Consider the following 123,066-nt stretch of genomic DNA (forward strand, 5'->3'; position numbering starts at 1 on the left):
GGAAAAAATGGGCTGTTTTAGAAAGACATTGTAGGTCATGGCGACGGGAGTATAATTATTTAAAAAACAATATCTAGAGAAGACAGCCCAGCACTGTTTCAGACATGTTACATTTCATCCCGAGGGAATTATGGGCAAAACACCAACAGTCTCGTCTCAGTCGGAGGGAAAGATCACTTTATGCTTTACAAACAGGTTTGTCATTAATGATGATATTAAGAAGCCACACCGCTCAATCATTTTAAAGAATGAAATAAGAGTTAATGACAAGTACAGACAATTACGCTTTGGTTTTATTTGGCTGTCTTCCTGTCCCATTGAAGTGAACATATAAAATGTTTATATTAAAGTTCAGTACAAGGTACCGTCTTAACTGACCCTAATAACAACTCCTTATCTTCGAACACTGAAGAACCAAAACAAACAAATGCTACATTGGTACAATTCCAAGTCAGTAAAAAATAAAGTTAATTGCATATACGTTTGTCAAACTTTTCAGATGAATGAAAGAAACATGGAGGGCACAGTAACGGGACAGCAGCACTGCCCCTCCCATTAACGGAGGCAACTCAGTTACTGACACACACTCACCAACCTCAAAATACTACTCCTCATCTCAAACTCCCCTAGGCATTTCATTATTCAACATTCTTTTAAAAAATGAGACATGGAGACATGACAAAAGAAGGACCCCATGGATTCTCGGATTGGGAGCACTGGCAGAAAAAGCTGCGACAGACGATTTCTCCATAGGAGCTGCGTGGCAGGTTCAGATGTCCATCACAAACTGGCTGTCATCAGCTGTGGTGGAAAGAATGGGGTGAATGAGTTCAGACACAAAGAGACTGACACACACACACACAAATACAGAATGAGTCACACTCCACACGTGGTGTAAGGTACACAGCAACAAGCTGCCTTCTGGACGGGGAAAAGCTGGCTGGGAGACTAGATCAGAGGCATTTGTGTTTGCTTTTCTTGTTAAACAGTTGCGTACAGTCTCCTTGAAATGTGACCTTATGATAAAAAGGCAAAGGCAAATTCTAGCTGGACGCTTTGCCTCAAAGATTAGAATTTTGTAGCACTTTGACATCAAAACTTATTTGAGAAGCATGTATCAATTTTTTTATATAGTAAAAGCAATAAAGAAGTCTACGCTAACTGCCAAGAAAAAAAAAAACCCAACATGCCAGAACGCATTCCTCGAGTTTTCCTTGAAGCTCTGCGTTTGGAAACTGACTGTGGCGCGAACATGGTGATCTGTGTGCGAGGGGAATTAGGTGCGTGAAGACGTCCGAGAGAAGGAGAAGGAGAGGAGCCTCACCAGACAGCTCCTGGCGGCCCTCCTCCTGCATCTCCTGCAGGCTGGCCAGAGGGTGTGCGGAGGGCATGGTGACCCCTGGAATGTGGGGGAGGCAGCACGGCGGGGTGCGTGCGATCGGGGAGTTGCGGCACTCCAGAAGAAACTTCCTGTCGTAGATGATTCTGGTTCCTGGAAGAAAGGTGTCGTCGTGGTCAAAAAGGCCAGTACACAGCAGGCTCTCAAAGACCGTGCCTGGGACCGCTGGCCAGAGCTCGCAGGGTCCTTGGCCTTGATATACTCCCTCGTCCTATTCCAGTGCTTGGGCAGTGTTCAGTTGAAGGATGCAGAAAAACATGTTATGCAATATATGTGACATGATTGGTGAGTTAATGTAAATGGGTGGGGAGAGAAGGGGGGGGGGGTAATAGTGGGGTGTTACACAGGAGAGCACTCAAGTACCATAAGGGGGGGGGGGGGGGGGTAATATTGGGGTGTTACACAGGACAGCATTCAAGTACCATAAGGGGGGGGGGGGGGTAATATTGGGGTGTTACACAGGACAGCACTCAAGTACCATAAGTACAGGAAAGCACTCAAGTACCATAAGTACAGGAAAGTACAAGTTGTTCCTGTTTACATGCTCCATGTTTGCCTCTTAAAACACAACATGAAAGCTTACTTGTAGCACACAGAACCAGAGGGAGGACTACTGATCTAAAATCAGTCTCCAAAATCATAATGACTAATGTTTATGGAGTAAAAAAAAAAAACCTGTCACACATCAGCTAGCTTTATACAAGAGTCTCCTCTTTCTTTCAACTAAGACAAACGCATGTGAACCCACGAATCTGCCTACACAATACTAGCTCAACTCAGTCTTATATTGAGCTTTGTGGTGTTTGAATGCTACTGCAGGCCTGTGCTCCTCTTAGCTGACCCTACACAGATCCAGAAAGAATGACAAGGATTGAAAACTGGAAACAAAAACATTGTGCCTTGTTAGTTAAAGCTGCACCTCTGTTTACATATAGGAAGGACGTTTCTGGGCATAGTTAATTGGAATGGTCTCAGAATATGTGAGAAATGTTTACAGGAGCAGCATCTCATTTCCCTTTTTGTGTTTAGACCCTGGATTGACATTTGCACTCCAAGTAACAGTGGTAGTTTTGTATGGCAATGGTTTATTTATTCAAAATACACTGGCATCATGACTGCATGATACTACACTGTGTTGATTCTGAAAATGAAGACTGAGAAGAGTGAAAGGCAGACTCACCTCCAGGTGTGGTTGAGAAGACGGTGCCTCCTGGAGTCTGGCTGTAGGGTTCGGGCAGGGGAGACCAGTGTTTTGCGTCTAAGGCACGGCTAGGAATGGGGCAGCATGACGACGCTTCGCAGGTAGTCGACATCACTAACACTGTTGAAGAAGCTGAGGTGGTTACTTAAAGTTACAAAAAAAGATTCAAGCTTTTTATTCTTGAGCGATGTATCTACAAACGTCTTTATACTGCAAGTTTCAAAGTTTAAAGTAGTCCACGGTGTGCGAAACCAGAAAACAGCTCAGCACGCGCACGTGTTATTGAAACATGTTTTGAGGGGAGGAGCCTAATTTACATATTCCGAGATGATGTCATATCTTTACGTGTGTGGAGTGCCGCGTCACCTACATGACGGCAGTTCTGCCCATTTACCTGTATACTTTCGCCTTTGCGAAAACTGGTGAATTAAGTGAATCAATTGCTTTCGTTTCGGTACAACGATGAAGTATAACCAAACTTGTATTTTAAATTACACAACAATAATTTTGCTTAGAAAAAAGTTCATTATGCATTTTTCACTCTGAATCCAAATTTGTTTTGTAATGTATAAGACATATTTTCCCTCGGTATGGTATAGTATGGTGGCTGTACCAAAAAAGTGGATACCCCATAGGCAGACTGTAGACACTCAGGATGGATGTGCCTGTGGTCAAATATAGGCAAAAAACATTGTGCATCTTACAAAAACGTTTGCTCATACTTTAAGCATAACAACCATAAATAATTAATAAAAATGTGTATATATAATTAATGGAAATGAAATCGCCGTCACTTAAGACCATACTTGGCAGAAATATTCTTAAAATGGATTCGAAACAAGCGCAAAAATGTACAGTACGGTGCACTTATTTAGGTTTGTAAAGCAAAAAAAAAAAAGTTAAATGTGGTGTCCGGTGGAAGTCGTGTACGTAAAAGTCAGCAAAAAGAGCAAAGACACCTGAACAGTCCAGTTCTTCGGTTCTTTCTGGGTCATTTTAATTATATGAAGATTTCAATAAAATCTACTAGTTACACAAAGGTTCCGCTCACTGAGCGTGGTAGCAGGGGACTATAAAAGCAAGAACTCCCGGTACCTGTTCATCATTTTAAAAGTTGATTTCACAGTTCAGCAGATCACGATTTTCATAAGCCGTGCCTTCACAATTACTTGTGCTTGGGTAGTTTTCCACGCAGCCGTAGTCAAAACCGCTACATTTATAATAAAATGTCAATTTCCACAAAGGATCTTTCCATGTTACTAATTTATATCGGCCTATTAAGCTCATTATTTGCAGACTAATCTAGCGACCCAGGTTACCAAGGACAAATTCCATACAGCAGTTTGAATGGACTATTGTAATTGTATTGACTATTGTAGAGTCGTTTTCCTTTTCTGAAACTTGGGTGTAAAATATTATTTTAAGTGGTAAATTCAAATATACGTCAAGTGTTCTTTTGCTTTCCATCACGAGCACTTGGACTCAAAATCAAATAAACATCCACATCAATCACTTTTACATTCCGGCAAATAATTTAGTTTTTTAATTCCACCACTCGAGCTTTTTATTTAATCTTATCCGATATTTATCTGACATTCATGGTCTCATATTGACGAGCAAACAACTCTTACACTTTACACGAAACATTTACTTTTACTGAAAGATTTGTGACCTAAAGAAGAGCTTACACGGTCAACAAATCTCAGTGTAGTTGCTTTAACTTCTATTAACCATTTGATGCATTTTATATTCACATCTTAGAATAATTTATTTTTACTGAAGAAAGCCATGCATAAAATGCAAAAATATATCCTCACTTTTTAGTTAGTCATCTTGTCCACGAGTCAGTTGAACAATCTCAGAGGTATGTTCTGTTATTATTTTTTTTTTTTGCTGCATATAAATGTTAAGGGAATATTTTTTTCTATGAAAGGAAAAATCAGTAGTCATTACATAAATAACCTATTACAACACCTGCACTGGTGTTTATATTTTTCGTGATACTTTCTTGAATTACCCTTTCCCCTAAAATACATCTAGGTTGCCATGATCTGGACTTTAAACGTGTGACAATAGCACCCCCTGTCGGCGTATGAAGTTTGTTATGAACCCTAACTTGCATAGATGGAACCCGTGGAACATTGATAAGTGGTACATTTTGACAATCATTCATCTAGTTGATATCCACAATATAGGTACGACACCACCCAGATACATTTCCAACTTTTTATTGAATATTAAGGTAAATATTTCACATTAATACAGGCTACATAAAGTAGAGCCACTATACGACATGAAATTTACTCTCATTTTAACCCTTTTTTCAGTATGTAAACAATTATACATGTATTTACCACTCTAAAAGGTCTGATTTCTCTTTTTGTGTAATCATCTAGTTCTTGGCCGAGTATAAATAGCGCACTGTCCTATCGAGCCCTGCAGACCAAGAACACTTTATGTGGGCCTTAAATGTCAAAATGGCTATACTACTCAGAATGTATCCTGTTGAACAGGCAATCCATTTGTTCATAGACAGTGGTAAACACGTTAAAGCCCACACTGGATTCTTTCTTTTTAGTTAGGCACATCAAAGGTGTCCATGTCTCAATTCCATAGCTTTTTAAATTTTTTATTTAAGGGGACACTCCTAGGTTAACATTTTGGTAATTACGTAATTATCTTGTTCTTTAACGTGTACGTCTTGTTACTGCTCCTATGCCTCTCAATCTCTAGGTCTGTGTTTAGTTGACATGATTCAGATGCACATTTCCAACGTGCGGGGCCCAAGTCCCAGGCCAGACCTGAAATGACAAGTTATCAACATTCAGAACATGTAAAGCCTACAGAATGAACAAAACCTGCATTTCCACTAGGAACCTTGGAAAAAGAAGCAGACGAAGCATCTGTTCTCATTATACTAAACTGACCTTGACCACTCAACTCAATGGAGAAGAAATAAATAAGAATAATAATTCAACAAGAGTTCTTGCTTTACTTAAACCCAAGAGAGAAGACATGGTTCAGAACAGTTTACCTGCTGCGGGTCTGTATTCTCAGCAGAGTTGGGTACGACTTTCAGGATGGGGTTCCAGGCAGGGTCAGTGGTGTGGAGCCCATTGTACATGGGGCCTCCAGGAGCTTCAGCCATCTGTGGGTGGGGTGGGATCATTGTTCCACCATACATCGACATCGGCAACCCCTAAACCCAACAAACACCACAAACACTCCTGACGACTGATAAACACCATAAACAAAAGTTGAGATCTGTAAACATATTTAAAAAACAGTGTAGTCGACACACACACACCTTAGGGAAATCCATGAAGTTAGTGGGCATAGGCTGGTGGAAGGTGTTTGAGGGAGCCACGATGCCCGTGTCATCTCGCTCCATAGCCTGGTGCTGGGAGAAGGCCGACTGCTCTGGGAGCTGCTGGTGCATGACGGGCCCTCCCATCAGTGGCTGAGACCAGCCCGACATCGCCTCTGTAGTGGGGGGGAGACACGACACAGGTGCACGCTCTTTAACCCAAAACATCAGCCACTACATCAAGGCCATTCCTAAATACGGCAGCTAAACAAGGCTGCAGATGGACACGGCCCGACTCCACCTCCCCACCCTCAGTTCACCCACCGGAGGCACTGCCCACTCCAAAAGACCAGATGCCGCCCTGTCCGACCGGCGGTGTGTAGCTGGTGGGCAGCATGGTGTGGTTAACGGAGCCTGTCTGCCGGATGCGAGCCAGGCGCTCGGTTCCAATGGGCTGGGGCACTTTACGGTCCTGGTGGCTGGAGCTGCTGGGCTTGGCCTGGATCAGCGTGGGGGTCACAGTGGACGTGCAGAGGGGGGAGGACGCGCCGGACGACACGGAGGGCACCGGAGACTCACCTACAGAGGGTTCGAAACAGAGTAAAACCGGACGAACTTGTTTACGAGAAAAAAATTAATAAACCAGAAAAGAAAAGAAACAAAAGCTCCAGTTGCGTATGATGTGTGGATCGAGGAGACGCAGGACGATGGTTATTTACTTATTTTCGCACAAGATGTGGAGGAGCTCCAGGGGTGAGGGGAGAAGTGCTGGCGGCTGAAGGAGGGTGTGCCCACGGGGGCCGGGCCGGGCAGGAACACGGGGCTGGCGGACATGCTCGTGGCAAAGCTGGTAAGCGCGGTAGAAGAGGAGATGGAATTGCCTGTGGGGTCTATTGGGTGCATTCCTACAGGGACAGACACACCCAGTCACATGCACTGCTGCTTTGTATTGACAGAAAAGATTAGTTTTACATCGTAAAAAACAGCGTTAGCAGGACTATCTGCGGAACCGTACGATACAAGTGCAAAAAAGAAGAAAAAAAGGGGGGCGAGTTTTAGAACTACATTTAAAACCAAGTTAGTTCATAAGATTTGACATTAGCGCCTGTGAGGAGGTCTGGGGCACTCACCAATGGGGCTGGAGACTATTCTCTGGGAGGTGCAGCGATACCCTGGAGCTTTGGAGCCATCTGGAGGCGCCATGGTGTTCTCCATTTGCCCCATCCCTCCCATGTAGGCAGGAGGGGCGCTGTAGGGCTGTTCTGGCGGAGTGCGCGTGGGAAGGTGGCAGGCCCCCCACACCTGGTTGTTGCTCACCTGGTTGCTATCGAAGATGCTGCTGAAGTGATTAAAAAGGGCTGCGGGGCCAAAGTTGGGCGGCAGCTGGGCCTTCCCGCCGTGGAGGTGCATCTGGGAGCCGTTCATCATGCCCATGGTGGAGGGCATCTGCATGGAGGGGGGCGGCATATTGGCGGCGGCCAGGCCGGGCTGGGCGGCCTGCTGCTGCTTGTGGGGCTCCTGCGTTACGCCCTGAGGCACGAACACGGGCTGCTGCTCCTGCATGGTGGCCCCGGGCGCCATGGGGTAGTAAGGAGTCGGGTGCTGCATGCGGGGTGAGACGCCGGGCGCGGCGGGCGTGGCGTAGTGAGGTAACGTGCTGCTGGTGTTGGTGAGCGCGCCGCTGCTGCAGGTGGGCGGAGCTGGGCGAGAGGCGGAGAGGGCGGGTGGGGCGGTGGTGGTGGAGCTGGGCTCTGCACTCGAGGTGAAGGGCATGGGCAGCTGCTGCCTGCCTTCGCTTTGCACGGGCAGCCCCGCCTGCGCGGAGGGAGACGCGGGGAAGTGCAGGGGGCCCGAGGAACTCGGCCCCTCGCACGGGGCGCCGGGAACGGGAACGGCGAGCTCGGCCGCCGGCTTCTCCTTGGCGGGCGTGCTGGCAGTGGCGGGGCTGGCGACGGGCTCCGGCTTCGGGGCCGGGGGATGCTGTGAGGGTGGAGCGATGGGGGCGGGCGGAGGAGGAGGGGTCGTGGGAGTGGTGGGAGCGCAGGTGATGGGGACGCAAGGGGCCGGAGCGGCGGGGCAGCCGCCGGCGGTGGTGGCTATGGCGGCCCCGGCCCCAGATTTGGGCTCGGTGGAGAAGAGCTGCTTCTTGACGGAGGAGGGTGTGGGGGCGTTGGAGGGGGCCGTGCTGGGGGAGGAGGCGGAGGAGCCGGGGGTGACGGTGGCAGCCGAGGCGGGGGGCAGGTGCTCTGCGCTGGTGGGGGCGGAGCTGGAAGGGCGGGGGACGGCGCCGCCGCTGTGCTTGGGGGAGCTGTTGGCGCTACCGGGGCTGACCGGACGCACGGGGAAGGGGCCCCACGTGTTGGGCGAGGGCGTGAAGGTGCCGCCGAACTGCGCCATGGGCAGGCGGGGGTGGCGGATCTGGTGCATGGTCTGGGCTGCCAGCAGGGCCAGCTGGGGGTGCGTGTAGGCAAGCGGCGGAAGGGAGACGAACGGGGGCCTGACGCCGGGCGCCAGGTTCTTGCCCATTTTGCCCGCCTGCTGTGCCGCGGCGCCGGAGGCCTGGAAGGACACGCCGGACGAGGGCACCACCGACGCGAGACCCTTCGAACTGGCCGCCGTGGTGCTGGTGGCCCCTGTGGAGGTGGTGTAGGTGGAGCCAATTTTGGTATTGGTGCCGGGTTGACGGATGTGGTTGCGAGGGATCAGGTCTTCCAACTCTTTGGCAGGGTCCTGGATCAGCGCATTGATCAGCTGGACGGCGTGCCGTGTTGACTCTGTGCCACCTCTGAAAAACAGTACAGCAAGGGGTCAAGTAATCCCCACCCGTGCAATCCCAGACAAACGTCCAGGACCAAACGAGTGAAGTAAAGCTGAAGGAGATGATCTGGACCTGATGGTGATCATTCTCTCGCCGTTCTTGTCCTTCTGTTTGTCGACGTCTATGTGTGCACCGGTCACGTCTTGAATGGCTGTGATATTACAGCCTCCTCTCCCCATGATGCGGGACACGACAGAGGCTGGGACCGAGAGCTTCTTTGACCTGAAGAAAACACTTAAAACCTTAGCATTTTTACCTCAATCACTTGAATACAGAAAGGTGGGGTCGCCACAACTGACCTTCGCACGACCTCTTTCCACCCTTCCTCTCTCTTCTGGCCCCTTTTGGGACTGGTGAGGTTCATCTTACTGTTGGGTGAGGACACGGGCAGTGAAATGGTCTTGAACGAAGAGGGCAGGGAACTGGGGGTCAAGTCACAAATGGTCTCATGAGTTCTGTGTAGGAAAGTAATATATATTACAAATACTAAATCCAATAGTGCTCTCCTGGGTATATCAATGCACGTAAGGCAAAAAGGCCAAGTATTTATTTTAACGATAGACGTATTTTATATGCATTAGTGATTAGACCTGTCACGATAACAAAATTTTCAGAACGATATATTGTCCCAGAAATTATAGAATTTTTTCTTGCTTCTGGGCTCCCCAAAGGAGCTTTAAGACAATGTGCCACAATAATAATATAGTAGCATAATAATAAAATTACACCAGTTTGCAGTAATGTAATGTATTGTAAAGCTCATGTATGGGATCATATTTGAGCTTGACCACATATCTGTAGTGGTAGAGTAAAATGAGGTGTCTTTAATCTCCTTCAGAAGAACACCATCTTTCACTTCATTATATAAGGTTGGAAGGGCAGTTTGGGAGATATAGGTTTTCTTGGGCAGTTCATACTGCTTGTCAAATCTGCAGCATGTTTATAAATGTTTTCTTTTCGACCGTATTTAACGGCAGCATCTCTTTGGCTATAGCGAGTTAAGCATGGTTTAAGCCAGCGAGCGGCGCAAGGGTCCGCGGGGCGAAAATGACGTAATCGCTGTGGCTCCGCCTGTGCGCGAGGGCCTTCGAGGTCGTGCACCTCTCGAATTTTGTAACTTTGCGTGCGCCGCACCTCAGCGCAATGAACAATGTCAGGTTTGCAGGGTTCATGCACCTTTATAAGGTGGAATTCAAGCACTTGTTTTTCACTTTACAGGTCCATTTCAATACTTCCCAGCAGGATAAACTTAAATAAGTTAAATACTTATACATATATTCGAAATAATTCGCTTTTAATTGCATTAATTAATGGTTGTTTATTTTCAAAACGCCCAATCTTAACGTCTTCACGTTCTCTCATGTTTCCTCCTGTAATTATATTTGTTAACGTAATACAAGAGAACTGTTCAGTCAGACAGCTATTTGTTGTGAAACGAAGTAGTTAAAATTTTAAGCATTTTCAAGTACTTTAGCCTAAATTCCAGCACTTTTCAAACCTGAAACACAAAGCAACATTAAAATTCATCAGGTAAATGTTCCTTCCCCTGTTTTTGAGGGGTGTTTCTTTATACTACCACATATAGTTTCGGACAATGTTTCGTTCGCGAAGGTTCAAGTGAGGTGTGCGGAGTCGCGCGCTACGGTCACTATAATAAACAACCATTAAATAATGTGATAAAAAGCAAATTATTTCGAATCATTTCGAGTCCTATTAGCCTCGAATACGTTCGCGAGCGAACACATCTCCACCTGTGGGTGTGGAGGCACTATTGACGCATACGCTCTCCATGTACTCCACTCATTTCCTAACCGGTAGATGTCGCTCTCTGATCACAGATTCGTCTTCCCTTAAGGGGGGAGGGGGGTGCAAGAAAGCAGCACTGCATGCCTTTCTGAAATCTCACGTAGTTGCAGTTTTTTCTCATGTAAACAAATTTGCGCGGAAACCCAATGGCCAATTATCGACATCAGCAAAAATGATCGCGGTTAAAAAAATTATCGTACGATAAGTCGATAATCTAATTATCGCGACAGGCCTATTAGTGATACAAATACTAGTGGTGATGAGATTGAAGAGTCTGCTTTACATAGTTTACTATTTGTTCTGCAGAATATGTTGTAGTCTGTTGTAGGAGCCCAGTAAGAATGCTACTGCAGTGATATACGACTCCTGCTGCGCCTTTAGCAAATCACTTTGTCCCAAACTGCACGACAAGCAGCAGGGAATTCTGCCCACACGAGTAAAATGGCTCTTACTTCTGCTGCGGTTTGGAGATGGACACGGTGACCTTCTCCTCTCGAGAGGTGGGCAGCGACAGGCCCTGCCTCTTCTCAGTCATGGGGAGAGGCTGGCTGGACCCTGTAGGGGCTGAGGAGGAAGATGAGGACGAGGATGAGGACGGCAGGTCTGCCAGCTCCTGGCTCTTGCTACCGTTGCTGCTCTCGCTGTTGCAGTCGGTGCTGTCCAGGTTGTCCGAGTCGCTGGTGCCGCCTGGCGCCCCGCCGCCCCGCGGTTCGCCGTGGATCTTGTTTTTGTCGGCCTTCTGCTGTGCCAGCGCCACCTGTGGGTCCTGCAGGATTATGGGCTCGTTGGGGGACTCCTTGGTCTTATTCTTTTTGTTCTTGCGGTTGGTGCTCGGTGTGGTAGCCACGTTGGCGCGTTTCTTGCCAAAGGCGTTGGTGAAGGTAGTGGAGGTGGCGGAGATGCCGATGGTGGTGGTGGTTGTGGCGCTCGGGGGCTCGATGGGGACCTCCACCTCTGCAGAGGTTAATGGAAGAGTAGAGTAGTGAGAGCTGGCACAGAAGAAACTGAAAAAATATCTCATGCAAGTTTAAAATGAAGCAAAATCCCAAACCTTCAGCAGAATCCTCCTTCTGGTCCTGTGCCTCACAAAACACGTCCTTCACTTTCGCCTCCTCCTCTTCCAGTTTCTTCTTCTGCTCCTCCTTCTTCTTCTTGCGTTTCTCTTTGCGCTTCTCTCGCTTCGCTGCCAGGGCTTGTTTTTTGCTTTCTTCACGGGACTGCGGTCAGAAATGGAGCAAACGCCTGAAATAACTTCCCCATTCAAGTAATTGCTCCAGCGAGTAAAAGATTAAAAACAGTGCTACCACCTGCCCGGTACAATCTCTGCGCTAACTGAGAAACGGTAAACATGGGCACGTTTACAAGATTCAAAACCCCCCGCTGTACCACACACCCCATCAGAAACTCATCTTGGAAGAACTCCTTAAAGATCTGATAATCATGTGAAGTCAGTAAGATTGAAGCAGTGATGCACCTTCTCAAGATCAAGCTCTTTGAGCAGAATGCTGGCGTTCTTGTTAGCCTCAGCAGCCTGCTGGTCTTTGGCTTTGACGATGGTCTCCATGCACTGATGACACTTCTTCAGCAACTCCTGCAATCCAAGATGGAACGATCAATCAAAAGCTACAACCCATGTCACAAACCCTCGGGTCCTTTAAGTGCAAAACAGATTTTTTTTCAAGAGCATACCTTGTCTGCAATGGTGGCAATGTATCTCATGCACTCGATATCAGAGGGGAACTGATTCACCTCCTTCACCAAGTACTGGACCACTTTCACATGCCCCTAAAACACAGAAGGGAAGAGAGTGAGGGGACACACACAGACAAGCCCTTAAACTTTTACCATAGCAGACTATATGCACAATATACACCAATACCTCACATTCATCGTCTTTGAACCCCCCCCCCCCCAAAAGCATTCCTGCTCCACCCACCTTACGGAACGCGGCCATGAGAGGGGTGATCTTGCGGTTGTCCGCTGCATCAACATCGGCTCCCGCCTGCACCAGCAGCTGCACTACATCAAAATGGCCCCCGTTTGCAGCCAACCACAAAGGAGTGTTCCCCTTCTTATTGCGAACATCGATGTGAGCTCCCCTACAAAAAGAGCAATGTGAAATCGGCCGCGCCGGTCCCGCTCTGGCCTGCACGTCCAGACGTGGACCGTCGGGTCTGAAGATGTTTAACGGTAACCTGCCATTGCTCTTTCAGCCGGGGCTACCGCTCACCTGTTGATGAGTAGCTCGCAGAACTTGTAATGGCCCTTGTCGGCAGCGATGGTGAGGGCTGTGTCGCGTGACGAGGGGACAGGTGGAGCGTTGACGTCCGCACCTTTATCCAGCAGCACCCGGCCAACTTCGGCGTAGCCGCCGGATGCAGCCTCCATTAGAGGGGTGAGTCCCGTCTGAGACAGGGAGTGTCGCGGTTACTCCACAAAACAAATGACTACAACACGTTTCCCCTGTAGTAGTTTCAGATTCTGACATAAAAATGTGAAGAGACCCAGCAAACAAGAGGTCAGGGTGAAAACACGGCATTGCAAACAGGCCCGACTCTCTCTCTCACACACACACACACACACACACACACACACACACACACACACACACACACACAAACAAGGGTTTTTCCAGTCAGTGAGACAGTTCTAACGCTTGTGAGTTCTATGCGATTTCTCATTGATCATCTAAACTAGCTCAGGCTGGTTCTGTGCTGACCTTGGCACGGTGCTCCACGTTAGCTTTGCGGTCGAGCAGCAGGCTGACCACCTCGGCCCGGCCCTGGAAGCAGGCCAGCGTCAGCGCCGTGTTGCGGTTGGTCTCGATCTGCGCGTTGATGTCGGACCCCATGTCCAGCAGCAGCTTGACGGCAGGAACGTGGCCGTTCATGGCCGCCAGCATCAGGGGAGAGATGCCCAGCTTACTGCCCGTCCTGGAGAGTCGGGCGGAGGCATTAAAAGACAAAAACGTGCCGTGGTGGGGGAGGGGGGGGGGGACCGTTTCCACACTGCCGTGAGGGAGGTCACAGGTCAAGGACAAGATTTTTGGGGGGAGCGGCGGGGACCGGTAAATGAAATGTCTGACCTGGAGTTGATCTCAGCTCCAGCATTGAGGAGGATCTTGATTATATTGACGTAGCCCCCTGAGGCGGCGAGACTAAGAGGGGTGTAGTCGGACACGTTGCGGTGCTCTTTGTTGGCACCACGAAGAAGCAAAAGTTCCACCACCTGTAGTCAAGAAGGCCAAATTTCTCAGTTAGCAGGAAAGTAGCAGCCAAATCCAGATAAAACACTTCACAAAAATATGATATTGTAAAAGAAAATGGCTCCAATACAGATGGGCTCAATATGCCTTGTGTCTTCTATGAGAAACGTGAGCTGGCTCTATAAACCCACCTCTTGTCTGCCACCTGAGCAAGCCAGGGAGAGAGGGGTGTCTTTGGTCCTCTCAGACTGGGCCTCGATGTCTCCTCCCTTGTCCAGGAGGATCTCTACGACGCCAACGTGACCCGCGGTGGCAGCCAGGATAAGAGGAGTGAACCCTGTGAACAAAGACAAAGAACCAATGAAATACTGCATTTCCCGTCTAAGAACGGTATACGGTATAATTGAAGTGTTCCGAGTGTTACCCTTCTTGTCCCGATGCTCGATGTTGGCCCCGCGCGCAATGAGCACAGACACTAGCTCCTCGTGGCCGCCCGCACAGGCCAGAGTCAGAGCCGTGTCGTGATTGCTCTCCGTCTGTGGGGGGGGGGGGGGGTTAGAGGTGGTAAAGAACTGCTTCTATGCCTGCATTCATTTTGCCTCCGAACTCGTTTGTGATCTTTACGTTTTGCATGAACTCTGCTGACCCTAAATTAAATAACACGGTGCCTCGCACAAATTGGTGAGTACCACGCAATTACTACACTACACTAACCTTGTATGCATAAAGATTCACACTCCATCTGAGGTGTGGTGTGAGCTTACGTGTGCGTCGATGTCTACGGATGGGTAGAGCGGGAGCATGGAGGGTGGGGAGACAGTGTTGATGGGCGTCTGTGCTGTGGGCTGAGGTATGGGTGAGGTCGTAGTGTTTAACATAGGCACTCTGCTGGTCACTGCTGCAAATGGAGGAGGAACCCGGCCGTGAACGTTACACACAAAAAACGCCTTCGGTGACGGTAAAAATGTAGAGTTCATGAACACTGCTTACCTGCCATGATGTCGTCCAGCGTGTCTGTGAGCGTCTGTGCGGGCGCGGCCACCATGAGGCCGTCGGGCGCCTGCGTGGGGAGCCCGGGCCCCAGGGTGGACCGTGGCTGGCTCAGCGTCACCCTCTGCAGGTCTGGGCTGCTGCTGCCCGGGTACTCGGCGCTGCCGAAGTCCGTGGACTGCTGTGCGGCCAGGGACTGGATAGGGACGAAGCTGGTCTGCAGAGGAGGAGGCGGGGCACCCTGCAGGGGGTGGGGCTGAGGGGGAGGAGGGGGCGGCGGCTGTGCCTCTTCTGGGTACAGGATGGTGTCCACTTGCGGTAGCTCGGCGTAGTCCACATCATCCTCGTCTTCGTCATCTCCGTCGTCGTCGTCCTCGTCCTCCTCGTCGTTGTCCGCGGGGGTCTGGCGGTGGTCGTCCAGGCCCACCTCGCCGTCGGGGCCCAGCTGCGTGGCCTGGAGGGGCAGGGGCGTGCCGGGCGACTCCACCCCTGCCGTCTGGCCCGGCTCCTCCCTCATGCCCTTGGCCTCCATGTACTCTTTGGTGAACTGCTGCTGCGTCTTCAGCTGCAGCTGCCGCTCCACCTTCTGCAGCTCCTTGAGGATCTTCTTCTTCTTCTGCACCTGCTCCTCGCGGCTCTTCTTCAGCTCCTCGATCTTGTCTTTGGTGAGCGGCTCGCCCTGGATCAGCTCCAGCGACTGCAGCTGGGCCTTCTCGATGGCGCTGATGCGCTGGCCCAGCTCGTTGAGTTTGCCCTCGGTTTCCTCCACGATGCACTCCAAGGGCTGGTACGGGTGGAAAGGGGGCAGCAGGTCGGCGTCCATGCCCGCCGCGCCAACCGCGTTACCCTGCAGAGAGCTCATCCTCTGCTTGGACATACCTGAGGAGCAGATCGACCACACAGTGAGGTCTACATCTCAACCGCCTTCACCAAAAGGTGTGATCCTGTTATTCTGATAGTTTGGTGCATTTGGGGTAGTGTGAGAACTAGCCTTTGTTCGAGACTGGTGGGGGGTTGGCGATGGTGGAGGGCACCCTGTCTGGCTCCTGGGGGGGTACAACCATGGCCAGGGCTTGGAATGGGACTCGAGGAGCCTGTTGATATCAAACAAAAAGCAGGTGGCATGTGTCAGTACATATGCTTCTCTCTTCCAAACCTAGCGGTTTCGGTATAGCGGCTTCGCACTATTTCTTCACACGTTTTCACCAATCCGAACGCTTGTGTAACCGAAGGCCTTTACACGCGCGTGTGCCAATTTGTCGTCTGGCCATATCGTGTGTCCCGTGTCGCCGCCCTCACCTGAGGCGTGTCGTGCGAGGGGGGCGTGAGCTGGGACAGGTCCGGTGCCGGCACTGACAGAATGTTGCTTGGGTAGTCGAGCAAGTAGGACACCACGTTAGTGTGACCACCCTTAGCAGCTTCAATCAGCATGGTGGAGCCATCCTGGGAGGAACGGAGATCAGAAAAAGAGAATGATGGGCACAGTCCAAGTACATTAACCAACTGTAGATTGCACGTAAAGCTGACATGATCTCCAGTGTCAAGTTGTGTCTTGAGCTCACCTTCAGTCTGTGTGTGGGATCTGCACCGTGTGCCAGCAACAGCTCCACCACAGCCAGGTGGCCCCCGGCGCAGGCCAGAGACACCACCGTGTGGTCGTTATTGGCTGTGGCTCTGTTAACATTAGCACCTACACACAACACCACCAGTTAGAGTCCAATAAACATGTACACGTGGATGTGTTTATGCACCACGCATGCCAACTCGTTAACTAGGTGAATGTTCAACCTCACCGGGAGGGAGTGATTCAAATAAAGCCGTTACCATAGGCCGATTTAGACAGCCTTGACGTGTACCCTTGGCATTTCAAGATATTACGTTTAACCTTGTTGTATAAATATTATAACGTACAACACTTAGAGTGCGTGTACAGACAGATTTCTAGAACAAACACCCACTGCCTTATACTGCTCTCTAGCTTTTAACTTAAAATCATTCATTCAGTTACACATTTTGTGCATAATACATGAGTCAATTGAACTGTGATGTTGTAGATTGGCTCTGTAGAGCAGACGCTGACCTTTACTGATTAAGAACTGCACAGTGCACAGGTGCCCTGCTCTGGCTGCTTTCATCAGTGGAGTCCTCCCACCTTCTGACTCGTGCTCCTAAACAACAACAACAACGACGCAAGATAAGTCAACATTACTAGGCCCAGACAACGCGTGAACAGCACTTCAACGAACACGGTAGACGCGGAGCGCACCAGATCCGCCCCGGTTTGGAGCAGCACGTCGGCCACGTCCGTGTGTCCGTTCTCGCAGGCGTACGTGAGCGCCGTGTCCCCCGTGGCTGTGGTGGCGTGGACATTAGCGCCTGAGCGAAGGGAGAGAAACGAGTTACCCTCAAACTCGATTACACAAGACAGGCTTTTCAGAGGAGGGTTCGTGTCCTTGAAAACAGGGAGGCGGCCAAGTGGCTCTCACCGGCTGCCAGCAGGTACTTGACCAGCTCTAGATGGCCCTCCTGCGCAGCCTCCATGAGGGGAGTGGAGCAGCCCAGCTCGATGTCCGCACCGGCTTTGATGAGGAAGTCGGCTACCTCCAGGAAGCCGCCGCAGCAGGCCAGGGTCAGGGCCGTCTCTTGCGTCTCCTCCGTCTGCGCGTTGATGTTAGCACCTACGCACAGCACCGATAGCTCGGAACCCCTTATTTTAACACCACACGCTTGGAATTGTGAAACCTTTGAACATGACAAATATTTTTAGAAAAACACAAGGAGAAGAAATAGAAACCAAGACTCCTCCACATATCATGCAGCTCAGTGCTGACTCCTCAAAAAGCACACCCCCCCCCCCCCCACACGCACATTTATCACATTGTTTGTTCCATCCAAGATCCTAGTACATCCAAACAAAGATTTAGTGTTCCTGATTGCTTGATTTACATGATCTGTGAGCACAACCATGGACCATCTGGGGTTCCTTAAGGGAGGGGCTAGAAAAGAGCTGATCAATACACAAGAGAATTCTGTCAAACCTCACACAGGAGTCCCCTAAAGGCGGTAACGTGGTGCGAGTGGTGAGAAGCTCTGGCGTACCTTGTGCCAGAAGCAGAGCCACCATCTCCTCGTGGCCCTCCCGTGCGGCCTCCATGAGAGGCGTGTAGCCCTCGTCGTTCACCTCCTCCAGGTTGGCCCCCCTCTCGATCAGCAGGGCCGCCAGCTCCACGTGGCCCCCGCACGCCGCCAGCGTCAGCGGAGACTCGAAGGAGTCGGCGGGCATGTTGACCTGCGCGCCACTGTCCAACAGCAGCCGTGCCACCTCCACGTGCCCGTCCTGCACACGTCGGGGGGGGGGGGGGGAGCACGTGAGTCTCACGCCGGGGACGGCCCGAACCACTAGAGCACCCAGTGAGTACACCAGACCAATTCTCAGAGTACAGCAGGCCGTTCTCACCATGCAGGCCTCCATGAGCGCCGTGTGCATCTCGTCTGTCTTGTGTTCCTGGTCGGCCCCTGCCTCCAAGAGAAACCGCACCATGTCCAGGTGCCCTGCGTCAGAGCCAGAACATAGACTGTGACTCACTGCACATTCCCCACTGCGACAGACACGGTTCCTCGAGAGGCGGCGGCCGCTCGGGCCCGCACCTTTGTAGCAGGCCAGCGTGAGCGCGCTCTCCTTGAACTCGTTGGAGTGCGTGTTGATGCCGGCGCCGTACTCCAGCAGCACGCGTGCCACCTCCACGTGACCCGCGCTGGCCGCCTCCATCAGCGGCGTGTGGCCGTTCTCGTTGTGGTCCTCGATGTTGGCCCCCTCCTTCAGCAGGACCTTCACCACGTCCAGGAAGCCGCCGGCGCAGGCGTACGTGAGCGCCGTGTTGCCTGCGGGGGACAGCGGTGTGAGGGCTGGCCGTTGCGCCGGGGGGGGGGGGGGGGCGCATGGGAGAAGGTGGTTGGGCGTACCTGTGGAGGACTGTGCGTTGACGTCTGCTCCGTGCACCAGGAGCAGTTTGACGATGTCTACGTAACCACCACTAGCAGCTGCCATGAGGGGCGTGATGTCTCCTTTGATGCCTCGGTCCTCTACGTTAGCATGCATGGCGAGTAAAACCTACAGGGGGGGGGAGACACAAAACACGCAATCTTCTACAATCAAAGACCAAAAGGACCTGGAGAGGAGAAGATTCAGTAAAAAAAATTATATTAAAAAAAGATCAACAGATTACAATATATATACATGACTAAGCTCATGTGAATGAAAACATGGTAATGTTCACGTATTCTTCCAAAAGTTACTTGGCCATCAGGATGTAAAGTGAAAACTTATGAGAGATTACACGTGTGTGCATTCGTGTGTGTGTGTGTGTGTGGGAGGTGTGTTAAGCGCAAGTGCACGCTACCTGTGCGAGCTCATAGTATCCAGCGGAGCAGGCCAGACACAGCAGGCTCTCTCCCTCCTCCGTGTGCTCGTTGACGCTGCGGCCCTCGTCCAGCAGCTTGCGCACGGCGTTCACGTCCCCGTCGGAGCAGGCCTCCGCCAGGCTGCGGCTAAAAATAACCAGACTGCTACAATTACTGCAACTGTGCTGGGGCAAAGCTAAGCTAGCTACGCTCCCTAGACCCCTGCAGGAACCACGCAGGAACCACGCAGGAACCCCTACACATCACAACATAACAGGATCTAAAGAGATTCAAGCACTCCTTAATATAAGGCCGATAGCTGACTATGTACGTCTTGATGGTGTACAGATAAGGGTTTTAAGAGAGAGTGTGTGTGTGTGTGGTGTGTGTGTGTGTGTGTGTGTGTGTGTGTGAGGGAGGAGATGCCTACTTGTCTGCCTGGCTGGCGTTGAGCGTGTTCTCGGCCCTCATGCGGGTCAGGGCGGCGGCGGCTTCGTCCAGCGCGCAGCTCACCGAGGACGTCAGTCGCCGCAGGACCTCGGGATCTGCGAAGGCTTTGCCATCGGCAGTGGAGAGTTTACCGATGCCTGCAGCGGCCCGCCACGCGCCCGCACCACACAGCACCCAAGGCCAAACGGCATCCGCAGTTAGTGCAGGCACGAGTCACACGCACGCACAGTCACACCGAGAAGACACAAACGCTGGTTAGCCGTGTTCAAACCATGCGGCGAGGTGTAGTGCGCCACGTCTTTCGCCCAGTTTCACAAGGCAGTCGTGAAATTGGGAACTCTGAGTTAGGCTACTGAAATGTATACATGTTATACTGTGAACTTGGTGATTTTCTTTTTCACCCAAATCTACCATGGTCATTTTATACAAATAAGAGTTGCAGCTTCTACATTAATGAGTGCAGGGCTGCATGGGACGGACTGGTTCAGCCGTCCTGGACAGATTTTCGAATGTAAAAGTTAGCCGATTGAGTACGCAACATTACATATGGGCAGGAACACAGAGCAGAAGTGTGACAACATCAAGTCCTGAAATGGAGAAGCAGGTCTGAGCTGTGCGGAGTCAGCAGGCGCATCAGGGCCGTGTTGGGCTGCCGTTCCACTTTCATATCGGCACGCCGCACGCGCTTCACCTGACTTTACTCCATACACGTAAACACTGGTCAGTATCGAAGGCCGTTTTCAACAAACTGGACAGGAGAGTCGGTGTCAGTGATCTGATCCTGCACTGGAAGTGGTCACCACTCTTCACATGCTGCCCTTTAAAGCACCAAACTGGAGCAAATCTTACACTATCACTTAATTTAAATAACTTTTGAGACTTTAAATTATTTATGGCATTCATATGCCATTTGTTTTTGTGTAAATGATTACAGGCAACAAAGGACATGTGTATGGCACAGGATGTCTTAAACAAAAATCTGTGTCTGCTAACTGGAAGAGAACACATTGCTAACCTGCATAAACAGTCACTTATTAACACTATCATTACATAAGGAGTTGACTTCCCAATAACACAAACAGGCAGCCACATACAGAATGAAAACAGGAAAAACGGCTTTCACACACAGACATGAAATAAGCACATCCACCAATTAGCATTCACAAACGGCCCTGCGCTGTACAGACAGGTACACGTCTAACACAGAGGACCATGTGCACATCCTCACAGGCACATAAGGCAATTTTACTAAAGGCCACTGCTGAGTCATGATGGGAGCTGGTGCTGCAGTATGGAAATCCATTGTTCTGGCTAATCTGCCCCATGGATCCCCTGCTAGATAACTTTCTGATCCCAGACCAGCCTGTAGCACAGGCTCAGCAGAGCAGGCCTTGACCTCCGAGCCTCACCCGGCCCTCCCTTTACATTTGGCAGACGCGCTTACCCGGAGCAACCTAAGATTTCAATCATGTTTGAGGGGTAGACAAGTATAGTGTTATGGAGGCCAAGGACTCTTATTATGAAAGCACTGCCCACTGGGGAATGAACCCCAGCGATGTTACCACTACACTATATCAACCACAGCTTCTAAAAGGTCCTCGGTGGGCGAGTGCCGGTTCAAAGTGAAGGCAGGCAAGCACAGTCTCTACACTTGCTTGACTAAGGAGTCTCTAGGTGCCTGTTCTGTCCTTTTTTTTGTGGGAGGTTTAAGATCATTAATAGTACAGCTTTTTTTTTTTTTCACACAGTGCAAAACATGGTGAAATGTATGTACAAATAAGCACTGGACTTTAGTGAATGTGTGGCCATACTAAACTATATGAAGCCGTAGATTATGTATCTCTACCGATCTTTCATGCTCTCTGTGCAGTGACAGGTTGAGCTGCAATACCCTCAGAGTGGGACTAACTGGAAATGGAAGTTGTGGCTTCACCGTATATGTACACTGTAAACAAAGCAGACTATTTAATCCAGAGAACTCAATACAGTCCCCTGTTCCTAACATTAAGCTACAGGGCTAATCATTCCAGGTAATTTGAGATTTTTCCAAAGATAAAACAACCGATGGACAATTTTAAACATGAGCTCAGGCCTCGACCACAGACACGTGACGGCGGCGTTTCCACAAACACGGCGCTTCTTTGTGTCACAGACGTGAACGAGCGAGTGCAGGGGTGTTAAGAGCGAGCGTGGCGGTCCAGAAAGGGCAGCTGCAGGTAGGCAGGGCGCGAGCTCCACACGGGACTTACCTGCCGCTTCCAGCAGGGCCTCCAGCCGGGCCTGCGTCTCTGGGTCTACCGTCCGCAGATCGGCGCCGTCTGCCGCGCTGGACAGGAGGAGCTCGGACGCTGTCTTCAGTACGGGATTGTCCAAGTCCTCCTGGTCCAGGATGAAAGACTCCACCTGGTAGGAAGTTAAAAATGGAAGGTGAACGGGTTGAGAAATTTCCACAAATGCAACTAGCACAAAAAAAAAAAAACACAAAGTTCAAGGAATTTTTAAAGTTTTTAAATCATATAAAGCACTTTGCCTGCATAGCTGATGAAGGAGCACAGTCCAAACATCCAGTTTCACTACACTATAACACACCCACCCACACACTCTCCTCCTCACACGGGCCCCTTACTAGAGGTATGGGATATTGAGGGTGTTTTTCGCTGTTCTGAAAATGGCACAATTTTTTGTTTGCACATTTTGTTGTGCAAGGGAACCTTTTAATTTTAACTAAAATGTCTTTACTTCGGGCACAATTAGCAAACCAAGAAACAGGCATCGAGATTCATTAATATACTCTGTGGTATATGTTAGTAAAAAAGGTAAGAAGAGAGAATCACCTCTTGTGTATTTTAAAATCATACCAAATCACCTAAATCAAACAAACACCCATAGACTGAGCATAGCGCTGAACAAAGTTATTTCTACTCCTGAAAACTCCAGAGTTTTGAGGACTGTAATGATAATGCAAACCGCACTCACTTCCATTACAAGGATTCCTTCTCACAGCTGGTCTCTCTTCTCTAGCATGGACAGGTAATTAACACACGGGGGCACTACTGACAAAGTTCCCACTGCCCACAAGGTGCGTGCCTTTCAGGCATGTTGCCTGGAGACGGAGCATGCAGTATTTAGGCCCTGAGCCTTGGTGGCATTACAGTAAGCACCAAGATGAGCTGCTGAGCGAGGGCCCCTCCCCTAACCCTCCCCTGCCCTGACCTTGACCTGCACTACACCTGCTGCTCCGCCCGCAGGCCAGAGTGTCCTGCCCCCACGCGCTGCGCCAGCCACGGGTGGTGCACGGGGAGCGCTGGTGCCATTCAGGAGCGTAGAAGCCTACACACCTGCTACCAGGTCAAGTAACAGCAGGACCGGGGGAGTCACAGCAAGTTAACTTACGTCATTACTGAAGGACTCCACTGACGACCAGGCAGTGAGTCTGTGCATGGCAGTTCATGGAAGCCTTTAATTAAATTAAGCGTAACGTGATCCGATTTAAAGTATTCTCAAGTATTCTCTTTCTGGCACGTGCTTTCATTTGTGGCAGCACTCCGTCGACAGGAGACAACCAGTATTGTGATATTTCGTAATGGACGTCAAAGCAAACAAGCAAAACGCTTTTGCAGGGGTTTTTATTTTTATTTTTTTATGGACCATGGTGCCACTAATCCTATTAGAAGAATACAAAAAGAGGTGGTGATCACAGCAGTGCAAAAGCCTACCAATACCAAGAATGTCAAGACGTACTGTTACACGCAACCTTATGACCATGTGACAACAATAAACTACAGAATACCAATAAGAATGCTCTGCATGATACACACTGCGCATCCATTCTTGAACTTTTTTGTGTTGCAGTGTTCATTCACAGTGATCATCCTTCAGAAAATAATCCAAATGCTTCCTGGCATGAAATAACATCAAGTAAAGAGACCAACAAAAAACGTATTTATGCCTTGGTGAAACTCCGTCACGTGGCTGTCTTATTGGTTGAAATATTAAGCCATACACAACAAGTACAGACAGTTTGAAAACTATGTTGTATGACTGCCACTACAGTAATATCATGGAAAAAGGTGAGATGAACTGGTTCTTAAAAGCATCAATGGTAGCTGCATTCTCTTCACCGACACCCATAGTGAGTGATGTGCGTGAAACACCTCGGTCACGCACGAGTTCTATTTGAGAAGTTGTATTTGTACAATTTAACCTCTCAATTCTCTTAGTCGACGGATAGGTACAAGTCAGGATATCTTGACATTTAATGCTCCCAGATTCCCCAAACTCATGACAGACAACAAACAAAAACACACTGTTCCGCCACTCTTTTGTTGAACCAGCAATTAAGGCTTTGTTTTCCCCAAAAAACAGAGAAGCACTGCTACAGATCAGCTTCAGTGGGATGGCTACACACCAAAAAACATACTAGAAAACATTGCCAAGAACAGCTGACCCAAAAAGGGGGAGTAGAGACTGAGGCAGTGAAGGGGACAGAGGGTGTGGTCAGCACAGATCCCATCTGCAGTGAGAATAATTAAAATCATACAAGAGCATGTGAATATGCTGAGAATTTGAAGAGCTCGTAAATGTTGTGCTGTGGACTCTGGGCAGTCTCTATCTCGGAGGGTAATGAGATGATCGTATGAGGCGTTATAAAGGAAAGAGGGTGAGGAGACGGTGCGCATGTGATGGAATATAGGAGAGGCTATCTGGTGAAGGAGACGGGACCGTGTCTAAATGAGTGACTCTTCACCTCATCTATGCACTGGAAGGAGCTAGAGAGGGTTTTATTCCCCTCAAACTCCGCTAAAAGATGCAAGAGCAGCGCATGATTATTTCAATTATTAAGATACTCGACTCGTCGACAAAGACAACGAACATGTCAGTAAACAGACTTATTGGCAGGAGCTGGTCCAGAGGTAATTTTATGCCCTCACAGAAACAACAGAGTTACTTGGAGAACTCAAGGACACACCTAAGGTTCCTTGTTCTCCCAATACCCACTGTCCAACCACAAGAACAGCTGGGAGAACCCGTGAAAGGGGACGCAGGACAAACCTTCCCCATATGCTAGTCCTGCCAGGGACTGTAGAATGGACCATAAACCTTATATGCCAATTAAAATTAATTCCCATTAATGTACAAAACGTGAAAGTAGAGTGCACTGAAGATCAAACTCGATTGTCCAGTCAGAGGCCAAGAATACAAAACCCACCAAACTGTCTAATGATTAGAGTAACAAAGTAAACAATACCACTGCTCCAATGGCCCATATGTGATTAAACAGCCTACATAATCACACCACAAGACACAGACAACAAAGATACGTGTACCGTGAATGTCATAGCCACACATTCAGAGAACAAAACGTCATGTGTTAAAGCTTCTGCCCCCTCTAGAACATCCCATGTGCTTCCTTACACATGACTGGGAATTTGACTCCAACATTAGTAGATGCACCACGTAATCAGTCTGATTGCTTGTAATCTGACCATGAAAAATATGAGTGGTAAAAACATTAAGTTTTGAAACAATGGCAAAACACCAAGATTGAAAAGGCTGAATTTAATGTGTTAAAAATACACCAAACCTCGTATATTAAACATACATGTATTCTCAAGCACTGATAATGCCATCATACCCCTCCACAGGACAATTAAACAGACAGATAAATACAGACAAGCTTGCAGATATAGACCGTTTTAAAGAGTATTTTATGGGGGTAACCTTGTAGGTACCGTCTGCACTATTATTTTACTGCACTGCTATTCAAATCATTTCTAGAAGAAAGACAAACTTTCATCATTGAACTCTCACTGAAAGTTCTGCCATTATGCTTATAACAGTCCTAACTGACCAGTTCAGCTAGTATATTTATGAACCATAAGTCCTCGGTCCACAGACAAATCAAAGCCTAACATGTCACACACCATGACTGGTGCCTTAACTGCAACCAAATTAAAATTGCAATATTAAGTTAATTGGTTTCCAATGGTGCAAACAATATGGCTAACCCTTAAATGCACAATGTGCAACATTAATTAGCTCTTGAAAACTATATATATATATTCCTAAATATTTAGAATTCCCTATGTTAATGGTCTTTCTTAATCCTCCCCCATTACTACAAAGCATAAAAATCCTTTCATTTAAAAGTGTACATTTTATTCTATAATTAGAAATATGTTGCAGGCATTAGGGTGAGTCACTAACCAATATTTATCCAAGTAGTTCCTATCATTTCTTGAGAAGGTTTTCACAGTTTAGAGGTAAATGTGATTTCATTTACATGTGGTAAATGTAAATTATCAGACTCAACTACTTCCATCTTGAAGGCATCAAATCATGTTACAACTCGTGTGTGTGTGAGATATTTTATATATATATATATATATATATATATATATATATATATATATATATATATATATATATATATATGAGATAAGGTGTATACTGATAATGTATTTTTCCTGTTTATTTGCTGGTTCATGTAGGAATGACCTTTAGGCAGAAAAACTGGACACAAACATGCACGAACCAATGGAATAAATATTAAATCCTGTTACTGAAACTTCACCTTAAAATATCCCCATCAGGTTTGACCGTGTGAAGGGACTTGGACAGGGAGGGCTCGTCTAAGTCCATACAATCTGCAAGGATGCACATGTCCATGTTCTGTGCTGGTTTCATTGCTAATCCTGAACCACACCAAAGTAACTAACTGATGCTTGATCTCTAAGGACTCTTGATAAACACAAGGGCGGGCACACACGCACGCACACACACACCCAAACAAACATCATTTGCATGTCCTCCCACCCCATCAGAACTACTACCACCCACAATGACAAGATTTTTCCCCATACCCCATGCAGTAGATTCTACTTACTCTAAGCAAACTTTAAAAATGACTGGAGGGGGAAGAGCTGAAAAATAACTAAATTAACCTTTAGAAATATCCTTGTTTCCTCTCATCCTCTTCAGCAAAGTCCTTCAATAATCTTTAACTCCAGCATGCACCCACAATGACCACTAATGGAAAATTAGGCAAGAGCCTGTCTGAAGACATTACAAACCACATTTAAGGCAGACAGTACAATGAGCTATGTTTTATAATAGCAGAAAACATGACTTCTGTTTTCTGTTTTCACACTCTTATAATAGCCAGCTGAACTATGTTACTTCTTACTATAAATTGACAAGTGTCCCAGTGTCTAAAGTACAACAGACAATACGAAAATCTATACAAAGCACATTTTTACTACAGTAAAAATGAATAGGTATGGTTTAAAACTGGACCAAGTGTTTAATGAAAAGTCACTTCAATTAATTGGTACCTGGACATATGTGCGGAGTACACAAGCATGAACAAACTCTCCTCCTGTAAGGCATAAGAGCCATTGGCCTAGGAAACCTAGACACCAAGAAAATCCCCCAACAAGCACAAGGAGAAAAACCATCTAGTCCACATCACCCCAAACATCAACTCTGTGCATACTCAATTAAAGGAGTCACTGGTAAACAGCATTCAAGCACCACCTGTAAAACTCCATGTGAAACAAGAAATGCTACTGCATCAGTATGCTATTTGAATGAACTACAGTGCATTTATCCTCCAAGTTAGGCACAGGTAGGTATTGAGGTCTGTGGAAACGGTTCTCAACAAATGCCAGTATCAGTTTCAAACTGCTTTTGATGGTAAAGATCACACTTATCAATGTCACACACCTTTGGGCTACAGCTCGCTTGGACTGTATATTAATATTTCTGTTAAGGATTATATGGAAAGGCCACAGAATTTACAGATTGGTGGCACTCTACCTCACCTAGGGGTCACACTTGTTACAATTAATGTACAGGGTATTGACACTGTGTTTGATTAGTATTGAATTAGTGTTATATTAGTGGTATTAGTACATTAAAAGGGAACCACTATTTAGTCGATGACTACAAGTCTCACCACAAAGGACATTCAAACCATTTCCAAGTTAAAAATCTTATAGTACTAATAAGAACAGTTCACATCCATAATAAAACAAATAAGGACCAAATAAGGCCACAGAGTATTTGTTCAAAATTAACACGGCAGAAAAATCTAATGTTATCTGTGACAAGTATCTCAAAATCCCAAAGTCTGCTGTGACAGGTAAAGTCTACAGAAAGAAAACCCAGGCGAACCAACTCCAGGCATATATTTTCAGTCAGGAAAAGTTAGACGTTATTTAGGTTGGACAACACACCATCTCAGCTCTTCTTATAAGTTGTTTCCATCACTGTACATGCATTCACAGACAAACATACAATTCCACAGACTCTCAAGTTAAGTGCTGGTTTTGATGCACAAGGTAATAACAAAGACCTCAATCAAGCTCTGTGTGTCTCCCCTCATTACCGAGGTTGTCAGTGTGGGAACTGTACCCCTTCTGGCCTGAACAAAATAAATTTATACCACAAATCAAAATGTTTGTCATTCAGCATTATGAAACAGTGGCCAGTTTTATTGGAATTGCAGCTCTATGGAATCAATGACTTTAGATTTAACATGACTGCACAATTCAATACTTTACATTTTTGATAATCAAATATGCCAACATTATTTCGTTTAACTTCCTATATTTGTGTTTTTTTTTAACTCCATCGTCATCTTTGTACGTGTTCACCAGGAGATTTAGTAATAAGCATATTATGGTGAAATAATGAAGTGTTTATTCAAAAGAAATATATATATCTTCACACAGATCTAACACATATTTCAACATCATTTGTATTCATCTTGGAAAAGACGACAAATGTTGATTAAATTCATGGCAAATATACCAAGAGATGTGAACATGTCAAAAATCTGACCTCAATAGCACCATTAAAATGATCAGTCATGTCATATACAACCCTTGCATGAACCTGCTATCAAGGTCAGGTGAGGTAACATTTCAGCAGATATCATAAATGTTTTGTCTACTTAAAACTTTTAATATTAACAACGGGTAAAAGATTCCCATGAAAATATTGCTGGAAGTGGAATTAAAGCCCTCCTTACTAACAGAAAACGCACGTATGCACAAAAGAAACTTCAGGAGACTAAACAGGTGCTCTTCTTGGGAATCTAAGCCCTACCTGAGACAGATGTTAGCCTTTCCTTCTTTTTCAATACCCCTCCCCAAAATTCCAAACAAAATACCAGCAACACAAGAGATGGGACACTGGCATTCACTACAGGTTATAAAAAGCAACAGACGCCCCCCTGTCCTCTAGACAGAATGAGGGAAGAATCATGTACAACCCTGGGAAACAAAAGATGCATGAGTGTAAGCATGGTGTGTGCATCTGCATCAAACATCCCCACCTTCTCAAAGTAACGTGTTCCTAAAGGGTCAGGATATTAGCCGAGGCTATTTTTATCAATTGAGATTGCTATACGTTTAATATTTAATACTGTAGTATTTACCAATAAAGTGTAATGTTGTTTTAACTTGAGAAGTACAATGACAGGTCAAGAAACGTGTCTAAATTACTTGAGATGGAAATGCTACAATTAAAAATCGTCTTATGGAAACATTGCAATATGTTTATATAACTTGATCAAATACTTAATTAGGTGTACCTTAAAACAACAAATGTGCATATCCTACATCAATAACATATAACCACAAATGATCCGGACCAGTCACACTTCACAGTTACTTTCTAGCCCATCGCCCTGGCCTCAGATAGGGCTGTAGCGTGTTCACTGTGTGTTCGTCTCATGTCAAATTATATCTTTCCAACACGTACTGTCGACATGAACGTTAATGTTGCAACACGAAGCGCTTTTCATCCACATCCGTCGGTGTCGTATGCGGTTTAACCCCGTGTGTTTGCCAGAGCCCGATACAATACAGACACGCCAAGTCTGATATTAGGACACGGCCTTGAGCGGAGCCTTCACGCCACTGTTATATCAGGGGGGACGGACGTACGCGAGTCCGCTAGCTGCACGGCTAGCCACGACGGTCCGGTCCCCGCTCCTGGCTAGCTGGCGAGCTAACATTTAGAGCTACGTAGCTCGCTAGCGCCAGTTAGCCGCGAGCTAACGGCGTTTATATTCCAGCGAGACGGGGTATTATTTCAGAAAGTTCCTCGGCGTTGGGAAAGGCGCGTTGCCTTCCGAACGACGGGAGCTAAAGTTGCCGCCGGCTGACAAACTTCTTGACGCGCGCCGCACAGAAAGGGCGAACCAGCGAGACGACGGCGTTGGTCCGCCGCCGCGTTAGGCCCGAATCGCAGCCTTCGTCGCAGGACCGCGCTAGCTCACTAGCCTGCCACAACCCGAGCTGTTTGGAAGCGCGACTGACAACGTGGGTTAGGAGAACCGCCTTGATTAGTTTGATAATGTCGCGGTTAAACGCGGCGTTGGTGCGAAACGTGCGGTTAGGATTGCGAGGTGACGACGTTAGCGTCCGTAGTGGTGAATTAAATGGGCACGACAGGAGGGTTCGGTGGGTTAGGGAGCGAGTCTGCCCTCACCCTGGTTAGCAGCCAGCTCGCTAACTAGCTTACCTCAGACACCTCATCCTCGTCGCTGCCGGATCCGGGGCCCGAGGAGAGCACTGCGGCTGCGGTGAGTTTGAAATCAAGTCTGTCCGCCGCGGGCCCGCCGGTCTCGCCAAATAAGCGGACTTTTTTGCCACCGACACCTATACCGAGGCCTCCGAGTCCGGCTCCTGGTGTGGCTCCAACCCCCATCCCCAGAGCAGGGGAGCGCGGAGTCACCGAGTCAATCTCGTCCTCGAAGCCGTCCGTCAGCATTGCTGTCCCGGCTACTTCATCCTGCATACTTTCCTAAATAATATGTATATTTGTAAAGGTAACGTTGTCCTTTCACTTTCTTTGGGGTTAAATTGTTATAAAATTATTACGTTTTACTTCAGAAAAATCCTCAAACTCTCCTGAAGCAAGAGAAGATTCTCTTTCCCCCAAGCCATTAACTTTCTAACAACCTACCCTACTTCGTGCTATTTCTGTATTGGCCCGCCTCTGTTCAAAATACTTGAAGGCAATTGGCCTATAATACAACAATCTCGTACGTGGTTGGCTGACGTACACGTTACTCGAACGAAAGCACGCGACGTTAAGGTTGGTTTACGTGAGAGCTTTAAGATTTAACGCCAGGAAACATCATAGTCTAAAGACCATTGGACACTGGAACGCCTGTCACAAATTCCCGCCCTATCGATACGCCTATTTTTGTCTTTATGCGAAAAGTAGTGGATAATTTGCTTCAGAGTAACAAGTCTCAGGACTGTAGAAAGTTATGTTATATGTGGCGTATATAGTTTTGTTGGTGTATCTGTAAGCAAACTAGTTGAGTGGTCCTGGTATGCTGTATTTCATCTTACTGCAACAATTTGGCAGTGTAGGAACTGCAACAGAAAAACTGCATCAAAAACACCAGGGCGCAACCGAATTGGGGAAGCGTGGGGGCGAATTTCAAGCTAAACTGTACTGGGAATTGTAGTCAGTCATTATGTATAACCTTTGTTGCGTGGAGAAATTGTCTTTAAATGTATTTATTTAATCTATACTGTTTGTGGCTATAATGAATAATCATCCCTAAGCCACTGAATACTTATAGTAAAGCTATGATCTATCGACAATAACTGAGATATGTGCAAGTGATTTTTGAGTAGTCCAAGCAAAGTAGCTGTTGACACATAAAAACAATGGTTTTCGTGTGTCAGTTAAAAGTTCTTATGCAATATGTAAACATTCTAGAAATGCGTATGTAGGCTGTGTGCAAACATTTGATATTATACAGTAGGCTACTGTGCAAAGTCGGTGCCCAAGAAAACATGCTTAAAATATTTATTACATATGCAGTTTTTCTATGACCTGTCATTACCTCATAAAAAACCCGCTACTTGTATGATTTTATTTTTTTTATTCAATAATGTGTCACAGGGTTCATTTTCTTGAGCTGCATTCTAAATAGATTTTGGACATGTTATTAAATTCTGGGTATTTATGCACAAACTACATGAAGCACAGCACTTTAAGAGATCTCCCCAAACATTTTCACTATGGCTTTTCATAGTACAACTATTGCACTTAGCAAGTAACCAGTCACTGCTGCCTTTGCAATGGTATCTTCTGACTGAAAATAAATTGAATGACCTGGCCAAGAACTCACAACCCTCAGATTTCTGTCAGAGGATTTGGAAGGTATTCACTAATTGTAATCCAGTTGAAAGATCTTAAAAAACCCTCAGATTTCATGAAATTCTATTGCAATTTAATTTTAGATCAGATGTACAGACTTCATGCCTCATTCACTAAGCAAAATAATACAAAAATAATACAACAGTTGTTTTTAAAAATTTGTACATTGTAAATCAGTGAAAAATATTGTGTGCATAAACACATGCAATATACATTAAATTAAATTAATACATTGCTACAGCTACAGATATATATAGATATATATACAGATATATTCCCACTTATGTAACTCGAATCTCCTAAAATCAAAGTGAACCTGGAATCACAAAGCACAAAGTTGTATTAACATGGAACTGGCATTTCCCTGTTTTCCTGTTCCTGTGGTTTACTTCACTGGCCACTGACCATTTTTTCTCCCAGTAACAGCAGAAACTAATAATCATCAGAAGATGTTTTTCTGGTCATGTTAAAACCAGTATAGATTTTTTTCTATACAAAAACAAAAAGTCTAAGCTTTTTTTTTTTACTAGTCACTCATGTTGTGCAGAAAGTCGTATGTTGTCATAATGTGCAGGTACTTTTCTGACTATACTGGCAAGCCATGTTAGAATTTATAAAATTTTTAATCTGTATAATCCAAATATGCTGTAATAGGAAGCCCTGGTATCAAGAACATTTAGTCTCAGATTAAAATAGATATTGTGTACAGTTATATATATATATATATATATATATATATATATATATAATAGGCTTAATTTCATTAGGCTACTAGGTGGTGGACCAAACAAGTTTCATCCTTAAAAACTCCTGCAAGCAAATTGAGAAGGGCCAATCTCCCAGATTAACCCTTACCCTAGATTACAGATAAACACTTTAAGTGGTAAATTACATCAGTCTTAAAAAAGTGTAGAAGAATCTGAAATGTTAAGAAAGTAGTTACAAAGATGAAAGAAGAAATTAATGATCAAATTGTTACTGTGGCAGAGGTGGATATTCCAGGTTCACAGAGTAAAAGTCCTCACCAAGTTTTTTTCTCAGGCTTCTGGGTTTGTGTTGATTCCACTAATTTTACCTGGCTTGCACTAATTAGAAAATCCAGCACGCTTGAGTAAAATTCTGCGAAGGAGTTTTACTTTCTGAACCTGGAATGTCCACCTCTTGTTTCTATCATTAAGTCCCCAGCATTAAATTTCATTCACCAGTATTAGTTCAACATAACTTTTAACACTATTGCAAAGTACACAAAATGTTCAAACCATGGAACAAAAGCATGCTTTTCATGAATTTCTAATTGCTGAAATGACCTCTCCTCTCCATTAGTTTACTGCCAACATTAGCCAGCACCTGAATACTGTGCCCACTTCACACCAAGTTTTTGGTTATTGGCAAGTGCCATAATAACATTTACTTTACGTTACTTTGTATTCTAGAAACAAAAAAATGTTTTGAAATAAAACAGCTTGTCAAAATGTGAAATAATACGGACAACAGTGACACACAAAATAAGTTTTAATACCAAATATAAAAACATATTTACATTTTGAAACCCAACAAAAATCATGTTCACTTTCTATTGGTTTAGAGGACAAATTCATGACAAAAAAAAACCATACTGACTCAGTCTCAGCAGCTTAACAGTTGGTACTGTGGTTATATTTGGTAACAGATGCAACATGATAATATTTAATTTCACACATATTGCTTAAGTATTTACATTTGAGTTCAGTTTGAGGTACATTTGAGTTAAAAGCTGCTTTAAAAAGGTTAACCTAAAAGCAAACTTGGGTCCAACGAAGAGTGAGCAGGACTAGGCATCAGGTCACAACATACTCAGAAACTCATTCACCTGAAAGAAAACAGGCCATTTTTAAATTTTTTCTAATGAAATTCTGAACAAGTACTATTTTTGACAGCTTGTCATACAATATAGTTTTGACTGTATAACAACATTACATTTGTCCCATCACCCAATACTGATTTTCTTAACTTTGCTCACATAACATCTTATGAAACCTCCTATATAGCTTTTTCCTTCATAACCAGTTGACCCTTTACCTTGTCAATCAATCCCTGCTGCTTAATTCTGTCATTTTTGAAGTCTTCACTGACATCCAGTACCAGAATAGGAAGATCCTTCAGGTACTCAAAATCAAGCCTGTAGACAACAGTATTACTAAACACACTGGAAATATCAAAATTTTATTAATACAGATCATAACTATCACACTATAGAATAGAAAGAATGAAATACTAAGGGCATACAACTTAGCATATCGAAGGGATTACTTACTTTGTAGTTCTATTATAGAGCCAGCTTTCGTGCTTATAATGCAGTTTCTCCAAGTATTCCAGAGGGATGCCCTGTTCTTCATCACGCCCTCTGTGCTTAAGGCGCTGCATACATTTCTGCAACAAACAAATGGCTACTTAAAGAAGTGCTGAAGTACACTAACGGTATGTTCAATAACATGATTAATGTTCCTCTAAAGAATTTCCACTAAAGGGCAGCTAATGCAGAATTTTTCCTTGCAGAATATTCTCATCTTAAAAAAAATATATATATAGCAGTCCAAAGTTTGACTAGTGGTGTGGGATGTGGAAAGGAGAGGCACCATGGCCATCACGCACGCACGCACACACACACACACATACATACATACATACACACACACACACCTCAGGATCTGCCCGCAGATAGATCATTGCATCAAGCTCAATCTCAGTCTCAAACTGAGAGAGGAGCCAGCCATGCCAGTCCTGATATATCGCCCACTCAGTCTCATTAAGATCTCCAGACTCAAAGAGGTTTGAAGCAAAAACATATCTGTAAAACAGTGGTTCAGTCATATGCAACATATTAGCCTTCAGAATGCGAAAACATTAAATCTCCAATCCCTTCATAAGCTTCTATGAGCATGTTTTTTTTTTTCATTTCTAAAATTACATTTAAAACTCATTTTAAGATGTAAAAAAAATTCTGAACTCTATGGCCAATACCTGTCACTGTAGACCGAGCGTTCAAAGAACTGGACCGGCCTCTCCGCCTGCTGCAGCTTGGTGGAGGGGACCTGAAGCTGGGAACGAACTCTACTCAGGCAGGCGTAGCTCTGGAAGGTGTAGGACCAGCGGCCTGGTTTGTCGTACAACATCTGTAGCAGGTTACCTCCACTTTTCTGGGATGTACTGAGTTCCTAAAAAGATCAGGCCAGGGACTCACAGTGTGCACAGGGTTGCATATTTTGGGGGGGGGGGGGGGGGGGGGGGTGTATTCTGCTGATGGTTAGGTTAGGATTTTCCAGACTATTAATGTCTGAGGGAAATGCATTTAGAAGCAGAATTAAGTAGGCCTTGGGGACAAAATCCTGATAGTACTAGGTATTTTCTAGGTTTGTATTGGGTGTAATAATTTTTTAAGTCAAAACGTTCCATTATTTATATAATATATAGTTATGGTGGACCTCATTGAGGTCTCATTCTATGTAGTTTATTTCACGCTGTTAAAAAGGCTACTGAGTACTGAACAACTAATTATGTGGTAAAGGCCACTCTACAAATACAAGCGTGTAGGTTTATCTCATACCTCATACTCATTCTCCGTTGTCTGAACATTGCACCACTTCCCTATGGGCTCCGGTATGACTTCCCACTCCTCCGATGCTCTTTCCAACAACCGCACAAACGTTGACTTTCCTGCAGCTATTGAACAAATCACAAATTCAAATACTTTCATTTAAAATCAAGCACTTGTATACGCATTGAAAAAACACCAAACGTGATAAACTTTTTTGTACGTTCAATATTTATGAATGAGTAAAACGGTGCTAAAAATGATAATACAATTACAAAGCTTGACTATAAGTATAGTCAGCTGTCAAACCGCAAATATAAACGTTATATTTATCTAAGCGTGGTTGAGGCCGCACTAGCCACATTGATACTTTTACAAAACGTTAGTTTCACTGGAAATTAGCTCTTGGGCTTAAGTCTAGGTTTTTACAGTGTAGTTTTACAGCTATAATCTCCTTACAAAATCGATACACAATTTAACGCGGTTTATGGTGTGAGAGTGCTGGAGAGCTGATACAACTTTGGCGCCAAACAAGCGGGACTGTAACACTAGGCTAGCAAGCTATGGACTCTAACTTATTTATACAATATATACAATATACAATATATTAACAGCGATACTCATGTCAGCAACAATATCGGCGGTGATGTTGTTTAGATGTGTGAATAGATGGACAGCGTTATTTAGTTCGTTAACTAGTGTAGCCCAAACTCACCAATGTTTCCTTCGATGGATATCTTCTTTACTGTCTTTTCAAAACTACTGTTGAAAACGGGACTTGAACATGTCCTCTTAGGTGGGGTAGCCATGCTAAATATCACTATAATCCACACCGGACTCCTGTATTATTTCCTGCAAAAACCAAGAAGTACTTCTTCGCGCTCTACTAAACCCTGTTCCGACTCTGACTTCGGTTTGAAATACGCGCCGAGTTCAATCCGGGATCTGTGTTTACGCAGACAGGACGTCAATGGCCTAAATCACATAACACACACCCACGGATGGAGCGAGGGGGGGGCATGCCTACTGTATTCTGTTGCAGTTTGTGTGTGCTTGTTTGTTGTTGGGGTCTATTAGTATATAGGCTGCAATAACTGGACAACAAGGGGGCATAATGCTCAAAGACAAAAAATAATTTACGAATCGTTATGGCGTTATGGTTATTTCCGGTGCGCTCTCTCTCTCTCTCTCTCTCTCTCTCTCTCTCTCTATATATATCTATATATATATATATATATATATATATATATATATATATATATATATATATATATATATATATATATATATATATATATATATAATGGAAAGTCATTTCAGTCACTTGTATCCATGATGACCTCATTCTTTCGGTCACTACAGTCATATGAGTGGGTCAGAATCTAGATTGACTGGTAAAGCAATCGCTTTGCTCAGGGCTTGCTTCACCACAATGGTTCTGTCCAGAGTCCACCTGAGTACCCATTTCCAACTGAGTACCACAGTTTCAAATATGTAGACATAGAGATGTTACAAATTGTAGTGAAGTTTGAAGTTTACAGATTCCACAGAAACAGGATGTTTTGGACATAAGTCCTTCATCATCTATGCAAGCAGGAGGAGGAACTATTTTGTATATGAACAAGTAGATATTTAAAACATAATGTTCATTACATGCGGTTCTATAAGGTTCCAAGAGTGTAGATCAGTTCATGTTCTTTAAATTTCCTCATTTCATTGCTGCCAAATCAAGAACTGGCATTGCAAATAGATATTCCTTTAATACATTATCCAATAATATTATCCAATTAAAATAGTGAACACAATGCACAATCAGTCGCTGATTTCTGTGTCTCAACAATGTACCCTTTCGTTAGGAGCAATTTGAACATATTACTAAATTACATATCATTAAAAGATTAGAATGTATTAAGTTATTAGAGCTGCTTCTTCTATATTAGGAGCATGAAAACCAAGAATGTACTGCTGCACACCTTTCTATATATATTTACCTTTACTCACTAACCGTCTTGTTCTGGCTAGTATAATGAAATTATTATTATTTGTGAAATTCAAATATATTTAAAAAATGCTTGAAATATGATTTTGCAACATATAATTTTAATACCTCTACACATCTGTCCCCATATCTAGGAACACTATGAGTGCAAATATCTGAGTCGTTATGTGTTCTTTTTGCTTCCAGAATGTCTGGATTTATGCACTCTGTGTGACTATACTGAGCCACTATTGTTCTGACAGCAACAATGGTAGCCACATACATTTGAAGCACTTTTGTGTTAAATGCAAATACTCAAGCTAAGCAAAGTGTCCATGCAATGAAATTTTACTCCATATAACAAAATGCAGAAGTCCAAAGTATTAATGGCCTTGAAACAGCAGTTGACAAAAACAAAAGACATCTAGCACACACAATGATTCTAGCAGGAATTTCGCTAACATCATGGTGGTCTGAACTGGCAGAGAATAACCAAACTGTAATTCCTGCTGAGGTCCTCATTGCCATAGTCTTGTACAACAATCAAGAATGCTTGAGGTTTTATTTGATTTAATCTAGCAAACCTGTCATCATCGTCTGATGAATTGTAGTGTCAGGTTTAGCTGTGAATGTCCCCTTCTCTGAATGCAGCTAAGCAGAGGACTGCTGAAATATGAAGACGGAAAGAGTTTTCGCTATATGACCAGTAGAGGGCAGCGTTTCCCCGACAGAAACGTTAAAACGTAGGAAGTATTAGAGTCACTCTTTACATCAGTTGACATTTAGCAGTTGCTAGCAAACTAACCATTACGCATAAAGTTAATTATTTCGTGCACTAAACCTGAAATCCATGTTATGAATAATTTCTTAAATAATAAAAAAACACTTGTCCTAAATAATTTACCTAGCTAGCTAGTTAGCTAATTCAAGGTTGACTGGCTAGCTAAATCACACGTTAGTGCTTACTTGTTGAATTGGTTTTGCCTATTTTGATTTGTCCATTTTAAAAATGTTTTAGGTTGGCGTTTACTGTGTTTCAATGTCTTATATCTTCAGCAAACAACGTGGCGTCGTGACGAGGTGGCCGAGTGGTTAAGGCGATGGACTGCTAATCCATTGTGCTCTGCACGCGTGGGTTCGAATCCCATCCTCGTCGAACACTTTTCTCACGGCCAAAGCTGTGTCTTTTTGTTTAACGGGAATGCTTTTAAAATATTAAGAACTGTATATCCATACAATAATTTGTTTTAATTGTTTAAAATTTTAAACAAAGCTGTCTGTATTTCTCAATTTTACAATGAACTTTTTCACTCTTCTACTCTTCTCCCGGACAGTATCATTTTCAGTGGAGCTGGGTATGACCAGTGACCTACTACTAATAAGAATAATAAATACTCAGTGTCATTTTAATCAATTTTGTTTCTGCGTGCACATGCATGTGTATTAGATGGGGCAAGGGGAAATAAAGGTTTGCTTTAATTCATAAGATGCATAGAATTGTTCTTTGGATCGAATCTTCTTGTGCTTGATTATTATAATACTGGTTATTTATAATTAGTGGTGTCAATTCCAGGTTCAGAGATTAAAAGTCCTCACCAGGATTTTGCTCAAGCTTGCTAAATTTTCTAATTAGCAATCCAAGTAAAATTAGTGGAATCAACACAATCCAGGACTTTTAATCTCTGAACCTGGAATTGACACCTCTATTTATAATAACACGTATGATTAAGTGTAGGTGGTTAATGATGTCAAACAGGGAGGTTTTGTTTTTGAGGGATGCAGAGTTTTTCCATTGATATGTGATTGATAATTATAACAAGCCATGGTAATGCTGGACATTGATAATTATAATGAGTATAATGAGGGTAATGCTGGATGCCAAGGTGAGGGAGCAGTTCAAACAATGCAGGTTTATTTCACAGATAATAGCACCTTTACAAGAGACAGGTGAGATGAATAATATGAATGAACACACACACCCACACCCAAGGGTGGAACGTCCGGGAGCGGCCAGCGCTAGCGCCCTGGAACCGCACCGACAGGTGGAGCCAGAGCCAAAAACTGCGGCAACCGGACCGACCCCAGGAGCACACGCTCTGGGGGAGGAACTGCCCACAAACTCACCCTAGACCACTCTCCCTGGGAGATCAGGGTGGGACAGACATGGCACAAAGACAGGGACAAACACAATAAACAATAACGGGAAGGGGCACTGACATAAACAGGAGGTTGGGCAAAAACCCAGAAACATGCACACACACGAACAGTGACAGGAAGGAACACTAATTGTCCAGGGCGCCATGGGAGACTCCCCATGCCCACCTGGGGCCTCAACCCCCCAGCAGTGGCCGCCTGTTAGGGTCCCCTGGAACCCTTGTGATGCGCACCATCACTGGGCACTGTAGGATAAAAAGTTACACTCCTTGGTCCCACGGGGGAGCGCGGTGCCCTCATAGAGCACTCGGAAAGGGGGGGAGCGGCCGTCCCTGTCCGCATAGCAAACCGTCTCAGAGGAGCACTCAGACGGAGGCTGACTTACTCACCATGGTACTCCACGGTGTCAGCTGAGTACTCTGATGGAGGGGGGCGGGAAACACTGATAACACTGATAAAACACAGAAACACTGATAAAGGCAAGTCTAATGTATTTTCTTTTACATTTTTCTTTTACCTTTGTTAGTGGTGTTGTAAAATATTTTTAAATGCTCCCAATGCCATATATCTATAGATAAGATTGTTGTGAGAATGGTATTATTGTAATATTGTCAAATACCTGACACACGACCGACCTTCAACGTTGAAATGTGGTTGAAATACTGTCTGTTGTTGTTTCAATGTTGAAACAACGTTTAATGTTAACTTGGTGCAGACCCTCCATGATCCTGGGCAATCATATTCATGATTGAGAAGAGCATACGCCTCCGGGCTCTGACTTTTCAGAAGAGGAGGTTAGTCTGCCTCCCTCAGAGTACTCAGCTGAGACGGTGGACTATCTGGGTGAGGAGCTCCGCCCCCCTCCATCAGAGTACTCAGCTGAGACGGTGGACTATCTGGGTGAGGAGCTCCGCCCCCCTCCATCAGAGTACTCAGCTGAGACGGTGGACTATCTGGGTGAGGAGCTCCGCCCCCCTCCATCAGAGTACTCAGCTGAGACGGTGGACTATCTGGGTGAGGAGCTCCGCCCCCCTCCATCAGAGTACTCAGCTGACACAGTGAAGTCAGTCCGGGTTCCACACTATCTAGTTGGATCTAGATCCAGCTCCACCCCCTGGACTTTTGATTCTGCAGCGAGGGGTATCTCGGTTTTACACTGACTTTTTGCGGGATATTTTTGTAGGACCTGGCAACCCTGACGCTGGGAGAGTTCGGCTCACTTGTCATCGTGTTAAGTTAAGCAAAGTCAAAATTTAGTCAATACCTGAGGAGCATAATATTATTAATTACACATAGAGTTATTAAAACAGGCGACCCCAGTAACTAGGGCTGGTTAGCTGGTTAGCTATTTTGGCTAGGTGTTGTGAGGATGCCTGACTAGATAGCATGAGCAAACATTAGAAACAAGTGGAGGAAAAATCTATATTTTTACAAGTGGCTAGTTTGTGAGATTTAGTATAAGCAAACTTTAGCTGTTAATGCGTGGACACATGTGACGCTAAAGTCAGTAACGTTGTATTTTAGGTTTGGTTGCTAATGTAGTTTCTCATAGGAAGCCGAAGTGGACCACTGTGTAGAATTACTGTGCGTTCACACCGAAAGCGACGAGAGCGACACGGCGACCGGAAGTCATTCATTTTCAATGAGAGTGAGCGACACCCAGCGACGCGACGCGGCGCGACGCGAAGTGAGCGATTCGAGACGCGAACAAGTTGAGCTTGGCTCAACTTTATGCAAATGAGCAGTGACGCGCGGCGGCGACTACCAATCAGAAAGTATGTTTGCACCCTCCTCCGAAACCGCACCTCTGACTTTGGTTCCTACTGATTATTTGTTCCGATTGCAAAATGGAGGAGAGATTAATAGTGGCTGTCTCTGGATGTCCCGCACTTTACGATGTTTATTTTTGGAGGGAATACTGTTCATTTGTTAAAAAACATCTGCAATAAATTAGCGTATACCCTATTATTGATTATGATTTTTTAAATTCCTGTTTGATCTTCGGGTCTGGGGTAAAAAGTAAAAAAAATACATAAACATTTTAGGTTTATATACTATATGTGTTTTATACACACACTATGTTTTATACACGCACTCCTTTATAATCGTGTGTCCTGTAATCAATAGATTAAAATAAATATTGCGTCCTGCTTTAAAAACGTGATTTGCATATCTGTCACGTGCTGCATGCAGGCGTGATGTTGGACACGCCCCCACGCGACGCGATGCTGGCGACTCGGCGACGGAGAGCGATTTTATCGCTTTCGGTGTGAACGCACAGTTACATAACATCTAATGGTAGTATTAGCCGATGGCGCCGTTTTTGAAATGCGTGGCACTGCATGTGCAGAGAGGTGATGGATGGAGAGGTGCAGAGAGGTGATGGCACTGAGGCTGGACAAATGGTACATGAATTGAAAACGAGTACATTGGCTGATTTACATTTGTTCACTTGGCTGAAATGAGTTAAACTGGTAAGTGCTGCTGTTTTAGTTGTTGTCCTTTTTGCTTCATAGTTTGGGCGCGAAATATAAATGTATAATGCAGGTCCTTTTAATTTTTTCTTCTTGCATATATACGTGGTATATCATCTATTAATATCAATGCATTTTTTCTGTTTCACCAGAGATAATCTCGCAAGACTGTAAAGAGTGAGTGGAATACATTGGGAGAGTATATTTTAAGTTAAGGTAAGCTAAGTCATATTCTGTAGAGAAAGTATGATTGTTTCTTGGCTGGAAACAATCATACTTTGTTGGAATTTCTTGGAAACAGGGAAGCTGATGAGCATACAATGGGTGCGAGCGATGCACTATTGAAGGACAATATGTGGACCACAGGGTTGTGTATAATTACCAGTCAGAAGAGAATATTTTGATAAGAACAGATGAGGAATTCAACAGGCAGTCTTACTCTTCACACCAAAGTGGATGCTCACCCCTGATAGATGCAGGCTTGCTGTGCATACGGTCATTTGTGTTAGACTACATGCATCTGGTGTGCTTAGGAGTGGTTAGACGCTTACTAACCTTTCTCAAACAGGGACCAAGACGGTGTAAACTGTCTCAGAGGCAGATTGGTGAAATTTCATCTAAACTTGTGTCTCTGCATGGAAAATTACCAAGAGAATTTGCCAGACAACCCCGGAGTCTTGCTGTTCTGGACAGATGGAAAGCAACAGAGTTCCGACAGTTTTTACTGTACACAGGACCTGTTGCTTTTCAAGCGGTGTTGCCTGAGAGCTTTTACAACCACTTCCTGACACTGTTGCCATGTCCATCCTATTACACTCTGATGACCGCACAAGAAATGCATATACTACCTATGCTGGGGAATTGCTGATGCATTTTTATAAAACATCTACAAAGCTCTACAGCTCTATCTTCTCTTCGTACAATGTCCACTCTCTTACCCACTTGGCAGATGATGGTAAACATTTTGGAACTTCATTAAATGAAATTTCTGCATTTCAGTTTGAAAACCATCTACAGAAACGAAAGAAACGTGTCAGGAATGCAAAAATCCCCATTTCACAACTGTCTAAGAGGATAGCGGAAATGGATAACGCTAAAGTTTGCATTACACCAACACCACACCAGACATTTGTGTCCAACAAAAAGAAGGATTCCTGTTTTCTTGTTGGAGATTGCTATGCATTTGTGAAGGAAAAGAGGACAGATGGAATGTGTGTCTGTGATGTGTACCACCTCAACAGTTTAGACAGGTTCTTTGATAAACCATGTGACTCTAAACTCATCAACATGGCACATCTGAAGCATGAAAGAAGAAATGGAAAACGAAAGCTAACTGAGCAAAAGGATTTGATGAGGAAAGTTGTCTGTCTTCCTTGTGGAAGTGGCCTTGTTCTGATGCCAATGCTTCATGGCAGTGAAAGGTGTTAGACATGGTCATTTTTTCCTCACACACATTCAGTGTTTTAAAGATGTTGTGACCACCATATTTTATACAAAACACATGCCAACAAAAAACAGTAGTTACAATACAAGTTACTAATAGAAGCAGCTTTCAAATTGTGTTTCTGTTTGTTGAATAGTACAAGGCTAAAACAATGTGGGCAAGAGCTGTATGGAGAGAAGGCAGCACAGAGATGGAGGAAGTCATACCATCCTGTTGGGTGAAGAACGATTGTGTGTATTGGCCTAATCCAGAAGAAAAAATAGCAATGAAAACCTGCAAAGAGCCAGAGGATGCATGGATAGAATTCCTTGTGATAAAGGTGAAATTTCAGTCAGGTATGTAATGAACACAATTTATTTACACACTGCCAATTGCATGCTTGAACGAATTCAGAATGCATCTGGTATTTTGGGTCAGATGCAGAGAAATACATGATGCATGTGATCCTTGACTTCTTAAACACTATAGAACCACTGGTGGTTTATGGCTTTTTTTTCTTTACTGGCTCTTTTTTCATTGCTTTCCATGTAGTTCCTATTAATTCTATTAAATATATGCTTGAATTGTTAATTTTCTAATATTAAGTATGTAATAATGTCTTTCAGATAACAGAAAGGAATGTAAAAACTATGATTTGCTGCTCAATATATTCTTGTTTATCAGAACTCTCACAAATGGCTTGATGGCCAAGATGAGCCTAAAGGAGAGATGTGGGAAACTGCCATTTTCAGAGTCTGTGCTCTGCAATGTCATCTGTGGTAAGTTTAGAAAAATGTTAATTAGGGTCTAAGTAAATTGTCAGATTTTTTTTTCTTTTTCTTGGGGCAAAGGTCTCTCCCTCTGTGTCTATAGAACTGTCACTATAGTTCACTAAGGTAAACAATAGGGGACATTGCCGATTCTTGGATGCATCACCATGCAGGACGTGAATCGATTCACAAATGACAAATTTTCTAGATGTTAGCTTTAACTCCGAACGTAATAACGGAACGCAAAAAGCTGAACTCAGAAATGAGGAAGTGTTGTACCTGGACAGTTTTTCTACTGCACACATAAGAGAGGAGCGTGCAGCTTAATTATATTTTTATCTTTCACGTCACGTTTAAAATTGAATTTGTATCGTGAGGAATGTATTTATTTATTTATTTATTTATTTATTTATTAAACAGGTATTATTAAACACTGAAACTGTGAGTGTGTATGTGTACGTTCTGTACCATGGACAGCGCGTCAGGGGTATGAAGTTAGCCTCATAGCTGCAGGCTTCCTTTTAATCTTCTAGCCCTTCTTAAATCACGCAAAAGGCACAGGTTGCACTCGATGCCAGAATATGACTTCAGCGTGATATTAAAAGATGAGCAGATAACTGAAGTGATTTTCTGGTTTTATAAACACACTTTTGACATGCAATGGAATGGAATAATGGAATAACAATGTACAGTTAAAAATAATTTGGCACTGTACACAGGGTGTACAGTATTTATGACCATAAACTAACATGTGTTTTGCTTTTCTTCTTTAGACACCGTTCTCAGCACACACGCAGTCACAAAACAGGAGGTAATGAAGACTATGGCGAAATACCTGAAATATGCACCGGAGCGGTTGGGTGGTGGTGGCCGCAAGAAACAAGATTGACATTATTATACTGTACTCTACTTTGACATTCTTCAATACCCTGTAATTGCTGGATATTTTGTTTTTAGAAAATTCTCAGAAGAAATGTACAGAGAATAAAAAAAATACAATTGTTTTTTGTTCATTATGGCGTAGTTATACAGTACGCCATACTACAGTAGTTTTTTTTCCTCTCCCATGCAATTTTGAGCATCATGAACGTGAATTTAGTGGCATATCAACGTTGATTCACTTCTCAAAATCGACACCAAATACAACGTTGATTCAACCATAACATTCGATGTTGATTCAACGTTGAAATGCCTGCTGGGACAGTATATGCTTAAGATGTGTGATGCCTTATTTCACTCTAGAAATAAGTATTGTTTTTCTTCATTTATAAGGAAGTCACAATTGTTCCAGATGGAGTATGGTGGGTGGGTGTTGTTGTGGTTATGTGGAAGTTCCAAGAAGAACATTCTAATCTAACATTAATCAGATAAATGTAAAAATAATCCAAGATCACGTCATGAATTTCCGAAGCCATTAACTACACAAAAACATATTAGTGCCCAGTGGGCCAGTTTTCTCAACAACATATAGCCTATATATATATATATATAGCTCTTGATTATTCATTAAAGTGTACACTGCAGTAAATGTATACTGTACACTGCAGTAAAATGACACTACATGGAATCACTTATTTCCATCTCTTAACTGCTGATTTCGTAGCCATACAGCTGCAGGAAACCAGCAAACACCTAGAACAAACAAATAACAAATGAAAGACACGAGCTGTTTCAGAGAGAACATGGCTGTTATTTACAAAATCTACACATTCAACAGGCAAATGACAGACACAAGTTAAGTTCATTTAGCTAAGCGCACTATTTGCCAACCAGCAACAAACATTAATAAACAAATGTAGCTCTATTTTTTTTAGAAATTGCAGGCAGCCTCTAGCTATACGATACCTGAGTATAAAAGATTTAAATTGGTACACTTCCTGGAATTACTGAGCTTACGCAAATATATTCCATTGTCTTTATCCTGTAATGTGTGTTAACAAGTAAAGCTATCTCAAATGTGCTTGAAAGGCTAGCTAGAGAAGCGACAAACATACACAGGGTAGCCAACAAAATAGTTATTTTTAGTTTGGCAAGGTAGCTAAGTAACTGAAATGTAATGGCCTGGTATTATAAAAAGCGAGAAGGATATTATAACTCAACTTGCTACACGTGTGTTTTCACTATAGGCATCGGGGAGCCTTTTCCAGCTTTTTTTTTAACTGGTTGACTTCTGTCATTTTCGCTCTGGTACAGTTCCTTACTTAAATCCTAAAATAATAATCAATGTAGATAGATTAAAGTACTTTTTGCACCAAAAGCAATTGGATTTTTCTGAATGCCTGTAGAAACTGTTTGCTACGTAGTTACTGGATGTTATTGTTTGGAGGCAGATCTCTACATCACAGGTCTCACGTGCAGTGATGTCCAGTCACCTACTGGGGGCGCTATAACATAAAGTAAACAGACCACAGCACACGAATCAAAGATTCGTTCAAAGAATAGAGCTTCAAAAAATGTTTGTACTAAGCTGCACAGTCCAAAAAGAATCTATGTGTATATCTATGCACACCAGCACTATTTTGATTAGCAAAAACAGACACAGAACCACAGCAAAAATACTAATACAAAATATGTCTGTATTAAAATCCTTCTTTGCTTCCAAGTGGAAACATACTGCTTTGGTTAAACTGCTCAAAAATTATCCAACATCAGAGTATCAAATTATGGATTTTGGCACCTTTAAAAAGATGAATCATACAAGAGTGGCATCAGTGTAACTGAAAAACAGGCAGAGATTTTTTAATCACTGCTGTTTAGTAAAAGTCAAAATGTCCTTTTAAAAGTCTTCAGGCCTGTGATTTTGCAGTGCTTGATTTTGCAGGTCTGGAGTTGGTAGTCCAGCTATAACAATCTGTCACACTTTTATTACGTGGCTCCACAGCAAAGCTTGTGCAATACACAATGCCTAGTGCTAGCATGACCACAATAAAGACACAGAGAGGCACTAGCAGTGCTACAAGCAACCAGCTTCTGTCGTGCTTCTTCTTGCCATGCTGATCTGGGCTGGAGGATGGTGGCAATTGTCCCTCAAGCATTTGAGATGTTGATGGAGTTACCCTGCCAGAATGTCCCTTTCCCTTTGGTGATAACGCAGTTGATGGTATGTCATAATTTGTATCTTTGTCTTGTGCTTTGTCATCAGTTACTGCTGATATCCTGCTATTAATCAGCCACTGATTACTTGAGGTTGCAGTTTCCATTAGCCAATCTTGGGTTGGAGAACTAGAGGTCTGCTCTGCTCCGTCAGGGTCCTGGGAGGTGAGATGGGTCTCCTGTGGTATGTCTGTAATCCAGGCCAAATCTGTGGGAAGCCACGCAACGTTTGGGGGATCGGTTAGCCACTCCAGAGGACCGGCTTCTGTCACCACATCAGTCATATAGCTGGGGTTGTACCACGGGAGGGTCACTGGGGCAGCTGGTTCAACAGTTGTGTAATACCCAGTTTCCTCTTCAGTGTGCAGACACGAATACTGGTCCTGCTGCAACTCATAGCCTGCATAACAGTGACACTCAAATCCGCCCATGTAATTTTCACATATCTGCTCACAAGTGCCAGGAATTTGGCACTCGTCAATATCTTCACACCGGGCTGAATCCTCCATCACAGTCGAATATCCCAAAAGGCAAAGGCACGTGTAGGACCCAGGGGAGTTCTCGCAAGACTGCTCACAGCTGTCTTCCTTGCACTCGTCCACATCCAAACACTCTCCAAACTCAGACAGCTGATAGCCCTCATTGCAGCGGCACTCAAATGTTCCTGGTGCGTTGACGCAGATCTGGGGACAGGGCGTTTGGGAGCACTCATCAATGTCAAGGCAGTTTTTACCATCTTGCGAGAGGAGAAATCCTTCAGGGCACCTGCAGTGGTATCCACCAGAACTGGGCTCGCAATCGAACTCACAGTCGGCACTGTGGCAAGGATCCAGGGGCTGGCAGCTCTGCCCGTCCTCGCCTAGCTTGAAATCCTCAGAGCACTCACAGTGGTAGTCAGAGCCTGCGTTCACACAGTAGTGCTCGCAGCCCCCGTTATCCTTCTCACACCAGTCCGTGGGTGCGTCTGAGCAGAGCGGCGCGTCCCGAGACCAGCCATGTAGCATGCAGAGCACAGACTGGTCCCCCTTAGAACCATCTGGGCAGGGCAGGGTGGCCACGGAACCAAAGGGAACGTGGGTGAGCAGGGTGCTAAGCAGGTTAAACGGGGTGGTGTAGAGGGCGGGGCCCCTACCTTCGCTCCGCAGGGCAGGGCACATGCTTTGGTATGTGTAGCGGCACAAGAAGCCATCCACAGGCAGCATGCATGAGCCGTCCAGCCACTTGAAGTTGTTCTGGTCACTGCCGCTTTTGTCCGTGGTGTTGTAGGTGACGACCACGCAGCGAGGGGCCGAGCAGGTGCCGGGCAAGTCGTCCCGCTGCCAGTTGGTGTAGTCCGTGTCCTGGTCCCCTGTTATCCAGGTGAAGCCCCTCAGAGGGCGCGTGGCGGAGCACTGGCGGGGCTGTCGCTGGAGACCGATCCACAGCCTGAGCTTGGGCCGGGGGCCACGTCGTTCGCCCGCCAGCAGCAGCTCATGGATCAGCGCGGCCTCCTCCGGCCGCTTCACGGTAGCCAGGTTTCCCCCTTTCTCCCTGCAGCTCCTCCAGGACTCCCTGAAGGTCTTGCGTTGGAGATGGATAGAGTAGCATCCTTCAGCACTGCACACTCCGTCGTGCTCTTGCAAATTCTGTCCCAACGTCCTCTGAGGCCAGTAAATAAATAGCACCGCAAACAAAAGACAAGGGTACGCAGTGCTGCACATCTTTCTTGGAGTCCAGACTTCTGCTGCCTGTCGGTCCCTCCTTTGTTTGGCTGGCATGTTTTTCACTCTTATTGTCCCTTGTGTTACTCACTTGTTGCTTCCCCTTCAAAGGAGCTCTCGCAGTTGTTCATAAACCCTCCTGAAACTCGGGTCTCTCTGCCTGGAAAGACTTTGGTCTTCAGCCCATCTGCAGCAGAGAGACGGTGAGGGAAGGCACAGACGTATGTTTTTGGAAGGGGGGGCGGGTAATAAGGGAGTGTGGAGGGCGGGGGGGTTGGGGAGGGGGTTGGGGAGGGGGTCTTTGGCCTGTGGTTTTCACCGGAGCCGTATGGTTTTCATAAGGCTGTTTAAGGAAATAGTTTGTAACGCTGCCACACAGCTCCAGCCGCTGATCATCGACCTGCAGCATCACAACTACTGCACGTTCTGAGAGTCATTCGATTGTTTTTGTTTTGTTTTGTTTTTTATCTCTTCCATGTTCGGAGTTCTTCTGAGTTCTTGAGCTGATATCTTGAGTAGGAGAATTAATATGAGTTTCCTTTGATGGATACAATTGTTTTTTTCATTAATTTTACACAGTAGTATGTCATACTGTATTATTTTATTGAGACCTTATCTTAATTTGAGACCACTGGAGATTTCAGGAACTGTGAGTCGATATTAAAATCAAAATAAGTATGTTGTCAAAACAATGCTTTTGTAGATCATTGTAATGTAATGACCCATTAGAAAATTTATTATCATTCCTATTAAATGGGGATTTAGAGTATTACTGAGTATATTTAGAGTATAGTTTCTCACTATACATTCTATATAATGACAATTAGCTATTGAAGGGAAATATGTGAGCCGTAGTTATCTGATTCAGTCTGAAAAGTGAACAAAATAATGCAGGATCATGGTAAACATGAGAAATTTGAGCCTTTTGTCCTGGTCTGCCTGGATCACAGCCAAGCCAAAGCTAAAAGCCTGAACTTCAGTGGGAGACACAGCAGATGCTCTTATTTTGCATAACAGGGACAGTCTGTGTCTGCTCTTTCATCGACAATACAGACCATGATTCTCCTCCGTAATTCCCATCAGAAGTAAATCGTTCACTTCAAATGACTCACACTTCAGTTCACTGGTTAACAAAATTCCAACAAATGTTTCCATGCCTCTGGGGTAGGAAATAACATTGGATCCTTAGTCAGGGATATAGAAAAGAGGGATAAGCTTTGCTTTCCATCTGCTTCCAGGATTAAATCTGTGGATCACATTGGATCCTTCCATTAGGAGGATTCACATCGTTAACAACATGCCTATTGCATTTTCACTTGATGAGCTGATGAGAAAAGAAATGACCCATCAGTGTGAGATTTCACTGCAGACATCAAAAGTCGCAGCGTTGGTGAATATCAGGTATTGCAGGTAGTGCCACTGGGCCACAGAAGCTGCCCAGCGGTCAGACAGGCGCTTTTGTTCTTGGAGTCAAACTTTTTACAGTCTGTAAATCACATCAGCTTTCAGTTACTGTTCCTCTCAGGCCCGAGTTCAAGTCTCTCTACAGTTAACATTCTTTTTTCCCTTGAGCCAAAATGTACCTTTCTTAAATCCATCCCAAAAAAACTGCACTCTTCTCTTCCAAGTCAAACAGCTCAGTGCTAACCGTGGCCTTGCTTTACCTTCACTGTACCCACAATGCCCCTGTCCAAGGTGGGCGTACACGAAGACTGAAATAAAAAAATCTCCCTATGAACATTTATTACATTTATACAGAAGGCACAAAAGTGGCATGTTACGGAGATTGCAAGTTTCTAAAGCATGACCTTGCTGCTGAAAATAAGTAGATGACATAAAGTAACTTTTCTCTTTAATGTGTAATTCTCCAGGGACACTAATCTTCCAACTCCCCAGATGTTGAAACACACTTACTGTAGACACATCTGGCATGTGTTCCACACCGACTGTTTAGATTTGCATCTTGCCCTGAAATGCATGAAGGTTTCCAAGCTGAGAGCTGAAAGTCATCGCACTGAAGCTGTCACAACCGTGCTTGCATTTCGCATTCTGGAACATTTTTATGACATTCTGTCTGTATACACTGAAACGGTGAAATTGGTCAGCTGAACAATATTTTCCACCAATGTTTAAAATCCTTCTCAATAAAAAGATCCGGCTTGTTCCAAACTCTCAAATGTTTTGCTGACAAAACCCGTGACTGGAATAAAATTCTCCTGATAACCTTGAGAACTGCTTCAAAATGCGGCTTTATTGATCTGCACGACACTCCTCAGGCATATAAAGGTAAAGGGTGTTACAGCACTGCCTGCCAACTCTGTTAAAACCATCCCCAAGAAACAACCTGTAAGGTTTTGGATGGGTTTATTATGCCCAGATATCTGTAGCATGTCTGGCTACGTCTGCAGTGTGTACGCAGATCTCCATGAATAGTTTGGTTGAAAAGCTAGACAGCAGAGGAAACAGCAGTATCTGATTGGCCTTAGCATTTGACTTTAATTTCAACACAAATAAATGATGGTCATGAGCATTACAGAGAGTAACTTCCTGACCCAAGACTGGAGACTGTGGAGATCTTATCATGTGGGAACTCCTTTGTAACAGGGGAGTCCCATGTGTGAATCCAGTTGGGGGTTTTCACATATTATCAATATATTCATAACCTGACATCTCATTTGAAAAAAAAGCATATTTTAATAATTCACTATATCAAAACATTGATTTTATTATCTAGTTTACATTTTATACCTTAATAAGATTACCATAAGTCACATCCAACCATACCCAACCAATGCATGTCACTGCATCTCATCTTGTTAATAAAGTCTTAGCCAATTCCATCCTCACATGTTTTATGTTCCTTTATTCAATTTAAGTAAGTGAGCTTTTCAGATGATAAAAACCTACGTCAAGTGTTATAAATAGAAGCGAAATATGAACCCAAAAACAAAATAAGTCTTTGTACCTAATGCTCTTTTGATTTTATTACAAAATTGCATGTGGTTACTGAGTAAAACCCATTCACAGTCTTTTTTTTTTTTCAATTTCATTTCATTTTCACAAAAATGGTGCATTCTTGCAGAGCAGGAAGTACCCAACTCTGTAACATACACATAATCAGAGTCGCGTGAGACTCAGGGAATTTCCTGATGAGGAAAGTTGGGGAAACTGTTCCTTATTTTGAGTGGGTGAGGTTGGGGTGTGGGGCAATATCAACATCCTGTTTCCCTCCGTCTTGACAGCCCTACTCCCGGAGATATGACTGCCCTCTACAGATGTCTGCAATCACTTGGGTGTAGGGGGACACGGGCTGACCTTGAGACCTCTTCACACATGCTCAACTCCTGCACTTGCTTTTTCCACACACCCCCCATTCCAGCAAAGCAAAAGGTGTTTAATTAACTCTGATTACTCTTTCTGCCGCGGTGAAATACAACCCAGGACATGTGATTTATTTGCTGAATGCTTGACAGAACAGATATGTACAGATCTTTTAAAAAATGTTATTGCAGATTAATTCTGTGCTTAATAGAATAAATAGAAAAAGAGAAAAAGAAAATAGAGTGGGAATCAGTTGGAAAACTGTGCTCTGTTAATACCCCACCTGTGTAGTGTTTCACTCTGTCATGGCTGCTTATACACATTTGCATCAACATTTACTGACTGCCGATGACGTCTCCATTAATGTGAATCGTTATTAGAGAAAGTAACCTTTCCAGTTCTATTATAGATCTGTATTAGACATAGTAACCTGGCACATCTGAAAATCAAAGGGTCTGGAATATAATTTAATAAAAGGACACAATGATGCTTAAAGCATATGGCCGTTAATATGGTGCCTTTCAGTGTTATAACTTTAGATCATATATGACATGCGATCTTGTACCAGTGCTTTCATCCCTGGTATTGTGTTCAGTCAGAATGCTCTAAGGAGCAGTCAGTCCCTCCACATTCGCCAATGTTTTGTTTTTTTTTTGTCTTTTTCACCACCAGACAGCAGACAAAGGCTTGCATCTCTCTCCTGCTCTCTTTCTCTTTGGTTTTTTTTTTTTTGTTAGATTCGTTCTTTAATACTTCAGCCTTTTCCGTCTGGTGATGTGAGCAGCATGTGGTGCCTCCATTACTGCTGATCTATACAGCATGTGCACTTTCTCTCTCTATGGACTCACTCGCCTGGAAGTGGAAACCTTCATACATACCTTGAGCCTCCTTTCATGCTGCAGAGGTGTATTTGGGTCAGGATTGTTGGCCAGGGATGACTAAAGGGGATACTGCTCCCAAATATCTGAGCTGGGTTAGCCTTCTGTACAGGACTCCTCACTCTCCAGAGTCTAAACATAATGAATAATGAGGGCAAAAAAAATGAAACCTCCACTGAAGACATCTCAGAGAATTGTGAGGATTTTGCTGTCCAAACTGTATCAAGAGTTTAGCAGATTCACAAGTGGACGGTGTAGACTTTTCCTGGTCTCTGCTACTAGTTTGGTGAGTAGACAATGAAAGGGAAAATGTTGGTTTCTGCAGACAGTATGCATAAACTAGTTATTGATATTGCTCCGCTTAGATCACCACTTTGTTGGTAATGTTGTGGGTAGGCTGGATTTTCCCTCTTACCTATTACAAAATACCATGGTCCTGTCTACACATAGTTGAACCATAGCAAGAGGCCTCCTTAGGATCTGAAATACCCAGAATGCCCTGTACATATTGCACTGTGATTTTCTGCAAGCAGACAGTATCATATGTGTCAGACTGCACAAAGAACTTGGCCTCTGCCTTTCAGCTTTTCCTTTCCTCCATCACAACACCAAAGCCATGGTCACCGTGCCCAGTTCACCAGTGATTATGGTCTCTACAAAAACAAGTTGTCAAGTTGAGGTCCCAGTCACTATATGAGTACTGATTTAATGGGTCCCAAAGTTTGTTTATTGACTCTGTGTACCAAGGCATGTCTACCCATATGGAGGTCTCTCAGCATGGAGGCACTGGCCACTCAGGATTCATTAGACATACTGAAGCTATTAGCCCAAGCCATGTGGCACATTGACTCACCGGAGCAAATTCTCTACATTTTTTCATCTCATGGAAGTGTCCTCCAGTACTGGGTTTCTATTATTTCAGGCCTTGAGCGGTGCAAGTTGAAATGAAGCTGGCCTCCTGCAGGGAGGAGGGTTGAACTGAGGACCCTTTTCATCACTATCACCTAAAAAAACTTCAGGGATGCATGTCTGCAGGAGACAACAAGCAGAATGCATTTTTTTATTAGTTTGACTGTAGTGGAGTGGGGAGTTGGGGGACAACACATACCTTTAAAGATACGTAAGAAGGTCCAGTCTTGTGAGTGCAGTAAAAGTTCAGAAGAATTCAAGGTTTCAAGAATTTGATATAGTTTATGTCAAAACCTACCAAGGAATTCGATGGTTTGATGGAATCCCAAATTCAGACTTAACATGTAAGGGAAATATGGTATGGTTTGTGGTTTTTTTGAGATGTGAAATGTTTTTACAACTACAGTGGAACATCTGTGGAGCTTTTCTTAAATTTGCTTAGGCTCACTGAAACAACAGTAGAAAAAAATATGAATTTTAGAAATGTTTTCTATAAATAAATCTCTTTATACTCCAGTACATTTAATCAGAATCAGGAGTTCATAGCCATGCTGTTATAACAGAAACCCCCCCTGTTGTCTTTGCAAAGATATCAAATAAAGAATCAAATGAAGGCTAGAGATTGTGGTTTTCAAATCTCAGTCTTGTAACATCGTGGATAAACTTGGCTATTAGAATCTACAAAGATCTTCACAGCAACTTCGTTCCACCCTGATGTCTGTTCAAGTGATCGAAATGATGTAAAGTTTGCAAAAGCACAATTAAAGAGACGTTTGGAAATGACTTGAACAAATGTGTTACCTTTGAGAGTCATTGGATATGAATTTCTAAATGGAGATTCCAGGTTTTGCTCTATCTTGCCCAAGCAATCATGCAGTCATAATATAAAACCCCATAACAATAGCTGGTAGAGAAAATGGAGGTATTAGAATGGGACTGGATGGAGATTTGAATGGAAAATAAAGGAAAAGACGATCAGATGTTCTATATTTCACAGGGTAGGTGGTGAAGACTAATAAAGAGAAGGCTTTCTGGAAAGGATGTTGTCATGACATAAAAGTTTTTGATGGAATGAAGTTACATATGCTTCGGTATTTCCATGATCCACGCTTACTTCTAGCAGAGCGCTAATCGGTGACAGCTTGCTCTTTGTAACCGGCTACTGACCCCCTCTGGAACACTGACAAATCTTAAAAGTAAATTATGCTATCCCAGTGGAATATGTTATTTCATATGGCTACTGTAGCTCAAAGTTATTCCTGCAGTGTCTGGGACCCTGCATGAGTGACTGGTGTGAGTTACAAGGTCAGCAGATGAGTAACCCCCTTTTGAGGAACACACAAGCAGGACATTCTACTCACATCAGGCAGTGGATATTAAAAAACTGTTTATACTGATTACAAAAACAGCACATTTCTACAGCTCAGAACAACAAATAAATCAGTGTTGTAAATAAAACAGCTTCAACTCAGACCAGCTACCACTATATTTCATACGTCTCTGTCATTTACCGAGCCAGTGGAAAACCATATAAAACCCATATGTGCATATGACAAAAGCGTACTGAACAATACACAATGTTCTGTGAAAATCACACAGAAATTTCCAAGGTTTCAAAAGGCTGATGATAATTATGGAATGATCAAGTCAGAGGTAAAAAAAACACAATAAAACACATATATGGATACTGCACTTCTTTCCCTGTTGTTTTATTAACAAGTTTGAATACGTAAGTATGGAGAGATTTTTTTCACCTACACTGAGGTGAAAAATGTACATTTAGTAGAATGTGTTTTTGTGATTTTATTTATTTTTTGTTGTTTTGTATACTTTTTTTCCATCAGTATGGCTTTTCTCTGTTCTGTGCTGCTGTTCTGGACACCCTGTGTGAGGGTCAGTGTGGATCAAGTGGAGGTCAGCAGATTTGATTGGAGTGTTGCGGTAACCTGCAGACAGGCCCCGCGCGTCCTGCGTGTCCCGCGTGTCCCCCCCGCGCCTCTCTGGTTACAGCCCTCCGATATGCTGCGTTTGGGTTTCTAGCGGGGCCTCGCGAGGACGCTGGAATTAAAGTTTCCTGGAGCAGGACCCAGTTCAGCAGATTCCCTCAGAAGAGAGCTCAACGTCTATTTAACACTCCAAACACATGGCAAGAGAAAAGCAAAGTGCTCAGCTTACTCGGGCGCTGGGTCTTCACTGACACGTGTGCATGGGCAGACGAATGCCGATTGTTCTTCTGGGCCTGAACTATATCATTCTATTTGATGTCCAGTTGGTCAATGTGAACACCACCCCCGACACAAACACACAATAAATACCAGGGAAATTTCATGCCTTGTACTTGTACAATGTATGACAATTAAGTTTTCTGTTTCTGTATTCTGTATCTAGCGATGAGTAGCGATGAATCTTTGTGCTTTGAAATTCAGTTTCTGGTGGAAAACAGGAAACATACCCAGCTTGTGCTTTCTTTGGTCTGAACTGGATAGGTTATTTAAAGCAGGCTACTGTACTAATATGAGTGGAGAAAACAGCCTGACTTCAGAGAGCCATGGATCAGATAAACCCCTGAAGATCCAAACAAATCATGACCACTTACAGTCAAATTACGACAACAAACAGAATAATTTAATCAGTATAAACCATTAAAGTAACCACGTATCAAAACGCCAGGGACCCTGCCTTCGGCCACTACACAATTCACATTGCACTTGACCCCTGTTAGTGCCCCTCCCACAGGTGGTGGTCCAATGGGAGAGCATTCTCATGTAGTTCATCTGGGCTGAGCCCTGCCGGGCCTCATGGGTAAAGACCCAGGCACCAGGCGCTCACCGAGAGGCCCGTCCCCCAAGCCTAGCTCCAGGGTGAGACCCCGGTAACCCTGATCCAGGCAAGGGAAACTGGGTCACGCTAGGGTTAGGGTTAGGATTAGTCCCAGTCATCTGAGAGAGACTCGGAGTATATCCACTTTTCCTCCACGTAGAGAGAAGACAGCTGAGGTGGATCAGGCATCTGGTCCGGATACCCCCTAGGCACCTCCCTGGTGAGATGTTCTGGACTGGTCCAACTGGGAGGAGACCCTGGGGAAGACTCAGGACACACTGGAGAGACTATATCTCTCTATATATACCCCCCCCCCCCCCCCCCCCTCAGTGGCTGGAGGGAGGCCTGGGCCTCTTTGCTTAGACTGCTGCCCCCGCGACCCAGACCCGGATAAGCGGAGGAGGACGGATGGATGGAAACCTTTAAAGTTTTTCTAATGCTTTGAAGGAAAAGAAAAAAAAACAATGTGTACCTGTGTGTGCGAGTGGGAGGTCTATGTTTACAATGGTCTGTGTTTGGGTGAGAGAGAGAGAGAAAAGAGAGAGAGAGAGAGAGAGAGAGAGAGAGAGAGAGAGAAAGAGAGAGAATAAGTATCCATTTTGTAGCCATGTATCCATCTACTTTTACTGTAGAGTTGCTTATCATTAAAAGTTATGATATATTTTGGTGAAAATTATCTCCCAATTCATGAAGAAATCACAAAGTATGTACATTGAGATAATATCAAGGGCAGGAGGTGACTGGTACTGAAAATGCATCATATTGTCGTGCACAACTGTACTAAGTCTACTAAGGCTGCCTCCCTGTCAGGACCATAAACAGACAATAAAATCACTTTCATGAACACCATTTGCTGCTTTTGGTGATAAAAGTGACTTATTGGCCCTTTAAATTGAAAACAAACATTTTCATACACAAATCTTGGGTATAGGATGAGATCATTATTTTCTGTTAAGATTTCTTCTTTATTCTCTGCTGTATGATGTTTTTCTGAGATCCTTTCATCTTGTTCTTGCTCCATCTGATGCCTTGAAAACACTCTCCGAAGATGATCTTCTCACAAAACGTACAGAATAAATCTTATTTTGAGGTGAAAACATGCGCCACATTTAGTTCAGGAACAGACATGGCAACACTGTGGGATTAAACTGTGGATGGCATGTTTTCAAACAACAGTGGGTCGGTGAGAGGGGGAGGGAGGAGGAGCTAGAAGCAGAGGAAGCGCTCAAGCCCCGCCCCCAGCAGTAGACTGACAGCAACCTCATCTTGGGCTGCAGGATTGAGCCCAGTGTAAGGAGGCCCCTCTGGCTGCAGATAGAGACAGACAGCACCAACCCACACACGATTCCATTACTGCAGGTATTCACTGGTTCTGGTAAAAATGAAGGCAGTGTAGATTCCTGAGGTATAGCTAACCTGGAAGACTGAGGGGCATAGTGTTACAGACTGTCTGGACTGTCCCATATATTACAGAAGGCAGATGCTTTCTGTAAGATGCGTACCTGCACACGAAGCAGGAATTTGAGTGCATTATGACACAGTGGAAATAGGCTGCATAGAACTGTAACACAATAATGGAAATATTTGAAATAATGGAAAGAATATGGAAATGAAAATAGATGAGGCACATGTGCCAATGTTAAAGAGAGATCATGGAAAATATGCAAACTAAAAAAAAAAGATGACTTCCATACCACTTAACAGGAACCTGCAGAAACCAAACAAATCCTCAACATACCAAAGGCATTTCAATATTCTAATAGTCTTCAACCAGCTGATTATTCTGGATTTTTCATTCAGATTTTTTAAAAGCCTATTAGCAGTTACATTTTATTCAGCAGAAGGTTCAGCTCTCTGTGATTGGAAGCAGTGGTTCTGGCTATAGAGATGCATCATGCAGCCCTGTGCATGGGTCGAGAGCTGGTATGATATCATATCACAGTATAGTCTGTCAGGATGCAACATATCCATTTGTTTATAAACTGGGCAAAGATACAATGTAATGCACATGCTAGACTGTAAATAGTTGGCTGTATAAAAACATGACATGCATCAGTTATTTCAGGAAGTTCACAGTAAACAGGGGACTGTAAATACGGCATGGATAGACACAGAGGCTAGTGAATGGATAAAGAAGTGTTTATTTACAGGTTTCAATTGGCCGTTGGAGACAATGGCAGCAACATGTGAGGACATGCTGAAGCATTCTATAGCACCTGCAGCCCAGCCTGCCTCTTAATACTGTCTGGATGGTGTTACGGATAGGTGAGAGGTGAGACAGGTGAGATAGGCGAGACAGGTGGGATAGGCGAGACAGGTGGGATAGGTGAGATATGTATCTGTTACACAAGTCTAAACAGTTGGCATTTATTCAATAGATTCAAGTTGGTGTCTCTTCAATTACAAAATAAAAGACATCGTGCCTGAATAAGGATTAAAAAAGGAAAAATGCTGATACATTACACAGTTTGTTTTGGTGATGAGGGAGATGTACTCTGCTCTCCACACTTTGAACAGTGGAAGTGCATAATGACATGGTGTATATAACATAAGAGTGTAACAACATATAATTTCCCACCTCAGTGGAGGCAGAGGCAAGATCTCAAAAATCTTTTGGTAATCCATTCTGCTTGACTGCTGGACCGGGTTGATATGGTTGATATGATATTGAGGCTACCATTTATAGCTGTGATGTTCAGTTGTGTTCACCTTCTGCTGTTTCCATCACACTGGACAGTTTTGTCATATGACTGAATGATTAATACAGCTGTGTTAATGTCCCTGAGGTTTAGGAAGATCAATGATAAAATCTGTAGTTAAATGTGACCTAACAGCTCTAACAGCTTAACTGGACGTTTCCTGGAATATTTAGAGTGTAGAATACATTAGCAAATTCACAAGCATCCTGCACTAACTTTTTTTTCACCAGATCTATTAACTGGTCTAAAATATGTTGAATACTTGGATGCCCTGAACTAGTGGTGGTATGAATAATCTCCATCCTTAAGACGAAGCTACATACTCTTCCTCAGGGGGATATTCAAGATGGGTTTGTTATGCCATTCTAGTTGGATTTTCATTCATCAGATTTCCCATAACTATATAAGCGAAATCTACTACTGCATTGTCAGATTATTCACATAAAGCTTCCTTTCCCACTTGCATGAAAACATACCGCATTTGTTTTATTTAGTGTTTTTTTGTTTTTATCTTGGTCAATATGTAACAGTGAATCTGGAATGTGTAAAGAAAAGCGCCCACATCGCTTGCACGTAATTTGCAGACCTAATGTACCATTACAATGATCCATGAGTACAAAGATGGGGTATTATACACCCTCCATCCATCGTCAAAAGCTACTTTAATTGCTAGCAATTCCTGAGTCCTGAGTCCAGGACATCCGCTTCTACTATAAAAAGGCACAGCAGGACCAGGAAGCCCCAGATCAGGAACAGGTATGAATCATCTCATCAGTCACCGCGGCTGGGGCTGCGTTTCTTTTCATCCTGCTGTAAAACTGTGCTTTTGTCACGCAGCAAAGAAAACTACAACCAACTCCTGGATAAAACTGTGCTAAAGGTTAGCAAAGATCTAGAAACCTGAAAGTCGTTCACATTGTATTACAGCACTCACTTTATGAAATGATCTCTGAACTCTGATGCGTGTGGAAATCACGTTTCTCTCTCTAAACTTGGTGGTATAACTGCCTTTGCAGGACCTGTCTGCTGTGCGGTACATGATCTCAATAAATCAGCAACCCAGCATATCATGTAACACTTCAATCATGAATACTTGGAACACCGAGGGACTATTTCCGTGAAGCATCACTGAATACTCATAGCGCCCCCTTGTGGACACAAGGGCTGTGAAATTCCATCCAACCCCCTTTTTATTATACAAATTATTGGTGCTCATTAAGTCTAATTTTGTGAACAATTTGGCATCTTGTAATTGTTCTAATACAGCAGGAATCCGTGGGAGCAGATTGGGGGAACTTAACTGTCACTGCATTTAAACCTCTATTATTTATCTATACAGGGACACTTCATCTTTCTGTTTTTTATATATAGGAAATGTTAGCTGGTGCAGGAGAAATTGAGGGTTTAATGTAACCACCTGTCAGTGTCTTGTCTATCTATAAATCTAGACCCTATATTTCAGAGACAGTGAGAGGATCTATTCTGCTCCTGGAGGAGTATAGCCTGTGGCAAGAGATTGACTGCAAAATCCCACGGAGTGTGGGGTGGTACTTGACTGGCTTTTTTCTTTGAGAAACACTTCCCCAAGATTGACATAGCAAGAATGTTAACAGGCAGGGGACTATGAGGGCTCTCTATAGCCTTGGGTTGAGTGATTTCTACCTAACTTGTGTATAATGTCTACAGGGAATCATCACAATGGATTAAGGCATTCATTGTAGATGACCTTTTTATACTTTCTTTCAATAACTACTCAATCACATTCATTATTTAATTGCTACTAATTGTTTGGTCGCTTGCAACACAAACAAACCCTATATGGGAAATTTTTCATAAAAATCCTTTAAATCTGGTATAACATTGTTTAGTGTCCTCTGTTGAAAATAAATTGCTACTAAAGCATTTCCTCTGAACCACAGATAAAAATAAGAGATACATTTTTCAGTGTTTATATTTGCTTTATTATGGAAGCTCACACTCAGTTAGTACTAGATATTTATAGATATCAGAAATGTCTTCAAACTACAATACACAGCGTGGCAATGCAACAACTGCATAGAATTGTTGGAACCTGTCAGCCTCTGGGTCACAATGTGGTTTTCTTAGCATCACTGTGCAGTCAACCTAGTGGTTGCTCCACTTGTAAAACTATGCCTGCTCAATTTTGGCCCAACAATCCTATAACATTCAAAGGATTACTTCTTCTTCTAAATGGTGATTTTACACAGATATGAGCATAATTTCCAGCTACAGGGAGTTTAATTCCTGTTTAAGTGAGCCTGTTTTTATCGAAAAAGTAGGAAATTACTGATTCCTGTGGTTTAGTAGTAGTCTGGTTCAGGGTATCTTGAATTCTGGCCTATCTGTGCTATTATCTAGGATGAATTCTGTGAAGAGTTGCAAAGCACTTTGTAAGTCTCTCTGGATAAGAGCATCTGCTAAATCTCGTAAATGTATATTTAAAGGGTGTTTCAGCAGTAAGATCAGAATCAAGCAGTGTAGCTCCAATGAGGAAAGAAGCCAGATTAATACATAAAGGGGTGTTGGGAGTATAGAAATGCTGTCGCTCTATCCAAACAACATTACTGCATTTCTTATCCCACTAGGCTCATCTGGCTCTTGACTTTGTACCTGATAGAACAGCAAGAACACTATGGATCACAACATGCCTTCATTAGCATATCTGTGCTAAATCAGTTATGTAGTAAATGACAAAAGGTTGTTATAGGCTTTTGATCAACAATTCTCATGAAACTTTCCTAAAACAAATGCAAATTGACATTTTACACCTAAAAGATTGCATGCAGACTGAGACATTCCTTGACCAGCAGTTACTAGGGCAACAAAATTATAATCAGTGGTACTTGGAAAACACATGGTTATGTGTATTTTTATCCTCAGAGTAGTTTAATTGATGTTGTTTACTGTGGTACTATAACATTTCATCATATGCTACTACTGTTCAACAAATCAATAATTTTTTTATTGATCTATGCATTGGCAGTGTTTGCTGTTAAGTTCCTTAAGTAGTCAACCCAGCAAATTAATCTATCAGTTGTCAAAAACAAAAATAGGTATTTTTGGCACCACAAGATGCCAATATATTTTTGGAAACAAGGAAGATTTAGCAAAATATGCTTCACCTTCACATACTTTATAAAAATTAACATACCTATGCAGTTAACAGTCAATTTAGTTGTAGGATACTATCAAACATATTCTAGGTTCCTTCGAAAGTGTAGATAAACTAAATATTTTGTAATCATTTTTGCATTAATTACCCTGCGCTCTAAATCTTACAATCTATGACCATGATACATTGCTACAATTTCTATATATTGTGATATTGGTGCAAACTTTATAAGAAAAGTTATTTAGGCATAATAAAATCTAATATTTAATTAATTGTGGTTACTATTTACTTAAAGTTCAGTTTTGTTTTGGTTTTTTTGTACCATGCAAATTACTCTCCGATGACTTTATACCAGTCTGCCAAGAGGCCGCCACTGGGTCGGAGACGACTGAAGTATTACGCGCCAAATTCAGCGTTATCATTTCTGTGAAGGAACCGACGACACGACACCAGCTATCAGTCTAAATCGGCAAATCTATAAAAGCCCGTCGCCTGCTTGTAAGTAAGTTGTCAACGTTTATCTCTGCAATTTTCTTAAAACATTAAATCTACCTCAGACCCTATGGAAAACCCATTAAATTAAAAATATTCTTGTAAATAAAATAAAATGATGAGGCCGACCTTCTCGCAGGCGGACCGCTGTTTTGAAGTCGTCGTCGGGCGGCTCGCTGGCTGGCGTCTCCGCGCTCCTCCCGCACAACCAGCAGCAGCATGGCAGCGGATAGCACGATGTCTAACGGTCAAGAGACGGCTTCTCTGAATGGCGAACCGGTGATGAAGCGGTCCCGAGAAAGTGGGGCGGCCGAGTCTCTCCGGGAACCTCACAATAAAGTGACGGTAGTGCTGGGCGCGCAGTGGGGCGACGAGGGGAAGGGGAAGGTGGTTGACCTGCTGGCTATGGACGCGGATATCGTCTGCAGATGCCAGGTACCGTGTTGGGGAACCGCCAGCTAGCTGAAACACACGCGTTATCGACCTGTCAGCGTGTGTATGTGTCAGACATGTTGTTGAGCGACCCTGTACGCCACCACTTCGCTCTTAGTAACTTTATATAGTTATTTGTTGCACTGTTGTTGTGGCTGGTTAAGACCGGTCACTACTTCCGCAACCCCACACTGTTGTTAGCCGGCTAACACACTTAGCCACCAACACTCGCCTGGAGTCGTGTGGATACATAACCCCTCTTCTGCGGTTATATTAAGTGTTCTTGACTGATCTCTTTCGATTATATCGTACATGAACATCTTATAAATATGTAGTCACTTCTGTCCTTGAACAATTTTGCCGTCAAACTAATGTGTCCTGGTACACACACGCATACATGTCGATGTTGTGGCACTAGGGAGGGAATAACGCGGGCCACACGGTGGTGGTGGACGGTGTGGAGTACGACTTTCACCTCCTACCCAGCGGAGTCCTCAATAAAAAGGCAGTTTCTTTTATCGGTACGTATGACCTTCTCTTTTTATACAGTTAAACAGCCTCTCTGCTGCCGCCTAGCTCCTCCAGATGAGAAGTTCGGTTCAGTCAAAAACCTTTGCCCACCTTTAACCGTCTAACGTTTTTATTACTCAGTTTGCACATGTCGGTGCTGATTTTGTTGTTTCACAGCCACCTAAATCGTTTAGACCTGTTATCCAGTGCACTGGTGGGTGGATTTGACTGACTACGTTTAATCCTTTCCCATTGTGTCCTAGGCAATGGAGTTGTGATTCATCTTCCTGGGTTATTTGAGGAAGCCGAAAAGAATTCACAAAAAGGCAAAGGTGAGCCAAAGGGAGACTTTGGGGGGAATATTCTACAGGAAAGGAAAAGTTATGTAGTGCTGAATGTTTTAAATAAAGTTTTTTTTTTTTTTTTGCCAGTTCACAACTTTACATTAACTACTTTGTCTACACACAGCATTGCTTATGAGAAACAATTATTTCCATGTTTTTGACTCAGGACTACAGGGTTGGGAAGACAGACTGAAGATTTCTGATCGTGCACATATTGGTAGGATAATTGGAGTGTATTGTGTAGTCTTGGTTAAATATAGTTTTTATGCTTTTGGCATTAATGTTTGCTTAAATTTTTCCACTTTCTCTGGATTTTCTAGTATTTAATTTCCACCAGGCTGTAGATGGAATACAGGAGCAACAAAGGCAGCAACAAGCAGGGAAGAAGTGAGTTTGCCTTTTTCTTTGAATCTCTTAAATAAGTTTCATTTCTCCTGACTTGTTGTTCATTGCCTTAATTTTTGCTCGTTTTTTTGCAGTTTGGGCACTACTAAAAAGGGGATTGGCCCAGCGTACTCCTCCAAGGCTGCACGCAACGGACTGAGAGTGTGTGACTTGGTCTCTGACTTCACCGTTTTTGAAGAAAAGTAAGTGTGTGTGTATCTTCCACATTAGTGCATTTGTACACTTTCTGCCACATGCTTGGACAAAATAACACATCTCTCTGCACAGGTTCCGTGTGCTGGCAGGCCATTTTCAGACTATGTACCCCAACCTCAACATTGACGTTGACGCTGAGCTGGAGCAATTGAAGGTAATATGCACAGGACGGAACACTCGTACACATGTGACCGGCAGTGTCAGTGTTGGCAGTCTTGTGCCGTAGTCTTTCACAGTCTATCTCTTTACCAACAGGTTTATGCCGAGAGGTTGCGTGCTTTAGTCGTTGATGGGGTTTACTTCATGCATAAAGCCCTAATTGGACCTAGCAAGAAAATCCTAGTGGAGGGGGCCAATGCAGCCCTTTTGGATATTGACTTTGGTAAGGATTGTAGTCCGGTCTGAAATGGATTGCTTCATTTGATTTTGTTGGTAAATGAATCTGTGGACTTTAACAACAGATCACTTGTGCTTCTCCTAGGCACCTACCCCTTTGTTACATCGTCTAACTGCACAGTTGGAGGTGTGTGCACAGGTCTTGGAGTGCCCCCGTCCCATATGGGCCGTGTGTATGGTGTTGTCAAAGCCTACACCACCAGAGTTGGTGTTGGAGCGTTCCCTACTGAGCAGGACAATGTGAGTGCGTTGTCCCCATACGAACTAAACATTAAAACGCGTTTCCAGGTGTGCAGCTTATTTTTAATTTTGGTGTTATGAAGGATGTGGGCGATCTGCTACAGTCCAGAGGAAGGGAGTTTGGAGTTACAACAGGCAGGAAGAGACGCTGTGGTTGGCTGGACTTGGTTTTGGTTCGTTATGCCCACATGATCAACGGTTTCACAGCGTAAGAGTCTATCCCTACACTCAGCATCAGGGGTGCCCAGCTCTGGGTCACAGACCAGCACAGTCACAGTGGTGATTTCTCAGCTCTGGCACATCTGTTGAAACTGTTTAGTTGAATCACGTGCTTTATGGGCAATTACAAAAGTGTACCTGGCGCCTGGAGCTAGGAACTCGACTCAACATGCCCCCTTTAAGTTAATAATGCTGTGGGTTTATAGTAGCACTAAACTAATCTCCTGTGTTTTGGTTGTTCCATGTTTATACGCATGGCAGTATTGCTTTGACCAAGTTGGATATCCTCGACACGTTGCCTGAGATAAAAGTGGGCGTGGCCTACACTGTTGACGACAAGCCTTTGCCCAGCTTTCCAGGTCAGTGTTGATTGGTCTGGGAGCGCTTGCTAACCTGCCATGTGGCGTACTCTACACTTCCCTACACTCCCTGCCGTTCTCTAAAGGAATAATGACGTGCTGCACTCTTCTCAATGGCAGCTAACATGGATGTCCTGACGAAGGTCTCCGTGACCTACGAGACGTTACCCGGGTGGTGCTGCAGCACAGAGGGAGCGCGCAGCTTCGATGACTTGCCACCGCAGGCCCAGGCCTACATCCGCTTCATTGAGAACGTGCTACAGGTGCCAGGTGAGATGCCTGTGATTTGTGCACGGGAACCTCCAAGCTAGTGCCGTATTGGAGACCTGTGGTCAATGTCTTCCTTTGGTTATTTTTTATTCTGTTCCTCGCCCTTTTAATATACTGTGCACTTTTCTGTCTTCCAGTAAAATGGGTTGGAGTTGGCAAGTCCAGAGAAAGCATGATCAAGCTGTTTTAAACTGGAGCATGACGATGCCCCAAATCCATCACATCCATCTGCCAGGAACATCCCAACATTAGTGGGCCCATTTCTGGGATTTTTTTGTAGTGGATCAGAGCTGGGAAGACAGTGACTAACTATGGGTTAAGGACCCAGAGAATGTACCACTTAAAATGAACACCAGCAAAATCAGTAGGGTCCAGGACCACAGTAAGAACTAAGGGACGCCCACAACAGAATGCTGTTGTGACAAAAAAAAAAAAAAATCAGTTCAGAACTCATTTTCATGAAACATATAAATATGAGTACAGATCTTGGATTAGATTTTTGCTTTTATTTCTAATCCCAGTTAAGCCTATTGAGATGCATGATTTTAAAGATTCTGATGTCTTACACTCCCACATACATTTAGCATAATACTGAGTTATATGTAAATGTGCTTGCACCATAGAGCTCTACTGATTCTTTCAGCCTTCTTCTGAATGTCTAACAAGTTCACATTGACATTATAAGAAAAGCAAACAGCATAGGTGCTGTCAGCAGTTAAATTTTTTTATTAAGGTTGTATTACCAAATATATTCTGAACCTATGTTTTGATGTATTTTAAAATGTACAAATTCCATTGCTGATGAAAATGTAGAATTTTAAGGCTTGTAATTTGTAGTTCAGGTTTTTCTTTGTATGTTATCGAGTATATGGGGGTCTGTTTAAGACCTGGTTTGAGTGTCCTTTTTAATTTGATATTTGTCCTGAATAAAATTCTGTAGTCAGTTCTAGCAAGTGTTAAAAACAATCCAAAAGGGATGTTTACGTGAACGATTAAAACGAGTGCATATATTCACGGTTTTGAAGTAAAAAAAAATACACCAAACATCCTTTTCATTTAAGTCAAAAAAGCACAAGAAAGGAAATGTACAACGGCGTAAATTGCCATTCCAGTGAAGTGTAGAGGTAGTGTGTTTACGATTGGATGCTGTTTTGGAACAATAAAATGTTTAAATTAATTTAGCATTTGAATAATTTCATTTACTTCCCTGCACTTTGTTTGCTTTACAAGATTAGTATGATTTCTCGTTACATCTGGCCTGGTTTATACATTTGCTACTGTACTGTATGCCGAAAAGGAATCCCATTTACAATAAAGACTTGTTCATAATTTAACCCGCTTACGGATTTAGTTTTTGTGTTTACTGTCGTTGATTTGTTTCCAAATATTGCTTATCTAAAAAAGGCTCACGGTTGTAGGATGAGTAATGCAGCCGACGTCTCATGGTGAGGGACGTGCAGATGTGAAGGTAAGCCAGCTGTGTTGTGGAGTCCTGGACCGTGAGCAGTGATCTGACCTGTAGTTGGCTGTAATTTTCCTAAGATGATGCTGCTACTGCAAGTATTGCTTTTGATGCTTAAAGTCGTGTCAGCGAAACGAAGGACATGAACAAGCCCGTTTGCAAGCGGTGCTTTTGGAACATTTCAACGAAGGGCGCTAAAGCCTGGTTGAGTGACCATAGCGCTCGACTCCGCGCGAACCTCCGCGAGCGGTGGAGGCTTTACTTTCCGCTTTGCAGTGTTGTCCGAAACTATATGTGGTAGTATAAAAGAAACACCCCTCAAAACAGGGGAATGAACACTTACCTGACGAATTTTAATGCTGCTTTGTGTTTCAGTGTGTTTCAGGTTTGAAAAGTGCTGCAATTTAGGCTAAAGTACTTGAAAATGTTGAAATTGTAACTACTTCGTTTCACAACAAATATCTGTCTGACTGAACAGTTCTCTGTATGACGTTAACAAATACGAGCCTCTTGTAATTCCAGGATGAAACACGAGAGAACGTGAAGACCTCGCGTGCGCCGCGCTTCAGCGCGATGAACAAAGTCATGTTTGCAGGGTTCATACACCTTGTGGAATTCAAACACTTGTATGTCACTTTCAAGGTCCATTTCAATATTTCCCAGCACGAGCAAAGACACTTTGTCAGACGTTCAATAGACCTCCACTGAAAAGCCAGAATGAAAGTTTTAGCGACGTCTTTTTTAAACGTCTATTACTGCCATTCAGTTGCAGTTTTTGCACGTCCTGACATCCAATAAAGGTCCTAGTCAGACGTTCAGATAGAAAACTCGTCATAGACGTTCAAGTTAAAAGGTTAAGGTCCTAGTCACACTGTCAGATTTTGAACCAGTTTTGAACGTCCACCAGACATGCAAAAATGGGTCTGGACTGACCGACGTGATACAGACTTGATTTTAACGTCTTTCTGACGTCGCATGTTTGTTGGGATAAGTTAAATATTTATACATATACTCGAAATTATTCGCTTTTTTATCACATTATTTAATGGTTGTTTATTTTCAAAACGCCCAATCATAACGTCTTCACGTTCTCTCATGTTTCATCCTGGAATTACAAGATGCTAGTATTTGTTAACACAAAAGAACTGTTCAGTCAGACAGATATTTGTTGTGAAATGAAGTTATAATTTCAAGCATTTTCAAACACAAAGCATCATTAATTTGTTTGTTTATAAAAAAAATAAAAAGGCTTTAAAACGGAAATTAGCACCGTATCTGACTTTGGTATTGAATTTCAATATTTTTTTAAGTATCGTATCGAAGTTGTAATTCTTAGTATCGTGACAAGCCTAAAAGGGAGTATTCGTCACATTTCTATTTTTGAAAAAGAAAAAAAATATGAAAGTACATAAAATAAGAAATCTATCTACTGCACTTTAATGGTAAAAAATCTGGTAAAGTATTGAAGTTTTTATTGATGTTATGAAACGTACTGGTACAATGCGGTATTTATGCACAGTATAACAATACTGGCTGTGATGGCGAGGAATCGTTTAAACCAGGGATGTCAAAGTCAAAAACACAGAGGGCCAAAAAAACAAATTTGCTACAAGCCGAGGGCCGGACTGGTTCAATGTTTATTAAAACATATTGAAATGATTGCACATAGCCTATTGAACCAAGACCTAACACAGTGTATATTATTTAATGTTTAAATGAATAAAGCACTATTTTCTTATGGATCTGTCAGTAATTTCAAGTGAAAACATTTTTCAACAGGCAAACAGATAAAAGCAAACTTCCTTCAAAGAAAAATCACATGAAGACACACAGAAGACACACAGGTTTACCTTTTACCTCCGTGAACATGTACTCTGCCTCCCACCTGGCTTGAAACCCGTTCTCAGTGTCCACCTTACGTTTAGTCATTTTTGAGAAGGGATAGCGGAACGTTGATGTCTGCTCTGACTGCTGATTTAGGTTTATACTTTCGCGAGTGACCATAGTGCGCGACTCCGAATTTTAATGTTGCTTTGTGTTGCAGGTTTGAAAAGTGCTGCAATTTAGGCTAAAGTACTTGAAAATGTTTTAAATTGTAACTACTTCGTTTCACAACAAATATCTGTCTGACTGAATAGTTCTCTTGTATTACGTTAACAAATACGAGCCTCTTGTAATTCCAGGACGAAACATGAGAGAATCAGGAATTCTAACATGCTTTCTATAAGTAATTATTTCAAAACAGGACCATTCCATATTGTAAATGGAGGCTACTACAGCAGTACTTACTGTCTTCTGAGGTGCAGTACTTTTACTTTTTAGTATCGAGAGATTATGGAGAGATGTGTGGACTGCAGTGACCAGCGTGAACTATGATGTCCTCCACTATCTTGAGGAAGGCAACTCTCTTGACATGGCAGACCAAACACACATTTTCTGTTGCCATTATACCTTTGTACCAAGACTTCAAGATGACCTAGACATTTTTCGAGATGGCTGGGACAATCACCCTTTAAGAACAGAAGGCAACAGGACTCCAAACCAGCTGTGGGCAATAGGACATGTTTATCAGCCAGTTCAGGAGCCCCAAAATGAGGAGGTGGGTATGTTGTTACCCATCACATGTCTGTATTTACTCTAATCCACTTGGACGTTTTTTTGATTCAACACTGACCCTGGGTTACCCAGTCCTGCATATTTTTGTGTATTTTTTGTGCAGGGTTTGTTAATGACCGTATTTGGTGGTATGGGTGCAGGGTAAATAGTAACATGTAGGGCATGAGGTACTCCAGGACCAAGGTTTAGAACCCCTGGTTTAAGCCGCAAGTACTATAAGAAATCTCAAACTATTGGTTGGTACAATGCACTTCCTTGATTTTTGCTTTTTTATTTTTTATCTAGGCGTTGGACATCCCAGAGATTGACTGAGAGAGCAGTGGGTTACCTCACATTAGAAATGCTGGAATTCATGTTCCTGCAACAGGCTGTCCACTTACAGCAGAGCAGTTTACAGCACTCAGAGACCTCATTCAGGCCCGTAGCCAGGGGGGATCGGAGGGTTCGAACCCCCCCCCCCGCCCTCTCCCCCTCCCCTCGTACACACATGCCCCCTCAAGATAGGTAGGCTATTCAACGAATGAATTGTTAATCTCCGGTGGATATACAGACAAACAAATAAGGATAGCAACAACAGACTCACAACAAACTTATAACAGTGTTGCCAACTCTCACGCAATGAGTGTGAGACACTCGCATTTGAATGTCTTCACATGCCATACATCCGATTTCTCACGCTGAAAAAATCTAGTTTATTTATCTCCGATCTACATCTATGATTCAATGAGTTACTAGTTCGCTCTGGCGCCAACCACTGGTGATCGATCGCTTAGGCGCAACATAGAGGAAACATATAAGACATAACACCCCCCCCCCCCCCCGCATCAAATCTCACTCCTAGTGATTTTGAAAAGTTGGCAACCATGCTTATAATAAAATATATAATGCTTATAATATTTGTAAATTAAAAGGTTTGAAGTGTGCTCGTGTATTTAGGGGACATTGGAGTAGAGAGGCAAATGAAGTCCACTTTTGGGGGAAAAAGACCCCCGTCATCACAATGCTGGCTAAGGGCCTGTCATTGACCCCAGAGCAACATCACAGTCACGTGGTGCTGACATCTACATGGCTGCTGTGCAGTTCTACCAGACTCTTTGAGTGAGAGGTTTATGAATGTGTTTTGGAGGATGATGGGGGTGAAGGCAAGAAAACTGCTGCAGTGGATCGTTTTCAAATGGAAAAGACTGGAAATGTTAAGACACTATTGCCTTAAACATTCAAGTTTTCATCAATGTCTGTTAAAACTAGCAGTTTCCTTATAGAAAGTATAAAGATATCCCATAAAAGCTTAAATGTATTCATTACTTTTATTTGTAATTCACAATGTCAAGTAGAACACAAATAAAGGTTTTTATGTACTTCCAGAATTGTCACTTGTGACCAATATTTTGTTAATGAAAGGTTTTGTGTATGGTTACAAAAAAGGGTTTATGCATTACAGTAGAGAAACACTTCTCTGCAGAATGTAAACAAACATTCAAAGACATGCACAATTGTAACAACAGGGTTGCCAACTCTCACGCATTGAGCGTGAGACACACGCATTTGACCGTTTTCACACGCTCTCACGCCACACTTCCGATATCTCACGCCGGAGTGGCGAACGAAAATTGTTTGTTGACGTTGTTGAGGCCGTATACTCCAACGCTAGGAATCTAGCACTAGGACCCTGGAGCGGTTATTTTCTGCATTAGCGCTAGATTCTGCAAAGTTCACATCGCGCCAGAACAACTGAACAACACACACTTATAATAATTTAATGCCTCCCCTCATAAAATTCCAGACATTTTAAGACATTTTTAGGCCTTGAATATGGAAAACTAAATTTAAGACATTTTAAGACTTTTTAAGGACCCGCGGGTACCCTGTATAACACTGAATCTGTGTCCATTTTACGTTCGCCCCCCCCGCTCAACAACTTTCGTTCGCCACCCCCCCCAACAAAATACACTCGCCACCGGCTCCAGGTTAAAATCTCACTCCAAGCGAACGTCAAAAGTTGGCAACCCTGTAACAATGCTTGCACAGTCAGCATGTTAATAAAAGTAATAATAAAAAATTAGTGGTGGGCCGTTAACAGCATTATCTGATATTACAATATATCATGATAGAACTAAATATAAGTAAATAAACAATATACATACAGACGATACCACGAAGGATGAAGGCAGATGCATGTGGATTACTGTCAGTCATCAAACACATGTAAAACATCCATGAACTTCCTACTTCCTGTGATGTTACTGACTATTTACAAAATCACCAATAGGAGGTGCTAAAGCTACACTTACAACACTAACAGCACAAGCTAACACCATAATTAAATAATAACAAAATAATTGAAAGAAACACATACCAGTCTCAATGAACTGCCGAAAATATCCGGAGATGCGACACTTGTTTTCCAGTGGACAGTCATCATCATCATCTGCACTGCTTTCAGTGGGCCAGCGTATGTATGGGAGCAATATCTTAAAAACAAAAGCACTCAAAGAGTCCTGCTGTTTGTATATGTCTAGGTCATGTACACCACATAAATGTGTTATCAAAAATAGTTTTCTTTAAAAATATGTACATAAACATACCTGTGGCATAAGTGAATATTCACTTTCCTTTGGAAAAACCTGCACATCTTTCCTTTCAATCAACAGTGACCACACCTTGGTTTCCTTTAGTCCTTTCCAAATTTGTTTCAACTGACGTAATCGTCTACCAATTACCTGCAGATTTGGCAAAAATCACAATACAATACTGCTTAACTTCATGTAATGTATTAAAATTAGCAGTGAAATGGAATGTGTAGATAGGGCATGTTACCGCATGTGACAAAAGGCGTTCAAAGAGCCACCTTCTGTTTGTATTGGTTGGGCCAGGTATATCCCAAGAAAGACTCAAGGACAGCCTGGCATTCATCTTCACTGAGTTCATCATCTCCATCAACCTGGACATAAATGGCTGCAACAACTTTTTCAATAAAAATAGAAAGAAAAAAAAATTAAACACATGATGTACATACCAATTTGATGATTTCTCGTATATCATGGTCAATTGATCTGCTGAGTCCAGGCAGTCGAGGCCCCCCATGTAAGAACGAATGTCCCAGCATCCGTCCAGCTACTAGAAACATGTCACCCTCAATGAGGGACTGGGATGATGAAGGGACCAGATGATCAGGTTCACCTTCAAATAGGCATGTCCTTTCGATATTCCCTGTAATTGGAAGATGGACACGAATGTCAATTCGAATTTTCTTTCTAATTCCAAGAAAAAGTAATAAACATATGTAACAATGATCATCATACCTAGATTAATACTGAAGCCAGCTTTAAGCCTTTGAATAATTGCTGAAAAAAATTTTCTTGTCACTCCTTCACCAACAGCAACATCTCCTAATATGGTAAACACAAATTAAAAGATAAAAACACAGAAATGAACAAGTTGTGTAAATGAATTAACAATTAACAAGTTGAAGGTGGTGTGCTGGACTTAGTCCTCCAATATCAGAAACTGAATTAGGGTCATTCTACATCATCCACAATAAAGATCTTGGCTCAAATTCTTGGGGTTAAAATTATTAATACTACAGACTATATTTTTGCTGTATTGACTAGACATTTCCTTTGAATTCATACAAAAGGCTTTACAATGCTTTACAATTTTTGACTTAAAAAGGTACAGAAACGTCTAGCCCAACACCTGCAACCTAAATCTTGCAAGCTAGACTTGATTTTGAAGATTCAATTGATAAATAACTGAGCATGGTACTTCTTAGATCATATCAATGAACTAACTATGGTCTAGTTATTTAGGTGGTGATGAAAAAATTACTGATATGAATATATACTGATAATGGCTATACTTGCTGCAAATGAACCAGAAGTTATTTCTGTATATCTGTTGAAACATGATCAGGAAGGTGCACTGAAAGCACTTTAAGGAAGGAAAATATGTTTTCTCTACAGAGTTCAGATTCAGTTGAGCATTATTTAGTCTAGATGCCAATAAGTGAAACAGAAATAACTGTCTATGGTTGGTATCCAATTCAAGAAGAAATCTGTTAAACAGCAATTTCAGACTAGAAATCTCCACTGTGTGAATATTCACAATTTATACTGGTATATACAGTTACCTTGAAGTTTACATGTCACTGGACATGCCCATTTCACACTTGACTGCTTGTACAATGCAATGAGTTGTCTGTCTGTCTGCTCATTCGCAAATCCATGTTCATGAAAAGAGGCTTCCCAGTCTCATGTAAGTGAAGAATCCCCTTACTATAAGGGTTGCTGCTCTTTCAGGATCTGGATGAGTTTTGCAGTCTGATATACAAACAAAAATTTGATATTTTTTGAAACTGTGATCAAATATCAGTACTGTAACTCATACTTCATGCTTCTGAACAGCTCAATTTTAAAATGTAATATATTAAAATCTGTAGACAATACCACATACCAAAATCATTAATGCATGTGTCTTGAGCTGCATTTGAAGGTTCAGCATTACATGCAAGTGGGGTAACGGTTCCTGAAGAAGTGTGGGGTGTAGATGGTCCTTCCTTGTCTTCAGGTGGTGTCCTTAAACACATACATATGAATAACAGGTGAAATTTATGGTCACATTTTAGGAGCCAAGTCAGCACCAACGGCACACTCTCAACATAAAATCCAATAGTTGTGAACTTACACAAAGGGCCAATCAATATAAACCCCAAATAAATTTCAGAGTCACTAAACAGTGTGGAGTGTCTGTGATTACGAATGTTTCACAGGCTCTTACCTTTCTTTGCACGAACTTGCGTGTATTTCCAGAATATCAAGTGGCATTTCCTCCTGACATATAGGGCAGTTTGCCTAAAATAAATAAAACACAAATTGTTCCAGTGCAACATGACAGTATATGCACAACATCTATTAAATACACATTTAAGTTATTACATTTACATCAGATTTATTGAATAATAATTTTAGACACTCATTTTAAAATGATGCAGAGACAGCAAGATTCAATATTATGTCGTCTAGAAAGCATCCACTGAAATTTATTTATTTATACATTTTCATCCCCATTTAAGTAACTATTCCACAAAATACCATACAAATCAATGTAACTTTTCAGTGTTTGAATAAGAAGTCATTTACTTCTTCACTCTGTTCATCCTCTAGATTGATGACCTCACAGGACTATATATGGGCAGGTAGGATGACAAGCGGGTAAAAGACACCACATTTCTGGCACTTCTCTTTTGACATGCCACTGAAGCTTTCTGAGTTTGGTGGCAGAGGAGTGGTATCAAGTTCCATCTGAAGAGGAACTATATACAGAACTCCTTTACCACTCTGACTTGCAGTTTTCAAAAGCTTGCTGCAGTATTCACCATCATCAGGTGTTACAAGAGAGAGCTTTCGGGTACCCCACCCTCCTTAAAACAAAAACAACAGTAATGATCGCAGTGTTTGCTGGCAATTTAATGGGTTACTGCTCTTTTATCATATACCATACACCTTACAGTTTCTTCCCACAAATAAAGCTTGTGAAATGTACTAAATTTACATGACCCAACTGCAAAGCAAAAACTTAGAAAAGCTATGCCAAATCCAAACTTTACATTATTTCAATTTAATACACTTTTTATAAAATTCAGCAAATGTTTGCTCCACTAAAACAATGAATTTTACTTCAGGATTCATTTTATGTGTTGGGTTTTGATGGGCACCGTATAAAACATAGTCTGTTGAGAATAGTAAGACTATGTTGTTTTTTTTATGACATCAAACATACATACCTCATTGTATGTAGCATTTTCATCAATGTATGCAGTCCTATGCCCCAAACCAGCTTGCGTGTGCAACAACTGGTCTTGTTGCTTAGGTGTCCGATCATATTGGCGAGGTAGGAGGTAAAAGATGAATGGCATTACTTTAGCTGGTTTGCAGAGGACAGTTGTAGCAGCAGAAAATCGTTTTTTCCCCCATCCTTTGGTAAAAAGCCCAGGGAAGGACCTGTGAGGAAATTACAATTACAAAGACTATATGAAAAGGTAAATTTGTTATAGAGTACATATTTGCTTAACAGAACATGATCAAAATAGGTAGTAAAACCTGGCCATGTTTGAACAGCTGCTCTCTCACCCTGAACTGAACTGAAGCCTAAAGGACATAAAACCATTAAAAAGCATCGATATTCATAAATTTGACCACAACATATTATTTGTATTGTAGCACACAGTACAAAATATTTAGCTCACTACATTAAAATATATAAGAGACCTGACATTATCTTGACTAGGGCCAGCTGCACTTCCTGACTGCGAGGTCAACAAGGACAACAGGTTCCTTGTGGACCTGATAACATCTGCATTTCCCTACAAGCACAAAGAAAACACGACTATTTGTACCATTTCGTGCATCGTACGCATTCCCGCCATGCTGCCAATCGTAGAAAGAAAATAAAGGGTTTAACAAGAATAAATAAACATGTATAAAATGGCGGCATGAACAACTTCTGGAACACTCTGCTATGCCTTTCTTTTTTATGCATTTATAACAGCAAACCATTTACTACGATACTTTTGAACGGTCCAAACGCGAAGTTTAAACGTATTGCCCGTTTTACAGCCTGTAGCTAGTTCTGATAACTAGAACCAGCAAGACCCTGATTGTTTTATGCCCTAAAATTAACTATTTTCTATCCTACAACCATTCTGACAAATGAATGTTACTACGTCAGGGAAACACATACTTAAACGATAATGTTAATCAGTACACTTCAAACTCTTTATATGAGAGCAGCTCATACCAACCAAAGCTCTTAGTTAACCTCTACTAACAAGCTAGCTAACTAGCTAAAGTTCCCCCGCGTTATAACGCAACACATCAAACTTGCCGTGTAACGCGTTGAATCTGAATAACTTTGGATGCACTTACCTCGTTGTGCTCCATTAGTTGTCTCCGCCACAAACGCGACCGAGAGTGAGGCGAGGCAGCGCTGTGATTGGTTTAATGCGTTGGATTGCTCTAAAAGGTTTACTTTTCGTGAGAAGCCCGGATGTTTCATCGCGGGTCTGAATCTGTATTTCTGAGTTTTGAATCATAGCGATTTGAATTTAAGGATCTAAATTTTTTCATGTGAAAAATGCAAGTTGTAATATTGAATTTTATCTTTTTCCAACAGCAAATTTCACCATCTCGCAAGTTCAAAACATAAAAAAGCATTGTTAAAATTCAAATGTATGAATTACGCCATTAAATATTTCAAGTTTATTAAATGTAATGTAAATATAATACAAATATACAAAATTCAGATTCAAATATTTATGCTCCATATTTTTAACTCCATATTCATCAGGTTATTGTAGTAGCCTGGCTGATTTGGTGTTTTGGTTAAAACATTTGGAAGTCGTGACATCGCGCGTGCTAAGCCACTTAGAATGTTTGGTTTAGAATGTTTGGTTGGGAAGGTGGAATGTTTGGATTTCAGTTTCGATGCTGAAAAGCTCAAAACCGGTCGTATGAGATTTTGCTCTGCGATTTACAATCTAATGCGATTTTCTAATCTTCACTTTGAGAATGAGTTTTTACCCTCTGATAACTGACCTGCCTGGGCAGGAACAGAACCACGTCATGGACACGCCAGATTTTACCACTCCTGGTGAGAAAAAAATGTTCATATACTGTACATAACTTTATACTCAGGGTTGCCAACTCTCACGCATTGAGCGTGAGACACACGCATTTGACCGTCTTCACACGCTCTCACGCCACACTTGCGATATCTCACGGCGAAAAAAAAAATCCAGTTTATTTATCTACATCTATGATTCAATTAGTTACTAGTTCGCTCTGGCGCCAACCACCGGCGATCGATATAATACTTAATTTGTGTCAATTTTATCGATAGATCGCGATATAACACTTAATTTGTGTCCATTTTATGTTCACCCCCCGTCGACAACTTACGTTCGCCACCAATTTACACTCGCTACCTCCTCCAGGTTCAAATCTCACTCCAAGCGATCTTCAAAAGTTGGCAACCCTGTATACTTCTATATAAGACAGTACATTTAGTGAACATTGCTTATGAGTATTGATTTCCATAGGCTTATTTATAATAAAAATGTAATATACACATGTATGTAGTTTTCTAAGGTTTAGAAAAATAACCTATATATATATATATATATATATATATGTATTCTACTGGTGACTTTCAAGCTCTTTATTTCATGTGTACAGGACATTTTGATTATTATAATTAATGGAGCATGGGTTATTTCTTTGACTCAGCACAATTTTCATAAATCTCACCATGTTAACATTCTCCATGTTGCCATGGAAAATGCAAATACAAATAAACATTTTTAAAAAGAAACGGGTTTCTAGGAAACATGACATCACAAATTCTTAAGCATTCTCCCCACATTCTAATGACATCACATGGCACCATAGCCCTTCTTATAATCACTTGTTCATAATCACTTACAATAAGAATAAAGGAATATAAGAGGAATAAACTTCTTGAAGTCATGAGATCTGCACAGATTATAGTCACTTTCAGAAACAGAAAAAATGTGCTCCCATGCCTTACAGATTTATTCAGCTGTTTTAGCTCTCAGGTGAAAAGCACAGCTATTCTGTAGCTTTGATTTGATGCACTTTATATCTTTTATGTCAAACGTTTTATTTAAATGTCTACATTTAATTTAAAATTTAATAATGTGTTTTCCTCTATAAATTTATTTCTAACATTTCATTTTTGAATTTTTGTTCTATTTAAATCAATTGTATTTAATTATTTGTGATAGCTTTTATCTCTATTTTTTTTCTTATAGACCTGATGATCTTAACAGTACACACTCATGCTTCCTCTGTGCCCTGGGTTGGTGTTTTGCATTTAAAACAGGGTTGCCAAATGACACACGCATTTGACCGTCTTCACACGCTCTCACGCCACACTTCCGATTTCTCACGCAGTGGGTGGGTGGGGGGGTTGCGAACGTAAGTTGTCACCGGCCGGGGTGTAAAATGGACACAAATTAAGTATTATATCGCGATCGATCGCCAGTGGTTGGCACCAGAGCGAACTAGTAACTCATTGAATCATATATGTGAATCAGAGGTAAATAAACTAGATTTTTTTTCCGGCTTGAGAAATCGGATGTGTGGCGTGAGAGCGTGTGAAGACAGTCAAATGCGTGTGTCTCACGCTCAATGCGTGAGAGTTGGCAACCCTGTGTATCTGCATGCACGGACGTAATTTGGGGGGGGAGGGGGGGGGGGGGACATGTCACCCCCACTTTTTCAAAAGCCAGTTTTGGTCCCCCCCAGTTTTTACGGTTAAAACCAAATATTTAAATAGCGTAGAATCCATGTCCCCCCCCCCACTTTTTATTACAAAATTACGTCCATGTCTGCATGTACCTGTAACTAATTTCTCAACAGTGAACTGTACCAAAAAATGGTTGGAGTATCCAATTTGAAGGCATTTTACTGTTTGATTTTGAGTAACAAAACAGGTTATCGTACAAGCTTGAGGCAGTAGACCTCAAGTAGTAGTAGTAACAATGTGACCCCCCCCCCCCCCCCCAGCCAGCATGTATGTTCTGTTTGTGTCATTCTGAGCAATTACCACAGGTGAGTTCTTGAAAAGTGCATCTAACTTCAACGATCTGATTATATCTGGCAGGAATGAATAGTGACCATGGAGAAGATAAGCCCAAGGAAACTGGTGAGTACTTTACCGTTTACTCCATGTTCCAGGGATGCACCGGTTCTGTGTCCCGCAAGCATTTCTGAAGCAACCGTGTTGCTGTACGAAAGCCGTAACGAATGCCTCTGTTTGTCCATGTAGTGGTGCTTGCCAGTGGCGATGGCATCCCTCTACCCCAGATGGTCCTGTTCCCAGCAGAACGCCTCTGTTTAAATTGGAACCAGGTCCATCGTATTGGAGCAGGTCTACAGAACCTGGGCAACACGTGTTTTTTAAACTCTGCCCTTCAGTGTCTCTCCTACACTGCTCCTCTCGCCAACTACATGCTGTCCAGAGAGCATTCCAGAACATGTGAGTCACTCCCCATCCTTCTCCTGCTGCCACACATCTTGGTTCTAAAGTATTTAACATATCCAACGTAGCCTGTTTTAGTTCTTGCATCATTATGTAATCAGCCTTATTTGAGCTGACTGCAAGTTGAACAAGAGTAAATTGTCTAACATTTCTAATATCACAAGAGAGGAGCAGAAATTAAGCTTGGTTGTCTAGACCAATGTTGGGTAAAGAATGGAGTGTCCACTGGTATGAGACGATATTTAGGGCTGTTCAATAAAAGGTGTTAACAGAGGTGTCAGCAGGCCTCTGTTTTGCATGAACCAGCAGGTGTCTTTGTTGGGAGCAGAGTGTGCTTCTTCCCATTGGCTGCAACAGTTCATTCAGTATCTCGATCATCTCAGGATGATCTACACACAGTCCTTAATTTCACAATGTGTTCAGAGTTTCTATGTAATGCTGTAAGACAAAACGCAGATCTGATGAACATTTGCTATGATGTTTTGGGTTTATTGTATGTTTTCCCATATGTTGAATGAAGTCTTTATCAACCAAGGGGTGCAGTTGTCCTTTGTACAAACTATTTAACATTATTGTGAGTTTGTCGATGTTATTTGCTTCCGTAAAGGTTTTCTAATTGATATACATAGAAAACATTTGGTTGGAAACATGGCTTTGTTAATTACCTGCTTATTAACTGCTTATTAACTTTCAAGATTATCTACTGGTATTTAGTGATACCATCTGTATATTTAATATGCCTTAATTCTGAGTCCTCTTTTCCCCCCGAAGGTCATGAACCTGGATTTTGCATGATGTGCATCATGGAGAATCACATCACCCAGGTGTTTGCCAATTCAGGAAAAGTCATTAAACCCATCAGTGTGCTGAATGAACTAAAACGTGAGTATGCAAATGGTGATGGACAAAAGCAACATCATATTCCTTTGAGCACCATTAAATATGAACATTTCTAATTGTGGTCCATCTCCTTTTCTTTTTCAAAGGTATTGCAAGTCATTTCTGTTTTGGGAGTCAAGAAGACGCTCATGAGTTCTTGCGGTACACAGTGGACACTATGCAAGAGTCCTGCCTGTTTTGGAGCACGTATGTTTACTTGGACCACACCCTATATCATTGCTCAAGTTGCTAAATTATTGAAATTTTAGCATTCATCTATTTCTTAGCATGTTTGTTGGATATCTGTAGGTCGCAGAATTGTTACTTGACTCTTCTTGCAGACAGATATTTAAAAATGTTACTTCTAGCAGGTGCAGCTGTGGCTGTTAGTCAGGTGTATTATTATTATTATTATTATTATTATTATTATTATTAATATTATTTGGAGAGTAAATACGTGGATCCAAGGGTCCTTTTTTGGCGTTTTTTGTGCTTTCCATTTCACTGACTGAAAAAAGAGCGGAGACTGGTGCTTGATACCGGTGTGAAGAAAATTGCTGATGTATCCACCAGTTATTAAGATTGTCCTGTATCTAAATGAGGCCAGGTTGGTCTAAGAAAATAGAAGTAGTCCTGCATTTGTGCAGAAACTGCACAGGCATACAGGGTAGTTTACTCTCACCCCTCTCTTCCATACCACAGTCGACAGCTTGTTTATGTGTGGCTAACACGTTAGTCCACCAGCGCTCTGTATGTGGGCTGTGCGCTCTCTCCCAAGTTGCTTTGATGCGGTGCCAGCTGCTGCTTCTCAACATCTCTCCACTACTGGCCAGCCAGCAGCCTACATTCAGAATGAAGCGTTTGACTTTACCAGTTACGTGTGGAGATGAATCCATCAGGGAATCGCTGCGTCGTTCTAGTTTCTGGCATTTTTCACGTCAGACCTCATTTCTGTTCTGCTTTGTGCTTTTAGAAAGCGTTATTCAGAAAGCCGTTTAGATACACTTAAAGGCTGTACTCTTACAATTGCATGTTTGTTTATATTCTCTTTTTAATTTCTTGTTTTAGTTTCTATCTGAATAAATTACATTTTCTGCCTTGTCTGATGTTTTTATTTAATCAGACTGGACAGGCAAACACAGGCAACCACTCTGATCCATCAGATATTTGGAGGTTACCTGAGGTCAAGATGTGAGTTTGTCAGTCATACTTCATTCCAATTTGTGAACATCAAATGGTAAAATGGTATTTACTGTAAAATGTTACTATAAATTATTTATTTCATAAGTGTTCAATGTGTATGACTGGCAATGCTATTTGAGATGTTTTTGATCAAATTGATTATATTCTTTCTGATTTCACAGTGGAGTGTTTGAATTGCAATGGAGTATCTGATACGTTTGATCAGTATTTGGACATTGCACTGGACATTGAGGTAGCCATCAGTCTTACAATTTAGTCTTGTAGTGAGAGTTGCTGTCTTAGTAAATTAATGATTACTCAGTGAATTGATAATTGCTTGTCCCAAACTGGTGTCTGAGATGTAAAGCATCATGGGATCAGTTTGACAAGATTTTCTTTAGCCCTGTGTCTGTGCCTAAGCGTGTTTACATGTGTTTTGTAGACTGCTCCAACCATCACCAAAGCTCTTGAGCAGTTTGTTAAGCCTGAGCAGCTTGATGGAGACAATGCCTACAAGTGCACCAAGTAAGTGTCCCAGCTCAGATCTGCTCCACCATGCCGTCCAACAGGGTAACCATGTGTTTTTTCCAAAAGTAGCATGACCAGTAACTTTAGACTCAGGAAGGCGGATACAAACTGCCAGCCTCATTTTCAAAATATTTTCACATAAAACTCAAAAAGCCGTCTTCGGCCACGTACTACAGAGTGCTTTGAAACCAATGGATAAGAGGGATAAAGGTGCTCTTTACTTCTGTCCCTTAACACACGGCAAGACTATCTTGGATAAGTCTGAGGCACACCGGTTTATCTCTGGAGATAAACCAAGCTCTATTTGTTGTCATGGGACCACTAGTGGTGAATTTACTGTGGTCTGTGTTGCCTATTATCTTTTATGTCCTCATTGTGAATTTGGTTGTGTTTGTAGATGTAAGAAAATGGTTCATGCCTCAAAAAGATTTACCGTCCACCGTAGCTCGAATGTGCTCACCATTACTCTAAAGCGCTTCGACTTCTACGGAGGCAAAATTGCAAAGGTTTGGCCACCGTACTTAATTCTGCCGCACTGTTGTACACTTTCCTTAGTCGTTTCACGTGATCTATGCCGTTGCACAACTGTTCTCTGTCCCCCTGTGCAGGACGTGAGGTATCCAGAGTATCTGGACATGCGTCCGTTCATGTCGCAGTCCCACGGAGAGCCACAGCTCTACGGCCTGTACGCTGTGCTGGTCCACTCCGGGTTTAGCTGCCACGCTGGACACTACTACTGCTATGTGAAGGTTTGATGTGCTGCGCGGTTTCAGCATTCTCTGCGATTTTGCACTGAGTTTCTGCTCTAGCTAATGGATGGAATAATGTTTTTATTTCAGTCTGGTAATGGGCAGTGGTATAAGATGAACGACGCATCAGTAACTGTAAGCGACATACAATCAGTGCTGAATCAACAAGCATATTTACTGTTCTACATCCGGTAAGTTCAACTTAATGTTTAAACCAGCTCCAGATTTTTGAATAGTGGAATATTTAGAAAGGCATTTTATACACTTTTATTGACTGTAACTCTGTGACCCGTGGTCCCGGTCATTGCTCCCCTCGCCCGGTCAGCACGGCCAAGGTGAACGGGCCTCAGTTCACCTCCACCTCCATCATCAGTCCACAGCTTCCTCCTCACATGGCAAAGGTATCACCACACCACTGCACCATGCCAGGACATCTGACTGGGAACTGGTTGTTATTGTTCACTAGTATCATTGAGAGGGCTGTGTTTTGTTTGTTTACACTGTTAAACTCTTACTTTCTGTTCCTTATATTCAGATTTCCCATAACTGACCGCTGTTCACTTTGCAGAATAACTCTCCCATGAAGGAGGACCAAGGTGGCTCAAATCCTGGCAGCAGTGTCCCGAAGAGCCAGCCCAGCCCCTGCAGTTCTTCGGCTGCCGCATCCCCGACCTCAGACCTCAGACGGCCTGTGCAGGTGAACGGTGGCACCACCGCTCACAATAGAGCAGCTTCCCTGCTTGACTGCAGGGAAGATGCGGCAGCATCTCTGTCTGGTGCGCCAGGCTCTAGTGAAGGCAGACGAGCGCATAAGGAGCGGAAGTGTGATAAAGACTCTGGGCAGCCACACCTTTCCTCCACCCTGAAGGAGCGAGGCAGATCCAGGCAGGGACATTATCGAGAGCGGGAAACCCGGAGTCGGGAGCGCTACGGGCACCGCCATCGCCATCGCCATCGTCCCAACAGAGACCACCATACTGATAAGGATCGCTCGGCCAGTCGAGAGAGGATCTCTGGAGAGCGAGAGGGAGATCGGCAGCGAGACGGGCACACCCACCACCGCCGAGACCACTACCACCACCGCCGAGACCACCACCACCACCGGCACCATCACAGCAGCAAGGACGAACGAGACCGGGATGTGGAGAATGGTCAAGGTGACTTCCCTCGCTCATTTGAGTACTATGTTGGGAAGAAAGACTCGGGACACAAGCGGGCTAAAGCACCACGCCCCGCCAGCCCTGCCCCGCGGCCCCAGGCACAAAAGCGTAGCCTGTCGGACAGGGAGGAGCCATGTGAAGAGCGGCCTATCAAAAAACACAAGAAATCCAAGAAGAAGAACAAGGACAAGCGGAGGTAAGGAGCTATTTATGTTGCATGAGAACGGCCATTGCTATACTGTGTGTGACCAGGAGGGGTCAGCAAACAGAACTGTTACTGTTGTAGAAAATCTAGCAACCATAAGCCAGAAAGTGTACTACAGTTTCCTTAAGCAAAATCATTTTCAATCTGCAGGAGTTCTGAGAGGGACCCATCAGAGAAGAAAAAGAAGAGGAGGAGGCACAACTTGGAGGAGGAGCCTCGTATGGAGTGTCGCTCTGGCCACAGCTTAGACAAACGTAAGCGCCGCCTCAGCTCCGACCCAGACGAGTCTTCACCCAGCGCCAAGCGACCTACTACTGAGGACTATTACCAGAGTCAGTAGACGGTGCTCTGATGCCACGCTCCCTCCTTCGCCTTCTTCTGGACGGACAAAAGCGATGTCCGAGCCTCTCACTCAGCATGTCGCTCCCCCGCTGTCCCCGCCTCCGCACAGGCCCCATTCAGCCCCCGAGACGCCAGCTAAGCCAACCTTGTACCCAGATGGCCTCGGCTGAGGAGCCCATCTACTGCCACGACACCCATGTGACGAAAGGCACCACGGCGCCCCCAGAGGCCAACCACGACCTCTACTCACAGGGGGGCGACGGGCACGTGGCTTTAGAGAGGCCCGTGGCAACCGCCGACGCCTTTGTGCCCAACGGCGATGACTGCAGGGAAGATGCGGTGGAGTCTCTGTCTGGTGCGCCAGGCTCTAGAGAAGGCAGACGAGCGCGTGAGGAGCGGAAGTGTGTGCGCCACCTCAGCTCCGACCCAGACGGGTCTTCACCCAGCGCCAAGCGACCTACTACTGAGGTCTATTACCAACTTAACGTCACTCAGGTGCATAAGGGTCAACTTTCTTTCCAAGTTTCAATTATCCATTACAAACCAGCTCCAGATTTTTGAATAGTGGAATATTTAGAAAGGCATTTTATACACTTTTATTGACTGTAACTCTGTGACCCGTGGTCCCGGTCATTGCTCCCCTCGCCCGGTCAGCACGGCCAAGGTGAACGGGCCTCAGTTCACCTCCACCTCCTTCATCAGTCCACAGCTTCCTCCTCACATGGCAAAGGTATCACCACACCACTGCACCATGCCAGGAAATCTGACTGGGAACTGGTTGTTATTGTTCACTAGTATAATTGAGAGGGCTGTGTTTTGTTTGTTTACACTGTTAAATTCTTACTTTCTGTTCCTGATATTCAGATTTCCCATAACTGACCGCTGTTCACTTTGCAGAATAACTCTCCCATGAAGGAGGACCAAGGTGGCTCAAAGCCTGGCAGCAGTGTCCCGAAGAGCCAGCCCAGCCCCTGCAGTTCTTTGGCTGCCGCATCCCACCTGCGCCCGCTGCCCTCGTCCTCTTCCTCCAGCGCACCACAGTCTACCTCAGACCTCAGACGGCCTGTGCAGGTGAACGGTGGCGCCGCCGCTCACAATAAAGCAACTTTCCTGGTTCCGTATGGCCAAGAGTCATCCGACGAGTCCGACCAGGAAGGCGGAGCCTTGGATAATGGCACAGGGAAGTCTTACCCTGGTGCCAAGGCATCCGACGGGAAAGGTGGGATGGATGGTCCCCTCTTCCACAGCTCGGGACACAAGCGGGCTAAAGCACCACGCCCCGCCAGCCCTGCCCCGCGGCCCCAGGCACAAAAGCGTAGCCTGTCGGACAGGGAGGATCCATGTGAAGAGCGGCCTGTCAAAAAACAGCCTTGTCTGATGTTTTTATTTAATCAGACTGGACAGGCAAACACAGGCGACCACTCTGATCCATCAGATATTTGGAGGTTACCTGAGATCAAGATGTGAGTTTGTCAGTCATACTTCATTCCAATTTGTGAACATCAAATGGTAAAATGGTATTTACTGTAAAACGTTACTATAAGTTATTTATTTCATAAGTGTTCAATGTGTATGACTGGCAATGCTATTTGAGATGTTTTTGATCAGTTAAATTGATTATATTCTTTCTGATTTCACAGTGGAGTGTTTGAATTGCAATGGAGTATCTGATACGTTTGATCAGTATTTGGACATTGCACTGGACATTGAGGTAGCCATTAGTCACTTTGTTGTATCTTTTATAAAGATGTGCCTAGAAATGATCTGGGCTTTGAAATTGATTCTATCAGTTTGTTAAAGTGTGTGTGCGTGTGTGTGTACATGTGTGAGGTGGACATTTGTTTAGATTATTAATTAGGTCTGCTAATCATGGCATGTCTGGCTTACAATTTAGTCTCGTAGTGAGAGTTGCTGTCTTAGTGAATTAATGATTACTTAGTGAATTGATAATTGCTTGTCCCAAACTGGTGTCTGAGATGTAAAGCATCATGGGATCAGTTTGACAAGATTTTCTTTAGCCCTGTGTCTGTGCCTAAGCGTGTTTACATGTGTTTTGTAGACTGCTCCAACCATCACCAAAGCTCTTGAGCAGTTTGTTAAGCCTGAGCAGCTTGATGGAGACAATGCCTACAAGTGCACCAAGTAAGTGTCCCAGCTCAGATCTGCTCCACCATGCCGTCCAACAGGGTAACCATGTGTTTTTTCCAAAAGTAGCATGACCAGTAACTTTAGACTCAGGAAGGCGGATACAAACTGCCAGCCTCATTTTCAAAATATTTTCACATAAAACTCAAAAAGCCGTCTTCGGCCACGTACTACAGAGTGCTTTGAAACCAATGGATAAGAGGGATAAAGGTGCTCTTTACTTCTGTCCCTTAACACACGGCAAGACTATCTTGGATAAGTCTGAGGCACACCGGTTTATCTCTGGAGATAAACCAAGCTCTATTTGTTGTCATGGGACCACTAGTGGTGAATTTACTGTGGTCTGTGTTGCCTATTATCTTTTCTGTCCTCATTGTGAATTTGGTTGTGTTTGTAGATGTAAGAAAATGGTTCATGCCTCAAAAAGATTTACCGTCCACCGTAGCTCGAATGTGCTCACCATTACTCTAAAGCGCTTCGACTTCTACGGAGGCAAAATTGCAAAGGTTTGGCCACCGTACTTAATTCTGCCGCACTGTTGTACACTTTCCTTAGTCGTTTCACGTGATCTATGCCGTTGCACAACTGTTCTCTGTCCCCCTGTGCAGGACGTGAGGTATCCAGAGTATCTGGACATGCGTCCGTTCATGTCGCAGTCCCACGGAGAGCCACAGCTCTACGGCCTGTACGCTGTGCTGGTCCACTCCGGGTTTAGCTGCCACGCTGGACACTACTACTGCTATGTGAAGGTTTGATGTGCTGCGCGGTTTCAGCATTCTCTGCGATTTTGCACTGAGTTTCTGCTCTAGCTAATGGATGGAATAATGTTTTTATTTCAGTCTGGTAATGGGCAGTGGTATAAGATGAACGACGCATCAGTAACTGTAAGCGACATACAATCAGTGCTGAATCAACAAGCATATTTACTGTTCTACATCCGGTAAGTTCAACTTAATGTTTAAACCAGCTCCAGATTTTTGAATAGTGGAATATTTAGAAAGGCATTTTATACACTTTTATTGACTGTAACTCTGTGACCTGTGGTCCCGGTCATTGCTCCCCTCGCCCGGTCAGCACGGCCAAGGTGAACGGGCCTCAGTTCACCTCCACCTCCATCATCAGTCCACAGCTTCCTCCTCACATGGCAAAGGTATCACCACACCACTGCACCATGCCAGGACATCTGACTGGGAACTGGTTGTTATTGTTCACTAGTATAATTGAGAGGGCTGTGTTTTGTTTGTTTACACTGTTAAACTCTTACTTTCTGTTCCTTATATTCAGATTTCCCATAACTGACCGCTGTTCACTTTGCAGAATAACTCTCCCATGAAGGAGGACCAAGGTGGCTCAAAGCCTGGCAGCAGTGTCCCGAAGAGCCAGCCCAGCCCCTGCAGTTCTTCGGCTGCCGCATCCCACCTGCGCCCACTGCCCTCGTCCTCTTCCTCCAGCGCACCACAGTCTACCTCAGACCTCAGACGGCCTGTGCAGGTGAACGGTGGCACCACCGCTCACAATAGAGCAGCTTCCCTGCTTGACTGCAGGGAAGATGCGGCAGCATCTCTGTCTGGTGCGCCAGGCTCTAGTGAAGGCAGACGAGCGCATAAGGAGCGGAAGTGTGATAAAGACTCTGGGCAGCCACACCTTTCCTCCACCCTGAAGGAGCGAGGCAGATCCAGGCAGGGACATTATCGAGAGCGGGAAGCCCGGAGTCGGGAGCGCTACGGGCACCGCCATCGCCATCGTCCCAACAGAGACCACCATACTGATAAGGATCGCTCGGCCAGTCGAGAGAGGATCTCTGGAGAGCGAGAGGGAGATCGGCAGCGAGACGGGCACACCCACCACCGCCGAGACCACTACCACCACCGCCGAGACCACCACCACCACCGGCACCATCACAGCAGCAAGGACGAACGAGACCGGGATGTGGAGAATGGTCAAGGTGACTTCCCTCGCTCATTTGAGTACTATGTTGGGAAGAAAGACTCGGGACACAAGCGGGCTAAAGCACCACGCCCCGCCAGCCCTGCCCCGCGGCCCCAGGCACAAAAGCGTAGCCTGTCGGACAGGGAGGAGCCATGTGAAGAGCGGCCTATCAAAAAACACAAGAAATCCAAGAAGAAGAACAAGGACAAGCGGAGGTAAGGAGCTATTTATGTTGCATGAGAACGGCCATTGCTATACTGTGTGTGACCAGGAGGGGTCAGCAAACGGAACTGTTACTGTTGTAGAAAATCTAGCAACCATAAGCCAGAAAGTGTACTACAGTTTCCTTAAGCAAAATCATTTTCAATCTGCAGGAGTTCTGAGAGGGACCCATCAGAGAAGAAAAAGAAGAGGAGGAGGCACAACTTGGAGGAGGAGCCTCGTATGGAGTGTCGCTCTGGCCACAGCTTAGACAAACGTAAGCGCCGCCTCAGCTCCGACCCAGACGGGTCTTCACCCAGCGCCAAGCGACCTACTACTGAGGACTATTACCAGAGTCAGTAGACGGTGCTCTGATGCCACGCTCCCTCCTTCGCCTTCCTCTGGACAGACAAAAGCGATGTCCGAGCCTCTCACTCAGCATGTCGCTACCCCCGCTGTCCCCGCCTCCGCACAGGCCCCATTCAGCCCCCGAGACGCCAGCTAAGCCAACCTTGTACCCAGATGGCCTCGGCTGAGGAGCCCATCTACTGCCACGACACCCATGTGACGAAAGGCACCACGGCGCCCCCAGAGGCCAACCATGACCTCTACTCACAGGGGGGCGACGGGCACGTGGCTTTAGAGAGGCCCGTGGCAACCACGGACGCCTTTGTGCCCAACGGCGATGACTGCAGGGAAGATGCGGCGGCATCTCTGTCTGGTGCGCCAGGCTCTAGAGAAGGCAGACGAGCGTGTGAGGAGCGGAAGTGTGTGCGCCGCCTCAGCTCCGACCCAGACGGGTCTTCACTCAGCGCCAAGCGACCTACTACTGAGGTCTATTACCAACTTAACGTCACTCAGGTGCATAAGGGTCAACTTTCTTTCCAAGTTTCAATTATCCATTACAAACCAGCTCCAGATTTTTGAATAGTGGAATATTTAGAAAGGCATTTTATACACTTTTATCCCCCCCCCCCCAATCCATCATTTTTAGGTCAACAGATCTTATGTAACTCTGTGACCTGTGGTCCCGGTCATTGCTCCCCTCGCCCGGTCAGCACGGCCAAGGTGAACGGGCCTCAGTTCACCTCCACCTCCTTCATCAGTCCACAGCTTCCTCCTCACATGGCAAAGGTATCACCGCACCACTGCACCATGCCAGGACATCTGACTGGGAACTGGTTGTTATTGTTCACTAGTATCATTGAGAGGGCTGTGTTTTGTTTGTTTACACTGTTAAACTCTTACTTTCTGTTCCTGATATTCAGCTTTCCCATAACTGACCGCTGTTCACTTTGCAGAATAACTCTCCCATGAAGGAGGACCAAGGTGGCTCAAAGCCTGGCAGCAGTGTCCCGAAGAGCCAGCCCAGCCCCTGCAGTTCTTCGGCTGCCGCATCCCACCTGCGCCCACTGCCCTCGTCCTCTTCCTCCAGCGCACCACAGTCTACCTCAGACCTCAGACGGCCTGTGCAGGTGAACGGTGGCGCCGCCGCTCACAATAAAGCAACTTTCCTGGTTCCGTATGGCCAAGAGTCATCCGACGAGTCCGACCAGGAAGGCAGAGCCTTGGATAATGGCACAGGGAAGTCTTACCCTGGTGCCAAGGCATCCGACGGGAAAGGTGGGATGGATGGTCCCCTCTTCCACAGCTCGGGACACAAGCGGGCTAAAGCACCACGCCCCGCCAGCCCTGCCCCGCGGCCCCAGGCACAAAAGCGTAGCCTGTCGGACAGGGAGGATCCATGTGAAGAGCGGCCTGTCAAAAAACACAAGAAATCCAGAAAGAAGAACAAGGACAAGCGGAGGTAAGGAGCTATTTATGTTGCATGAGAACGGCCATTGCTATACTGTGTGTGACCAGGAGGGGTCAGCAAACAGAACTGTTACTGTTGTAGAAAATCTAGCAATCATAAGCCAGAAAGGGTACTAGAGTTTCCTTAAGCAAAATCATTTTCAATCTGCAGGAGTTCTGAGAGGGACCCATCAGACAGGAATGGGGACAGCAGCTCCTTCCGACACAAAAAGAAGAAAAAGAAGAGGAGGAGGCACAACTTGGAGGAGGAGCCTCGTATGGAGTGTTGCTCTGGCCACAGCTTAGACAAACGTAAGCACTGCCTCAGCTCCGACCCAGACGAGTCTTCACCCAGCGCCAAGCGACCTACTACTGAGGACTATTACCAGAGTCAGTAGACGGTGCTCTGATGCCTCGCTCCCTCCTTCGCCTTCTTCTGGACGGACAAAAGCGATGTCCGAGCCTCTCACTCAGCATGTCGCTACCCCCGCTGTCCCCGCCTCCGCACAGGCCCCATTCAGCCCCCGAGACGGCCAGGGAAAGACAGTGCAAAGAAAGACAGTGCGGCCGAGCCAGAGCCAGCCCTGCCTCTGCAGTTCTGAGAAGGGGTAGCAGCATTTTGTGGACTGGCATGTGACGTTTTTATGCCACTGGCATAAAAGGAAATGACGTTTCACGTGCCACTGGCACTTTCTGGTGTCCTGTGGTATATGCCACTCTTTTGTGGAATATGCCACTGTCTAAGAGGAATATACTCGACTTTTAGTGGACTTTCCCACTTTATAAAGTTTCTGAAAGAAAAAACCATTAGGCTAAAAGGCTAAGCTAATGTTACCTGAGGTAGCAGGTAACGTTAGAAAACGTACAGCTAAGTGCGATATACCCGAGTGTAATATGCCACTACCGAGTGGAATATGCCACTGCTAATATGCCGCTGCTGAGTCCGATATGCCACTACCGAGTGTAATATGCCACTACCGAGCGTAATATGCCACTACCGAGTGTAATATGCCACTACCGAGCGTAATATGCTACTGTTAATAGGAATATGCCGCTGTTAATAGGAATATGCCACTGCTAATATGCCGCTGCTGAGTCTGATATTTCACTACTGAGCGTAATATGCCACTATCGAGTGTAATATGCCACTACCGAGCGTAATATGCCACTACCGAGTGTAATATGCCACTACCGAGCGTAATATGCTACTGTTAATAGGAATATGCCGCTGTTAATAGGAATATGCCACTGTTAATAGGAATATGCCGCTGTTAATATACCGTTGCTGAGTCCGATATGCCACTACCGAGTGTAATATGCCACTACGGAGCGGAATATGCCACTACCGAGCGTAATATGCCACTACCGAGCAGAATATGCCACTACCGAGTGTAATATGCCACTACTGAGTGGAATATGCCACTACCGAGCGGAATATGCCAGTACCGAGTGTAATATGCCACTACCGAGCGTAATATGCTACTGTTAATAGGAATATGCCGCTATTAATAGGAATATGCCACTGCTAATATGCCGCCGCTGAGTCCGATATGCCACTACCGAGCGGAATATGCCACTATGGAGCAAAATATGCCACTACTATGCGTAATATGCCACTACCGAGCAAAATATGCCACTACCGAGCGTAATATGCCACTACCGAGCGTAATATGCTACTACCGAGTGTAATATGCCACTACCGAGCGTAATATGCTACTGTTAATAGGAATATGCCACTACCGCGCGTAATATGCCACTACCGCGCGTAATATGCCACTATCGACCGGAATATGCCACTACCGAGCGTAATATGCTACTACCGAGCGTAATATACCACTACCGAGCGGAATATGCCACTACCGAGCGGAATATGCCACTACCGAGCGGAATATGCCACTACCGAGTGTAATATGCCACTACCGAGCGTAATATGCTACTGTTAATAGGAATATGCCACTACCGCGCGTAATATGCCACTACCGCGCGTAATATGCCACTACCGCGCGTAATATGCCACTACTGAGTGGAATATGCTACTACCGAGCGGAATATGCCAGTACCGAGCGTAATATGCCACTACCGAGTGTAATATGCCACTACCAAGCGTAATATGCCACTACCAAGCGGAATATGCCACTACCGAGTGTAATATGCCACTACTGAGTGGAATATGCTACTACTGAGCGGAATATGCCAGTACCAAGCGTAATATGCTACTGTTAATAGGAATATGCCACTGCTAATATGCCACTGCTGAGTCCGATATGCCACTACCGAGCCTAATATGCCACTACCGAGCGTAATATGCCACTATCGACCGGAATATGCCACTACCGAGCGTAACATGCTACTGTTAATAGGAATATGCCGCTGTTTATAGGAATATGCCGCTGTTAATAGGAATATGCCACTGCTAATATGCCGCTGCTGAGTCCGATATGCCACTACCGAGCGTAATATGCCACTACCGAGCGTAATATGCCACTACCAAGCGGAATATGCTATGCCACTACCGAGCGTAATATGCTACTGTTAATAGGAATATGCCACTACCGAGCCTAATATGCCACTACCGAGCGTAATATGCCACTATCGACCGGAATATGCCACTACCGAGCGTAACATGCCACTACCGAGCGTAATATGCTACTACCGAGTGTAATATGCCACTACCGAGCGTAATATGCTACTACCGAGCGTAATATGCTACTGTTAATAGGAATATGTCGCTGTTTATAGGAATATGCCGCTGTTAATAGGAATATGCCACTGCTAATATGCCGCTGCTGAGTCCGATATGCCACTACCGAGCGTAATATGCCACTACCGAGCGTAATATGCCACTACCAAGCGGAATATGCCACTACCGAGTGTAATATGCCACTACCGAGCGTAATATGCCACTACCAAGCGGAATATGGCACTACCAAGCGTAATATGCCACTACTGAGTGGAATATGCCACTACCGAGTGTAATATGCCACTACCGAGTGTAATATGCCACTACCGAGCGTAATATGCTACTGTTAATAGGAATATGCCACTACCGCGCGTAATATGCCACTACTGAGTGGAATATGCTACTACCGAGCGGAATATGCCAGTACCGAGCGTAATATGCCACTACCGAGTGTAATATGCCACTACCAAGCGTAATATGCCACTACCAAGCGGAATATGCCACTACCAAGTGTAATATGCCACTACTGAGTGGAATATGCTACTACTGAGCGGAATATGCCAGTACCGAGCGTAATATGCTACTGTTAATAGGAATATGCCACTACCATGCGTAATATGCCACTACCGAGTGTAATATGCCACTACCAAGCGGAATATGCCACTACTGAGTGTAATATGCCACTACTGAGTGGAATATGCTACTACCGAGTGTAATATGCCACTACCGAGAGTAATATGCCGCTGTTAATAGGAATATTCCACTGCTAATATGCCACTGCTGAGTCCAATATGCCACTACCGAGCCTAATATGCCACTATCGACCGGAATATGCCACTACCGAGCGTAATATGCCATTACCGAGCGTAATATGCCACTACTGAGCGTAATATGCTACTGTTAATAGGAATATGCCGCTGTTAATAGGAATATGCCGCTGCTAATATGCCGCTGCTGAGTGTAATATGCCACTACCTAGTGTAATATGCCACTACCGAGCGTAATATGCTACTACCGAGCGGAATATGCCACTACCGAGTGGAATATGCCACTACCGAGTGTAATATGCCACTGCTATTCCACTGCTGAGTGCAGTACCATGGCCCGGTTGGAATATGCCACTGCTGAGTCCAATATAGCACTGCTGGATGGAATATGCTACTGCTGAGTGGAATGTTTGCTTTTAGTGGAATAGGCTACCAGAAAATCAGTAACTGTGATCATGTACATCTAATCCTTAAAATAATACAGTGTTGGTGGTGCAAATGATTGTGCAAATTTTGACAATTTATCAGTCAAGTTATTTGTGTTAAGAACTTAAAAAAAAAAACAATTGTAGGCAATTTTGTAATTAAGCAATTGTAGTCAAGATTGTGAGAAGCTAGCAGGCCAGCAACATAGAAACACACATGTTGACCCCATTCAGTTTACAATTTATTATGAACCACTTTAATTTGCAATGATATTCTTTTTCTGGGGAACATTCATGATACATTCATGATATCATATAATATCTATAAATTAAAAGTGATTAAGAAAAACAAAACACAAAGCATCATGTCAAGTATCATGGTCCAATAGAGTTCTGGCCCTCGGTGTGCAGGTCCGGACTTAAGTCATAAAGCCTACAGAAAACAAATACCAGATCTTATGTGAATGTTTGGTCCTTGCAGTCGGTTGTTACAAAACTAATACTTTTAATCCAACATGTAAGGAATTAATTTAAAAAATATATTTAAACTTGTAGGTTAACAAAGTGAATTTTATTAAAAAGAAAAGCCTTTATGAAAACTTAAAAAAATATTAACCTTAAGTAAAAATATTGGAAGATTTTTATACATCACAAGAGTATTACAAACATTAATTAAAGTCAAGTAAATTTGTATTGTTACATGATGAACCTAAAATAAGATGAATCATTGGAAAAGGACATTGTGCTGTTACTTTCTGCCTCATGGCAAAGTTTATAGCCAGACATGTAATAGTAATGAGTGAAAAGTACAAGATATTAAAACGTACTGTACCTTGATTTTATTAGCATAGCCAGAGGCAAGTAAAGTTTCCGCTGCATAGCGACAGAGTCGTTCCTGTTTCTCAATATATATATATTTTTTTTCGGAAAAAACCCTTGGCACTGGTTGTCAATGCTACTTTACTGGTTTAAAACATTAAATGAACCCATGTACAGCTCACCTGTTCTCAAGTGAAATTGTCAGTATAAAAACAAATACCTCTGGGAGCAACACGTCAAAAAGGAGGTCAAGGTTTGGGAAGTCATTTTGCATGTTTAGTGCCTTGAAAATTTTGTCAAGTAGCTGTTGTGTCTTATGCATGAGACATGGAACAATAAAGACAAATGTAATTGAATATAGCAAACAGAAGATACAGTAATGTTATATTAAACTTCAAATAAAAAAGGTTAAAAGATGTCCTGACTTACAACTTCATCACTGAAAGGGGTCATCCTTGGTTTGAGGCATTGTTTAAATTTTGGTGAAGTGCTTCCAAAGGTACCATGTGTGTTTGTGTATGTGTGATCGCTTTTGTCCTTTGTGAAGAGCACCATGTATGGCCTGAGACAGATTTTGTTACTCACACATTATTTATTAATAATCTATAAAACAAAAATCATTTAAAATCACTATCCAAAATTTTATCAGTTAATCAATGAATCAATTCAACATTCAATGGTTATGTGTGAACAATCTAAGTAAAAGCAAGCTCTAGGGGGAAATATATTATATATTAATTAATAAATTACAAACTTCAACATTTGTTCAACTTTTCACTACACCATCTCACACAGTAAGAGTTGAAATACTTACCTTAATTTCATCATCAGTTAACAAAGCCTCCAAACCATCCTTGAGTAGAGTGTTTAGGGTGCTGTGATACAGATACAATTTATTGATCCAAGAAACACACACACACACACACACACACAAATGCAGTTGCATACCTGTCATAGGTATATGGTTGTGTGGTTTCACGGCCACACTTAAATGATCCACGTTTGACATCTGCCTCTGACACTCCAGCACAATCAGTGTGCAACCAGCCTTTGCACCAGTCACACTGAACCCACTGGATTGTGTCAACTTCAGGATAGAGAGACCTAAGACATGAATTGAAATGAGATCACTGTATTTTTATTTACATTCCATAAACACATTGCATGAAGTACATACCATTTTTGGCCCACTTTTTGGAATGTACACACGTTCAGTTTACTGGCCATGCAATCTGTAGCATTTGTATTTGTCTTCTTAGTCTTTGCAGAGTAAGAATGTAAGGTTAAAAATTATTATATATATAAAAAAATCTCAATTTTACCAAAGGTAATAAAAAAAGTTCAGGTACAGCAACCAGGATTCTTTTCACTAACCTCTATAACTACATCTTTCACCAATGTTGTAGCATGGTACCTCTGGAGATACTGTAGCTGTGAATGTTTTAGTGATTCTGATGTCATTTGTTTCCCTTGTAGTTCCATCTCTGCCATCTGTTTGCCATAAAACACAAAACAATAGCTACAATGCCTACGGTCCCTGATACAATTATATGTTTAGTAAACAAACAGACATAAAAGAGGAGTGAAAAATAATTTTTTTTTAATAAGCCTACCCAGTATCAAAAGTGCAGAGGAACTGACTAGCTCCCAAAATTTGAAGTTTGCCCAATTGGAATATTCTTTAGCTTTTTTTGGCTCAACTGGTAAATTTAATTTTTGCTTTGTAAAGGATATTTTACAAAGCAGAATGTCTTAGTAAGCTGAATAATGCAAGCCCTGGACATGTCAGAGTTCCTGCATCGTGAAATATATTTATTTATACACAAAATCAAATCAAATCAAATCAAATCAAAGTTTATTTGTATAGCGCTTTTCACAACACATGTCACAAAGCGCTTTACAGGATTTAAAAGGTTAACAATACTATGGGCCCAGAACCCTAATGAGCAAGCCAAAGGCGACAGTGGCGAGGAAAAACTCCCTATGATGGTGGGGAATAGGAAGAAACCTCGGGAGAACCAAGACTCAAAAGGGAACCCATCCTCCATTGGGCGGCCCGTTAACACACAAATTACACAAAATACAGACAAATACACAAGCCACACACAAATCACACAATCAGACTAAGTAAAGGTAAAAATGAAAGTTCTGGGTTTTGATATTGTCATTGTAAATGTCTGTTGATGAACGCCAGGCTTTCATTCCATGTCGGAGCAGCGATGCTGGTATTGTAGGCTCCGACTGCAGTGTTACTCTCCAGGTGAACCTTGGAGAAAAGATACGAGATGTAGTAAATATGTAACAAATTAATCAAAGGCCAAACTAAACAGATGAGTCTTTAATCGAGTTTTAAACATTGAGACTGTGTCTGAAATAAAGTGCAAGTGAACACTGGCTAGAGGGAATAGCTAGAGTGGTACAATCACACAATGCAGTTATGCCATTATCAATGAAAAATTAGGCTTTAGAAAACACATGTAGATCGAAGTGTGTTTAGTGGTTTTATTCACAAAATTTTGGATAGAATGACTGCACTTTACCAACCAAAACTATTTTTTACAGTACACGTCTTTGCTTCATGAACACCTCTCCAGTACAACTGGTTAATTCTAACCAATCAAGCTTGACTTACAGTGCATACAAATACCCCACAGTTGTCAGAATCTTGCTGGTGCCACTGTGTTGGGTATTCCACTGTCCACTCTTTCAACTGCCAAACATCCTGAAAAACATGTCTAGAGGGGAGGGGGGGGGGGGGTAGTAAAAAAGAGACAGCACTCTTTCAACAAACATCCTGTGAGAGTAAGAGTGAGAGAAAAAAGCATTATGTTTAAATTAAAAATTAATATCATTCATAAAGAACTTGTAAATTTTGTAAATCTGTAAATCCATATCCTTTGTCACAACCTCCTTGTACTTGTTCAGTGAATCATATATGCGAATCTTCTTTAAGTGTCCACAAAACACCTGTTAAATTAAATATCCCATTGGTTGCATATTAAGCCATTTACAGCAGATTGTACAACTCCACGTAGAGTAGAATGTCTTGCACTAACCCAAAGAATGAAGTGGTTTCCTGACTCAGGGGATAAATGACCCACAATGTGAGGAAACATCACAGTACTGTCTGGTTGAAGATTCTATTTGTGTAGAGTACAGCAGGTCCAGTCAATAATTGATCCATTTTATGCTGGTACACTGAAAAAAATAAAGCATTGGCTCAATGTAATAAAATTGAATTAATCAATCACACAAACTTTTTTTCATTGACTCAATCTAAAAAACTAAATTCATTTAGTCAGGTCACGTTGAGGACCCCGGCCCCTCCCTTTTGGGCGTGTTTACGTTGTCCACATGTATCGTCTGCGTCTGTGGATCTTCGTGGTTGTGGTTACGTCTTGTGATAATCTGTCTCACCTGTGGCTCGTCTCGTAATCACGTGGGGCTCATGTGGTTTGTCTATTTAATGTGCGCTCGTGCAGTGTCCTGTGCTCATCGTTGTCTAAAGTTTACACGTATCTGTGAGTGTTGCATGTTCTTTGTGCGCTTTGCACGCTATATGTAAAATAAAACTAAAGTGACGTCCGTCATAAGGAGGATTCTGTGTCTCGTCCTTCGTCGACCCACGAATGTCACAGTAAAGATATTTGTATCAGAATACTCACATTTTTGTTTGTTGATGCAATCTGTGCAACTCTGGCATTTACAGCCTATATTGAAGAGGATAAGTACATTTTATACACTGAACATTAATGAGAACATATTTCTTAATTAAAAATAGCAAACTTACATCATCTGTTAGCCAAGGTGTAGGTAGTTGCATATCCTCTGTTTCTTCAATAAGGTATTCAGGGGGACATATTGAATGGAGGTCTTTGACACTGGCATAACACAGTTCAAACTGCAGTAGGGACCGTGTTGTACACTTCACGTCCGAGTATATTTCTGAAAGTTTCTCCTGTGGGAGGTGGGGGCACAATAGACATGATATTTAGTTAGTCCATTTCAATCACTGTACTTTGGTTAGAATTGTGTTAGTATCTTGAAAGAAAAATTAAAAGAATAAGCAAAACAATATTTTTACAGCACAGTTTGCTAGTATTTACCAGGGGTCTCTAATCTAAGGAGTCTTGATAATTAGATAAAACCACAATTTCAATTTAAAACCAGCCAAAATCTGCTTACCCTGTTTATTTTCAAGAAACTTTGATTCATCTGATGCACTTCTGAGCCGTTGTTAACAGTTTTCTTCAAATGTTTTTTCTTCAAGAGTTTTCTTGTCTGTGGAAATGTTTGTACATTATTGTGACTATTGGCATATGTGCAAAGTAGTCTCCATTTTTACCAGTATGTAGTATCAAACTTGCCTGCACCAAAAAGATTGAGTCTCCCATCACTTCCAACTTCTGCAGATCCATGAGTCTGTCTCAACATTTTGTTCATGAATGATGTGTTTACTCTCTGATTATGCAAATGAAATACCAATCTGAGAAGGAACATGAAGTGAAAATCCTTGAGTTGGCACAAGAAGTAACGAGAATTTCCAAGCTCTCTGTTAAGTTGCTCTGCCACAGAGGAATTTATAAGCCCCATGATCTCCGGATGAAGGTCCAGACTCCTTAGCTTTTCATGGCTTCTCTTCTGGTTTGTCTGATGAAAACGGTCATACAGAGAGTAATGGTCAGCTGTTCCAGTTACAGGGTGAGGTCTCTGCAGCACATCTTCATTGTCATCAGTAGGAGTGCTTTGCAAGGGTCTCCCTTGTTTTAAATGTTTCAGCCAAGGCAAATGAATCTCAAGCTCTTTTGAACTAGCTTTTGCCAAGTTTTCTTCTGTTGCATCACAGAGTTTACCATCAAAGGGTTGAAAACACCTTTGTCTGGTTCGATTGTTTGCATGTTTTGCCACCTGCCCAGCTATGTCAGAGATATAAATTGTTGGTGGATTCTTGAAACTCAACAATGCATCCACGTGATCTCTGGCTGATTCTTGCCACCAGAGTGGTGAAGAATAATACACAACAGAGTGAGGACAGTCAACATGCAGAACTCCACCTAATCCAAAATATGTAGTGAATTAGTCATAAAGAACAGTTAAAGTACAGTTATTGCCAAGATGCACAGTGCACACACACACACACACACACACACACACACACACACACACACAATAAAATACATATGCATACATACACACACGGATACAATATAATTACCTCCTGTTTTTTGTAGTTTGATAAACATTTTGGGGTAGACTTCTTTATACAGCAGGAGTTCCTCAAGACGATTAATCATGTCTGAGATTGAGCCTTCAGGTGACACACCAAGCTCAATGCATGCTGAGGTCAGCTCACTTTTGGAATGCTAAAAATTAAACAAAACCAATAACAGTTTTGAGTCAGTTTCTTGCTTTAGACCTGTCCATATAAACTTAGACAATGTCATGATAAATAATTAAGATAACCTTCTTGGACTTTTGAGCACGGTGTCCTCCAAAGAAGAGGAATGTTTCGTTATTGAGGAGTCATTTAGACGCTTTGAAAATCCTTTAAGAACCTCAGTTTTGGGCACCGTCACTCCTGTTCTACATGACTCACTAATCCATAAGGCAAATGCAGAATATGATAGTTCACTAGAGTAAGGATTCTTCTCCTTTGCCCCTAAACAAAGGGTAACAATGAAGGGAATAGACAACAGTTGTTAAATAAAACAGACATGTCTGGATGTATATAGGTTGTCATTTAGACAAGTTATACAAAGATGAGCAAGACCTGCAGAAGAAATAAAAAACTGATGCAGACAGACACACACACTGCCCCCACGGGACCACCACAGAGCAGATATTACATGGGGGTGGATCATTTTAATTCCTTACTTAAACTTCCAATGAAAAACGTAACATGTCATTTTAGAATTAGAATAGATTTGTGAATATCAAACTCTGAGTTATTGAGAAATGAGAAATTCATGGGACATTTTTTGGACTTACAGTTTTAGGATCTTTAAAGAAAGTATTAATTTAATCAAGTGTGGGAGCAAAAATCTACAGCAGGAGTCACCAATCTTATCCTGTGTTGCTGCAAATTTTCATTACAACAGGTGGATCACCTCATCAATTAATTATTAATTTATTTATTCAAACAAACTACCTAATCAATTGGAATCAGATCAGATGCTGTTTGATTGAATGAAAACTTGCAGCCATACTGGTCCTATGTAGACAAGACTTATGACCATAACTGGCAATTTAGTAGAAGAGGGTTGATGGCTGTTGATAATTTTTTCTGTTATGAAAAAAAGAAATTAATGTATACCTTCAGTGCAGAAGTCATCATTGAATACAGAGGAATGCTCAGAATTACTTTGTTTATTAAAATTGTGAAATCCTGATGTGTAGTCATGAAACCTGACTGGGGTTTTACACACTATGCAATTCTTCTCATAGACATGAACACCTGTAATTGAAGAGATTAACTTAAATACAGTAGTTAGTTACTAAAATAATCTGGTCAGCAGCAGAAGACAGAATAAGCCGACCATTGCTTAGGTTATAACTAGGTGAGCTTCAGTCCTGGAGGGCCAGAGTACACAATTTGATGATTTGCTTACTCTAAACCACACAACTGTTAACAACTGCACATGCTGTTTATTTCCACGATAATTTGTGCTAAAAACAGGAGGTTTTTCCAAGACAGAACTAAATAACCCGATGACCGTGATGATTACACGGTGACGCCCGAGAACCAGAACTATACTGCTAGTTCTACCCATTTTTATTGTTCAGCCTTGCAACCCTAAAATGATATTTAAATGTCATGAAATTATATTAATCATTTTAGAAAAACAGTAAATGCACAAACCTTTTTTTCACTGAAAGCAGATAATAAACGGTTGCATTTGTTGTGACAAGTCTTGGCTCTGATAGACCAGGTAGTGGATGGCCTGGGCATTATGGACATACTGTCTCCGTTGGTTCAAACGTGCCAAGCACAGGTCTAGAGTGATTCTTGAGATCCTGGGGCAAGTTCTCAGGGATTCGTTTACTTTCCCAAAAGTACTGGGTCATGGCAATGATTTGATCTGATGTGGGACAATTCACGTTTTCACCATTAGATTCTGTGTCGCTGCCATGGTCAGAGAGGCCTTCTGCATTAGACTTTGTGCTTTCCATCAGTAATTCTTCCCTCTCCTGGTAAAGGCACCACATAGAGAGTCATATGTGAACACAGAGGCTTGTCTTTTTGTCTTTACTGCAACAATACCACAGCCCTGTTCTTTTGTCAAAAGTTACCCTGGTTCGTCCGAAAAGACACCAAGTAGCTCTTGTTCCAGTAAATACTGAAAAGTATATGTATCTAGAGCAGTGGTTCCCAACCTTTTTTCCTTGGAGCCCCTCCTACTCAAGTCCAAAAAAAGCCAGGCCCCCCCAGCCTAACCCCAGCCTATATAAACATGTCAAAAGAATAAAGGGATTAGAAATTAACATTTATTTATAACAATAAAGAATAAAGGGCAACAAGTGTAGCATTTACAACAGGTGTACAATGAAAAAAAAAAACATCTGAACTTCAAAACTGTGTCATTACAGGGTTGCCAACTCTCACGCATTGAGCGTGAGACACACGCATTTGACCGTCTTCACACGCTCTCACGCCACACTTCCGATATCTCACGCCGAAAAAAAAATCCAGTTTATTTACCTCTGATCCACATCTATGATTCAATTAGTTACTAGTTCGCTCTGGCGCCAACCACTGGCGATCGATCGATCGCGATATAACACTTAATTCGTGTCCATTTTTGAACAATTTACTTTTGCTATCCCCCCGTCAACAACTTACGTTCGTTACGTACAAAATTTCCCCACTTCAAATCTGTTCATTTATAAACTAATGGGCACCTTGGGCTTGCATACCTTTGACCAGGGATGTGATGTTTGGTTTGATGGTTGTGACAGCCAGTCTAAAGTCCTGATGAACATCGAGTCTGTTTTTACCAGAGCGCTGAAAGCTGACTCCGACAGGTACGTAGTACGTAGTAAATGGGAGAATAACTTTTCCTATTGCGTGGGTCCAACACCCATCCTTCTCTGGATAAATACTCATCGATGTCAGCGAAGCGGCTTTGAATCTCGTCTCGCAGAAGGCTCATATGGCGCGTAAACTCGTTTACGATGTCGTTTTAATTTGCTCGGCTTCATGCTGTCATTAGCTAGCTTCTCACCACAAATGACACATTCTGGTTTAGTTTTGTCCTGTCCCTCCATAAGGCCATCAAGGTATTGCCTTTCTTTTTTTATGAGGAGGAGGACTCGTACACATTTACGTTTCTCAGCCATATTTAGTGCTGCTGGCAGAAAGTGCGTGTCTGCGTGATGCGGTGCGCTGAGTTTCAGAGGTGAAAAAGTTGCTTGTCATAAATAGCTAAATATTATTTAATTGTGGACCTGAATGTTTCATTTAATTGATAAACATTGCAGTAGAAGAGAATTCAATGTGTGTATAAAAAATGCTCAAAAATATTTTATAACCTCAAAGCAGCTAGAGCTCCGCGGACCCCCTGTGGGGGGCGCGGACCCCAGGTTGGGAACCAAGGGCCTACAGGATATACAGATGGTACCTGCATTCTGGAGTGTGCATTAAGCAACTTCCTGGCAGCTAATAGAAGTGGTATGGAGTGTATTGTCTTAATGCCTTATGACCAAGAACTAGCATGTGTACCAAAAGCAATTTAGAAAGAAACCAAAATCCCAACACCATATGATGATGGTTGTGTTGGACTTTGACCACCATCCCTCAATTTCACCATCAAGACACTTCTTTATTCTGGTACCTAGGCCTTGAAATGAACTTTCACTGGCTGTTCAAACAAAAACAAAAGACTAATCTTAAATATGTACTTAATTTTTTTCCACACGTTTTCCACACTGGCCCAAATGTATTCTTAACAATAAATCTATTGACCTATCTTTTGTTACGTGAGGATATGTACTTGATAGAGATTATAAAGCACGTCTGTAAGTCGCTGTTCATAAGGTTATGGACCAAATGTTGTATATGGGATAGATATTTGATGGGCATGATCATATGTGTTTACAATAGTGTGCTGAATGCATCATGAGTCTTCTGCCTACTTGAATCAAACTAGGTTTGGATCAAAACTGCTCTGACTGAAATTAAATGGACATTTTCCCTATCCTTTTCAATTCCTAGCAATCCACTGAAATTAACTGTGACCCCTACAAGTCTACCAAAGGTACTTTGTTTTACACAACATTTTGACTTTTATATAATGCATCAGTGCTGTACAGTACATATAAGTATGCCATGGCTTCTGAAAGAACTGGGACATTTTGGTTAGTTTACAGAGCACTCTTCCTAACGCTGGTAAACAAGTAATCCAATTGCAAGATTGGAACTGGATATTGCTTGCCAAATAGAACCATCAACTGCGATTCAGACTAGATTAGACTTGTGGAATTTCAGCTCTGTAAACATGTTAATTCGGTCTGAGTTATAAAGTGTGATGTAAAGTGACCTTCAAGTGTTCTCCTCCTCCTCCTTCACAAGGGTTTGATTATGTGCTGTGTCGAAGTGTATGCCAACCGCGAGAAACTTTAGTCGAAGTCTGGCATGAATTCCCAGAGGAGAGGCACAATGTCATCTGTCCTTGTTCTGTTCCTGTGAAACGCTGTGGGGGCTTCTGTGGAGATGAAGCTTTACTCTGTGTGGCTGTAGAAAACCACACTGTGATGGTGCAGGTATGAGAGACAGAGCATATCCCCTGGTATTTATTTTGAATTACATTAATCCAGATAAAACACTGCTTAAGTGTGAATACTCAAAATACTGAGTATTCAAAGACTGAATACTCATCCTTAACATTTTTTCATTGATCATTGGTCCAATTCCTTAACAGGTGAAGCGCGTTTATTCTAAAGAGATAATTGAGCTACCATTTGTAGAGCACAGTGACTGCAGTTGCAGATAATAAAACACTTTTTTTTAAGAAAGAATTACAGTAGTACACTTAAACTGAACATTTTTGTGCAATGTTCATTACAAATGAAGAGTCTCAACTGATGATTCATGTGATTATGAAATATTTCCACTGTATTCATGAATTGTGTTTCTTCTACTTTTTTGCAGATTTAGGGGAAATCTGACTGATTCCACTGTTTGATGAATCACGGGTTGTGTTTGTCCATCCACACATTTTGAAAGAATTGTTTAAACATTGAATAGTTAGAACCTGAACTTTCATATGCTTTCTAATGAGGTTTCAAAAATATTTAAATACTTTAGTATGAAAAGTTATACAAATCAGTCAGTGGCCTAAAGTCATAAATGTATTGAAATATAGCCTATGTCCGATGTTTACATTCCATGTTTATATGTCATATGTTCAGATATCATGTTTTTCTTTTGCCATGTATACCATATGCCATGCAACGTGGCTGTAAGAGTTCTGACCCGCAGGAGAAAGAGAGATCATATTACACCTGCACTCCACTCACTGCACTGGTTACCTGTCAGCTTTAGAATAGATTTTAAGGTTCTAGTCATGGTTTTTAAATGTCTTCATGGTCTTGCCCCTCTTTACCTGAGTGAAATGATGGTTAGATATGTTCCAGTCAGGTCTCTCAGGTCTTCAAATAGTAATCTACTGGTGATTCCTAAAAGCCGATTAAAGATTGGTGAGGGTGCTTTTAGCCACTATGGCCCAAAGCTCTGGAATTCTCTTCCTGAAGAGCTCAGAGGCATTTCATCCCTGCATAGTTTTAAGAGCAGTCTCAAAACATTCCTGTTTAGATCCGCTTTTAGTTAAGAAACTCTATCTTAATAGTTTTATCTTATTTACTTTACTTTTTATTATCTTATTTACTTTACTTTTTATGTTATTTTTATCTTTAATTTCTTTTAACATTTTCTTTTTGTCTTTTTGTCTTATCTCCTTTTAATGTTTCTTTTTATTTATACTGTAAAGCACTTTGAGTTACATGTATGTATGAAAGGTGCTATACAAATAAAGATTATTATATGTTTACGTGTAACAGCACTTGTTTATTGCCATATGTTTACGTGTAACAGCACTTGTTTATTGCCATATGTTTACATGTAACAGCACTTGTTTATTGCCATATGTTTAAGTGTAACAGCACTTGTTTATTGCTGCCTACACAGATTGTTTTGCGGTTTCCTTTCTTCTAAACGTTTCAACACCTGTTACATTTTTCTGTCTTTATTTTTTAGAGGAATGTTCATGTATTAATAATATGAATGTAACATTACCACATTAGGTGAGGACGTTCTTTTTAAAATCAAAATATTTCATAGTTTAGCTGCTTTTTGAATGACCCTTGAATTTAAACAATGCATAAAACTTGCTATGTAGGTTATGTGTAAAATGCTATGAAATAGCAATGGCTATCTGATCGGCAACTGCTTTGCTAAGCTAGTGCCCTAGAGGTGCACCCCTAGAGGTGCACCCCTAGAGCTGCACCCCTAGAGCTACACCTCTAGAGCTGCAACCCTAGAGCTGCACCCCTAGAGCTGCACCCCTAGAGCTAGAGCTGCACCCCTAATTCATGAAGAAGGCATATTTCATCACTTGCACGGTAATGAAATTGCTGCATGCACTTTGTAATGTGGAATGTGATCTTAATGTGTAAATGTTATGACTCCAGATTGGATTTTACCCTGGTACTCTTATCCATCAAGTATAACTGCTTGAGAAGTGGAGCATCCTTCTTTTTAACAGTATTTCAGTCATGATTTCTTAAGTGATGTCTGAATTAGATAAAAGTTCAGAGACCTCAAGCAAAATGAGTGTCATCAACTGTTTCAAGGAAACAGTGTTATGCTGGCACAATTAAAAGCCTGTTTGGGAATTTTGACATTCAAGAAACAATAAATATATAGGCTAAATATAGTGATAAATATAGGCTGCTTCTAGCCTATATGGCCAGAATAATTTGAGCCTTGGAGTAAAGGAATACAGAATTGAAATGTACTATGGATAGTATTATGGATCCATTGTCTCAAAATGTAAAGATTAATGTTTAAATTAACATTATTTTCCATATCGTTTTTAACTAAACATTGTCGTGAACTAAAATGTCAAGAATCTTTGTTATTTTTAAGGATCTTAGGCTAATTATTAGGTTTCCACTGAATTAAAAAAACTCAGGTCAAACCACATGCAGAGATTAGACATTAGATAGAGTTCTGCAGTTCACCTCTGCATGCTGGATATGTGGATATAATCTTTAGTGATGGCAACCCATTCTTTCCTAATCAGTGGTTGGAGTTGGTCAGTTAATATGAACAATTACATATGCTTATGCTTATCATTATAAGTTCATATTTCGTAAAACACCAGTTTGCTCTCAATGGCTAGCTAATTTAATCAATTATATAATGTGATTTTTAATGTTTACATAAATCATGGACACATAAGTCGATCCACCAAACGTCTGATTTCTTTGTTTTTGGGAAGCTGGAGTCTAAATAAACTGCCATCCCCTGTCTTAATAATAAAACAGTAAAAACTATTTACTGCATTACAAAAGCTATTTTGACTTAGTGCAAAAAATTCAATTTTAAAGCTGGTAAGCTTCCAAGGGATATAACTCTGACACGTTTTTTTATGCTAACAGCTGTTTTACGTAGGATATATACTTAAATACAACAATACACCCAAACCCCAAAGAACCATAGGAAAAAATCTCGTTAGATTAATTAATTAATCTGACACACTACTGTACTGTATTTACATCAGTGGTTCCCAAACTTTTTCTGCCGTGCCCCCCTTTAGTAGATGAGAATATTTTTGCGCCCCCCCCCCCCCTCCCTAATGACTAGGGATGCACCAATTCACGTTTTTCACTTCCGATACCCATTCATATCTATCTGAGGCTTGGTATCGGCCGATACTGATCCGATACCGATCTGATAAAACAGTGCTGAATCGACTTAAAACATTTTTTTTTAAACACAGACATACTGAATTACAAGTTTATTGAAAACTCTGCACCAGTATAGCACACTTAAACACACATAAAACATGTAAAAACAGCACAACTTGCATTTGTTCAGTCAGGGCAATTATGAATATAACATTGAATGTAAAATAAATAATACCAAAGAACCTGAAACTTACAAAAACAATAGGTTCACAACTTTGGTCAAACATGAAAAAAATAAACTGCAAGAAACCTTTGAAATGGTTCAAGAATTCTAAATATCATTTAAAATAAATAAGGAGATGAAATAAGAGAAACAGCAATACCTATGCGGCTAGTTTGCTAGCGTTGACATCACGCAGAGCACAAAGCATGTAACGGCCAGAAATATGTGTACTGTCTCTTTAAGGGAGCGAGTTGAGCGCGCGTATGGAATATTGTTGTTATTTAGCTTTCTGCCGTAGAAAACCACTGCTCTTTATTTTATCTTTATTTTATTTCTGTAAGTAACGCATTCAATGAGCTTTGGACAACTCACCAGTTCATGTATGAACAGTCAAGTAATGATGGAGCCCAGGTTTATTTTGGTTAACCAGCACATAAACGGACTAAGTGGAATAGCACCAGCGCGAGCACGAGTGAGTGATTCACCTCTTCTCTGTGTGCTTCGTGTTTCACTCGCCTGTTAACTGTCCAAGTTTTCTGTCCGTGTCGGAGTGTAACTCCGAAAAGCGTTACAAGCATAGAATTAGACTGAATAGATCTGTTTTAATGGATCGGTCACATTGTCACTGATACCCGATCTAGAATTTTTTCAGATATTAATATCGGAATCGGTGCATCCCTAATATTGACACATGTGCACGTTTTACTTTCAAGCTCCGCGCCCCCCCTGCAATAGCTCCGCGCCCCACCTAGGGGGCGCGCCCCCCACTTTGGGAACCACTGATTTACATCTTGAGCAAATTCATTCTGACACGAACCTCTAAGAAGACGTGGCGGTGACGTCGGCGTTCCGGAGTAAGACCCGGATGATCGCAGTTCTCGACGCTCCACGGTCCAAAACTAAAACTCAAAGTACCTGGAGCGGCGGGCTACCCGGTAACTGACTCGTTCTCGCATTCATATACGTGTTATAACTGTTCTGTTATGTGTCGTGTCCACGGTGGTATCGGACGTGTGTGCTGTTATTTTTGTTTAGCGAAAACCGGTTAAGGAAGTCAGCAGTGTAGCTAGCTATGTAGCTAGCCTGTTTATGATTGAGATGTTTTGCATTAAGCTGTACGTAGGTCGATAGCTAGCGAGATAGCTCATTCAGTTAGTGTGGTATGTTAGCATTAAAGCTAACTAGCTGAGGCGTTTCTCTGTCGTCTGTCTGAATGGAAGTTGTTATGGCAGTTGGGGAGCTATTTCACTAACCCAGTTCTGTATTTGTTACCTGTTGCCTTCTTTCCACTTCTCAGGGAATGTGCTGGATCCATGAACACTCGTCGGCGCCACGGTCCTAGGGGAAGCCAGGAGGGGGTGTACACTGGGCCTTCACAGACCCAGTCCCAGCTGGTGCCACCGCTGGAAGCCCCCCTGGCCGTGTCCCTGGTTCCCCCTGTAGACACCAGCACTATGTCCTGCCGAGACCGCACCAGTGAGTTTCAGTCTGTGTGCAAGTCCCTACAAGGTAGACAGGTGAGTGGTGCCAAACTCACTTAAACTTACAGCATGCTTATGTTTTGTAGATTTTTTTCTTCTTTTTCATATGGCATACATGAAAGCATACAACAATGTATTGTAGATCTTGCTAGCAGCCAATTGGTGGTTCAGCATTATGCATGTAGTTCATTATGGATGGAATCTCATTTCACATCACATGATGAAGAAGAAAACCACACAGAGTATGAGAAGCTTTTTGCAATGTTCTGTCCTTTTACATTTTTTATCTGCTTTAATCCAGAATGGCGAACAGGCCATTAAATCTGTTCCCAGTGTAGTCAAGCAACGGAGTGACTTCACGCTCATGGCAAAGTGAGTGTGATAGATTTGCCCAAACTCATTCATTCTTACATTGATTCCCAAATCATTAATGTAGCTCAGTTCCTCATCTATTTTAAGTTCTTCATTTTTGTTTATTTTGGCCATGTGACCGATTGAAACTTCACTTTGTCTTGGGTCTCTTGCAGGCGGATTGGTAGGGACCTTAGCAACACTTTCGCCAAGTTGGAAAAGCTAACAATACGCAAGTATCTGCTCGTTGTAAGCTGCACACCTAACAAAACTGCAAATGCTGTGTTGATGTTCATAATGTCTTCCGCCTCCGATCACAGTTGCCAAGAGAAAATCCCTCTTTGATGACAAAGCAGTAGAGATTGACGAGTTGACATATATTGTGAAACAGGTAAAGGGTGTTGTGTGTAAGGCATGTGCAGATCAATGATCCTCCTTTGACTGCGGCTTGTTAAGCTTACCTCTGTCTTGCTTAGGATATTAACAGCCTGAATAAACAGATTGCTGAGCTGCAGCATCTGGTTCGTTCTAGAAACAGTCACACCAGCAGACATCTCCACACACATTCCAATACCATCGTCGTTTCACTTCAGGTATGGCATGCTTCCAGACATTTTCAGAACTAAATGAGCTGGATAAAGACACTAAATGTTTCTGTTTCTGAAACTGAAGTGACATGGTGCCTTTCCTCGCTGTTTTTTAGTCTAAATTGGCATCAATGTCAAGTGACTTCAAGTCCGTTCTGGAGGTCAGGACAGAGGTAAATCTTTTTGACACAAACAATTGTGGAAAGTTAGCAGCACCTCAGAGGCATGTCTTGTAATTCACTACTGTTTAGCAGTTTAAAGATTCCCCACAAGGTGGAGCTATTGGCCCTCAAGTAGGTGTGCTATACACCGTATGCTTTGCACCAGTGACGCTGTGTTGTTTTAATGGCCATTACATTTGCGGTGGTACAGACCGAGTTTTCACTGCTTTCCATTTATAGAATCTGAAGCAGCAGCGAAGCAGACAAGAGCAGTTCTCTCAGTCCCCTGCCTCCGCCCCCTCCTTCCACAGCGGCCTGAGTGAGACCCTTAGCCTCTCTGTAGTGAATACACGTGTGTGGATATGTGCTGCTATCACTGGCCCTTCTTTATTTCAAAAACAGGCAATTCAGTGTTGATGCAAGATGATTCCAATAAGGCGGACGTCTCCATAGACATGGACCTCCGTTCCAGCCATCAGATGCAGCTCATCAACGAGAAGGTCATTTGTGTATTGGGCTTGACAGATATACAAATGCCTCTATTTTTACTGTACATCTACAAAAAGATTCGGTTGTACTGCCTTGTACGAGTTGCAAATTCTGTGAGTGCTCAGCTTCTAATCTTATAAAAGTGGTTCATTACTAAGTAACTGAGATATATATACTTTTCTTTTCAGGACTCTTTCATTGAGGACCGTGCAAACACTATGCAGAACATAGAGTCTACCATTGTGGAGCTGGGGTCTATTTTTCAGCAGCTGGCCCACATGGTAAAAGAGCAGGAGGAGACAGTTCAGAGGTAATAGAAACAAACATCAGGAAGTAAGACGTAATTAGACCTAATCTGTTATCAGTATGCAGCTACTTCAGCTGATTATAGGCATTTCCTACTGTTCTTATTCCTGTAAACCCCATGTGTCCCAGAATCGATGCCAATGTTGAAGACACTCAGCTCAACGTGGACCTCGCTCATACCGAAATCCTGAAGTACTTCCAGTCGGTCTCCAACAACCGCTGGCTGCTCATCAAAATCTTCCTCATCCTCATCATTTTCTTTTTTGTGTTCGTGGTCTTCATGGCTTGAAGGGTCAGCACGCATGTTTGGATGCAGGATTTGGAAGCCCTTTAGGAAAGGCCATGTCTGCTCGGGAAGACATGAAGATTTGGGGACATTTAAAAAATGTAAAACAGCGAAATGGAGACAGTGTGAACACCACATTGCTCAGATATTCATTCTCTGTCTCTGTGAAACTTGTATTGCTGAGTGCTTTACACTCAGAGGCAAACTTTGTCCTTAAATAATGTGATTTGTTTCTTCTAGAAGAAGGTTGTTCCTTGGAGCATTAGCAGTGTTATTTGGTTGTACTAAAGTGACATGATAATACTGTGAGAACCTCATTATATATGTGGCCAAAATAATTGAGTTTTAGATTTGGAGATGTTTTAGATATCAAAAAGAAATTCCATCCTATTGGCATTTTTAGTTCAGAAGAGGACCTCTTACAACAGGTGCTTAGAGGGCTTGTTTCATTCGTCCTTTTAATGGTTCACTGGTAGTAGGCTGTTGAATAATACATGAATGGCCTGAAACTGCCATTTAATTCTCTCAGGATTGGTTACACTGGGATTCAGTGGCCACATTGAGATTCAGACAATGAACCAGACTGGGGAAATTCTTTAGTTGATGTCCCAGTTTTACTAGTTACATATCTAAGCTGTTGGCACACAGTCATGCTTAATGTATGTTCAGTACACAGTCTCTAATGTTAAACTATCCCATTAGAGTGAAAGATTTGGTAGCATGAAACCATCAGGAAAAGATTCAGGAAACTTTGACCTTAATATTGTGCCCTAAGGTATTTACAAAAAGATGATGATTGGTCTTGATCTTTGATGGACTTAAAGAAGAGGGAGTCATATGACACTATAGCAGAAGCCACCTGAAAACATTACACCGATATCTGTGAAACGTGGGACGGTTGCCATACTGCACAGAAAACATCCACCGTCACTAAAATCATGAAAAGAGCAGAATAGATGTACACTTGTTAATGACAAGCAAGGTTTGAGCATTTAAGGAATGCAACATACTGTTCAATCTAACATTCCACTTCTTAAAATGTAGGTGTATTATGAACTGAGAGGAATGGAAACACATAATGGGGCACCTGACACCTAGGGATTCTTAATGGTGCAACTTTCAGCATTCATTTCCTATGTTACCTTAATTTGGCCATGTAAATAGTCTAGTTGTGCTTTAAGAGAGCATCTACTCTGTCTTACAGCTACGTTCCTTAATGTTGCAATTTATCACTTCAAAAGCACTCTTGGGTCCTTGATACTTGGGAACTGTTGGTCAGTATCTGTCTACAGATTGTCAGCTGTGGACCTTTTTTTGCTGCCAAAGTTTTTCTCTCAAAGTTCTAAGGAATAAACCACATTGTTTGATTTGGTCCCAGCAATACTGTTAATTAAGCATTGATTAATATTCAAAATTATTTATGTAAGAACTTAATCTTTATTGGCCACTTTGTCATATGTGACTGTAGGTTATATAATTAAAACACTGTATCTAGCATTGATACCATTTCTACAGTCATCAGAGTCCACAAGTAAAAACTGATAATGTGCATATTTTTACATGCTGTTTTTGAATGTTTTCAGGACAAGTTATTTTTTTCTCCAGTGTACACTCACTGGCCACTTTATTAGGTACACCTGTCCAACTGCTCATTAATGAAAATGTCGAATCAGCCAATCACATGGCAGCAACTCAATGCACTTAGGCATGTAGACATGGCCAAGACAATCTGCTGCAGTTCAAACCGAACATCAGAATGAGGAAGAAAGGTGATTTAAGTGACTTTGAATGTGGCATGAATGTTGGTGCCAGACAGGCTGGTCTGAGTATTTCAGAAACTGCTGATCTACAGGGATTTTCACGCACAACCATCTCTAGGGTTTACAGAGAATGGTCAGAAAAAGAGAAAATATCCAGAAAGCGGCAGTTCTGTGGGCACAAATGCCTTGTTGATGCCAGAGGTCAGAGGAGAATGACCAAACTGGATTGAGCTGATAGAACGGCAACAGTAACTCAAATAACAGAGGCATGCAGAAGAGCATCTCTGAACACACAACACATCGAACCTTGAGGTGGGCTACAGTAGCAGAAGACCATACAGGGTGCTACTCCTGTGCGCTAAGAACAGGAAACTGAGGCTACAATTTGCACAGACTTACCAAAATTGAGCAATAGAAGATTGGGAAAACGTTACCTGGTCTGATAAGTCGATTTTTTCTATGACATTCGGATGCTAGGGTCAGAATTTGGCATCAACAACATGAAAGCATGGATCCATCTTGCCTTGTATCAACAGTTCAGGCTGGTGGTGATGGTTCAATGGTGTGGGGGATATTTTCTTGGCACACTTTGTGCCCATTAGTACCAATTGAGCATCATGTCAATGCCACAGCTCATCGTTGCTGACCATGTCCATCCCTTTATGACCACAGTGTAGCCATCTTCCGATGGCTCCTTCCAGCAGGATAACGCGCCATGTTATAAAGCGCGAATCATCTCAGACTGGTTTCTTGAACACAACACTGTACTTGAATGGCCTCCACAGTCACCAGATCTCATTCCAATAGAGCATCTTTGTGATGTGGTGGAACGGGAGATTCACATCATGGATGTGCAGCTGACAAATCTGCAGCAACTGCGTGATGCTATCATGTCAATATGGACCAGACTCTCTGAGGAATGTTTCCAGTACCTTGTTGAATCTATGCCACGAAGGATTAAGGCAGTTCTGGAGGCAAAAGGGGGCCAACCCGGTACTAGCAAGGTGTACCTAATAAAGTGGCCGGTGAGTGTGTTTGCCATTGTGTATATAACGAAAAGACCCCCTCTATCTTGCCACACTACTGCTGGACACTGAAGCCAAATGTAGTCAAATATCACATTTTAGAAGTACGTTTGTATTTTAAGTGTAATAACATGCTTATTTATGAATAAGTAATATCTAAATAACGCATAATTTATGTCCTTGTCACCTAAAAAATTGTCAAATTCAGCGTAAAAAAATACGATGAGGTCCACCTATGTTCGTTTGGGAGAAAAGTACGGTAAAAGTGTTTGGTTGCCCAGTGTAATGGGAAGCAGCTGAGTGCCACGGCGCCCTGCAGACTCACAGACATTCTAGATGATCGTGTTAGGTGAACCCATCTAGGGCATTAAGTGAGTGGTCAGGTCAAAACATCTGTGGTTTTATGAAGTAAATACTGTCAAGAAATTAAATTAAAGCACATGTAAAGGTGCATTTTAAACAATGTTGAAAGGAGCTCTTTGAGCATCTGTTATTTGAATTATATTGCTAAATTGTAGTTTTGAAACACTTCATATGGTACTGTTTGTTTTTGCAGTGACAGATGAGTTGTATGTGGATTCTGTACTTTTTTTTGTTTAGTACTTGTAATTAGCACAAGACTTGTAAGTAATAATAATAGATAGCCACCAGTATACCAGTAGGTATTAATGAAATACAATCACAAATCAGATGGAATTGAGTGGTCTATAATTTTATAATTTAAAATATGAAATTTTAAGTTTCTGTTATGCTAGAATCATGTTTGCAGTATGTTTGCAAGCTTTGGATCATTAGGCTAATATTTGGCTTATATTCCTATAGATTTAATTGTTAAAAATGATGAACATATTGTGGTATATTTAATCTTTCAAATTTTAACAATTGACCTATCCACTTCTTTTAAAACAACCAGTTACTGAATAGCTCTTACTAGACCCCTGTTTTTTATATACTCATATCAGCTTGTGCTCCACAGGTATTCCTGGATCATTCATGAGTCATTTTGACATTGTGTTTTTCAATAAATCAGCACAGAGTCTTTCTATGGATTCATGTCTTTCGTCCACAGACGTGTTCAGAGCCTCAGGTTGTCCTCACTCGTGTTTCCATCTTTGGGCTCGTGCTCTCTACTGAACAGAACTCAGGCAGTGTGTCTCTGACCTGGTCCACTGATGGCAATGTGTCTTATCTTTCCTAATGTGGTGCTGGTGTGGGAAGAGACCAGGTAAAAAGTCTTGACTAAGCAGGGACAGTGATGCAGCTGTGGTACCTATGTCACCTCTGGTTCCGGCTTCATCACCTCCCTTCTGAACCTGCAGAGGGTGTGGTGAGATTCCAAGGTAGGTTGGGGGTCCTGAGACGCTAAAGGCCAACATGGTCATTCCTGCTGCAGTTATTGTGTCTTCCACACAGAATAATCGGGTTTATCTTTGTCGATGGGTGAACCACCTGTGAACGAAGGGCCTGCACTGAGGGGGAGGGAACTTTTTGCTCTTAACAGGTGTGAGATTGCATGCTGGCTTCTGGTGCTGAGCGTTGCCTGCAGCTCTCTACTGCCCTCTCCTGACCGAGGTGTCAGATACACATCAGCATGTTGGTCAGCATCTGCTCAGGCAACTGCTGACTAAGCAGTTGAGGTGAATGCCGTGGACCAAGAGAACGTCTTTACTTGGATACAGTCAAAACAATGACCTGAAACCTGAAATTGTATGATGTTTAACAACTATTATTGTAATTGTGTTGATTTACTACAGCAATATTCCTAAATCCAAGTTTGTTTACAGTAATAAAATATGCAACCTTTAAAAAAGCATGTAAATCTGTATATGTACCTATATCAAGTATATTCACTATTGAATAATTACCATTAATAACAAAATTTAAGACCAAAAACTGGAATTCAGGCCCAAGGTGAAGACTTGTTTGGATATAAAAATGTAAAGATTGTGACGGGCAGGGTGAGCGATATAAAATGGAAGCGATCACACCAAGTCTCAGGGAAAAATTATGGTTTAATAGAAAAGTGCGCAAACCAAAAACCCGTGACGTAGATCCTAATGAAGGATATAATGACCAGCGGTCAACTGGTATAAAGACAAGACATATATAGACAAACAAATGATCCTCAGGTGAGACGGATCACGGGCTCCTCCCACCTGAGGGACACACACAACGTAACAATACAAACAACAACAACAGCCGCTGTGGACGGAGGCGACCGGTAGGGGGTCGCCTCACCGTGTCAAAGATAGAATGTGAAGAAGGCCAGTTCAAATATAAAAATGTTAAGAAAGCCTGTTTAAATAAAAGATAGAATGTAAAAAAGATCAGTTTAAATTAAAAAATCATAGTTTGTAACAAATGGTAAAATCAGCATTCATTTTAGTACTTCACTGATTCACACAAAATGCTTGGCTATGCTTACATAACAGTAATGTCATCTAAAAGACCAAAAAGGAAACAACCACTGGACCTAGATACAAGGTGCCAGAGATAAATTTAGTACCAGGCCACATCATTTCATGAAACCTTGCAAAAATGCAATGCAAGTTTCTTGGGATTCCTTCCTGTGCTTATGAAATGAGCCATAGGTGTTTACAAGTTGTGAAGTGATGGTACTTGTCTGTTCTGCATGACTATCTTAGCACGTCATACCTCCCAACCAATGCTAATGGGTTGGGGATGAATGCTAATCCCCTGTTATAAAATGTACTGTAAGCTTACATTTTAATGCTTCAGCACTTTGGCCTTCTGCACTGATCCAGGCAAATGGTTTTTCTACAGTGGACCCACAATGTTTGTGAGGACTGTATAATATAGAACTTTATAATATTAAAGTATAATTTAAAAGTTTCTTGTCTCAGCTGTTCCTGAAAAGCAATTTTTGCTTTTCATGGAAAATGAAAATAAAGAAAATAAGATGAAACTGTTTCTATTCACCCCACAGCCACACCAGATGAGAATATAACGGTATATATAACTACGAGAGAAGAGTGGGTTACGTCCTGGCCAAACTGCACTAACGTCCTTAACGCTTCTATCATGTGGAGGAAACTTGAGATAAAAGTACAACATGAATTTCAGTGCTGCTTCATATTTGTCTTAATTCTTCAAACTTCCCTCTCCTCGTCTTCTCTCCTCCTGTATCTGCTCTTGTGTTAAAAGCCTGTTGGAGGCGCTGCGATTAGATTAATGTGTAATGTAAGATTTCCTTGGTGTATTGATCAAGTGCAGGAGAGTGCTTCTCTTCTAAAGGTGTCTCCCCGACTGCTGAGGCTCAGACCCCACCTTCCCTCTGCCGGCTCACCGAACCGTGACATATCTTAAAGAGAAGGTTTTGCAGGGAGCAGTTGATCTTTTATCATGAATGGAAAGATCGAAATGTAGCATCACCATGGTCATGTTCTTGTCTTCAGCTGTGAGCTATTTTACAGCTTTACTTCCATTGCTAAAAAATGCTCCTCTTTGTTCCACCAGGAGGGAAACAGAAATGCTGTTCCTGGATCTACATCACAGAATTGTGCTTTTCAGATTTGCAGAGTTGTGTCATAGTGATCTGCTTAGTCTTGGGCTAAATGGAATAAAATTGCAGACATTAGCAAGCCAATCAATTTCCGACTGAGAAGACCATGCATCATCAAAAAATACAAGAAACAGGCTTAATTGAAAAAGCCTTGTGGAGAGTAGATAAGTGAGAGATAAGTGATGCGCTCCAAGTTCTTCTCCATATTCCTCTTGCTCCCGCCCTCTGTATAGTTCATCCACCTCTGTTTTCGCACTAAACTCAGCCATTAATGTTTAATCAATCTGGAAGTTTTTTCCCAGTGGTTCTTCTCTCAGTCTGTCTCCAGACTCTTTTGAGGAAGCCATCATCACATCATCTAGCAGTCCCACTAGGTATCACTTTCTTGTTTTTTCCACTTCGCTTTCTTTGGTTTTCCTCTTGTTTTGTTTTTGCACTAAGTGCGCGAAGCAATTCCCGAGATTAATCAGAGGACAGGAAAACTGCCTACATAACACTGCAGTAACAAGAACAAGTAAGTTTTCTGTGTCCTGTTGGAGATTGTAAGGAATTCTTTGATTAGTTCATGCATTTATGATTTTACTACATGGTGAGTGATTACAAGTAATGTTTTTGATCAAAGGGTGGGTCTCTAGAACATGGACGTAATTTTGATTTCAAAAGTGGGGGGGACATGGATTCGTCGCTATTTAAATATTTGGTTTTAACCGCAAAAACTGGGGGGGACCAAAACCGGCTTTTGAAAAAGTGTCCCCCCCCCCCTATATATATATAATATTTTTTTAAATACATTCAATAATATCATTTTTAAATATCTGAGTAACACAAAAACTTAGTATAAAATGTTAAATATCCTAAAGACATTCAAGCAAAGACATTCACATGCCTGTTGTCTTTAGACTGGCTGTCTGGGAATAATTAAGATGACAAATGCATGATTGCTTTTGAAACCTATTTCCTTAGAACAAAATTGGCCACCATTACCATGAAATTGTAATTTTGGCCATTTCAAAAATAAATGTAATAAAAACAATAATTATCATCACCACATTTATACAAGTGCTACAGAATGGTAGGCCATGAATGCAGGCTCTTCTTTCTCTAAATATGAAGTGATGCAATATGTCTGTCACTTTATTCATTATCAGACATGGGAGACTAATCTGTTTCAGTCATGCACAACAGCAAAATAAACACTAATCCAGAAGGTTGCAAATGCATCGAATATCAAAATAGGAAAGAAACGTTATTTGAAAAATGAAGTGAATATTATTTCGGATTGGGGTAGCATTTAAATAGCAAATATTATAAAATAATTTGGAAAAATACTTTTGGACACCGAAGTTGTGTCTGTGTAGTTAATTCAATCTTAAGAAGGCACCCTTTAGTTTTTAATGGAGTTAAAGGACCCTTCCTCCCCAGGTTCATTATTGCTTCGTCATCCTACTTGTCAAATGTTATTCTTTTTAATTACAAGTGTTTTCTTACTACTTACTGTTTTCTTACTGTATTCTCTCCCAAACAGAGTAAATAAGCCTCTTTCTCCACCACTGAGTAATCAGTTTTTATATTTACACGTCTTCTGCGAACGTCGTAGTGGTAAAACTGACATATCCATCTGTCTGTTGGTTGGCAGTAATTTGGCCCCCTCAGTGCCTCAGTGTCTCACTCACTCCCCTGTGAGTAATAAGACTCTTGTTTCATGACCGTTGGATCTTATTCAGGGGGCTGGACCTTAGGAGAACTAGAGGCTCTCACAGAAATTGCGCTGAAGAATCAAAGTGGGTGTAAAATTTGGTAGCTGTATGCAAACTGCCATGCAGGAGACTACAGGACCTGACGTGATGTGGGGAGACACTGTGTACGGGATCATATGGCTCAGGTTTAAATACACACTTCTTTCTTGCATACTTTTTTCCCTTTATGGGATGGTTTAGTATGCTAGGGTGTAGGCATGTGGGGTCCCATTGTCTTTGTGATATTTTTGGGTGGCTGGTGCAAATGTATCTTCCCTGTCCCCACAGACAGTAACAGAAGAAGCTTTCAACTTTTACTCAACAGTGGGAATGAGTTTGAGCCTGTTTAAAATGAATACGAGCTGAGTATATTTCATTTTTAATGGAGATGGAACTCAGCCCAGTGAAAACAGCATGGTGGTACATCAGGTAATTACTGATCCTAGCCAGAAAAAAAAGCCTCACTCTGCTTAATACACCACAGTCAAGTTTCATCAGTCTCATCTCTCCTGTCCTTCATATTGTGCACCACCAGCACTAAAGTGTTAGTTTCAAAAAAATGTAAACTATGAGTGTGGCACACGTGATCCCTTAACAGCTGTTTAATACTGATTGTGGCAACAGTTGCTGTTTACTTTCATCTATGGAAAGGCAACAACCCGTGGTGACAGTCAAAGCCCCTGAAGTGTGTTCCTGTAGGCAGTACCTCTGTCATCTCTCTCTATTACGGGCTGGGCTCAGGGCACCTTTAACATAAACCGGTCGGACAGAGGAGGGGGATTAGTTACAGTATGCAAAAAGTAGATGCTGCAGCCATTTTCACAGAAGTGGCTGTGTAATAAAATGTCATCATGACTATTACAGAATCACTTGCTGAGCAATTGTATGATTTAATTTTGACAGTTAATTAGTTATGGCTTTAATAAATGTGTTACGTTTATTTAATTAAGTTTAGTTTTTTTTATCTTTTCAGATTTACTTCCTCCTCTTTATTGTTGCATGATATGTGTATAGATGGACCTTTTATGTTACAGTAAATAACTAATTCATATAATGAAATCAGGAACTAAATGGAAATAAAATTAATTACATTCTATAATAAATGAAAAGTTTCAAGTCTTCTTCAGGTTGAGAGCTGGTTGAAAATGCAGCCATCTGTCAGATCGATGACCACAGTAACTGTTCTGCAGGGGTGGGGTTGTTACAGGGGTGGGCTTGTTACAGGGGTGGGCTTGTTACAGGGGTTGGGGTCGTTACTGGAGGGGAATAAACACTGTCTTACCCACACTGGTTGCCCTGTTTGAGGACTTGATGGCTTCTAAATCTGAAGCTTGGCGTGACAGCGCGTGCCCACAGCACTGGAGACAGTGTCGGACTCCTGCTGCGTCTGCAAGGCCACGGCAGTATCAGACACATGCTGCACGCAAAGTTTCCCAGAGGTATTATGCACCCTGGCAGTGGCCCGTGTAACCCCAATACAGAGAGAGAGAGAGAGAGAGAGAGAGAGAGAGAGAGAGGTTAAAAGAGGGAGAAACAGTAAGTATAATCACTGAAGTAATTAAAAGGAGCTAATGGAGGATGTGTCTGTGAATCACAGTTACTGCTGTGTTAGCTGATTTAAGGCTTTAATAAATCTTTAGTATTATAATTCAATTGTTACAGTTTGATTAATAATGCAAAAGAGTAAAATGGTTAGTTGAAGTGCAAAGCATTTTTAAAAATCAAGATGGCTAATT

At 42.8% G+C, this 123,066-nt stretch overlaps 10 protein-coding genes, 2 long non-coding RNA genes and 1 other non-coding gene across 27 annotated transcripts; 6 read left to right on the plus strand and 7 right to left on the minus strand.

The window, feature by feature from the left end:
* Nucleotides 1–275: 275 nt before the first annotated feature.
* eif4ebp3 (eukaryotic translation initiation factor 4E binding protein 3) lies at nucleotides 276–2,901 on the minus strand. Its single transcript, XM_076980571.1, has 3 exons — nucleotides 2,580–2,901; nucleotides 1,325–1,492; nucleotides 276–801 (listed from the first exon to the last, which is right to left on the minus strand). The coding sequence occupies exons 1-3, from the start codon at nucleotides 2,710–2,712 to the stop codon at nucleotides 770–772; spliced, it is 333 nt and encodes a 110-aa protein (XP_076836686.1). The 5' UTR covers nucleotides 2,713–2,901; the 3' UTR covers nucleotides 276–769.
* A 1,911-nt stretch (nucleotides 2,902–4,812) lies between these two features.
* ankhd1 (ankyrin repeat and KH domain containing 1) lies at nucleotides 4,813–30,550 on the minus strand. Of its 6 annotated transcripts, none has more exons than XM_076980758.1 (34): nucleotides 30,111–30,550; nucleotides 21,827–21,980; nucleotides 19,558–19,681; nucleotides 19,127–19,274; nucleotides 18,690–18,837; nucleotides 18,375–18,608; nucleotides 18,184–18,278; nucleotides 17,826–18,063; nucleotides 17,213–17,404; nucleotides 16,993–17,102; nucleotides 16,807–16,894; nucleotides 16,289–16,416; nucleotides 16,026–16,169; nucleotides 15,718–15,820; nucleotides 14,727–15,605; nucleotides 14,501–14,634; nucleotides 14,161–14,272; nucleotides 13,928–14,073; nucleotides 13,617–13,759; nucleotides 13,251–13,464; nucleotides 12,762–12,937; nucleotides 12,468–12,630; nucleotides 12,221–12,316; nucleotides 12,006–12,122; nucleotides 11,583–11,748; nucleotides 10,984–11,485; nucleotides 9,025–9,180; nucleotides 8,798–8,947; nucleotides 7,038–8,692; nucleotides 6,627–6,812; nucleotides 6,232–6,486; nucleotides 5,908–6,083; nucleotides 5,635–5,799; nucleotides 4,813–5,401 (listed from the first exon to the last, which is right to left on the minus strand). In XM_076980758.1, the coding sequence occupies exons 1-34, from the start codon at nucleotides 30,384–30,386 to the stop codon at nucleotides 5,342–5,344; spliced, it is 7,833 nt and encodes a 2,610-aa protein (XP_076836873.1). In that variant the 5' UTR covers nucleotides 30,387–30,550; the 3' UTR covers nucleotides 4,813–5,341. The 6 variants fall into 6 exon arrangements, with proteins under 6 accessions (XP_076836873.1, XP_076836871.1, XP_076836870.1 ...); XM_076980756.1 differs by having other exon boundaries at nucleotides 19,127–19,289; XM_076980755.1 differs by having other exon boundaries at nucleotides 19,558–19,714.
* A 2,713-nt stretch (nucleotides 30,551–33,263) lies between these two features.
* On the minus strand, nucleotides 33,264–36,298 carry LOC143481849 (deoxycytidine kinase 2). The gene is made up of 7 exons (XM_076980015.1): nucleotides 36,056–36,298; nucleotides 35,353–35,468; nucleotides 34,770–34,963; nucleotides 34,449–34,596; nucleotides 34,063–34,178; nucleotides 33,828–33,927; nucleotides 33,264–33,618 (listed from the first exon to the last, which is right to left on the minus strand). Exons 1-7 carry the CDS (start codon nucleotides 36,147–36,149, stop codon nucleotides 33,592–33,594), a joined length of 795 nt encoding a protein of 264 aa, XP_076836130.1. The 5' UTR covers nucleotides 36,150–36,298; the 3' UTR covers nucleotides 33,264–33,591.
* Nucleotides 36,299–38,392: 2,094 nt separating this feature from the next.
* trnas-gcu (transfer RNA serine (anticodon GCU)) lies at nucleotides 38,393–38,474 on the plus strand. Its single transcript has one exon. It is a non-coding gene; the product is annotated as a tRNA-Ser (tRNA).
* Nucleotides 38,475–45,797: 7,323 nt separating this feature from the next.
* On the minus strand, nucleotides 45,798–49,169 carry cd248b (CD248 molecule, endosialin b). Its single transcript, XM_076980014.1, has one exon. The coding sequence runs from the start codon at nucleotides 48,987–48,989 to the stop codon at nucleotides 46,926–46,928; it is 2,064 nt and encodes a 687-aa protein (XP_076836129.1). The 5' UTR covers nucleotides 48,990–49,169; the 3' UTR covers nucleotides 45,798–46,925.
* Nucleotides 49,170–63,403: 14,234 nt separating this feature from the next.
* Nucleotides 63,404–67,667, plus strand: adssl (adenylosuccinate synthase, like). Its single transcript, XM_076980113.1, has 13 exons — nucleotides 63,404–63,619; nucleotides 64,035–64,137; nucleotides 64,390–64,458; nucleotides 64,637–64,687; nucleotides 64,791–64,857; nucleotides 64,950–65,057; nucleotides 65,143–65,224; nucleotides 65,326–65,452; nucleotides 65,552–65,706; nucleotides 65,790–65,914; nucleotides 66,187–66,284; nucleotides 66,405–66,554; nucleotides 66,692–67,667. The coding sequence occupies exons 1-13, from the start codon at nucleotides 63,404–63,406 to the stop codon at nucleotides 66,742–66,744; spliced, it is 1,404 nt and encodes a 467-aa protein (XP_076836228.1). The 3' UTR covers nucleotides 66,745–67,667.
* Nucleotides 67,668–72,588: 4,921 nt separating this feature from the next.
* On the minus strand, nucleotides 72,589–77,671 carry LOC143481941 (uncharacterized). 10 transcript variants are annotated; one of them, XM_076980144.1, is made up of 12 exons: nucleotides 77,556–77,671; nucleotides 76,899–76,993; nucleotides 76,731–76,778; nucleotides 76,415–76,631; nucleotides 75,409–75,482; nucleotides 75,085–75,206; nucleotides 74,762–74,837; nucleotides 73,935–74,021; nucleotides 73,649–73,842; nucleotides 73,450–73,573; nucleotides 73,218–73,352; nucleotides 72,589–73,065 (listed from the first exon to the last, which is right to left on the minus strand). In XM_076980144.1, exons 4-10 carry the CDS (start codon nucleotides 76,510–76,512, stop codon nucleotides 73,469–73,471), a joined length of 756 nt encoding a protein of 251 aa, XP_076836259.1. In that variant the 5' UTR covers nucleotides 76,513–76,631; nucleotides 76,731–76,778; nucleotides 76,899–76,993; nucleotides 77,556–77,671; the 3' UTR covers nucleotides 72,589–73,065; nucleotides 73,218–73,352; nucleotides 73,450–73,468. The 10 variants fall into 10 exon arrangements, with proteins under 10 accessions (XP_076836259.1, XP_076836260.1, XP_076836261.1 ...); XM_076980145.1 differs by having other exon boundaries at nucleotides 72,589–72,817; nucleotides 72,989–73,065; nucleotides 76,731–76,993; XM_076980146.1 differs by having other exon boundaries at nucleotides 72,589–72,817; nucleotides 72,989–73,103; nucleotides 76,731–76,993.
* Nucleotides 77,672–78,101: 430 nt separating this feature from the next.
* LOC143481506 (ubiquitin carboxyl-terminal hydrolase 42-like) lies at nucleotides 78,102–88,825 on the plus strand. Its single transcript, XM_076979547.1, has 11 exons — nucleotides 78,102–78,279; nucleotides 80,314–80,355; nucleotides 80,479–80,688; nucleotides 81,463–81,573; nucleotides 81,678–81,777; nucleotides 87,132–87,199; nucleotides 87,377–87,447; nucleotides 87,796–87,878; nucleotides 88,279–88,387; nucleotides 88,490–88,630; nucleotides 88,721–88,825. Exons 1-11 carry the CDS (start codon nucleotides 78,198–78,200, stop codon nucleotides 88,823–88,825), a joined length of 1,122 nt encoding a protein of 373 aa, XP_076835662.1. The 5' UTR covers nucleotides 78,102–78,197.
* On the plus strand, nucleotides 84,380–86,173 carry LOC143482324 (uncharacterized). The gene is made up of 3 exons (XM_076980669.1): nucleotides 84,380–84,430; nucleotides 84,598–85,385; nucleotides 85,545–86,173. Exons 1-3 carry the CDS (start codon nucleotides 84,422–84,424, stop codon nucleotides 85,732–85,734), a joined length of 987 nt encoding a protein of 328 aa, XP_076836784.1. The 5' UTR covers nucleotides 84,380–84,421; the 3' UTR covers nucleotides 85,735–86,173.
* A 1,556-nt stretch (nucleotides 88,826–90,381) lies between the features above and the next one.
* Nucleotides 90,382–93,260, plus strand: LOC143482326 (uncharacterized). The gene is made up of 4 exons (XM_076980670.1): nucleotides 90,382–90,872; nucleotides 91,006–91,145; nucleotides 91,313–91,818; nucleotides 91,978–93,260. Exons 2-4 carry the CDS (start codon nucleotides 91,137–91,139, stop codon nucleotides 92,201–92,203), a joined length of 741 nt encoding a protein of 246 aa, XP_076836785.1. The 5' UTR covers nucleotides 90,382–90,872; nucleotides 91,006–91,136; the 3' UTR covers nucleotides 92,204–93,260.
* Nucleotides 93,261–95,966: 2,706 nt separating this feature from the next.
* Nucleotides 95,967–97,424, minus strand: LOC143481690 (uncharacterized). Its single transcript, XR_013122052.1, has 4 exons — nucleotides 97,311–97,424; nucleotides 96,926–97,099; nucleotides 96,717–96,809; nucleotides 95,967–96,110 (listed from the first exon to the last, which is right to left on the minus strand). It is a non-coding gene; the product is annotated as an uncharacterized LOC143481690 (long non-coding RNA).
* Nucleotides 97,425–99,134: 1,710 nt separating this feature from the next.
* Nucleotides 99,135–110,981, minus strand: LOC143481689 (uncharacterized). The gene is made up of 9 exons (XR_013122051.1): nucleotides 110,898–110,981; nucleotides 101,960–102,155; nucleotides 101,712–101,859; nucleotides 100,682–101,550; nucleotides 100,287–100,454; nucleotides 100,162–100,206; nucleotides 99,553–99,694; nucleotides 99,404–99,463; nucleotides 99,135–99,231 (listed from the first exon to the last, which is right to left on the minus strand). It is a non-coding gene; the product is annotated as an uncharacterized LOC143481689 (long non-coding RNA).
* On the plus strand, nucleotides 110,436–114,787 carry stx5al (syntaxin 5A, like). Its single transcript, XM_076979791.1, has 11 exons — nucleotides 110,436–110,560; nucleotides 110,923–111,142; nucleotides 111,408–111,478; nucleotides 111,634–111,689; nucleotides 111,778–111,848; nucleotides 111,934–112,050; nucleotides 112,161–112,217; nucleotides 112,446–112,524; nucleotides 112,608–112,705; nucleotides 112,883–113,004; nucleotides 113,130–114,787. Exons 2-11 carry the CDS (start codon nucleotides 110,939–110,941, stop codon nucleotides 113,287–113,289), a joined length of 1,035 nt encoding a protein of 344 aa, XP_076835906.1. The 5' UTR covers nucleotides 110,436–110,560; nucleotides 110,923–110,938; the 3' UTR covers nucleotides 113,290–114,787.
* The last annotated feature ends 8,279 nt before the right edge of the window (nucleotides 114,788–123,066 follow it).

The sequence above is a fragment of the Brachyhypopomus gauderio genome, chromosome 18, assembly GCF_052324685.1.
Source record: "Brachyhypopomus gauderio isolate BG-103 chromosome 18, BGAUD_0.2, whole genome shotgun sequence".
NCBI classification, from domain to species: Eukaryota; Metazoa; Chordata; class Actinopteri; order Gymnotiformes; family Hypopomidae; genus Brachyhypopomus; species Brachyhypopomus gauderio.

Bases quoted from the DNA above. Each gene is read 5' to 3' on its own strand.
- eif4ebp3 (XM_076980571.1), bottom strand. From the start codon at position 2,712: ATGTCGACTACCTGCGAAGCGTCGTCATGCTGCCCCATTCCTAGCCGT. The intron at 1,493-2,579 runs GTGAGTCTGCCT...CCTTTCTTCCAG, and splicing joins CTTCTCAACCACACCTGGAG to GAACCAGAATCATCTACGAC. The intron at 802-1,324 runs GTGAGGCTCCTC...TTTCCACCACAG, and splicing joins GGGCCGCCAGGAGCTGTCTG to CTGATGACAGCCAGTTTGTG.
- ankhd1 (XM_076980754.1), bottom strand. From the start codon at position 30,386: ATGCAGGATGAAGTAGCCGGGACAGCAATGCTGACGGACGGCTTCGAG. The intron at 21,981-30,110 runs GTAAGCTAGTTA...ACTTCCTACCAG, and splicing joins ACGAGGATGAGGTGTCTGAG to GTGGAGTCTTTCATCCTGGA. The intron at 18,279-18,374 runs GTGCGGGCCCGA...GCTCTGACGCAG, and splicing joins CACGCTGGCCTGCTACAAAG to GGCACCTGGACATGGTGCGG.
- LOC143481849 (XM_076980015.1), bottom strand. From the start codon at position 36,149: ATGGCTACCCCACCTAAGAGGACATGTTCAAGTCCCGTTTTCAACAGT. The intron at 35,469-36,055 runs GTGAGTTTGGGC...TTTGTTCAATAG, and splicing joins ATCCATCGAAGGAAACATTG to CTGCAGGAAAGTCAACGTTT. The intron at 34,597-34,769 runs GTATTGGCCATA...ACTGTTTTACAG, and splicing joins CGCTCGGTCTACAGTGACAG to ATATGTTTTTGCTTCAAACC.
- cd248b (XM_076980014.1), bottom strand. From the start codon at position 48,989: ATGCCAGCCAAACAAAGGAGGGACCGACAGGCAGCAGAAGTCTGGACT.
- adssl (XM_076980113.1), top strand. From the start codon at position 63,404: ATGGCAGCGGATAGCACGATGTCTAACGGTCAAGAGACGGCTTCTCTG. The intron at 64,138-64,389 runs GTACGTATGACC...ATTGTGTCCTAG, and splicing joins AAAGGCAGTTTCTTTTATCG to GCAATGGAGTTGTGATTCAT. The intron at 65,707-65,789 runs GTGAGTGCGTTG...GGTGTTATGAAG, and splicing joins TCCCTACTGAGCAGGACAAT to GATGTGGGCGATCTGCTACA.
- LOC143481941 (XM_076980144.1), bottom strand. From the start codon at position 76,512: ATGATCGGACACCTAAGCAACAAGACCAGTTGTTGCACACGCAAGCTG. The intron at 74,838-75,084 runs GTATGTGGTATT...GCGAATGAGCAG, and splicing joins CACATGCATTAATGATTTTG to ACAGACAGACAACTCATTGC. The intron at 74,022-74,761 runs GTAACTGTATAT...TTACCATATTAG, and splicing joins AGTGACATGTAAACTTCAAG to GAGATGTTGCTGTTGGTGAA.
- LOC143481506 (XM_076979547.1), top strand. From the start codon at position 78,198: ATGAGTTTTTACCCTCTGATAACTGACCTGCCTGGGCAGGAACAGAAC. The intron at 78,280-80,313 runs GTGAGAAAAAAA...TATATCTGGCAG, and splicing joins GCCAGATTTTACCACTCCTG to GAATGAATAGTGACCATGGA. The intron at 88,388-88,489 runs GTTTGGCCACCG...CCCCCTGTGCAG, and splicing joins ACGGAGGCAAAATTGCAAAG to GACGTGAGGTATCCAGAGTA.
- LOC143482324 (XM_076980669.1), top strand. The intron at 85,386-85,544 runs GTAAGGAGCTAT...TTCAATCTGCAG, and splicing joins AAGAACAAGGACAAGCGGAG to GAGTTCTGAGAGGGACCCAT.
- LOC143482326 (XM_076980670.1), top strand. The intron at 91,819-91,977 runs GTAAGGAGCTAT...TTCAATCTGCAG, and splicing joins AAGAACAAGGACAAGCGGAG to GAGTTCTGAGAGGGACCCAT.
- stx5al (XM_076979791.1), top strand. From the start codon at position 110,939: ATGAACACTCGTCGGCGCCACGGTCCTAGGGGAAGCCAGGAGGGGGTG. The intron at 111,690-111,777 runs GCAAGTATCTGC...CTCCGATCACAG, and splicing joins GTTGGAAAAGCTAACAATAC to TTGCCAAGAGAAAATCCCTC. The intron at 113,005-113,129 runs GTAATAGAAACA...CATGTGTCCCAG, and splicing joins CAGGAGGAGACAGTTCAGAG to AATCGATGCCAATGTTGAAG.